General features: G+C 41.3%; 10 protein-coding genes across 10 annotated transcripts in view; 8 read left to right on the top strand and 2 right to left on the bottom strand.

The window, feature by feature from the left end:
• The first annotated feature begins 5479 nt into the window (after positions 1–5479).
• LOC118078233 (vomeronasal type-2 receptor 26-like) lies at positions 5480–11397 on the top strand. The gene is made up of 6 exons (XM_060281300.2): positions 5480–5499; positions 6323–6614; positions 7346–8179; positions 8618–8845; positions 10057–10183; positions 10496–11397. Exons 1-6 carry the CDS (start codon positions 5480–5482, stop codon positions 11395–11397), a joined length of 2403 nt encoding a protein of 800 aa, XP_060137283.2.
• A 3474-nt stretch (positions 11398–14871) lies between these two features.
• On the top strand, positions 14872–25560 carry LOC132592980 (vomeronasal type-2 receptor 26-like). The gene is made up of 6 exons (XM_060281301.2): positions 14872–15059; positions 16457–16748; positions 18529–18924; positions 21110–21331; positions 22559–22685; positions 24659–25560. Exons 1-6 carry the CDS (start codon positions 14872–14874, stop codon positions 25558–25560), a joined length of 2127 nt encoding a protein of 708 aa, XP_060137284.2.
• A 2180-nt stretch (positions 25561–27740) lies between these two features.
• Positions 27741–36797, top strand: LOC118078220 (vomeronasal type-2 receptor 26-like). The gene is made up of 6 exons (XM_088654770.1): positions 27741–27808; positions 30880–31171; positions 31565–32404; positions 33105–33332; positions 34113–34239; positions 35896–36797. Exons 1-6 carry the CDS (start codon positions 27741–27743, stop codon positions 36795–36797), a joined length of 2457 nt encoding a protein of 818 aa, XP_088510896.1.
• Positions 36798–41328: 4531 nt separating this feature from the next.
• LOC118078221 (vomeronasal type-2 receptor 26-like) lies at positions 41329–51058 on the top strand. Its single transcript, XM_060281302.2, has 7 exons — positions 41329–41374; positions 42217–42259; positions 43313–43604; positions 44377–45216; positions 46444–46671; positions 47676–47802; positions 50157–51058. Exons 1-7 carry the CDS (start codon positions 41329–41331, stop codon positions 51056–51058), a joined length of 2478 nt encoding a protein of 825 aa, XP_060137285.2.
• Positions 51059–60236: 9178 nt separating this feature from the next.
• LOC118078222 (vomeronasal type-2 receptor 26-like) lies at positions 60237–66334 on the top strand. Its single transcript, XM_088655653.1, has 4 exons — positions 60237–61037; positions 62622–62849; positions 64053–64179; positions 65433–66334. Exons 1-4 carry the CDS (start codon positions 60237–60239, stop codon positions 66332–66334), a joined length of 2058 nt encoding a protein of 685 aa, XP_088511779.1.
• A 7974-nt stretch (positions 66335–74308) lies between these two features.
• On the top strand, positions 74309–76186 carry LOC148684041 (vomeronasal type-2 receptor 26-like). The gene is made up of 2 exons (XM_088654772.1): positions 74309–74520; positions 75856–76186. The coding sequence occupies exons 1-2, from the start codon at positions 74309–74311 to the stop codon at positions 76184–76186; spliced, it is 543 nt and encodes a 180-aa protein (XP_088510898.1).
• Positions 76187–77332: 1146 nt separating this feature from the next.
• Positions 77333–83328, top strand: LOC118078225 (vomeronasal type-2 receptor 26-like). Its single transcript, XM_035101997.3, has 4 exons — positions 77333–78136; positions 79001–79228; positions 80502–80628; positions 82427–83328. The coding sequence occupies exons 1-4, from the start codon at positions 77333–77335 to the stop codon at positions 83326–83328; spliced, it is 2061 nt and encodes a 686-aa protein (XP_034957888.2).
• A 5237-nt stretch (positions 83329–88565) lies between these two features.
• On the bottom strand, positions 88566–99297 carry LOC118078223 (vomeronasal type-2 receptor 26-like). Its single transcript, XM_088654773.1, has 6 exons — positions 99251–99297; positions 97842–98133; positions 94841–95722; positions 92439–92666; positions 90799–90925; positions 88566–89467 (listed from the first exon to the last, which is right to left on the bottom strand). The coding sequence occupies exons 1-6, from the start codon at positions 99295–99297 to the stop codon at positions 88566–88568; spliced, it is 2478 nt and encodes an 825-aa protein (XP_088510899.1).
• A 2622-nt stretch (positions 99298–101919) lies between these two features.
• LOC118078224 (vomeronasal type-2 receptor 26-like) lies at positions 101920–109107 on the bottom strand. Its single transcript, XM_035101996.3, has 5 exons — positions 108946–109107; positions 107124–108014; positions 105673–105900; positions 103576–103702; positions 101920–102821 (listed from the first exon to the last, which is right to left on the bottom strand). Exons 1-5 carry the CDS (start codon positions 109105–109107, stop codon positions 101920–101922), a joined length of 2310 nt encoding a protein of 769 aa, XP_034957887.3.
• A 16906-nt stretch (positions 109108–126013) lies between these two features.
• The window catches only part of LOC148684042 (vomeronasal type-2 receptor 26-like), a 20708-nt gene continuing 3588 nt past the window's right edge, over positions 126014–143133 (top strand). Inside the window, exons 1-3 of the mRNA XM_088654774.1 lie at positions 126014–126192; positions 138453–138744; positions 142112–142808. Coding sequence (XP_088510900.1) covers positions 126014–126192; positions 138453–138744; positions 142112–142808 — 1168 coding nt within the window. The remainder of the gene's footprint in view (positions 126193–138452; positions 138745–142111; positions 142809–143133) is intronic.

The raw sequence follows: 143133 nt of genomic DNA on the forward strand, positions 1-143133 counted from the left end.
CCTCTGGCAATAGCCACATAGCATTTTGGTGTCAACAAGCATATGCCAGAGTGAACTTCAGAATGTTTATAAAGACTACCCAGTTCCAATCAGAACTGATCTTCCACTTGTACCAACAGCCTGAGCTTCTCATAGCAACAGATTTCAGTGGAGGATGATAATGAGTTTAGACTGAAACAGGTGCCTTAATGTTAAGAAGAATAGACTTTCATCTCAGGATGGTAGAGGTACTCTTGTTGCTGCTACCTGTCATGTTCCCTCTATTTTCAGAACATCTTTTTTTTTTTTAATTTTTTTTTTTTTAGTTTTAAAAATAAACTTTATTAATAATAATTATTTACACATATAACATTAACATAGAGAAAAAGAAATTAAGAAAAAAGAAAAAGACAAAACTTAACAAAAACAATAACTTAAACAGAACAATATTATAATATATAATAATATTATAATATCTCTAAATCATAATTATAACATAACAAAAATAGAAAAACTGACATAAAAAAAAAAAAAAACCCTAATCGTCAAACAGAACATAAAAACTTATAATAGGACCAGATAAGGATAGACAAATCATTCTTTCCAAGGGTCATCCATACTTGGCCCCTTATTTTCCCAAATTTTAATCTAAATCATTTTGACCATTAGTGTTAAAAAGCTAACCGCTAACTGCCCTCCCCCTGCCCACTCCCCCTGATGACTTCCAGTCATTCCTATATGTTGATTATCTTTCTTTCTTCTGATGCATACTCAATTTGATTTTTTTTTTCCTTCTCTCTGATTTCCTTGCCTTTCCTACCTCTGCCACAAGATTCGCTTATTCGACCTTATTTTTCATATAATGTTCGAAGGATTCCCAATTCTTGCCCGCTTTTTCTCTACCCAATCCTTTTGAAATCCCATTTTTAATAGCCAAATTCTTATATCCCACTACTTTCAGTAACCAATCCTTTATGTTTGGAATTTTATCACTTTTCCAGTTTTGTGCGATTAGGACTCTGGCGGCTATGGTGCTATACATTACCACGCATCTGTTTTCAGCCTTGATTTCGTCACTTAACATACTCAAAAGAAATATTTCCGGATCTTTCTTGAATGATGTTTTGGTTATCTTTTTTAACTCCTTATATATTTCATCCCAAAAATTTCTTATTTTTTTACACCACCACCAGACATGTATAAATGTTCCAGTTTCTTCCTTGCACCTCCAGCAGGACTTATCATTTCCCTTGTATATCTTTGCCAAGCGCACCGGGGTTAGATACCACCTAAATTGCATTTTATAGATATTTTCTTTTAAATCATAACTAGTTATCATTTTGATATCCCTTGTCCATAATTTTTCCCAATTTTCATACATTATTGGTTTACTCACATCTTGTGCCCATTTAACCATTACATCTTTCGTTAATTCATCTTTGGTTTCCCATTCCAAAATCAATTCATACAAATTTTTTATAAATTTATTTCCCCCTTCCAATATTATTTTACCAAATTTAGACATCTCTTTTTCGAAGCCAATTATCTTATCTTTTTTAAATCTTTCATTAATTTCAAAATATTGTAACCACACATTACAATATTTTCTAATTTCATTATAATCTTTTAATTTTAAATTCCCATCTACCTTTTCTAATAATTCATTATATGTTGGCCAATTATTTTCCATATTTATTTTTTTAACTGATATTATTTCTTTAGGTGATATCCACCACGGTGTCTTCGGCTCCAATATCCCCCTGTATTTTATCCATGTTCTGTAGATTGATTTCCTAATAATGTTGTTCCACAAGGCATTGTGTACATTTAATTTTTCTCTTGACAAATGCCAGTGCCAACCAAACCCCAGCCCAGCACCTTCAAGGTCCAGAACTTCACTATCTTTTAACTCAATCCATTCTTTTAACCAAAATAGGGCAGCCGCATCATGATACAATTTGAAATCCGGTAAATTTAATCCACCTCTTTCCTTTTTGTCAATTAATACTTTATATCTGATCCTCGGCTTTTTCCCATCCCAAATAAATTTGCTAATATCTTTTCTCCAATTATCGAAGCATTTAGACCCTCCCAAGATTGGTAGGTTTTGAAATAAAAACATCATCGTTGGTAGCACATTCATTTTTATGACGGAAATTCTACCTAACAGTGAGATTTTTAACTTTGTCCACGTTTCCATTTTTCTTTTGATCTCTTTCCAGGTTTTTTCATAGTTGTCTTGGATTAAGTTTATATTATTTGCTGTTATGTAGATTCCTAAATATTTTATTTTTTTCTTAATTTCAATGCCAGTTATCTCTTGTAATTCTTTCTTTTCTGCTTCTTCCATATTTTTTGTTAGGATACCACTCTTATTATAATTTATTTTAAATCCGGCTAATTTCCCAAATTCATTAATCTTTTCCAAAGTTTTAGGGATGCTTTGTAGGGGGTTTTCAGTGGTGACGATTATGTCATCCGCATATGCTCTAATTTTATATCTTTTCAGTCCTAGCTTGATTCCTTCTATTTCTTTTTCTTCTCTAATCTTTTTCAACACGGTTTCCAGCACTATGATAAATAGCAGGGGGGACAATGGGCACCCTTGTCTCGTGCCTTTATAGATTCTAATCTCTTCAGAAATTACCCCATTTATCACAATTCTAGCTCTTTGGTCTTCATATATTGCCCCTATTGCTCTTCTCAACCTTTCTCCAAATCCCTGCTCCTCTAATACTTTCTTGAGAAAAGCCCACGACACTTTGTCGAAAGCTTTCTCAGCATCTATTGTTAATAATGCTGCTTGTTTTCCTCTATTACTCTCCAGGTGTTCAATGATATTAACAATATTTCTTATATTATCTTTAATCTGTCTGTTTTTGATAAATCCAGCCTGGTTTTCGTGTATAATTTCTTTTAATATTAAGTTTAATCTATTAGCTAAGACTCCCGCATAAATTTTATAATCATTATTTAGAAGTGATATGGGCCTATAATTTACTGGGGATTCCAGGTCACTGTTCTGCTTAGGTAATAAGGTAATAATTGCATCTCTCCAGGTGTCTGGTGTCTTACCCTCCTCTAAGATTTCATTAATTAATTTTTTCAATGGTGTTATTAATATATCCTCTAATTTTTTATAATACTCTATTGGTAGACCATCAGGCCCTGGAGATTTCCCGATTTTCATTTTTTGTATTACTTCTCTAATTTCCAATTCACTTATGCTTTCATTCATTTTTTCCATTTTCTCTTTCATAATTTTTGTTAGTTTTGCATTACTTATATATTCTTCTATTTCCCTTTCATTTTCGTTTCCTTTTTGATACAATTCTGTGTAAAAATCCTCAAATACTTTCCTTATTTCCTTGGGTTTTTCTATCATCTTCCCCCTTATTTTTAATCTATTGATTATCCTCTCACTTTTCCTTTTTTTTAATTGCCACGCGAGCAACTTGCCTGGTTTGTTGGCCCACTCGAAATACTTATACTTCCAAAATTGCATTTGTTTTTCCATTTCTTGCTCTATTAGGTTTTCATACTCTAATCTCAAAATTTTAATTTCTTGTTCAATTTCTTTATTTTTTAATTTATATAATAATTTCTCCTTCTTTCTTATCTTTTCCATTAATTCTATTTTCTTATTTTCCTTTAATTTCCTATCAATTTTATTTTGCTGGATGAAATAGCCCCTCACCACCGCTTTTCCTGCATCCCATATTGTTTTCAAATTTACCTCCCCGTTCCAATTGAGTTCAAAATATTCTTTCATTAATTCGCGCGCTCCCTGTACAATCTTTTCATCATTTAATAGGAAGATATTCATCCTCCACCTCCTGTTTCTTTCTTGTTCTGTATCCTCTAGACCAAGTGTTACTGGGCTATGATCGGTTAATGTCTTGGGGAGTATTTCTACTCTCCCAATTTTAGTTGTTAATTCTTTGGAAATCCAAATTCCATCGATTCTGCTCGCTGTCTGGTGCACGGAAGAATAATAAGTGAAGTCTTTTTTAATTGGGTATTTATGCCGCCACGCATCAACCAGATTTAAATTTTCCACCATATTATTGAAGCTTTGGGGAAGTTTAATTTCTTTCTTTTTTCCTCTATTCACTGATTTATCTAATTCTGGTTTCTGAACTCCATTAAAATCTCCCATGATTAATATATTTTTTTCTATATGTTCAAATAATTTCCTTTCCAAAACTTGAAAAAAATTACTTTTTCTCCCATTGGGTGCGTATATTCCCACGATTAACCATTTTACTCCTTCAACTTTTATCTCTACCATTATTATTCTCCCATCTTGATCTTTCCAAATTAAATTCGGTTCCCATTTTCCTTTGATATAAAGTACAACTCCTCTTTTTTTTTTATCCGCAGCCGCCACAAATGTCTTCCCTAATTTCTCATTTTCAAGAATTTTTTCATGTTTTTTGTTAATATGCGTCTCTTGGAGACAGATTATATCCCAATTAGGTTTTTTTAGCACATGTCCCAATTTATTTCTTTTTTTCTTATTATTTAAGCCATTCACATTCCATGAAATTGTTTTGAGTTTCATTTTATTTATTTTCAAATTTTCAATTTATTATCGATTTATTTATCAAAAAAGAAGAGGAGTTTCTCTCCTTTATATATGTATGAAAGATAAAAGATATATATACTTTCCCACTTTTTCTTTCTCTTATCATTCACTAGTCACACAAAAAACACAACAGTACCCAACAGAAGAAGCATTTTTTCAGGGGAGTTCCCAGTACCCATTATACCTTGAGGCGTGTTACATTATTTCCCTTACATCCCATTGTGACTCCCCTTGTCCGTTTCCTTTAGCATCTTAAGTCTCTAATATCTGCCCCTCTTCCTCTTCTATCTCTGCAACGTTTTCTTCTTCGACTTTGGCACTATCTTCATCTTCGTCCTCCAGGCTGCTGTCTAGTTGTTCTTCTCCTGGTCTTACCCTTTCGCCACCTAGCTCCTGCCAGTACTTTCTCCAGAAAATGTCCGCTTGTCCTACTGATTCAAACTTTCTCCGCCTTCCTTTATAATAAAAAGATAGTCCCTCAGGATATTCCCATCGAAATATTATTCTCTTCCTTTTTAATGGTTTGGCTAGAAATTGGTACTTCTGTCTCTTTTGAATTAGCCTTGGCGGAATTTCCTTCAGGATCACTATCTCCACTCCATGTATTCTCAACTTCTTTTTCCCTTTTTTCTGTAGGATTTTTTCCACTAACCATCCGGCAGTGAAAGTCACCAGACAGTCCCCCGGCCAGTTATTCTCTTTCGCCTTCTTTGAATTCACTCTAAATGCTTTCTCCACTCTTTCTTCAATCCCCTTCAATTTTCAGAACATCTTGCTTTGCATTGTGTGACTGACCCCATCCATGTCCAACACCAATATTATCAGCCTGGGCACTTCATCATTGGCTGTATCACTTCACAGCTATTCTCACCCTCCCTCACTCCCCTATACTTCAGGAAGAAGCCGAATGAAATGCTTGCTGATGAATATGCGTAAGAAGATTTTTCATCCTCTGGGTAAAAAATGTCCCAAGTAGGGGAAATACTAGATAACAGAAGCAACACTATGTTCAAGAAGCAATCTGCTCGTGGTGGCAGGTGCTCAATGAAACTTGTAAGATGGAAGGCAGGGAGACCAACAGTAGGTGGAGTTGGAGTCAAGAAGGAGAAGAGCCACCCCTGAACTGGTTGTAAATAGAGAAGGGGCGGCGGCTTTGATTTCATTCACAATTAAAAACAGCCTACCTCTTTCACAATTGCTGGAACGATAGGGGAACTGTAAAGAGCTATCCCTTCAAATTCACACTTTCCTGAATTCCGCAATGCAGTTTTCCATCAAAGTAGTGTGTACAAAAATGCAAATAATAGGATGAAATGTCACTTTGAATACATATATTGTTACAGACAGCATACAAAAATGTGTTGCAAAACTGTGTCTTTTACACAAAATTTCATAAAATCATGAGTATGTTAGGTGGAATTTACAATGAAACTGATATATTTTCATGTATAAGCTTCTTGAACAGAAAAGGATGACAAGTGGGGAAATCCATGAACTAATCCCCATGGGTGCATTAGCATTTTTTTGGTAGGTTTACTCTTTATATACAGTACTGAACATCATCTTCTTGCATTCTTTATATATTTGCCTCAATGATTCTGTGCAGTGCAAAGCAAATATTTAATGGAATTGAAACTCCCTTCTCTTCCATGCAAAATAAATATATAGGTTTGATGAGTGATAGTCTGCAGATTATACACCAGCGGAAGCAGGAAAGCCCATTATACACATTATCTTTTTTTTCTCTTGCTTCAGCGCCGTTCCAAAGAACTACCAGCATGCCCTGTCCTTAGTCTTTGCTGTGAAGGAAGTCAATAAGAACTCCAAGATTTTACTAAACATCACTCTGGGATTCCAGATCTATGACAGCTACTTCAATGCAAGGATGACTTATCAGAATACTTTGAATCTTGTCTCTAGCCATGAGAAGACTGTTCCCAACTACAAGTGTGGCGCTGAGAAGAACCTGATAGCTGTCATTGGGGGTCTTGACTCTGAAACGTCAATCTACATGGATTCCATCTTAAGCTGCTACAAGATTCCACAGGTGACATGATTCTAAATGGGTTGAAGCATTCGCAACTGGGGCATGTTTTATTATTGTATATTCCCAGGCTTTGGGTTGTGAGTGAAGGAAGAAATGTGTGTGAAGGGAGAAAAGGATTTGTTACAAAAACAAAGCTGGTGCACTCACTTTAGAGTGGGGAAGAGTCACCAGTTGCAGCAAGTAGGACAATATTTTGGCTTCGCAGAAAAGCTTCTGATAAAAGCAGGAGGCGCTTGATGTCAAACTTTTTTTTGGTTGTTTCAATTAATCTCATGGTGGAATTGGTTTATATGGTTTATTTTCCAGTATAAGGTCCAAGTGGAAAACAGGAGAATGAGTGTAATATAAAACTCTCGGAGTGTCCCTGGACCTAGTATCAGATGTATGTGCAACTTCTCATCACACTTGGAAGGTTCAACAGACGTTCTTAAGAATACAATTATCAATTAGGATTGGGCTAAGCGATCCTGAGCCCCATTGCTTTGTAGGATAGGGTTTCTCAAATCGTACTTGCCCTTAGCTTACAGTCCATATGCCAGAGTCCAAAAGCTAAAAAATAGGATGAAGGAGAAGGATAATAAGCAGCCTCTGGCACTTGGCCTTGATGTTAAAAGTTCTTAAAATGACCAACTTGAACAGAAACAGAGACGTAAATTACAAGGAGCTAAACAGAACTTCTGTCTCTGTATGACCTTGGTCCCCTTCTCTCTCTCTCCTCTGTTCATGTCTAGGTCACCTATTCTGCAGCAGTGAGTGCAAAACAACATATTTCTTCCTTATACCAAATGGCCCCCAGTGAAGCAGATCAATACAATGGGATTGTTCGGCTTCTTCTGTATTTCCAATGGATGTGGGTTGGGGTCTTTGTTACAGCTGACAATAAAGGAGAAATGTTTGTGAAGACACTGACACACCAGTTTTCCTTGAATGAAATCTGTGCAGCCAGCATTGAAAGATTGCCAAGTGCCAGTCATTTTTTCAACATTTTTGAGGTGATGGAGAAATGTCAGGGAGTGGCCATTTCCCTGAGCAAAATCAATGTCAATGTGTTTGTTGTAAATGCAGACACTTACACCATGAAGTTTTTGCAGTGGATTCTAATAGCGGGTGTAATGTCTGGTGTAGCAATAAACAAGGTCTGGGTTATGACGGCCGACTGGGATTTCTCATCAGAAACATTTCACAGAGATCTAGATATACAAAACTTCCACGGTGCCTTATCCTTTGCCATTCATTCCAGTGAGGTTAAGGGGTTCCACAGTTTCCTCCTGAACTTAAATCCCCACTCTGAGGCCGATGGCTTTATCAGGTTCTTCTGGGAACAGGCATTTGGTTGCCAATTTCTAGATGTGGAGACAGAGGAGGAATCCTGCAGTGGTGAGGAGAAGCTGGAGAGCCTTCCTGGGGCTTTTTTTGAAATGCAGATGACCAGCCAAAGCTATAGCATCTACAATGCCGTCTATGCTGTGGCGCATGCTTTACATGCCATGTTTGCATCCAGAACCAAACAGAGAGAGGTGGTACTTGGTGACTATCTGAGACCTCAAAAGCCACAACATTTCCAGGTAATGTTTAATAGGGAAAGCAATTCTTTCTTTCTTTTAATGAAAAGCCTATGCGCAAGACGAAGGCATTGAGAGTGCACACACACACTTCCACATCCATAGGGGTTGTTGCTTTCTCATTAGCTCTTTATATCTGAAATGACTTACATCTTATATGCATTTATTATTATTGGGTCTCAACACAAAGTTCCGTTATAATAAGCTGCAAAAATATATTGCTCATAAAGATTTCATCTCTTCACATATAAATAATATTTGACAAATACAATCATCCAGACACTGTCAATAAATGTGTCAGATTGTAAAGAGCACAACCATATACAATGTCCCAAATCTTAATGCATTTTTTCCAGCATGCTTGAGTGTCCCTGCAGGTAAGGCTTTGTGCTCTATCATCCCATTTCGATCCAATCTACCTTTCATCCTCTTCCTCTGCAGCTTCAGTCTTTCCTGAGGAGTATTTCGTTTAACAACAGTGCTGGGGACATTGTGTCTTTTAATGAGAACGGTGAACTAGAAAATGGATTTGATATTATCAACTGGTTGACTTTCCCAAATAAGTCCTTCTTACGAGTCAAAGTTGGGAAAATGGATTCTCAAGCTCCACTCGGAAGATATTTCTCCATTAATGAAAAGATCATTAGATGGCACCAGAGTTTTAACCAGGTCTGTTTTAACTTCTAATGTCTATAGTTAGATATTTTGATCATTTTAAAAACCTGGTACTGTACATAAATTGTAGTTTGCTTCATTGAGGCTTCTCATGGTTAGGGATGGGTTGTGAACATGCCACTGTACTGCTTCTGGAACCCAAGGTTACCTAATATTGGCCAATGGAGGGCAGTTAGTGTGGTGGGTGTAGGGACAATATTAGTTCAGTGGAAAGATCTTTAAACTGCAATCTACTTATGAGAAGGGACCCAGGTGGCGCTGTGGGTTAAATCATAGAGCCTAGGGCTTGCTGATCAGAAGGTCGGCGGTTCGAATCCCTGCGACGGGATGAGCACCCGTTGCTCATTCCCAGCTCCTGCCAACCTAGCAGTTCAAAAGCACGTCAAAGTGCAAGTAGATAAATAGGTACTGCTCCAAGCGGGAAGGTAAACGGCATTTCCGTGCGCTGCTCTGGTTCGCCAGAAGCAGCTTTGTCATGCTGGCCACATGACTGGGAAGCTGTATGCCGGCTCCCTCGGCCAATAAAGTGAGATGAGCGCCGCAACCCCAGAGTCGGTCACGACTGGACCTAATGGTCAGGGGTCCCTTTACCTTTACTTATCAGTAGACAGTGGTCTGCCACTCTGACTTCATTCCATATATTTCTGTAGGCCCCCTTTTGAGATGATTTTATAAATGTGAATAAATGTTTTTGAACTAGAAGACACCAATGATTTTATGCAGGTGGCTGCCAGAAGACCATTGCAGCTTTTTTAATTTTTATTGAACAGGCCTGCAACATACTAACAGCACAAGACTTTGAACTTTAACAATTGCACTCCGATCTCAACAGTGGTCACAGAAATAATTTCAACTCTTACTCTGCACAGATTTTGTTTTCCATAACTTGTTCATACATATACACGATTCCTATCTGAAATCTATTTTACTAGTCTTAATATGCCTCAGGGGTTAACCAGAAAGAGCATCTGATACATCAATGACATTTATGTTCCACTGCAATGGAATTCAGGCAAATCAGCTCATTCCTACTCATTTGGATACACAGACAAGTTACCTCAACCAAAACTGCATTAAGAATTTATTAGATTCATAACAGTCTCATGGACAAAAAGCCACCTCATTTCAGTGGAACACCTAGTTGAGTCAAAGAAAAAAATGAGGAGAAAATGGAATACATATTCTATTGTCCGCTTTTTAAATAGGTTGTGCCCCTCGCCCTGTGTAATAACCACTGCCACCCAGGTTACAGCAGACAAAGGAAAGAGGGGGAGCCATTTTGTTGCTATGATTGTGTTCCATGTCCAGAAGGGAAGATTTCAAACCAGACAGGTAGGGGGCATCATTCTATTGCATAATTCTTATTGAAAACATCTGTTTGTTTGTTTTTTTTAAACTATACTATACTGAGAGCATTGGAAGAGGAATCCTTTAAAAGAAAGAAAGAAATGGGTATTTTAGTATTAAAAATATAATTTAAAACCTACCAAAATCTATTCTGTTTCTTTCCCACCAATCAGTTTCTGGACACAAGTCCAATATGGTGTGGAGGTATATAGCAGTGGAACAGACCCACTGACAGACCCACTTTGTCAGACCCAATTTTTCCCATATTGGAAATAACAACCGACTCTTTTTATATAGATATGAATGACTGCTTCCAGTGCCAAGAAGATCAGTATCCTAACCAAGAGAGAAACCAGTGCATCCCCAAGAAAGAAAACTTCTTATCTTATGAAGCACCTTTAGGCATCAGTTTGGCTCTTCTGGCTCTGGCTTTTTCTGCAACTACAGCTTTGGTGTTTGGAATCTTCATCAAACATCAAAAGACTCCCATTGTCAAAACCAACAACCGGAATCTCACCTACACCCTGCTTATCTCCCTCCTGCTCTGCTTCCTCTGCTCCTTGCTATTCATTGGCCAGCCTCAGATCCCAACCTGCTATTTACGACAAACTGCTTTTGGTATCATCTTCTCAGTGGCTGTTTCTTCTGTTTTGGCTAAAACCCTCACTGTGGTTCTGGCTTTCATGGCTACCAAGCCAGGATCCAAGATGAGGAAATGGGTGGGGAAAAGATTTTCAACCTCTATTGTTCTTGGTTGTGCTTCTGTCCAGGCAAGTATTTGTATAGTATGGCTCTGTACTGACCCTCCTTTTCCGGATGTGGACATGCACTCTCTGCCTGAAGAAGTCATAGTGGAATGCAATGAAGGTTCAGCCAACATGTTCTACTATCTTCTTGGTTACATGGGATTGCTGGCTCTTGTCAGCTTTGTTGTGGCTTTCTTTGCTCGGAAGCTGCCAGACACTTTTAACGAAGCCAAATTTATCACTTTCAGCATGTTGGTGTTTTGCAGTGTGTGGCTTTCTTTTGTCCCAACCTACTTAAGCACCAAAGGGAAGTACATGGTGGCTGTGGAGATCTTCTCCATCTTGGCCTCCAGTGCTGGGACCTTGGGTTGTATCTTCTTCCCCAAATGCTATATTATTGTCTTCAAGCCTGAACTCAACTCAAAAGAGCAGCTAAGAAAGAGAAATAAGTAACAGTCTAACTGTTGAAATCATATAGTGGATACTTCTTAAAATGTTTTAAGGTTTGTGTGTTTATGAAGGGTTCAGCTTTCAGGTTCTCTTGATATAAATGTTGCTTACTACCAGAAATTCATTTGTCAAAATATGGAAAACCTTGCTGTACTTGCAATAAAAATATGTTTAGCAGGAGCTGAAAAATTCGCTCATAAATAATGTGTTGCCAATTCTCTGGCAAAGCCCCCTTGAAAGACTGAGAGCCTGACTTTTTGAAATAGCATGTGGGATTGAAATAATAATTTATTATTGTTATGACTATGGTGTAACTATGGAGCTGACTGTGTGAAATTGGTCTACGGTTTTGGCAATCACTTTCAATGGAATGATAAAAGTATTTATGGGGGGAGTAAAGATGCTCTTGCTGAAATATCAGTTAATTAGTAGTTGGAATGAGATCAGAAGGGAAGTTTGGATATGTGCCCGGATCAAAATGGTGAAGGGTCAAGATCTCCCCTTTGTTTGCTTCAGTCGTGATACATCGTGAATCGACTCTGTGAAAACTAAAGTGAATGCCGCAGATGAAAATGATGGATTACAAAAGGAAAAAATAAAATAAAGAAGAAGAAACTCACTTCACACAGAACATTAAAGGACTAAGCCGCTTGATAAATGAACTAAGAGGCTGTTAAAAATAAACGAAGGATTAATACCAGAAATGCTTTATTGAAACTTTTTGAACCACCAAGGAATGCAGTAGAATGGGAGATCATCACTCCTCAAATTTCAGAGCATGGGAGTCATCCAAAAAGATATATAATTGGGCAGAAAATTGGGATTTTTTTTATTGTATTATACTTCGGAATATATTTACTGTGTTTTTTATTGGATTATTAAGCTGGAAAAGTTAATAAATATTATTTCTAATAAATAATTAAACAAACAAACAAACAAATGTTTTAAGGTTTGTATGTTTGGGAAGGGTTCAGCTTTCAGGTTCCCTTGATATAGATGTTGCTTACTGCCAGAACTTCAGTTGTCAAATTATGGAAAACCTTGCAGTACTTGCAACTTGCTCCAGTATAAAAATATGTGGAGTTTAGCACTAGCTGAAAAATTGGCTCATAAATAATGTGTTGCCAATTCCTTGAATATTGTGAAAAATTCTGTGCAGTATGGTGGGGTTTTTATCATGTACAGAACACAACAAATATAGACACAAAGGATTCCCTCTCCATGAAATTTGGCCTTCCTAATGGTTTTAAGTACTCTACTTATCTAATTTAAATCTCTTTCAGATAAATTTCTTATATGTATTTGCACTTGCACACCTATTATTTTTATTGTATTGCTCTGCTTGATTTACTGCAATTCATTAATATAGAACATGTGACAGTAGAGGTGTAAGAGACCTTAAGGTCATTCAGTCCCAACTCCTGAATGCAGGAATCTCAGCTAAAGCACCCATGACAGATGGGCATCTAAGCTCTGCTTTACAACCTCCAATGAAGATGAGTCCACTACTAACTGATGGAGTCCCTTCCACTGTCTGTCAACCTTTACTGACAGAAAGTTCTTCCTGATGTTTAGTCGTGGAATCTCCTTTCTTGTAACTTGAATCCATTGGTTTGGGTCCTACCCTCCAGAGCAAGAGAAAACAAGCTTTCTTGAGACAGCCCTTGAGATATTTGAAAATGGCAATTATATAAACATTCTATAAAGATATTAAACATATGGTGGCTAAACATATACAGCCCGTTCAACTGTTTCTCCTAAGGCTTGGTTTCCAGACCCTTGATCATCTTGATTGCCCTACTCTGTACACACTCCACCTTGTTAACATCCTTCTTCAATTGTGGTGTTCAGAATTGGACCAGTAGTCCAGGTGTGATCTGATCAAGGCAGAATAGAGTGGGACTATTACTTTCCTTGATTTTGGACCCTGATGCAGCCTAGAATAGAATTAGGTCTTTCTTTGCTATTGCATCATACTGTTGACTCATGTTGAACTTGTGGTCCACCAAGACCCCTAGATCCTTTCCCCATTTACTGCTAGAAAGCCAGGTTTCCTCCATCTTATATTTGTGCATCTGGTTTTTCTGCCTTACGTTTATCCTTATTGAAATTATTTTTTTAACTTAGTCCCAGTTCTACAATGTGTTATGGATATTTTGACTTCTGATTCTGATCCTGTGAGAGCAACTGTCAAGTTTTACAATGAGCAGGAGGATTATTCTGGTGCTTGTGTTGGTAGTGCTGTTCTCTCATATGGTGTGCAAATTCCACAATTTTAAGTGCATTGCAAATGATCCTGTTTATGTCCTGCATACATGGCACCAGCCAGGTGAAATCTTTCTTGGTTGGATTGTGTCTTTTATTATTGTTGACCTCAAGAGACACCACAACCCAGGAGCATGTTAATGTTCCATTGTAAACCACTATTTCTCCCTCCTCCCTGAAATGTGCTCGGATTATATTTCATAAGTGATTCCAATTTTATCCCTGTCAAATGGTGTGTTTACTTCGAGGGAGCCCTGCCCCAGATCGAAAAGAACTTTCATCACCATCTCCAGTATCTTGCCCCCAAAGGGGCTATTTGTCACTGGGCACCCACGCTGCCTTGCCCGTGTGATCGGGGGCGCCTGGGCAGTGTGGCGTCAGCAGGCCATGCGCACATGCCGTGGGGTGTTCTGACATCACTTGCACACATTGTGGGGTGTGTTGACGTGTCGTGCAGATGCCCCATGGCTTGCGCATGGGTCACGGCATGCTGACATCATGTGGCATGGCCTCCTCAATCACGGTGGCAAAGTGGGGTGACATAATGCTTGCAAAAAAACCCCCACAAACCACATGTTAACACTGGCCAAGTTCTCAGTGAGCTATTTCTTCCTTCCTTTGTTAGTCATGATGCTGGACCTGAAAACCTTTTCATGCAAGGCATTTTCTATACTTTGGAACATTTCCTTCTCTGGAGCATAATGGAACACAAGCCTTTCCATTTTCTCCTGGCTAATCCACTATTATTTGGATTATTATGGCCTGGCTAATCCACTATTATTTTCACACCCATTCAGATCTTCCTGAAACCAGGTGCTCTGCCCGATCTGCAAAGCAACAGATAATATCTTCTCAAGGGGGGAAAACATATTTTCTTCGATGATTCTGCTGCACATGGTGTCACAGACCTTGCAATCCCTCCCCCGGGACTGTGTACCATGTTATTATCTTAACACACAGCAATTCATTCTTTCTCTAGCAATATCCATATGGTATTTTGAAGCCCATATGCCACAGAGAAACAGCAGAATGCTTATAAAAAACCAACCCAGTGCCAATGACATGGATTCTACCATTTACACACAGAGGCTAGAGCTGCCAAGGAAACAGAAGGTATGCTGACATTGGGCATTTCAGACTGAAACAGGTGCTTTATTGTTAAGAGGAGAAGGTCATCTCAAGATGTTATGCTTACCCTTCTGGACCTTACTCATGGTGTTCCCTCTATTTTTGACACGTTCCGCTTTGCATTGTGTGATTGACCTCTTCCACGCCCAACACCAGTATTACCAGCCGGGGCACTTTGTTATTGGTGGCATCACTTCACAGTTCTTCTCACCTGCCTTCACTTCAATAGACTTCAAGGAGAAGCCAAAGGAAACAACTGATGATGAATATGCGTAAGAACCCACAACATTTCCCATTTCTGCTGCAGCCATATTTTATCCTAATGCACTTTTTTTCCTACTCTGCCCTTCAGCTGTTGTGTCATAAATTTCATGCGGTTCTCCACAGAAAGGTCATAAGAACTAGCAAATGTAAGAAAGGCCCTGCTGGCTCTGGCCAAAGGACCATATGATCTACACCAGGGTTCCCCAAACTAAGGCCCAGGGGCCGGATGTGGCCCAATCGCCTTCTAAATCCGGCCCACGGACGGTCCGGGAATCAGCATGTTCTTACATGAGTAGAATGTGTGCTTTTATTTAACATGCATCTCTGGGTTATTTGTGGGGCCTGCCTGGTGTTTTTACATGAGTAGAATGTGTGCTTTTATTAAAAATGCATCTCTGGGTTATTTGTGGGGCATAGGAATTTGTTCATATATTTTTTTCCAAAATATAGTCTGGCCCCCCACAAGATCTGAGGGACAGGGGACTGGCCCCCTGCTGAAAAAGTTTGCTGAACCCTAATCTACACTGTGATCTGACAGTGGCCAACCAGATGGCCATGAGAACCCCATAAACAAGTCCTGACCATTACAGGAGACTTCTCAGCTCCCATTCCCAGAAACTGGGAATGAAAGGCATAGTGCCTCCATTGGTGGGGAAAGAACATAGCCACTCTGGTTAGTAGCTATCTCCCTCATTAAAAATGTAACATCTTCATTTAAACTCATATAAGTTGGTAGCCATCGCTAACTCTTGTGGGAATATATTTCATAGTTTACCTAAGTGCTTACTTTCTTTTTTCTTCCCTGGATCTTTCAAAATTCAGTTACCGTACATTGCATGTCCTCCAATTCTTGTGGGATATAAGCATTTCCTCAAATTCTCATGTGTGTTTGTGTGTGATTTATCCACTTTCAAATCGTGAGGTCTGTCCAGCAGAAGCAGCAAAACCCACCACCATAGCTGCCAAGTTATCCCTTTTTTTAAGGGATTTTCCCTTATGCTGAATAGGCTTCCTCGCGAGAAAAGGGAAAACTTGGCAGCTATGCCCACCACATGCACAATCCCTCTATTGTTGTGTGCATTTGTGGCTTTATCCTGCAAAATAAAATCAGGAGGAAAACCAGGCATTTCCAGAAGCACATAATGGATTTTCACAGTGCTGCTTTTCATATCCCCTTCATTGCTTCAATAACCTCTCTTGAATTTGACAGCATGGAAGAGAAGCAGGCGTTCTTTTTTATAAATAATACAGGAATAGATTTAATAATCTGAAGGCAGCCCTGTTTAGGGAAGCTTTTAATATTTAATAGATTATTTTTATATTCTGTTGGAAGCCACCCAGAGTAGCTGGGGAAACGCAGCCAGATGGGTGGGGTGTAAATAATAAATTGTTGTTGTTGTTTCAGCGCAGTGACAAAGAACTACCAGCATGTCCTTTCCTTAGTCTTTGCTGTGAATGAGGTCAACGCGAACCCCAACATTTTATCCAACATCACTTTGGGTTTCCAGATCTATGACAGCTACTGTGATGCCAAGATGACTTATCAGAATATTTTGAACCTCATCTCTCATCATAGGAAAACCATCCCCAACTACAAGTGTGGTGTTGAGAAGAACCTGATAGCTGCCATTGGGGGCCTTGACTCTGAAACTTCAAGCCACATGGCCTCTATCTTGGGCCTTTATAAGATTCTACAGGTAGGAAGAGTGTGGCTGGAATGAAGATTCCACAACTATGGCATATGATTTAGCCTTAGTGTATATTCCCAGGGCATTGGGAGGGGGAGAAGGAGAAGGAGGGGGAGAAGGAAAGGAGAATTTTTTTGACTGGTTAAAACAAACAAGTCTTGCTTATTCTTGTTTAGTCGTTTAGTCATGTCCGACTCTTCGTGACCCCATGGACCCTAGCACGCCAGGCACTCCTGTCTTCCACTGCCTCCCGCAGTTTGGTTAAACTCATGTTCGTAGCTTCTAGAACACTGTCCAACCATCTCATCCTCTGTCGTCCCCTTCTCCTTGTGCCCTCCATCTTTCCCAACATCAGGGTATTTTCCAGGGAGTCTTCTCTTCTCTTGAGGTGGCCAAAGTATTGGAGCCTCAGCTTAACGATCTGTCCTTCCAGTGAGCACTCAGGGCTGATTTCCTTCAGAATGTATAATCATATGTAAAAAATCATGTCAGTAATTACCAGCTAATTATGCCAAACTCTGTCTCTGCGTCAAGGAAAATGCTGTTTGATGAATTAGTTATCTGTAGAAAAGCATGTCAGTAATTTCTGGCTGATTATGGCAAACATTACCTCTTCCGCACTATCATATGTCTGGTGGGCTTCAGTAATTTTCAGCCAAGTAAGCGGGCCCTTTGGCTATTAAAAAATGAGAAGGTTTGAGGATCGTGCTTTAGAAGATTCTACAAATTTTGCTCTGAAGTATCATGTGGAAATCAGAGCTTTTTCCAGCAAGGCTGACTACTCAGTACTATTTTTAGTGTGGTGGACCCAGGTGGGACCCAGGTGGCGCTGTGGGTTAAACCACTGAGCCTAGGGCTTGCTGATCAGAAGGTCAGCGGTTCGAATCCCTGTTATGGGGTGAGCTCCCGTTGCTCAGTCCCAGCTCCTGCCCACCTAGCAGTTCGAAAGCACATCAAAGTGCAAGTAGATAAATAGGAACCGCTACAGCGGGAAGGTAAACGGCATTTCCATGTGCTGCTCTGGTTCGCCAGAACTGGCTTTGTCATGCTGGCCACATGACCTGGAAGCTATACGCCGGCTCCCTCGGCCAATAATGTGAGATGAGTGCGCAACCCCAGAGTTGGTCACGACTGGACCTAATGGTCAGGGGTCCCTTTACCTTTACCTAAACAGAAGGAAAGGTGAAGGGGTGAAGAGCTGGATTGGTGTGATTAAAATGCACCAATGGATCCAATCCAACACTAACCATAAGGCATTTGCACTGCTCCAACCTCTCTCCCATCCTCTATACCTTCCGAATACATCTCAGAGACTTTTGTCCCAAGAGGCCAAATAAGTTCCCCTGACCCACTTCACAGCCACTACTGCCCATAAGGCATGGCAAACGTAGAAAAATGAGCAGCAGGAATGAGGAAGAACGAATTCAAAAACTAATTCTTAAACTCAGAAAGTTATTGAAATTGTCAGCTTGAATAGAAAACCTAAAATAGATGAGGAGTGCCTAAATCAGGCATCCCCTCCAGATGTTTTGGACTACAATTCCCATGTTCCCTGACCACTGGTCCTCTTAGCTAGGGATCATGGGAGTTGTAGGCCAAAACATCTGGAGGGCCGCAGTTTGGGGATGCCTGACCTAAATAATACTGGCCTCTCATCTGAGTTAATTGAAGAGTTCTGGTCCCAATCTCTCCCTCTGCCGAAACATGATGTACTAAAAATGTGTTTGATTATGTAAAGACAAATAAATATCCTACATGGTGATTTTAAAATCCCTCTGTTCTTTGCTAGATCACCTATTCTTCATTTACTCCATCGGTGAGTGAGAAAGACCATATTTCTTCCTTGTACCAAATGGCTCCCAGTGAAGCACATCAATACACGGGCATTGTTCAGCTTCTTCTCTATTTCCATTGGAAGTGGGTTGGGATATTTGTCACAGCTGACGATAAAGGAGAAACGTTTGTGGAAATGTTGAATCACCAGCTTTCCCGGAATGGCATCTGTATAGCTGTCACTGAGAGAGTGGTAAACTACAGTGGTTTTGGTGATACTGGGTTGATAGAGAAATGTCAGAAAATGGCCGAGTCCCTAAGCAAAACAAACGTCAATGTATTTGTTGTCAATGCAGACAAAAACACCAAGACAGGTTTGCAATGGCTGCTACTAGTAGGCATAATGTTGAGTGTGAGTCCCATAAACAAAGTGTGGGTTATGACCGCTGACTGGGATTTCTCATCGGAACCATATCACAAAGATCTGGATATACAAAACTTCCATGGTGCCTTATCCTTTGCCATTCATTCCAGTGAGGTTAAGGGGTTCCACCATTTCCTCCTGAACCTAAATCCCCACTCTGAGGCCGATGGATTTATTAGGTTGTTCTGGCAACAGGCATTCGGTTGCCAATTTCTAAATGTGGAACCGGAGGAGGAATCCTGCAGTGGTGAGGAGAAGCTGGAGAGCCTTCCTGGGGCTTTTTTTGAAATGCAAATGACCAGCCAAAGCTACAGCATCTACAATGCCGTCTATGCTGTGGCACATGCTTTGCATGCCATGTTGGCATCCAGAACCAAACATGGAGAGATGGTGCTTGGCCACTATCTGAGACCTCAAAAGCCACAACATTTCCAGGTAATGTCTAGCATGGAAAGCAGATCATTTTTTTTTTTTAATGAATAGCCCAAGCATATGACTAAATAGAGAATGTTGTTGTTTTTTCATTTGGTTCTTTGGAAAGTTGTATGTATTTATTATTATAAGGCATGGGTGGGCAAACTTTTTCTGCGGGGGTCCGTTCACTGTCCCTCAGAACTTGTGGCGGGCCGGACCGTGAATGCACACACACAAGCCTTCCCTCCCACCCACCCTCCTTCCCTCAAAAAAGAAGCTGCACGGCGGCGGAGGCGCGAGTTGCATCTGGGGAGGCATCGCGGACAGGGGGTCAGAAGAGTGGTGCGGTGGGGGGGGGAGGAAGGTCGGTCACCGCTGGCACTGCTCCCTCTGGCAGTCGCAGGAAGAGGAGGAGATGCACGGCTTTGGGTGCAAGGGGCCCTCAGCGGCATAACTTTTCCTGATAAGGGGAGGCGAGAGCCGAGGTGAGGCGGCGGGAGATGTGAGACTGTGAGAGATTACGTCCCAGAGCACTGCTAGGATGAGTGTGAGGAAAGTTGAGGGTAGAACGGTTGCTTTGTGCTAGAGGGGAGCGCGTGCGAGTGCTGGCGAGCGCTCTGCGTTCCAAGTCCCAACAGCTGTCCATGGGGCACATGCGCAGTAGCGCAAACCCAGGGACACAGGGACTGGACGCAGAGACACTTGCACTTTATTATATCGGATTTCTGATGCTATCAAAAGATAGTTCAAATCTCAATGAAATCTGATATAAAATGCCACAATTAAAAGTGCTAACAAACACAATTGCAACCTTGTTTTTTCCAGCCAAACATGACATATATTTCTATCCAATTGTGATAAAAAACTACTGAAGTACTTTCTTCTGGGTTTGTCAAGCAACACACAGTTTCATTGGTTTGGTGAAATTGGTTAAGCAGTACAAGAGTTTTTGTTGTATTAAAGTCTACAGAAGCATGCTGGCAAATTAAAGTCAAAAGTCTTGCTAATACTGCAATGCTTGCATGGTTTTAGATGGTGCTGAAAAGAGTTGAATGGAAATGTTGAACTTATATTTAAACCTCCTGTCCAACATGTGTGGGGGAAATCTGAGGCCAAACAGGCTGTGAAGCCCGTTTTTTAGCAGAGTAAAACCGCTTATGCAATTTGCACCATCCTGGAAGCTAGGAAATAGGAAATTCCACGATTTATCCCTGTTTATTTGTGTTCTGCTGATCTTTCCTCTGTTTCTACCTGTTGCTAAGAATAAACCACACAAATTTGAAAAACTAAAAAGGTTGACTTACATTCAATGAAGGCAGCTACTTCTTCTAGGCAAAAAATGCTTCTTAGTTTCAAAAATGGAATCTGGGCAGGTATGTGGCTAGAATAGAATAGAATAGAATAGAATAGAATAGAATAGAATAGAATCATAGAGTTGGAAGAGACCACAAGGGCCATCCAGTCCAACCCCCTGCCAAGCAGGAAACACCATCAAAGCATTCCTGACATATGCCTGTCAAGCCTCCGCTTAAAGACCTCCAAAGAAGGAGACTCCACCACACTCCTTGGCAGCAAATTCCACTGCTGAACAGCTCTTACTGTCAGGAAGTTCTTCCTAATGTTTAGGTGGAATCTTCTTTCTTGTAGTCTCCCCCTAAAACTCAAGGGGAGTTTCAACAAATATTGTGAATCTATCCCAGCATGAGAAAACATGTTCACTATTTCTACCCAGTTTACCATTCTCTTTCTTCCACTGAAGCTTCAACCTTTCCTGGGGAATTTGTTGTTTAACAACGGAGACACTGTGCTTTTTAATGAGAAACATGAGCTAGAAGGTGGATTTGTTATTATCAACTGGGTTACTTTCCCAAATAAGTCCTTCTTAAGAGTGAAAGTTGGGGAAATGGATCCTCAAGCTCCACTGGGCAGTGATTTCTCCATTGATGAAAAGATCATTACATGGCACCAGAGTTTTAACCAGGTAGGACCCAATTGCAGCTTCTGAGGTCTATAGGTAGACATTCACCAGATTTGTTTTATAACCATGTACACCCTGATAGAAGGAGTTCCTTTTAGCTGCATTGATTTCTGTTGTCCCCATGTTTCATAAGTTATTTTTCTTAATGTGTAATGTGAATTAAAAATCCAGTAATTAAATATATGTTTCAGAATGAGAACATCCATATGCAACAAGCACAGAAAGCATGCAATGCTAAATTCTGCTTCGTAGGAATCTTAAGTTTCATTTCTGTGATTCATTTCTTTAAAGGTACCAAGTTGCCACTTCTCATCTTTAAAAACATATTATAAAAGGGAAATGCATATCAGTAGATACATTGTCATGCACATTTTCTTTCCCTGAGCCATTTTCTGGCTGAGTGGCTCAGTTGGTTATAGCATGGTGCTGATAATGCAAAGGTCATAGGTTTCATTCTTTTTGACCACTGTATATTCCTGCATTGCGGGGGGTTGGAATACATGATCCTCAGAGTCCCCTCCAACTCTATGATTCTATTATCTTTATTGGCTTGAATATGCACAAATATTGGTGATTGTCACAACCATTGTAAAGTTGTTGTTGTTGTTTAGCTGTTTAGTCGTGCCCGGCTCTTCGTGACCCCATGGACCATAGCACGCCAGGCACTCCTGTCTTCCACTGCCTCCCGCAGTTTGGTCAAACTCATGTTCGTAGCTTCGAGAACACTGTCCAACCATCTCATCCTCTGTCGTCCCCTTCTCCCAGTGCCCTCAATCTTTCCCAACATCAGGGTGTTTTCCAGGGAGTCTTCTCTTCTCATGAGGTGGCCAAAGTATTGGAGCCTCAGCTTCAGGATCTGTCCTTCCAGTGAGCACTCGGCGCTGATTTCCTTAAGAATGGATAGGTTTGATCTTCTTGCAGTCCATGGGACTCTCAAGAGTCTCCTCCAGCACCATAATTCAAAAGCATCAATTCTTCGGCGATCAGCCTTCTTTTTGGACCAGCTCTCACTTCCATACATCACTACTGGGAAAACCATAGCTTTAACTATACGGACCTTTGTCGGCAAGGTGATGTCTCTGCTTTTTAAGTTGTAAAGTTAGTGGTGGTAATTAATTTTTTTAAAACCCTCTGGGTGCCTTATTTCAATGCAGCAGCCAGTTGATGAAAAGGGAAAGAACAAACAAGAATTCAATAGAATACATGCAATACCTTCTCTTTTATGGGCAGGTGGTGCCCCTTGCCTTGTGTAATGATCACTGCCATCCAGGTTACAGCAGACAAAGGAAAGAGGGGGAACCATTTTGCTGCTATGATTGTACTCCATGTCCAGAAGGGAAGATTTCAAACCAGACAGGTAGGGGACTGTATTCTATAGTATATCAACTATATTGAGAACATGTTTGTTGCTAGCTATTTGTGATAAATAGACGCCTTACACAAGACTTGAAGATAAATCACCACAAAAGCTAAATATTTGGGGATCTGGATTACAAATAAAAATACCAATTTATATAAGTATAATTATGTGAAGAAGTGGAAAGATATTTAAATAAATGGAATAAATTGAACTTGTCTTTATGGGGTAGGATATCCTTGTTAAAAATATTAATTATCCCAAAAATGCTCTTTCTTTGCCAGAGGATCCTATTGGGACAAAATGTTTTAAAGGCTGGCAAAGGGATCTTTCTAATTTTATTTGGCAGTGTAAGAAGCCAAGAGTAAGGTTCAAGGTATTGATGGAGCCCATAGAAAGGGGCGGGTTCACGGTCCCAGACCTCACACTCTATTTTGAGGCCGCATGTATGACATGGCTGAAAGATTGGATGTTACTGACAGATTCGGAAATCCTCGACCTGGAGGGCTGGGACAAAGTTTTTGGGTGGCATGGCTACCTGGGTTATGACTAAAAGGACATAGAGGCTTTACTAATTATTTGGTGAAAAAGGCCCTATTCAAAGTTTGGGAAAGAAATAAAATAGTAACAACCAAAACTCCCTGGTGGCTTTCGCCTATAGAGTCATCAGCCATGCATAGAAATAATATGAAGGACAGTTGGCTAACATATAGGGAACTTGTAGAAGAGATAAAGGATTGCCCGACAGTGAAGAAGTTTGAAGAATTAAAAAAAAAGGGGGGGTAGATTGGTTTGAATATTTCCAATTAAAAACAATATTTGAGAAGGATAATAAACTTAAGGGGTTTGATAAAAAAAAAAGATCTCGGTACAGGAAAAGGAAATTTTATACAACAACCAACAGACTCTCTCAAAAATGTATAAATTGTTACAAAATGGAAAAATAGAAAAAGGAGGAGAAAGGTGACGCTATTAAAAAATAGTTCACAAATGGGGACACTACTTCCGGTTTTGCGGAGTTCGTAAACTGCATAGTTCGTAATCAGGGCTGTTCTTAAACCGAGATTCCACTGTACAAGTGTTCTATCATGAGCGATATTATAAATAGCTAACCAGCATATCTTCTGCTTACCTCCACACCTGAAAACTTCATGGATTGCATGGACAGCAACTTTCTTTATCACCAAAATTCTAGAATTGTCAATTCACGGGTATTTTTTTGACTATATTCCTAGGTGTGTTAACTAGGTTATATTAACACCTCCTGTTGATATTAAGCTTCTTTTCGGGGATAGGAAATGCTTTCAATATTGGTAAATGAAATTTCCTACCCTGTTTCTCATATTTTAAGACATACCCATAAAATAAGCCATAGCAGGATTTTTAAGCATTCAAGGAATATAAGCCATACCCCGAAAATAAGACATAGTGATAGGCGCAGCAGCAATGCCGGCCGCGGCAGGAGGAGGAGGAAAAAAATAAGACATCCCTTGAAAATAAGCCTTAGTGCGTTTTTTTGAGGAAAAAATAAATATAAGACATGTCTTATAATATGAGAAACACGGTATTTTACAACCATTTCTACCGGCAGGCTGTTAAACATTAATGTTTAATGAATATTTCTGCATCCAGATATCTTGAAAGATCTTATTGCTAGAATAGGGACTTTCCCCCTCTAAACACAACAAATTTCAATTCTATGGATATGTAAACACAAAGAAACATTTATGGAGCTTATCATTTAGATTTAATTCTGATTTAACTATCCACTGGAAAGAATCCTTGAAAGATAGCTTACTTTATAGACAAAGCATGTTAACATTCTAACAATTTCCTAAAAAAGGAGTTTTGTATTGTGCACACTGTAAATTACATGTAAAATTCAAACATTCCTGATCCTATACCATAAATAGTAGTATCTCAGTGAGACTCAAAATGCTATAACTGTAATCCTGATTTCATTATACTGCAAGATATGGATGATTGTTTCCAGTGCCAAGAAGATCAGTATCCCCAGCAAGAGAGAAACCAATGCATTACCAAGAAAGAAAACTTCTTATCTTATGAAGCACCTTTAGGCATCAGTTTGGCTCTTCTGGCTCTGGCTTTTTCTGCAACTACAGCTTTGGTGTTTGGAATCTTCATCAAACATCAAAAGACTCCCATTGTCAAAGCCAACAACCGGAATCTCACCTACACCCTGCTCATCTCCCTCCTGCTCTGCTTCCTCTGCTCCTTGCTATTCATTGGCCGCCCCCAGTTACTGACCTGCAATCTACGACAAACTGCCTTTGGTATCATCTTCTCAGTGGCTGTTTCCTCTGTTTTGGCTAAAACCCTCACTGTGGTTCTGGCTTTCATGGCTACCAAGCCAGGATCCAAGATGAGGAAATGGGTGGGGAAAAGATTTTCAACCTCTATTGTTCTTGGTTGTGCTTCTGTCCAGGGAAGTATTTGTATAGTATGGCTCTGTACTGACCCTCCTTTTCCAGATTTGGACATGCACTCTCTGCCAAAGGAAATCATAGTGGAATGCAATGAAGGTTCAGCCAACATGTTCTACTATGTTCTCGGTTACATGGGGTTGCTGGCTCTTGTCAGCTCTGTTGTGGCTTTCTTTGCTCGGAAGCTGCCAGACACTTTTAATGAAGCCAAATTTATCACTTTCAGCATGTTGGTGTTTTGCAGTGTGTGGCTTTCTTTTATTCCAACCTACTTAAGCACCAAAGGGAAATACATGGTGGCTGTGGAGATCTTCTCCATCTTGGCCTCCAGTGCTGGGACCTTGGGTTGTATCTTCTCCCCAAAATGTTATATCATTGTCTTCAAGCCTGAACTCAACTCAAAAGAGCAGCTAAAAAAGAGAAATAAGTAACAATCTAACTATTGAAATCATACAGTGGATACCTTTTAAAACGTTTCAAGGTTTGTTTGTTTGTTTCTTTGTTTGGGAAGAGTTCACCTTTCTCTTGATATAAATGTTGTCAAAATATGGAAAACCTTGCTGTACTTGCAATTTGCTCCGGTATAAAAATATGTTTAGCAGTAGCTGAAAAATTCGCTCATAAATAATGTGTTGCCGATTCCATGAATATCATGAAAAATTCTGTGCAGTTTGGTGGGATTTTATCATGTACAGTACACAACAAATAAAGACCTACAGGATTCCCTTTCCATGATACAACATGAAATTTGGCCTTCCTAATGGTCTTACGTTCTTGACTTCTCTAATTTAAATATATTTCGGATATATCGCTTTTATGTATTTGGACTTGCACACCTATTATTTTTTATATATTGCTCTGCTTGATTTACTGCATTTAATTAATATAGAACATGTTATAGTAGAGGTGGAAGAGATCCTGAAGGTCATCCATTCCCAACCCCTGAATGCAGGAATCTCAGCTAAAGCACCCATGACAGATGGCCATCCAACCTCTGCTTTAAAACCTCCAATGAAGATGAGTCCACTACTTTCTGATGGAATCCCTTCTGCTGTCTAATAGCTCTTACTGACAGAAAGTTCTTCCTGATGTTTAATTGGAATCTCATTTCTTCCCAACCTACTTATGCACCAAAGGGAAATAAATGGTGGCTGTGGAGATCTTTTCCATCTTGGTCGCCAGTGCGCGGAATTTGGGTTGTATCTTCTCCCCAAAATGTTATACCACTTTCCTCAGGCCTGAACTCACCAGAAAAGAGCAACTAAAAAGAGAAATAAGTAACAATCTATCTGCTAAAAGCCAAATATTCCAAAATAAACACAGCTGACTGGAACAGGCATTGCCTCTATATATGTAGGAACACCAAATGTTTCCAATGTGTCCCATTATAGCCTGAATGTATGATGTTTAGCTTCAGTCAGAGACTGCAGATTTATAACTGCCCATGTGTTCTGCAGCATATTCTACACTTTTGTCGAATGAATGAGTCCTTAGGCTTCATACACACCATATATTCTTCCAGAATCAATGGACATGGAATCCCACCCCCCAATATAGTCTACACACAACTTTGATCTCTTGTATAGAGTTTGCCCCTTAAAAATGATTTAAAAACCACTAGAAAAATATATGGAAGCATGAGAATTGCTTCAGCAATGGGAGATGTACTCCCACTTTTCTTCTTTATACACCTGGGGCATGTATAAAGAGGTCAACCTGATCAGGGTTATGGTTCTCAAATGCGTGTTCCTCTCTTGTGGATGATGGGACCCTGGACTAATCTAGGTTGAAAGCAGTCCCACAAATAGGGTGGGAAAGGAAATATCTCAGATGTCAAAGGTAAAGCTGTGTAGCTATGGTGCCACACTGTCCTCTCTGTGGGGAGGGAATTCCAAGGGCCACAAGAGAGAATGCTTTTTCCTAGACCAATCTACCCTGAAATGTCTGAGGGCAGTGGAACTGCTAAGAAGGTGATTCTTAGGAGATGATAAAATCCAAGAGAGTCTGTAGGGAAGGAGATGCACTCTCAATTGCTTAGAGTTTTAAAGACTATCCAGAACAGACAGCCCAGAACAGTGAGGTGGGTTGCGCTCCTTCTTTCTCTCTCCTGAAAATGTCATCAACCAGGGCAACCAAGTCAGTATATTTGCCTTGACAAGGCCTGAAACTAAACTGAAATTGATCCAGACATTCAGTCTCCTCCAAGTGTACCTGGAGCTGGACTGCCACCACTCTCTCAAGTATCTTGCCCCCAAAGGGGTTATTTGTCACTGGGCATGCATGCTGCCTTGCCCCTGTGATCGGGGGTGCCTGGGCAGTGTGATGTCAGCAGGCCATGTGCACATGCCATGGGGTGTCCTGACGTCACTTGCACATGCTGTGGGGTGTGTTGACGTGTCATGCAGATGCCCCATGGTTTGCACATGTGAAAAGACATTCTGATGTTGTGTGGCCCGAGCCCCCTCAATTGCAATGGCAAAGTGCATCACAGATTACTTAGATCTGCATACGTAACTCCTCAGGTAGGCACGGAAGAGGCCTTCTCCTGATCCCTGGCATCCTCTGAGGTAAGTCCGGATACTGCACACAGCAAGTGTCAGGGTCTGGCAGGATGAGGAAGAGTGGTGACAGTCAGGAGGTACCTGAAGGTGAAGGGGACATTGAAATAGGTTCAGACTGGTGGGACAGATAGTCAGCCCAGAGTGAGGGTGAAGGGGAGAGGCTTCAGGTAGCCACAGACGCCGAGAGAGAAGGAGCGAGGGCTGTGTCTCCTCCTCTGCAATAGAGTCCTGATTCAGCTCCTTCCCCTCCTCCACTCTCAGTAAAGAAAATAAGGGTTGAGAAAAGGCTAGAATGATTCAGAAAAGCTGAGTCACAGTGGAAAAATGCAAGGATGGAAGTATAAATGAGAGAGGACAGAAGTTTAGCTCCTGCTTATCTGATGGATGTGCTGACTCCTTGATTACTGAGCAATAAAGATGATTACCGCAAGCACGAAGCCTGGTTCTGCGCATCAGACAACACAGAAAGAGGGGCTTTTCTGGCAACCTGATAATGAGCAACAAAGTGCTTAATGCTATAATGTGGAACATTCCCTTCTCTGGAGCAAGGATGGGGGTATAAATAAGGGGGAGAGAGGACATAACTTTAGCTCCTGCTTATCTGATGGATGTGCCATGCCCTGACTCCTTGATTACTGAGCAATAAAGTTGATTACTGCAAGCACTGGGCCTGGTTCTGTTCATCAGACAAAAGACAGTGGGGCTTTTCTGGCAACCTGACAATGAGCAACGAAGTGCTTAATGCTATGCTGTGGAACATTGCCTTCTCTGGAGCATAATGGAACACAAGACTTTCCATTTTCTCCCATGGCCTGGCTAATCCACTATTATTTTCATTCAGATCTTCCTGAAACCCGGTGCTCTGCCCGATCTGCGGTGCAAAAGATAATATCTTCTCAAGGGGAAAAAAACATATTTTCATCAATGTTTCTGCTGCACATGGTGTCACAGACCTTGCAATCCCTCCCCCGGGACTGTGTACCATGTTATTATCTTAACACACAGCAATTCATTCTTTCTCTAGCAATATCCATATGATATTTTGAAGCCCATATGCCACAGAGAAACAGCAGAATGCTTATAAAAAACCACCCCAGGGCCAATGACATGGATTCTACCATTTATACACAGAGACTGGAGCTGATGAGGGCAACAGGACAGAATGTATGCTGACATTGGGTGATGATAAGCATTTTAGACTGAAACAGGTGCTTTATGGTTAAAAGGAGAAGCTCCTTATCTCAATAATGCTAAGTTTGCTCTTCTGGGCCCTACTCATGGTGTTCCCTCTATTTGTGGCACATTCTACTTTGCATTGTGTGATTGACCCCCTCCACGCCCAACACCAGTATTATCAGCCGGGGCACTTTCTTATTGGTGGCATCACTTCACAATTCCTCATACCCGTTTTCACTTCAATAGACTTCAAGGAGAAGCCAAAGGAAACAACTGATGATGAATATGAGTAAGGACATTATTTTTATTCTTTTTGTTGAAAGCTCCTGGTTATGTACGTAAATAAAAAAATTAGATAATAAACATGATAGTATGATCAGAAAGCAGTCTCCTCAGTGTTGGCAGGTGTCTAGTAGGATTTGTAGTAGAGAAGACAGGCAGTAGATTGATCTAGAGTCAATGAAATGGGGCCGTTGCCTGAACTGTCCATAAATAGGAATAGGGGAAGAACATTAGCTCAATTTATATTGAAAGCCAAACCTATCTAAGTCAGATTTCCTGAAACGTTTTGAAAACCGAAACATCCTTTGAAATTCATATTTAATCAGCAGCCATATTTTTCCCTTCTGCACTTTCTTCCTACTCTGCCGTTCAGCAGTTGTGCCATACATTTTATTCTGTTCTACACAAAGAGATCATAAGAATTAGCAAATGTAAGAAAGTCCCTGCTGGCTCCAACAAAATGCCTATATAGCCCTATACTGTGATCTCTCAGTGGCCAACCAGATGGTCATGAGAAACCCACAAGCAAGTCCTGAGCATTACAGGAGTCTTCTCAGCTCCCATTCTCAGAAACTGGGATCCAAAAATAGTGCCTCAACTGGTGGGGAGAGAACATACTAGCTATCGCCCTCATTACAAAGGTCAAATCTTCTTTTGAAGTCATATAAGTTGGTGGCCATCGCTAACTCTTGTGGGAATAAATTTCATAGTTTATGGTACCTAAGTGTTTACTTTCTTTTGTATCCCCTGGATCTTTCAAAATTCACTTTCATTGCATGTCCTCAATTTCTGATCTTAGGATAGAATAGAATAAAATAGAATAGAATAGAATAGATCTTTATTGTCATTGTCCCCTTGTGGGAACAACGAAATTTCTCGGTTGCTATATCAACTCAACTCAAATAAGACACTCCACATAAATTAAAATACTAATAAGTGCAATACAATACAGAACAATATAACAAATAAGGAAGATGACTTCAGAGTCTAGCATTTCCATTTAAGGCCAAGATTGCTCTAGGAAAGAAACTGTTCTTGAGACGGCTCGTTCTCGCCTTCATTGTTCTATATTTCCGTCCCAATGGCAGGAGCTCAAAGAAGCGATGACCCGGATGTGATGGGTCTCTTGATATATCTACTGCCTTGCTGTGGCACCTGATGGTATGGATATGTTCCAAGGCAGAGAGTGAACAGCCAATGGATACTCTCTGCTGTTTTAACAATTCTACACAACACTATCCTTACCCAAGAAGTGCAGCTTCCATACCACACACATAAGCCATAAGTGAGCACGCTCTCAATAGCAAAGTGATAGAAGGCAAGCAGCAATTTTTGTGGAAGATGATTTTTCCTTAAAATTCTCAAAAAATACAGTCTGTGCTGTGCTTCCTTCACAATCCTTCTCATGTTGACACTCCAGGACAGATCCTCCTGTAACTCAATACCCAGAAATCTAAATGTAGTCACCCTCTCCACACAAGTTCCATCAATCAATAGCGGCTGGACATCAATTTTCTGCTTCCTAAAGTCCACCACGAGCTCCTTTGTTTTCTTTGTATTTATAAGCAAATTGTTGGTTCTGCACCACTTTATCAACCGCTCCACCTCATCCCTGTAGTATCTAATGGGATCATGTGTGTGTTTGTGTGTGTTTATCAACTTTCAAAACATGAGGTCTGTCCAGCAGAAGCAGGAAAACCCACCAAATGCGTAATCCCTCTATTGTTTCAGCGCACTGCCAAAGAACTACCAGCATGTCCTTTCTGTAGACTTTGCTGTGAATGAGGTTAACAAGAACCCCAACATTTTATCCAACATCACTTTGGGCTTCCAGATCTATGACAGCTACTGTGATGCAAAGATGACTTATCAGAATACTTTGAACCTCATCTCTCACGATAGGAAAACCATCCCCAACTACAAGTGTGGTGTTGAGAAGAACCTGATAGCTGCCATTGGGGGCCTTGACTCTGAAACTTCAAGCCACATGGCCTCCATCTTGGACCTTTATAAGATTCTACAGGTAGGATGAGTATGGCTGGAATGAAGATTCCACATCCATGGCATATAATTTATCCTTACTGTATATTCCCAGGGCATTGGGAGGGGGAGAAGGGAAGGAGAATACTTTTGACTGCTTAAAACAAATAAGTCTTGCTTATTCTTAATATTTTAAATATTGGCAGGCTAAAACAAACAAACCCCTCTTAGCTAGGGATCATGGGAGTTGTAGGCCAAAACATCTGGAGGGCCGCAGTTTGGGGGTGCCTGACCTAAATAATACTGACCTCTCATCTGAGTTCTGGTCCCAATCTCTCCCTCTATTGAAACATGATGTACTAAAAATGTGTTTGATTATGTAAAGACAAATAAATATCCTACATGGTGATTTAAAAATCCCTCTGTTCTTTGCTAGATCACCTATTCTTCATTTACTCCATCGGTGAGTGAGAAAGACCATATTTCTTCCTTGTACCAAATGGCCCCCAGCGAAGCACATCAATACACAGGCATTGTTCAGCTTCTTCTCTATTTCCATTGGAAGTGGGTTGGGATATTTGTCACAGCTGACGATAAAGGAGAAATGTTTGTGAAAAGGTTGACACGTCAGCTTTCCCGGAATGGCATCTGTATAGCTGTCACTGAGAGAGTGGTAACCCACAAGGGTTTTGGTGGTTCTGGGCTGATAGAGAAATATCAGAATATGGCCGAGACCCTAAGCAAAACAAACGTCAATGTATTTGTTGTCAATGCAGACAAAAACACCAATACTGATTTGCAATGGCTGCTACTAGTAGGCATAATGTTGAGTGTGAGTCCCATAAACAAAGTGTGGGTTATGACCGCTGATTGGGATTTCGCATCAGAAACATTTCACAGAGATCTGGACATACAAAACTTCCATGGTGCCTTATCCTTTGCCATTCATTCCAATGAGGTTAAGGGGTTCCACCATTTCCTCCTGAAGCTAAATCCCCACTCTGAGGCCGATGGATTTATTAGGTTGTTCTGGCAACAGGCATTCGGTTGCAAATTTCTAGATGTGGAAACAGAGGAGGAATCCTGCAGTGGTGAGGAGAAGCTGGAGACCCTTCCTGGGGCTTTTTTTGAAATGCAAATGACCAGCCAAAGCTACAGCATCTACAATGCCGTCTATGCTGTGGCGCATGCTTTGCATGCCATGTTGGCATCCAGAACCAAACATGGAGAGATGGTGCTTGGTCACTATCTGAGACCTCAAAAGCCACATTTCCAGGTAATGTCTAACATGGTTTGTCAAGGAACACACACTTCCATTGGTTTGGTGAAATTCAATAAGTAGTACAAGAGTTTCTGTTGTATTAAATTCTAAGGAAGCATGCTGGCAAATTTAAGCCAACTGTCCTGCCAATACTTCAATGCCTAAATGTTTTTAGCAGATGCTGAAAAGAGTTGGATGGAAATGTTGAATCTCGGTTTGATGGAAGTGGATTGAGGATTAAATCTGTAAATTAAAATTTAAACCTCCTGTCCAACATGTGTGGGTAAAATATGAGGCCAAACAGGCTGTGAAGCCTTTGTTTTTAGCATAGTTAAAGCACTTATGCAATTTGCACCGTCCTGGAAGCTAGGAATTAGGAAATTTCACAATTTATCCCTGTTTATTTGTGTTCTGCTGATCTTTCCCCAGTTTCTACTTGTTGCTAAGAATAAACCACACAAATTTGAAAAACTTTAAAGGTTTTCTTAGGTTCAATGAAGGCAACTGCTACTCCTAGGTAAAAAATGCTTCTTAGTTACAAAATACAAAATTTGTTCCCAAAATGGAATCTTTGTAAGTATGTATCCCCTCAAAACTTGCGGTGGGGGGTGGAGTTCAACAGATACTGTGAATTGATGCCAGCATTAGAAAACAGGAGCTTTGTGGTGCATTCTCTATTTTTAACCAATTTACAATTCTCTTTCTTCCTCTGTAGCTTCAACCTTTCCTGAGAAATATGTTGTTTAACAACAGTGCGGGGGACACTGTCTTTTTTAATGAGAAACGTGAGCTAGAAGGTGGATTTGATATTATCAACTGGGTGACTTTCCCAAATAAGTCCTTCTTAAGAGTGAAAGTTGGGGAAATGGATCCCCAAGCTCCACTGGGCAGTGATTTCTCCATTGATGAAAAGATCATTACATGGCACCAGAGTTTTAACCAGGTAGGACCCAATTGCAGCTTATGAGGTCTATAGGTATTCACCAGACTTGTTTCATAATCATGTACACCCTGCTGAAGGAGTTCTTTTTAGCTGCATTGATTCTTTGTATGGTTAAGGATGGGTTGTTTACATGTCACTGTACCGATCTTGGTTTCCAGGGTTTAAGGGCCCCTGTTGAAGGGCCGAAATGGAATTTTCCTGCGTTTGCAGGTTTTGCCTTCCCCGTAGCAAAATGTCACAACTTTAGGCCTTGGGCGGAATCCTTGTTTTAGGCCTTGGGCGGAATCCTTTAGCCTATCTTCCTTATTTGGGTGGGGGGTTGACGCGGTGACCCACACCCCCTTCTGGCAGCGATCCCAGGGTCCCTTGTTAAAGGGGTCTTGAGGGGGGGCATTGGCCATACGCTGAGAGGTTGTCTTTGCTCTCCCCTGTGACGGCAGTGAAACGGGGGGCAGGCTCTCTGCTTGAACATATGTTCTCCAGAGCAAGCCCAATCCCCACACATTCTGGATAACTCTGATGTCCCCCAGATCCCCGGCTGGGAAGGATAAACGCACAATACCTAACCCAAAGTCTCCCTACATCTGAAACTTAATAAAGTTGTGGCCAATTTTAAGCCCATAGCACGTTGTCTTGAGACATTATTCTGCTCGGGAGCCGCCTGGGGTTGGGGGTTGGGGGCTCCGCCTGTCCACGCAATGCAGCACCCTGTTGATGAAAAGGCAAAGAGCAAACAAAAGTATGATAGAATACACGCAATACCTTCTGTTTTATGGTCAGGTGGTGCCCCTTGCCTTGTGTAATGACCACTGCCATCCAGGTTACAGCAGACAAAGGAAAGAAGGGGAACCATTTTGCTGCTATGATTGTACTCCATGTCCAGAAGGGAAGATTTCCAACCAGACAGGTAGGGGACTGTATGCTATAGTATATAAACTATATTGAGAACATGTTTGTTGTTAGCTATTTGAGAAAAAAATGGACGCCTAACTCCAGACTTGAAAATAAATCTTTAATTGTCAGGTTGTCAACAGTTGAATAACAAATATTATTCATTCATATATCTATATCTATATCTATATCATCTGAATGGAGTGTGTTTCTGTCCCATAAACCCAAGAGAGGGTTTATAGTCCTTTTTGTTTTCAAAGCTCCTTCATAGCACAGGATAAGCTAATAATCCATAGCTTGCCTGTCCTCTGAAACCCCTCCTTGTACTGGACTATGTATTTTAAATGTCTGAAAATGATGCCAAGAAATGTTTTGATTGATTGATTGAAACCCCTCCAGATAATGTCTATTTGAAGTCACCACACTCCCACGTTCTCAGTCAAAGATGCAACTCACAGAATAATCAACCTACCGCCAGCTACCAACTGCCTCCTTCTTTCCCCAATACCATTTATTCTTTTGAAATGTATTTACAATGCAGATACAGTGGTACCTCATCGAGCATCCGGGATCCATTCCAGAGCCCCAGATGCTCAACGAAAGAGATGCTCGTCTGGGTTTGCCGTGGACGTCCGCCTAAATTGACAATCAAGGGGGCGGACGTTTGCAGAGGTGTGGCTGTACATCACAAATACTAACATCTGTAGCATCTGTGATGGAGATTGCTACGGTATATCAAGAGGAAAAGATGGACAACACGGAAAGAATAATGTTCTGTTGTTGTTGCTGTGCAGGAAGAAGCTGACAAACTCTGGATTAACAAGAACAACAACAACCGCTCATTTGGTTTGGTGTATCTTAATTGGCTCTGTTATCATTGGCACCAACTAGTGGCATTAGCTATCCTACAACTACCTAATTTCATATATTTCAGAATGTCTTCCATATAAATAGTGTGTTAGTGATACAAGTGTTTTATCATAAACAATACCATAAACAGTCAAGAAACAGATTTTCTGCTTACCTCCACACCTGTAAACTTCATGGATTGCATGGACTGCAACTTACTTAACCACCAAAACTCTAGAATTGTCAATTCAAGAGTATGTTTGGCCATATTCCTACATGTGTTGACTAGGTTATATTAGTAGCGTTAGTCTTCCATTGATGTTAAGCTTCCTTTATGGGTTATGAAATGCTATGAATATTGATAAATGAAACTTCCTATTTTACAACCATTTCTACTGGTAAGCTGTGAAAAATTAAAGTTTAATTAATATTTCTCCATCCAGATAGCTTGAAAGTTCTTAGTGCAATCGTGGGGACTTTATCCCTCTAAGCACACAAAATTTTCAATCTTATACGTCCCGTAAACACAAACTCTTTGAGAATTGTTACCGTATTTTTTACCCGATACGATATTTAGTTTTAATTGTGATTTAATTATCCACAGGATAGAATCCACCAAAAAATGACTTCTCTTGAAGACAAAACATGTTAACACTCTAACAATTTTATGAAAAAAATAATGTTTTGTATTGTATACACTGCAAATTACATTGAGTTATAGTGCAGTAAAATTCAAAGTTTCCTGATCCTATACCATTAATATGTGTATCTCAGTGAGACTGAAAATGCTATAACTGTAATCTTGATTTCTTTATACTTCAAGATTTGGATGATTGCTTCCAGTGCCAAGATGATCGGTATCCTAATCAAGAGAGAAACCAATGCATTACCAAGAAAGAAAACTTCTTATCTTATGAAGCACCTTTAGGCATCAGTTTGGCTCTTTTGGCTCTGGCTTTTTCTGCAACTACAGCTTTGGTGTTTGGAATCTTTATCAAACATCAAAAGACTCCTATTGTCAAAGCCAACAACCGGAATCTCACCTACACCCTGCTCATCTCCCTCCTGCTCTGCTTCCTCTGCTCCTTGCTATTCATTGGCCGCCCCCAGTTACTGACCTGCAATCTACGACAAATTGCTTTTGGTATCATCTTCTCAGTGGCTGTTTCTTCTGTTTTGGCTAAAACCCTCACTGTGGTTCTGGCTTTCATGGCCACCAAACCAGGATCCAAGATGAGGAAATGGGTGGGGAAAAGATTTTCAACCGCTATTGTTCTTGGTTGTGCTTTTGTCCAGGCAAGTATTTGTATAGTATGGCTCTGTACTGATCCTCCTTTTCCAGATGTGGACATGCACTCTCTGCCAAAAGAAATCATAGTGGAATGCAATGAAGGTTCAGCCAACATCTTCTATTATGTTCTTGGTTACATGGGTTTACTGGCTCTTATCAGCTTCATTGTGGCTTTCTTTGCTCGGAAGCTGCCAGACACTTTTAATGAAGCCAAATTTATCACTTTCAGCATGTTGGTGTTTTGCAGTGTGTGGCTTTCTTTTGTTCCAACCTACTTAAGCACCAAAGGGAAGTACATGGTGGCTGTGGAGATCTTCTCCATCTTGGCCTCCAGTGCTGGGACCTTGGGTTGTATCTTCTCCCCCAAATGCTTTATTATTATCTTCAAGCCTGAACTCAATTCGAAAGAGCAGCTAAAAAAGAGAAATAAGTAGCCATCTAACTAATGAAATCGTTATCCTATAACTAATGAAATCGTTATCCTATATAATCTCTGCGTCCAGTATTTCCTGTGTCCCTGGGTTTGCGCTACTGCGCATGTGCCCCACAGACAGAGGGACCGGAGGCACAGAGCCCAATCCCCACACACTCCCCATCCCCGCGCACTCACTCGCGCCCTCGCGGTTCTCTCTCCCTCAACGGCTTCCCGTCCAAACCGCCGTTTTGCGCCTCGCTTCCCAACTAACAGCGCGAGGGGAAGAGGGGAAGGGACCACGAGGGATTGTGACGTGAGCGTGCGATGGGGCCGCCGTTCCCCACCCCCACCCCATCGCCGCATCCCAACCCCTCCCCCCACCCGGCGGTTCAGATAGCCGTAAAAAGAATTAGGCAAGGCGGGCTCGGCTCTGGGTGGGTTGGGAAAGGCGGGAGGGCATGCGTGCGCACGGCGGGAGACGCGATAATGTCGGGGGAAGCACACAACGGACGCAGGGACACAAACAGCCTAGAGCACCATGGGAGGGGCTGGAGAGTCCCGAGCCTCTGGGATGCAGCAGTGCTCTGTAGGACTTTGAATCCTCCTCCTGCTGCCGTGGCTCGGTGCCTGGAACTGATTGCTGCTGCTGCTGCTGAAGCACCAACAAAGCACCCAGCAGCGCCGCGTGGAGCGCCCCGAGCCACGGCAGGAGGAGGAGGATTCAAAGTGCTACAGAGCACTGCTGCATCCCAGAGGCTCAGGACTCGCTGACCCGGCAAGCCGCCACCTCCTCCTCCTCCTGCCGTGGCTCAGCACCCTCCCCGCTAACGCGCAACTCTGAGGAGGCTATACGCACCTCTCCTAAGAAAACCGACACCCGCTGCCTCATGCTGTGTGGGAAATGCTTTTTGCCCCTGGGTAAAGATGCTATTGCTGAAATATCAGTTAATTAGTAGTTGGAATGAGATCAGAAGGGAAGTTTGGATATGTGCCCGGATCAAAATGGTGGAGGGTCAAGATCTCCCCTTTGTTTGCTTCAGTTGTGATGCATCGAGAATCGACTCTCTGAAAACGAAAGTGAACGCTGCAGCTGAAAATGATGGATTACGAAAGGAAAAAATAAAATAAAGAAGAAGAAACTCACTTCATACAGAGCATTAAAGGACTAAGCCGCTTGATAAATGAACTAAGAGGCTGTTAAAAATAAACGAAGGATGAATTACCAGAAATATGTTATTGAAACTTTTCGTATCACCAAGGAATATAGTACAATGTGAGATCATCACTCCTCAAACTTCAGAGCATGGAGAGTCATTGTATTATACTTTGGAAGGCATTTAATGTGGTTTTTATTGGATTATTAAACTAGAAAACTTAATAAATATTATTTCTAATGAACAAACAAACAAACAAATGTTTTAAGGTTTGTATGTTTGTGAAGGGTTCAGCTTTCAGGTTCCCTTGATATAGAGATGTTGCTTACTGCCAGAACTTCAGTTGTCAAAATAAGGATAACCTTGCAGTACTTGCAACTTCCTCCGGTATAAAAATATGTTTAGCACTAGCTGAAAAATTTGCTCATAAATAATGTGTTGCCAATTCCATGAATATCATGAAAAATTCTGTGTGGTTTGGTGGGATTTTATCATGTATCAGTACACAACAAATATAGACCTGCAGGATTCCCTTTCCATGGTACAACATGAAATTTGGCCTTCCTAATGGTCTTAAGTTCTTGACTTATCTAATTTAAATCTCTTTCAGATACATTGCTTTTATGTATTTGTACTTGCACACCTATGATTTTTATTGTATTGCTCTGCTTGATTTACTGCAATTAATTAATATAGAACATGTGATAGTAGAGGTGGAAGAGACCCTGACAGATGGGCATCCAACCTCTGCTTTAAAACCTCCAATGAAACATAGTCTACTATTTTCTGAGGGAGTCCCTTCCACTGTCTACAGCCTTTACTGACAGAAAGTTCTTCCTGATGTTTAGTTGGAATCTCCTTTCTTCCCAACCTACTTAAGCACCAAAGGGAAATACATGGTGGCTGTGGAGATCTTCTCTATCTTGGTCTCCAGTGCTGGGACCTTGGGTTGTATCTTCTCCCTAAAATATTATATCACTGTCCTCAGGCCTGAACTCAACAGAAAAGTGTAGCTAAAAAGAGAAATAAGTAATAATCTATCAGCTGAAAGCCAAATATTCCAAAGTAAACACAGCCGACTGGAACAGGCATTGCCTCTATATATGTAGGAGCATGAAATATTTCCAATGTGTCCCATTATAGCCAGGAGGTATGATGTTTAGCTTCAGTCAGAGACTACAGATTTATAACTGCTCATGTGTTCCCCAGCATATTTTACAATTTTGTCTAAATAATGATGCATTAGTCTGCATGCACACCATATTTTATTCCAGAATCAATGGAGATGGATTTTTTGCCCCCTGCCTATATAGTCTACACGTAACTGTTATCCCTTGTACAGTGGTACCTCCAGTTACGAACACGATCCGTTCCGAGACGCAGTTCGTAACCCGAAATGGTCGTAACCCGAAGAGCCATTTTGCGCATGCGCAAACTGTGCACACCACTTTTGCACATGCACAGAACACACACACGGCGAAAATACTTCCGGGTTTGCGGAGTTTGTAACCTAAGTTGTTCGTGACCCAAGGTGGTCATAACCTGAGGTATGACTGTATAGAATTTCCCCCTTAAAGGTAAAGAATTCCCCCCCTTAAAAAAATAAAATAAATTGGTTTCATTTTTATTGGCAGATGTTTATTCTTTGGAACATGCAGAACTGCCCAAGGAAGCTGAAGTGCATGGCAATACAGGTGAAACTCGGAAAATTAGAATATCGTCGAAAAGTGCATTTATTTCAGTAATGGAACTTAAAAGGTGAAATCAATATATAGATGCATGACATGCAAAGCAAGATATGTCAAGCCTTTATTTGTTGTAATTATTTGTCGTTAGGTGGGTCAATTATAAATGGAATGTAATCAATGAAATGTAATAGCAATGTTTATTTTTGTATTATTGCAACTATTTGTTTTATTACTGTGGAATTTCCAAAAGAAAGCATTTGTAAAAATTAAAAGAAAAAGAACAAATAATATGTTGCATTACTGAAATAAATGCACTTTTCGATGATATTCTAATTTTCCGAGTTTCACCTGTACATTCTCAACTCTTAAGCAGATATTAATAATAAAACAGCTGGTCTGGTTCTGAAAATAAACATTTACTACCCATTGTTTCTACATTACTCTGCAGTGTGTCCACTTGAAAATATATGGAAGCAGGAGAATGCAATTCCAGAAGTGGGAGATGTACTCACCCCTTCCTTCTTTATTCTCCTGGGGCATGTATTAGCAGCTCAACCTGATCAGGGGTATGGTTCTCAAATCAGTGTTCTTCTCTTGTGGATGATGGGACCCTGAACTAATCTAGGTTGAAAGCAGTCCCACGAATAAGGTGGGAAAGGAAATATCTCAGATGTCACAGGTAAAGCTGTACAGCTATGATGCCACACTGCCCCCTCTGTGGGGAGGGGATTCCAAGGGCCGCAACACAAAATGCTTTTCCCCAGACCAACCTACCCTGAAATGTCTGAGGGCAGTGGAACGACCAAGGAGGTGATTCTTAGGAGATGATAAAATCCAAGAGAGTCTGTAGGGAAGGAGATGCACTCTCAATTGTTTAGAGTTTTAAAGACTATCCTGAGCACATTTGCAGAACAGACAGCCCAGAACAGTGAGGTGGGTTGCGCTCCTTCTTTCTCTTGCCTGAAAATGTCATCAGCCAGGGCAACCAAGTCAGTATATTTGCCTTGGCAAGGCCTGAAACCAAACTGAAATTGATCCAGACATTCAGTCTCCTCTAAGTGTACCTGGAGTTGGATGGCACCACTATCTCAAGTATCTTGCCCCCCAAGGGGTTACTTGTCACTGGGCATGCATGCAGCCTTGCCCCTGTGATCGGGGGTGCCTGGGCAGTATGACATCAGCAGGCCATGTGCACATGCCATGGGGTGTCCTGACGTCACTTGCACATGCTGTGGGGTGTGTTGACGTGTCATGCAGATGCCCCATGGTTTGCACATGTGAAAAGGCATTCTGATGCTGTGTGGCCCGAGCCCCCTCAATTGCAATGGCAAAGTGCATCACAGATTAATTCGATCTGAAAAATTAACCCCTCAGCTAGACAAGAAAGAGGCCTTGTCCTGATCCCAGGCATCCTCTGAGGTAAGTCCTGATAGTCCACACAGCAGATAGCATAGCTTCCAAGTTATCCCTTTTTTACAGGGATTTTCCCTTATGCTGAATAGGCTTCCTCGCGAGAAAAGGGAAAACTTGGCAGCTATGGCAGATAGTCAGCCCAGAGTGAGGGTGAAGGGGAGAGGCTTCAGGTAGCCACAGACGCTGAGAGAGAAGGAGCGAGGGCTGTGTCTCCTCCTCTGCAATAGAGTCCTGTTTCAGTTCCTTCCCCTCCCCCACTCTCAGTGCAGGAAATAAGGGTTGGGAAAAGGCTAGAATGATTAGGAAAAGCTGTGTCACAGTGGAAAAATGCAAAGATGGAGGTATAAATGAGAGAGGACAGAACTTTATCTCCTGCTTATCTGATGGATGTGCTGGCTCCTTGATTACTGAGCAATAAAGATGATTATTGAAAGCACTGGGCCTGGATCTGCTTACAGCATCAGACAACAGAGAGAGGGGCTTTTCTGGCAGCCTTCCAATGAGCCATGAAGTGCTTAATGCTTTAATGTGGAACATTCCCTTCTCTGGAGCATAATGGAACACAAGCCTTTCCATTTTCTCCCATGGCCTGGCTAATCCACTATTATTTTCATTCAGATCTTTCCTGCTCTGTCCAATCTGCAAAGCAACAGATAATATCTTCTCAAGGGGGCAAAACATATTTTGTTTAATGTTTCTGCTGCACATGGTGCCAGACCTTGCAACCCACCCACCCCCCGCGACTGTGTACCATGTTATTATCTTAACACACAGTAGTTCATTATTTCTCTAGCAATATCTGTAAGTTATTTTGAAGCCCATATGCCACAGAGAAACATCAGATTGCTTCTAAAAAAAACACCCCATTTCCAATGACAGCTATTCTACCATTAATAAACAGAGACTAGAGCTGATGAGGGCAAATAGTATGCTGGCATTGGGTGAGGATAAGCATTTTAGACTCAAACAGGTGCTTTATGGTTAAGAGGAGAACCTCCACATCTCAAGATGTTATGTTTACCTTTCTGGACCCTACTCATAGTGTTCCCTCTATTTTTGACACGTTCTGCTTTGCATTGTGTGATTGACCTCTTCAACGCCCAACACCAGTATTATCAGCCGGGACACTTTATTATTGGTGGCATCACTTCACAATTCCTTGCACCTATCTTCACTTCAATAGACTTTGAGGAAAAGCCAAAGGAAACACCTGCTGATGAATATGTGTAAGGACATATTTTTTATTCTTTTGGGGGGGAAGCTTGTGGTTATGTACGTAAAAAATAAACATTGGAACAGGGGGTACGCTAATAAGTAATTGTAATTCTTATATTTAAATCCTTGTCATATTCACACTGTCCCTTGTATTTTTGATATGTTTTATGATTTGTGATATTATGCGTGTTGATGCTGGTCTGCGACTGTATTAATAAATTCATTCATTCATAAACATTAGATAATAAATGTGATAGTATGATCAGAAAGCAGTCTCCTCAGTGTTGGCAGGTGTCTAGTAGGATTTGTAGTAGAGAAGACAGGCAGTAGATTGATCTAGAGTCAATGACATGGGGCCATTGTCTGGACTGTCCATAAATAGGAATAGGGGAGAACATTAGCTCAATTTCCATTGAAAGGAAAACCTAATAGATTTCCTGAAAAGTTTTGAAACATAAACCGCTGACATCCTTTGAAATTCACATTTGATCTGCAGCCATATTTTACCCTTCTTCCTACTCTGCCCTTCAGCAGTTGTGTCATACATTTCAGTCTGTTCTCCACAGGGAGGTGATAAGAACTAGCAAATGTAAGAAAGTCCCTGCTGGCTCCAGCCAAAGGACCATAGAGCCCTACACTGTGATCTCACAGTGGCCTACCAGATGGCCATGAGAAACCCACAAGCAAGTCCTGAACGTTACAGGAGTCTTCTCAGCTCCTATTCCCAGAAATTGGGATTCAAAGGCATAGTGCCTCCAATGGTGGGGAGAGAACATAGCCACTACGATCAGTAGCTATCTCCCTTGATACAAATGTCAAATCTTCATTTAAAGTTGTATAAGTTGGTAGACATCGCCAACACTTGTGGGAACAACTTTCATAGTTTACCTAAGTGTTTACTTTCTTTGGTCTACCTTGGATCTTACAAAATTCAGTTTTATTGCATAGCCTCAATTTTTAATCTTGTGGGTTAATGTGTTTGTGTGTTTATTCACTTTCTAAACATGAGCTCTGTGCAGCAGGAGGGGAAACCCACCAAATGCATAATCCTTCTATTGTTTCAGTGCAGTGCCAAAGAACTACCAGCATGTCCTTTCCTTAGTCTTTGCTGTGAATGAGGTGAACAAGAACCCCAACATTTTATCCAACATCACTTTGGGGTTCCAGATCTATGACAGCTACTGTGATGCCAAGATGACTTATCAGAATACTTTGAACCTCATCTCTCATCATAGGAAAACCATCCCCAACTACAAGTGTGGTGTTGAGAAGAACCTGATAGCTGCCATTGGGGGCCTTGACTCTGAAACTTCAAGCCACATGGCCTCTATCTTGGAACTTTATAAGATTCTACAGGTAGGAAGAGTGTGGCTGGAATGAAGATTCCACAACTATGGCATATGATTTAGCCTTAGTGTATATTCCCAGGGCATTGAGAGGGGGAGAAGAAAAGGAGACTGCTTTTTGGAAGGCTAAAACAAATAAGTCTTGCGTATTTTTATTTTTTTTAAATAACATAGTTATCTGTAGAAAATAGTCATGAATTGTCAGCTGATTATGCCAAACTTTGCTTCTGCCTCACTATCATACGTCTGGTTGGCCTCAATAATTTTCAGCCATGTAAGTGGTCCTTGTGAGTAGAAAATATGGGAAGGTTTGAGAACCAATGCTTTAGAACAGGCATCCCCAAACTTCGGCCCTCCAGATGTTTTGGACTACAGTTCCCATCTTCCCCGACCACTTGTCCTGTAAGCTAGGGATCATGGGAGTTGTAGGCCAAAACATCTGGAGGGCCGAATTTTGGGGATGCCTGCTTTAGAATATTCTCCAAATTTTGCTCTGAAGTATCACATGGAAACCAGCTCTATTTCCTCCCAGCATCATTTTGGTGTGCTGTAATCAGAAGGAAAGGTGTAGGCGTGAAGAGTTTGGTTGGTGTGATGAAACCAAACCAGCACTCACCATAATGCATTTGCACTGTTTCAGCCTAATGGAATGGAGTTAATGGAATCGTTGTGGTCCCAATCTCTCCCTCTGCTGAAGCATGATGTACTGAAAAGTGTGTTTGATTATTTAAAGACATAAATATCCTACCTGGTTATTTAAAAATCCCTCTGTTCTTCGCTAGATCACCTATTCTTCATTTACTCCAGCGGTGAGTGAAAAAGACCATACTTCTTCCTTGTACCAAATGGCTCCCAGTGAAGCACATCAATACACGGGCATTGTTCAGCTTCTTCTCTATTTCCATTGGAAGTGGGTTGGCATACTTGTCACAGCTGACGATAAAGGAGAAACCTTTGTGAAAATGTTGACACGCCAGCTTTCCCATAATAGCATCTGTATAGCTGTCACTGAGAGAGTGGTAAACTACGGCGGTTCTGGTGGTTTGGGGATGATAGAGAAATGTCAGAATATGGCCGAGTCCCTAAGCAAAACGAACGTCAATGTATTTGTTGTCAATGCAGATAAAAACACCAAGACAGGTTTGCAATGGCTGCTACTAGTAGGCATAATGATGAGTGTGAGTCCCATAAACAAAGTGTGGGTTATGACCGCTGACTGGGATTTCTCATCGGAACCATATCACAAAGATCTGGATATACAAAACTTCCATGGTGCCTTATCCTTTGCCATTCATTCCAGTGAGGTTAAGGGGTTCCACAGTTTCCTCCTGAACCTAAATCCCCACTCTGAGTCCGATGGATTTATCAGGTTGTTCTGGGAACAGGCATTCAGTTGCGAGTTTCTAGATATGGAGACGGAGGAGGAATCCTGCACTGGTGAGGAAAAGCTGGAGAGCCTTCCTGGGGCTTTTTTTGAAATGCAGATGACCAGCCAAAGTTACAGCATCTACAATGCCGTCTATGCTGTGGCACATGCTTTGCATGCAATGTTGGCATCCAGAACCAAACATAGAGATATGGTGCTTGGTGACTTTCTAAGACCTCAAAAGTCACATTTCCAGGTAAATATTAACATGGAAGCAGGTCATGTTTTTAATGAATATCTAAGCATAAGACTAAAGCATGGAGAGAACACATAGATGCTTCCACTTCCACAGAAAATGTTGCTTTTTCATTTGGTCCTTTTTATCTGATAACCCTGGAATGTTTTATGTATTTATTACCCTAGGGGCACAGAAGTGGCCCTAGTTAATGTGAGAATCAAACACATGGTTCCTTGAGTTTAAGCTGCATAACTCTGTTGCTAATAAAAACTTGTTTCTTCAGATACAATGGATTCTTGTTATATCATTCTGATGCTATCAATAGATGGTTCAAATTTCAATTAGATCTGATATAAAATACCACAATTAAGTTTAAAAGTGCTAAAAAAAACCCACTTGAAACCTTGTTTTTTTCTACCCAAACATGCCATATACAGTCATACGCTTCAGGTTGAGTACTTTCCATTTAAGTACTCCGTGGACCTGTCTGGAAGGGATTAATCCACTTTCCATTACTTTCAGTGGGAAAGTTCGCTTCAGGTTAAGTATGCTTCAGGTTAAGTAGGGACTTCCAGAACCAATTAAGTACTTAACCCAAGGTACCACTGTATTTATATCCAATTGTGATAAAAACTACTGTACTTACTTCTGGTTTGTCAAGCAACACACACTTTCATTGGTTTGGTGAAATTGGATAAGCAGTACAAGAGGGGTTTTTTTTTTGTATTGAAGTCTACGGAAGCATGCTGGCAAATTTAAGTCAAATGTCTTGCTAATACTGCAATGCTTGAATGGTTTTAGCTGGTGCTGAAAAGAGTTGAATTTAAAGTTTAAGCCTCCTGTCCAACCTGTGTGGAGACACATGAGGCCAAACACTTTTGCTGTTTACTGGAAGCTAGGAATTAGGAATTAGGAAATTTCATAATTTATCCCTGTTTATTTGGGTTCTGCTGATCCTCAGTTTCTCACTGTTGCTAACAATAAACCACAGAAAATTGGAAAACTAATAAGGTTTACTTACATTCAATGAAGGCAGCTACTACTTCTAGGTAAAAAATGCTTCTTAGCTGCAAAATACAAAATAAGTTTCTAAAATGGAAACGGGGCAGGTATGTCTCCCCTTAAAACTCAAGGGGAGTTTCAACAAATAGTATGAATTGATCCCAGCATGAAGGAAAAAAAACAGAACCTTTGTGGTGCGTTCTCTATTTTACCAAATCTACAATTCTCTTTCTTCCTCTGTAGCTTCAACCTTTCCTGAGAAATATCTTGTTTAACAACAGTGCGGGGGACACTGTCTTTTTTAATGAGAAACGTGAGCTAGAAGGTGGATTTGATATTATCAACTGGGTGACTTTCCCAAATAAGTCTTTTTTAAGAGTGAAAGTTGGGGAAATGGATCCTCAAGCTCCACTGGGCAGTCATTTCTCCATTGATGAAAAGATCATTACATGGCACCAGAGTTTTAACCAGGTGAGACAGAATTGCAGCTTCTGAGGTCTATAGGTAGACAATCACCAGATTTGTTTTATAACCATGAAGGAGTTCCTTTTAGCTTCATTGATTCTTTATATGGTTAGGGGTGGGTTTCTTACATGTCACTGTAGCGGTCTTGGTTGCCAGGGTTTAAAACCCTGCAGCTCTGCCCTGAATCACTGGTTGAAGCGCCTACACTATCTAGTGGAACCAAGATCTGTTGACAAGTGGAAGGTAGTTAGTGTGGTGTGCCTAGCAACAAAGGGTTAGAGCCTTTGTAATCATTCAGTGGAATAACATTTTAGGTGTCAGGGAATTATAAATTTATATCATTTTTGGCGTGTTCTTTTGCTCCCATACACCTCTGCCTACCCACTGTATTTCTGATGTAGCGATGTTTGAAATGTTATTTTCCTAATGTGGAATTAAAATCGAGTAATGAAATAAATGTTTTATAATGAGAACATCCACATGCAACAAGCACAGAAAGCATGCAATGCAAAATTGTGCTCCGTAGGAATCTTTCGTTTCATTTCTGTGATTCATTTCTTTAAAGGTACCAAGTTGCCACTTGCATCTTTAAAAACATATTATGAAAGGGAAACGCATATCAGTAGATCCTTTGTCTTGGACATTTTCTTTCCCTAAGCCATTTACTGGCTGAGTGGCTCAGTTGGTTAGAGCATGGTGCTGATAATGCCAAGGTCACAGGTTTGATCCCTTTATAGGACAGCTGTATATTCCTGCATTGCGGGGGGTTGGAGTACTTGATCCTCAAAGTCCCCTCCAACTCTATGATTCTATTATCTTCATTGGGTTGAATATGCACAAATATTGGTGATTGTCACAACCATTGTATAGTTAGGGGTACTAATTAATTTATTTTTTTTAAAAACCCTCTGGGTGCCTTATTTCAATGCAGCACCCTGTTGATGAAAAGGCAAAGAACAATATATATATATATAATAGAATACATGCAATACCTTCTGTTTTATGGGCAGGTGGTGCCCCTTGCCTTGTGTAATGATCACTGCCATCCAGGTTACAGCAGACAAAGGAAAGAGGAGGAACCATTTTGCTGCTATAATTGTACTCCATGTCCAGAAGGGAAGATTTCAAACCAGACAGGTAGGGGACTGTATGCTATAGTATATCAAATATATCGAGAACATGTTTGTTTTTTAGCTGTTTGTGATAGAATAGATGCCTTACACAAGACTTGAAGATAAATCTTTACTTGTCAGGTTGTCTATATATATATATATATGGGACCCAGGTGGCGCTGTGGGTTAAACCACAGTCTAGGACTTGCTGATCAGAAGGTCGGCGGTTCGAATCCCTGCAAAGGGGTGAGCTCCCGTTGTTCAGTCCCAGCTCCTGCCCACCTAGCAGTTCGAAAGCACATCCAAGTGCAAGTAGATAAATAGAAACCGCTCCGGCGGGAAGGTAAATGGCATTTCCGTGCGCTGCTCTGGTTCGCCAGAAGCAGCTTTGTCATGCTGGCCACATGACCTGGAAGCTGTCTGCGGACAAATGCTGGCTCCCTCGGCCTATAGAGCGAGATGAGCGCCGCAACCCCAGAGTCGGACATGACTGGACCTGATGGTCAGGGGCCCCGTTACCATTATATATGAATGAATGCAATGTGTTTCTGTCCCTTGAGCCCAAGAGCGGGTTTAGTCAATTTTGTTTTCAAAGCTGCTTCATAGCAGAGCATAAGCCAGGCATCCCCAAACTACATCACTCCACTCCAGATGCTTTGGCCTACAACTCCCATGATCCCTAGCTAACAGGACCAGTGGTCGGGGAAGATGGGAATTGTAGTCCAAAACATCTGGAGGGCCGAAGTTTGGGGATGCCTGGCATAAGCTAATAATCCATAGCTTGCCTGTCCTCTGAAACTCCTCCAGATAGTGTCTGCTTGAAGTCAACATGGAAAGGATAATGTTCTTTTGTTGTTGTGCAGGAAGAAGCTGACAAACACCCTCATTAACAAGAACAACAACAACCTCTCATTTGGTTTGGTGTATGTTAATTGGCTCTGTTATCATTGGCACCAAATAGTGGCATTACAACTACCTAATTCCATATATTTCGGGATGTCTTCCATATAAATAGTGTGTTAGTGATAGAAGTGTTTTATCATAAACAATACCATAAACAGTCAAGAAACAGATTTTCTGCTCCACACCTCCACACCTGTAAACTTCATGGATTGCATGGACTGCAACTTACTTAACCACCAAAACTCTCGAATTGTCAATTTAAGAGGTTTTTTTGACCATATTCCTAGGTGTGTTAACTAGGTTATATTAGTACCGTTAGTCTTCCGTTGATATTAAGCTTCCTTTCTGGGATAGGAAATGCTGTGAATATTGGTAAATGAAATTTCCTATTTTACAACCATTTCTACTGGCAAGCTGTGAAACATTAAAGTTTAATTAATATTTCTCCATCCAGATAGCTTGAAAGTTCTTAGTGCTAGCATAGGGACTTTATCCCTCTAAAATTTGAATTGTATAAATCTATAAACACAAACTCTTTGAGAATTAATATTTAGGAAAGCTTCCCTATGGTGGTTATATCAACGGTTGGAGCTTGTTAAAATTCTTTGTGGGTGGTTTTAAGAAGATTTACGACTTGTGACACACTTTTAATTGAGCTCGCTAAAAATGGAGGCCGGGGAGTGGAAAGCAGTCAAAGGGCGGGGGAGCCATGGGTTTGTTATAAGATGTTAGTTAATATCTGGATTTGGCTGACCCTGCCTGGAAAGACTGCAAATCTGCGACTGGAGGAATTAATGAGCAGAAGCCTGGACATAACTTATTGGATCTTTAAGAGGGCATCTGTCCGTTACAAACGGCACATCTTGGAATATATTCCAGTCTGGAAGGAGAATGCAAGGATTTATGTGAAAGCTGGACAGAAAACATAGGCTTTGTGGTAAATCTCGCCTGAAAACATTTCAGAGGCTGTTGGAAAAGATCTGGACTATGTTGGATTAAAATGATTGGAAAGAACTTGGAACTTTGATTAGAAGGGCAGCAATTATCGATATTCAGAACCCTCAGAATTTGAAGCATGGGGAAGAATTTTTTTATAATTTGGCATACTATTTGGTTTAATAGATATATATTTGTATAATTTGGAATAATTGGTTTGATATGATTGATTTGTAAGTGAAAATCTAATAAAAATTGATTATTATTATTTTTTAAAAAGAGAGTTATTATTTAGATTTAATTCTGATTGAATTATCCACTGGGAAGCATTCTCCAAAAATAGCTTACCTTAAAGACAAAACATGTTAACACTCTAACAATTTCCTGAAAAAGGTAATGTTTTGTATTGTGTATACTGTAAATCACAGTGAATTCTAGAACAGTACAATTCAAAGTTTCCTGATCCTAGACCATAAATATTTGTATCTCAGTGGGAGTCAAAATGCTATAACTGTAATCATGATTTCTTTATACTTCAAGATATGGATGATTGCTTCCAGTGCCAAGATGATCGGTATCCTAATCAAGAGAGAAACCAATGCATTACCAAGAAAGAAAACTTCCTATCTTATGAAGCACCTTTAGGCATCAGTTTGGCTCTTCTAGCTCTGGCTTTTTCTGCAACTACAGCTTTGGTGTTTGGAATCTTCATCAAACATCAAAAGACTCCTATTGTCAAAGCCAACAACCGGAATCTCACTTACACGCTGCTCATCTCCCTCCTGCTCTGCTTCCTCTGCTCCTTGCTATTCATTGGCCGCCCCCAGTTACTGACCTGCAATCTACGACAAACTGCTTTTGGTATCATCTTCTCAGTGGCTGTTTCTTCTGTTTTGGCTAAAACCCTCACTGTGGTTCTGGCTTTCATGGCCACCAAACCAGGATCCAAGATGAGGAAATGGGTGGGGAAAAGATTTTCAACTTCTATTGTTCTTGGTTGTGCTTCTGTCCAGGCAAGTATTTGTATAGTATGGCTCTGTACTGATCCTCCTTTTCCAGATGTGGACATGCACTCTCTGCCAAAAGAAATCATAGTGGAATGCAATGAAGGTTCAGCCAACATGTTCTACTATCTTCTTGGTTACATGGGTTTACTGGCTCTTGTTAGCTTCGTTGTGGCTTTCTTTGCTCGGAAGCTGCCAGACACTTTTAATGAAGCCAAATTTATCACTTTCAGCATGTTGGTGTTTTGCAGTGTGTGGCTTTCTTTTGTTCCAACCTACTTAAGCACCAAAGGTAAGTACATAGTGGCTGTGGAGATCTTCTCCATCTTGGCCTCCAGTGCTGGGATCTTGGGTTGTATCTTCTCCCCAAAATGTTATATCATTGTCTTCAAGCCTGAACTCAACTCAAAAGAGCAGCTAAAAAAGAGAAATAAGTAACAATCTAATTGTTGAAATCATATAGTGGATACCTTTTAAAACATTTTAAGGTTTGTTTGTTTGTGAAGAGTTCAGCTTTCCGGTACTCTTGATATAGATGCTGCTGACTGCAGTACACAACAAATATAGACCTACAGGATTCCCTTTCCATGGTACAACGTGAAATCTGGCCTTCTGAATGCTCCTTAGTCCTTGACTTATCTAATTTAAATCTCTTTCAGATATATTTCTTATATGTATTTCTACTTGCACACCTATTTTTTTTATTGTATTGCTCTGCTTGATTTACTACAATTCTTTAATATACAACATGTGACAGTAGAGGTGGAAGAGACCTTAAGGTCATTCAGTCCCAACTCCTGAATGCAGGAATCTCAGCTAAAGCACCCATGACAGATGGCCATCCAAGCTCTGCTGTAAAACCTCCAATGAAGACGAGTCCACTACTAACTGATGGAGTCCCTTCCACTCTTTCGTCAGCCTTTACTGACAAAAAGTTCTTCCTGATGTTTAGTTGTGTAATCTCCTTTCTTGCAACTTGAATCCATTGGTTTGGGTCCTACCCTCCAGAGCAACAGAAAACAAGCTTGCTTGAGACAGCCCTTGATATATTTAAAGATGGCAATTATATACCCTAAGGATATTAAACATATTATGGCTAAATATACACATTCCATTGTACTGTTTCTTCTAAGGTTTGGTTTCCAGACCCTTGAACATCCTGATTACCCTACTCTGTACACGCTCCACCTTGTCAACATCCTTCTTCAATTGTGTTGTCCAGAATTGGATACATTATTCCTGGTATGATCTGACCAAGGCTAGAGTGGTACTATTACTTCCCTTGATCTGGACTTTATATGTTTGTTGATGCAGCCTAGAATAGAATTAGGTCTTTCTTTGCTGCTGCATCATACTGTTGTGTCAGGAATGAGCCAGCTCCTAGTGAAAGTTTGCAGCTAACTGCAGAAAACAGCCAGGAACAGAGAGGCTGCTTTGATGTTAGACAGAGGAAAGCCAGCAGCTGCATATTCCAGCTCCTCCTGACCTTGACGTGCAAGGAATGGAGAGCAGGCTAGAATGCAGTCAAAGCTTACTGGAAGCACAAACATGTGGGAACGAGTTAAGAGATAGCTTCTCAGATAACGGGAAGAGGTGGGAGCTGACCCTCTCAGTCCAAGTTCTTGGTGAATGTGAGGGTTGCAAGATAGGAAGCAGAACAAAAGATATAAGAAGTGAAAGTTCAGTTGCTTCTGGTCATGCCAGAAGCAGTCTTCAGAAGGGTGCCGGAGGCTTTGTTAGAGCCGTCCCGAGCTATCTGTTTGTTTGTTTGTTTGTTTTTGCAATAAATCCTCCTTTTTAATTAGCTACGCTTAGTGTGTTATCAAGCTGAGAACCTGGACTCCTGACATGTTGACTCATGTTAAGCTTATCCACCAAGACCCCTAGATCCTTCCCCCATGTTCTGCCAGTAAGCCTGGTTTCCTCCATCATATATTTCTGCATCTGGTTCTTCCTGTCTAAGTGCAGAACCTCCCTATCAAAATTCATTTTCTTATTTTGGGTCCAGTTCTCCAATCTATTAAGGCTATTTTGAATTATGATTCTGCCCTATGAAAGGACAGAAGCTGTAAAGCTTTGCAATGAGGTGGAGGAGTATTATTCTGGTGCTTGTGCTGCTGGTGCCGTTCCCTCATATGGTGTGCAAATTCCATAGTTTTAAATGTATTGCTAATGATCCTGTCCCACATACATGGCACCAGCCAGGTGAAATCCTCCTTGGTTGGATTGTGTCTTTTATTATCCTTTCCTGATGTTGACCTCAGGAGACCCCCCACTGCAAGCCACTATTTCTCCCTCCTCCCTGAAATGTGCTTGGATTATATTTCATAAGTGATTCCAACTTTATCCCTTCCAAATGGTGTGTTTGCTATATCCCCCACTCTTTACCTGTCAGGTGCACAGAGTGGCTTACATAATCAAACAATAAAACAATATTTAAATCAACTATTAAATCATGCCTATTTCCAAAAAGGGAAAACCTTAACCTTGACCCAACTAATCAGAAATTAAATGCCTGAGTAAAACAAACAACAACCTATGCTTGAATAAGTGAATGAGACAGCAACAACTGCTGAAGCAAAAAAATAAAACTGAAAAGTTGAAAAGCAGCCTGCATCTAAAAGGACAAGCTGACCGTGTGTAAATGTGCTTTACCTCACTGGTAGGTTAGAGGAAAGATTATTTATAGTTGGTTGCAAACACTTGGTTCACATATTGTGTCCTCCATCATGGAGAGCCACATGTTGCGGTGAGATCACCTAAACTGTCTCCTTGTTGCTGGGGCGGGCCCGATTGGATGGCCACCGCACCCCATTGGGTGCACCTCTGTTGCCGCGGTAGAAAATTTGGCTGTTTGGGCTTTGATTGGAGTATTAGGGGCTGTTTAAAGTGCTGCATCGTGCACCGGATCCCCCCCTCCCTCCCTATAATTAGGGCAGTGTTTTTGACCTTGCTATGTCTGTCTAGGGATCATCTGCTTTTGGAGCGGGGGGCAGGTAGGAATTTTGCCACTTGGCTGTTTGGCTGGTGCCATTTGGTTTTTGCCTACCGTGTAGCAAATTGTCACAACTTTGTAAGGTTGGCGGTTAGGCATTGGTTCATTGTTTGGTGGAGGGGATGTGGTTGGCTATGCCTGCTGCTCATTTGCTGCTGCTGCTAGGGAATTCTGTTAAAGGAACCCAGGGGCTTGATTTGCTCTGTCTGATCCCATATCAAATAGGGTCATGCCAGAGTCCCTGGGAGCAATTGGGGTGAACTAAGAGATGGAAATCTGCCTCTGTGCTCCCCCGGTATGTTTTCCCTTACTGACGTCTGGAGGTGTCCAGTTGTCAGTCCTGTTCCTGCCGGAGTGCAGCTTCAGGTAGTCCAAACCAAGGCCTAAGCAACCATTCACATGCTGTAATCGATAAAGCTGTGGCCAAATTAATGCCAAAAACCTAACAAATATTCTGTGTCTATTGTGATTTATTTTGGGGAGTGGTTTGGGGGTCTTCACACGCAAATTCAGGGGTTGCTTTATACAACCTGGAGCTCGTAGCCACCCAGTTGGGGGCGGCAAGAGTAGCTATGCAGCACTGTCGCCTTGCAATGCAGGATATTGAAATACTTCTCTGACAAGTTAATTTACACAAAAGCAGTCTTCCAATTTATAATTTTGTTACATAATCTAGGTGAAGAGCACAGGCCACTGAGTGGCACTGAGCCAAAATTTCTCAGAAGCCCCCTTTTTCTCCCACAGAAAATAATTTAACTTTGCGGAATTTCCTTCTAATATTTCCCTCCTCCCCTCCTCTCTCTCCTTTTAGCCAGCAAAACCATTGCTCACAATTTCACAAATAATTCTAGTTCCAGGTCATTGTGGAGAATGTGACATAATCTCAGCAGGGGAAAAAAAGCGAACAAGGACATTGTGGGGATTTAATGTGCTCTAGCTAAATGTTCAGGGGATTGGGGTGCTAATGCTTATATTAGTTTATTTTGACCAACCAGCTTTCCCCATTAACTTTAAAAGTAATACCCAGTCTGAAAGAACATCCTATTTTGTACATTGGTTGTGGTAACCAGTCAACTGAACAAGGACTTGGACTAACAAATGCACTTCCTTTCACATCAGCATGCAGCAATCCAAGCAGTAAAGTAGAGAGGGATTTTGGACTGGAAATGGAATATGAGAATGCCCATCATAATATTGCCATTTCTGTTCTAAGCAAGGCTGCTTTCTAAGTTCATCATTCAGAGCTCACCACCACTGTGGTGACCAGAGCGGGTAGTCTTACTGTGGAGCAGCAGAAAGTTATGTTGACATTTCACAGACATGGTTATGTCAGCCCTTGATAAATGGGATCCTCCTTAACAAGGGTCCTGGTTGCGCTCGGGCTCCTAAGGCACCCCCACTGGGTAAGTTCTTGTTGGGCATGGCCCAAGCCTTAACAGTCAGGCCCTGGGATCACGCCTGGCTGTTTGGGCCAATCTGGATGCATGGCGTGATTCCAGGGGTGTATAAAAGCGGCAGCATGACGTAATTGGGGGCACTTGCTTCGCGATGCCGAACACCCTCCCTCCCTAATTTTAGGTTGTGCTCTTTGGCCTTGCTTTGGATTGGGTCGCTTGTTTTGGAAGAGGGGCTGGGTAGACATTTTCCCATTTGGCAGATTGGCTGTAGCAACTTGGTTTTCGCCTACCCCCTTAGCAATTGTCACAACTTTGTAAGGTTTCGTGGTTAGGCATTGGTTTATTGAAATGTGGGGGAGGTGAGGTGCAGCCATCACCTGCCCCTCTGGGAATAGGGTATTCCGGTAAAGGAATCTGGGGGTCCTGGATCTCATCCGAAGTCCACTTGAGTGGCTAGGGCCGTGGCAGGACCACAGGAACCCCGGGACGAGCTTCGGTTGATCTTCATCGATGTTGCTCCCTCGTTTGGTGTTTACCCTTTCAGGCTACCAGCCAGAGAGGCAGGAGTCGGTTATAATTTGTTGCCAGTGCCGAAGCCAATACCGCTCACTTTTGCTGTAATCAGTGAAGTTGTGGCCTAAATTATTGCCCAATAACTTAAACTAAAATTATGTGTCTGTGTGAAGTTATTTACAGGGGAAGGGCTTGGGGGCCTCTAAGTGCAACCCTGTTACTACTGATGCAATGCCAAGCCCCAAAACACTGCAGCAGTTATTATCTCTTCCATAATTATCAAACTTACAGTCATTATTTCAATGGCAAATCCAAAGCTCGGAGCTTCCTCCCAGAGGTATGGGGGCGGGAGAAATAAGCAAGTGAGTGAAATAATATAAAGCCCCACTGAGGTAGATACACTTAAGTGTAGGGACTAAGGGCCGGCAGGGCTATGTCATTTCAAACTCTGGCAGTTTTCCCCTTTCACTGTATAGATCACTCAAGCATTCAGATAATGTTCTTAAAATACAGAAATGCCTTAGAAAGCCTTTAGATTGCAAATCTAAAAGTGAACACAAGTCTCTTTAACTAGTGCATTGGCTGGCCATCAGCTAAAATTTAAAGTGCATTCTTTAAAGTAGGATGAATTAAAATTATTGATTAGGCTACAGAGAACCATTTGGAAATCAACTGTGCAGCTTTGACATCAGAAGGATGGTGACTGTGGTGTTCATGGTTCTTGTGGTGGTGTTTCCTCATGTGGTGTGCAATGCACACAATGTTATGTGTGCTGCGAATGATCTTGTTCATGTTCCACATGAGTGGCACCAGCCAGGTGAAATTCTAATTGGTGGGATTGTGTCTTATATCTATTATCTTGTACCCGGCGTTGACTTCAAGAAACCCCCATCTCAGGAGCAGATTGATGTTCCACTGTAAGATATGATTCCACCCCCTAGATTTGAACTTTCACTATACTTTGACAATTCCTTCTGTTTTCATGACTGCTGACCCATGAGTGAGTGTGTGAATAAATGTGTGCATATTGGCAAGAAACCATTGTTCATGCAGACAATGAAATGTTCTAAAGCTTAATTTATAATGAATTAAAATAGATGTTCAAAATCTCATTTCCCAAAAAGCCCAAAGCATTCCTTTTGGGGATTATTGGGAGTGAGATTCCAAGAGACCCAAAGTGATGCCCAATTGAATGTAAAGGAGTAATTAGGCATTGCAAAATGAATTATCTTTGCTCAGTTATGTCCCTATCCCAGGCAACTGAATCTATTTCAAAGCAGAGCAGACCTGTAGATCTGGGGGGGGGGGGGGAGAGCACAATTTCATGCACTGTTCAGGCATTTCAGAATTCTACAATGAAACATCGAATTCTTCTTGCAGCGTGGTGACAAAATTCTATCAGCACATCCTGGCTTTGGTGTTTGCCGTCCATGAAATCAATAAAAACCCCAAGCTTTTGCCAAATATCACTATTGGATTCCATATTTATGACAGCTACTATGATGCCGGGATAACATATCGTACTACGTTGGGCCTGCTCTTCCAGTCACATAGGTTTGTCCCTAACTACAAATGTGGCACAGAGGGGAATTTAATGGGAGTCGTTGGTGGTCTGGATTCTGATACCTCTTCACACATGTCAGACATCTTAGGCCTGTACAAGATTCCACAGGTAGGATTCATCGGTTGGGTCTTCTCTAATCCCATCCATCTACTCTTCTTTCCTCTTTCAGATAGCAATTTCAAGATTGAAATAGAGAGAGGTTTTTCATTGGGGAAAGGTAGGGTGAAATACACGGATATGATGGGGATATGAAATGTCTATTCTGTAGATTTGTGGATACATCCAAAATTCCCTCACTTTAAATTATATGAGGGTTGATAACATGTAGGCCTTCAAGTCTTTGGAATTTCCATCACAGCGAAGTACAGCTAGCCCATCGTCAGTCAGCTTAGCTCTCCTCTGTTCTTTTTTAAATAATACAGTTTTAAAACTATCCAATTCAGAAGCACTTTTGAGATGAGGAAGAAGAAAAAGGGTGTACTGAATTATTATATAGTCTTGTTGAACTTTCACATTTGTAAATTTCAGTTAAAATGTGTTTAATCATGGTTCTTTTAATAATGTTTTATGGATATGTTAATGTCATTTATGCAGCTGAATAATTTTTTATTGAGTTTCTGATAATTTTATATCATATAACAACAAGACCGTTTCAAACATTAAAATACAAGGTTATTTTGAACCTTCAGACCTCTTTCCCTCCCTCCAAGGGTTCCATATTGAGATTTAAGTTCACTGCATCTTTTACTCTTATCCATCTATTATATAACCATAATTACCATAAATAATTCCACATTACAAGTTCTAAATTATAAGATTTTAACTGTGTACAGCGATCTTTTAAATAAATTACAAATTTACTCCAGTCTTTAGAAAATACTTGATCTTCCTGGTTTCGGATCTTCCCCGTCAGTTTTGCCATTTACGCAAACTCAATCATTTTCATCTGCCATTCTTCTTTTGTCGATACTTCTCCTTCCTTCCATCTCTGGGCTAGTAGCATTCTCGCTGCCATCGTTGCATACATAAAAAGTCTTTTATTTTCTCTTGGAAAATCTTCATCTATCATACCTAGTAAAAAGGCTTCTGGTTTTTTGATAAATGTATTTTATTTTACTTTACACTTTACTTAACTCATTATATATCCCAGAAAGCCTTTACTGATGTACATGTCCACCACAGATGTTTAAAAGTCCCCTCTTTCTCTTTACATTTCCAACATAATTTTGAACTTGTTTTGTACATTTTACAATTTTACTTGGTGTTAGATACCAATGATACATCATTTTCATATGATTTTCTTTCAATGAAAAGCATGCAGTAAAATTTATTTCCTCTTTCCAAAACTTTTCCCAGGATGAAAGTTGGATATTATACCCAAAATCTCTAGCCCAATGTATCATCACTGCCTTTTGTTCTTCATCTTTTCTATGCCATTCTAAATGTAGTTTGTACATTTTTGATAACACTTTCACATTATTTTCCATCAGCAGCTGAATATCCATCTTGATGCTATAGCAATTCTACCAATTATTAGGTTAGAAACTTATATGATTATTTTGGAAATCTGACTTTTTTTAAAAAAAATGCTACTCAGTTTTACATGTAAGATACAGTAACATTTTGGTTTTATCTCATTGTTACCTAGGGGTTATTTTTTACAGGTAGGTAGCCGTGTTGGTCTGACGTAGTCAAAACAAAAAATAAAAAAAATTCCTTCCAGTAGCACCTTAGAGACCAACTAAGTTTGTCATTGGTATGAGCTTTTGTGTGCATGCACACTTCTTCAGATATTTTGTGTGGCAATTTATTAAACATTGTTGAAATTTAATTGATCTTATGTAAACTGCTTAGGAAAGCTTGGTTATGTAAAGTGGTATAAAATTCTAATTAATAATAATAACAAATATTGTTCAATATTCTACAATTTTATTATTCTAAAGTAAGAAGAAAAGCATACATTATTTTGCATAACCTAGGGGTTACATTTGTAAGAATTACTTATGGATGTAATATTTCACATACGTATTCAGATGGAAATCCATATTATTACTTCAGATTAATGTGATGAATAGTATAATAATAGTATAATAATACTATGAATAGTATTATTCATAGTATAATACTATTATTGATGAATAGTATAATAATAATAATAATAATAATAATAATAATAATAATAATAATTTATTAGCGGCTCCCAATCGAGTGTTAAAAACAATACAGCATTAAATATTAAATATTAAAAACTTCCCTAAACAGGGCTGCCTTCAGATGTATTTTAAAAATAGGATAGCTGCTTATTTCCTTGTCATCTGATGGGAGGGCGCTCCACACTACCAAGAAGGCCCTTCGTCTGGTTCCCTGTAACCTCACTTCTCGCAATGAGGGAGCCGCCAGAAGGCCCTCGGCACTGGATCTCAGTGTCCGGGCTGAACGATGGGGTGGAGTATTACACTTTGAGCAATTTTAAGATGTCGTAGGGAACAGGATTGCCAAAAAATGGCAAAATCTCTTCATTCCACAATGAGAACAAATGAAAAAGGGTGTTTAATTGCACTTGATAATTCCTTGCAGGCTACCTTTGTGATACTTTTTGATCAAAAGGCAGGATAGAAATAAACATTGCAACCCTATTTACTTGGAAATAAATCTCACCGTTCAACAGAGGCTATGCTAGTACATGTTTGCAGAGGATTGCAGCTTAAATAAGTAATAACTCAATAACTCAATAAAATAAATAAATAAATATGTATTGCTATCCAAGGCTGGATCTAGACATGTCAAAGAAGTGATTCAGTTAAACGTGTTGCAAGTTCATACCGGGAAATCTGGTAAGATGAGACTCCACAGCACAATCTGGTGTCAAAGTGTTATATTGCATATACAATACATAAAAAATATTGGGTATATATATATATATATATATATATATATATATATAACAATCTAGCTGAGTCCCAGGTCTGCTCAGCAATAAACCTTAATTATATCAATTGGTCTTAATTGGAGATAAAAAAAAAATATAGGATTATAGTCTAAGTATGATCCTTTCTTGAAATGTCTCCTTTTTAAATTTTTTAGTTTTCATATGGCTCATTCCAACGAGTCATTAATGAGCAAACTGATCTTCCTTCTTTTTACCGCATGGTCCCTAATGAAGAGCTTCAGTACCAGGGAATTATTCATTTACTTCTGCATTTTGGATGGAAATGGGTTGGAATCATGATTTTGGATGATGACAATGGAGAGCATTTCTTGAAGACTTTGGAGCCCATGTTTTCGCAGAGCGGGATCTGCTCAGCTTTCACCAACAGAGCTCCAGATGAGATGCGTTTCCAGAACCTCGCTGAAATGAACGATTACATTTTGAATAGCATTCAAGGTTTCAGAAAAACCAAAGCCAATGCAGTGCTTATATATGGTAAAACAGCAATCATTAGATGGCTGGCAGCCATTCTGTGGTGGAAAAAGTTATTGCCTTTAAGCGATCTTCAATATGAAGAATATATGACTCCTGGAAAGGTGTGGATTACGACAGCTCAAATTGATTTTGCATTCTTTGTCCTGCAAAGGACGTGGGATGTTCAAATGTTTCATGGAACAATTTCATTTACAGTTCACTCAAATGAACATCTTGGCTTCCAAAATTTTATTCAGTTTATAAACCCTTCCAGTTCAACAGAAGATGGCTTCATCAAAGATTTCTGGGAACAAGCATTTGATTGTTTCCTGCAAGATTTTGATGAATCCTGTACTGGAGAGGAGAGATTGGAGAGCCTTCCTGGACCTTTTTTTGAAATGAGCATGACAGGCCACAGCTACAGTATCTATAATTCTGTCTACGCTGTGGCACATGCCTTACACAGAATTTCTACATCTGAATCCAAAGACAAAACAATGAAGAATAAGGGTGGAATAGATCACCTGAATGTGGAACCTTGGCAGGTAAGTTGGCTACTCCTAACAGAGGATCCATGTTGTGCACGGCCCTGGAACTCCTCCCCCAACCGGCTTGGAGGCGGGGCTTTGTCCCACTCCAGCTGGTGGTGCCACAATCATGCCACTGGCCTTTAGCCAATTGGCAACGTGGCAAGGCTGAGGGTTTGGGGTATTTATTTGGTGGCGCGACATGGGAAACCCCTCTTTCTTCACACTGCCAAACACCCGCCCACCCACCCATTTGTTAGCTTGCATCTGGCCTTGCTTTGGACTTCTGTTGGTCACCCCTTTTGGAACGGGGGCCAGGTAGGAATTTTTTTCCAGTATGGCAGATTGGCAGTGGCCACTTGTTTTTTGCCTACCTCTTAGCAATCATCACAACTTTGTAAGGTTTGGCGGTTAGGCATTGGTTTAGGGGAATGTGGGGAGGGGAGGTGCGGCCATCACCTGCCCCTCCAGTTGATAGGGTAGTCTGTTAAAGGAATCCGGGGGTCTGGATCTTGTCCGAAGCCTGGGGAGGTTCTAGGGCCATGCCACGACCCCCGGGAACCCCAGGGGTGAGCACCAGTCAATATACATCGATGGAGCTCCCCCTGCTGGTTGTTTACCCTTCCAGGCTTCCTGCAGGGTGGGCAGGAGCCAGTTATAATCTTGATACCAATGGCTAAGCCAATACCGGTAACACTTGTGTATTCCATAAAGTTGTGGACAAAATTTGCCCATTACCATTTAAACTAAATTCTGCCTCCACTGTGTCTTTATTTCCATGGGGGACGGGTTTCAGGGCTCGAAGCACAATAGCTCCTCGCTGTCAAAGATCTAATGTATATTACAGATGTGGGATGTTCAATTTTCATTATGCTTGGCAGAAAATGGGGACTCCTCCCTCCTCTTGTGAATCTTTTAAATTCTTTTCACTGCAAGGCAAGCTGGCCCAAGGATCCACTGCATGCTAAGCGCCTCCTTCCAGTGTATTTTGACATAGGAATTATCCTTAAGTGGCACTATCTTCTATAATTCTATAAAAAATGATAGTGAACTCTTACTAATATTGTAAATATTTATCCAAAAGTGTCATATAATTGTTGGCAATGTACAGGTGGAAATTAGATACCAATGTTGGATATCCTTTATGCTACAAATGAAGCTATGAAATCTAATTACGTATCTCCACTAATAAGGTTGGGGCATGTAGAAAGTACCATCTACAAATATCTGTGAAAGGGAAAGCAACCCATTTGTGATTATTCAGATTATTCATTCATTGACTATTTGAATCAAAATAGTCTTGAACAATTGATATTCTGCAAATGTATTAAAATGAATTGAATTGAATTGTCCTTGTATGGTGCCTGATAGACATATCCAAGTTCTATGCTTTATCTGTCAGCTTGGTTCTACCATATTCAATCTACTCAATATAAGCCGTGCTATTTTGTGAAGATGGAATCTTTTTTGTTTTGTTTTGTTCACATAACATTTATAGTGTCTGGAAATTGCTTTCTTAATGTAAAATCTATAGAAAAAGTATATTCTCAGTGAGAATATTTCAATATTTTAAATGCTATTCTATTCTCTTTCTTCCTGTAGCTCCATTCATGGCTTCAGAGGATCTCATTCAACAACTGTGCTGCAGATGAAATCATGTTTAACAAACATGGAGAACTATCATCTGGGTTCGATATTACAAGCTTGGCCACTTTCCCAAATAACTCGTATGCCAGAGTCAAAGTGGGAAGACTAGATCCTCAAGATTTAAAAAGAGATGTATTATCCATTAATGAAGAGAGAATTGAATGGCACAGAGATTTGACTCAGGTGAATGGGATTTATGATTATCCACTGAGTGGTTAGTCAGTACAGTGGTACCTCGGTTTAAGAACAGCCCTGTTTATGCATAGCTGCCAAGTTTTCCCTTTTCTTGCGAGGAAGCCTATTCAGCATAAGGGAAAAAAGGGAGAACTTGGCAGCTATGTGTTTATGAACTATTCGGTTTACGAACTCCGCAAAACCAGAAGTAGTGTCCCGATTTGCGAACTTTACCTCGGTGTAAGAATGTTAGCCAAACGGTGGAAGGGCACCAGCGGCAGGAGGCCTCATTAAGGAAAGTGCACCTCAGTTTAAGAACGGTTTCGGTTTAAGAACGGACTTCCAGAATAGATTAAGTTCGTAAAACGAGGTACCACTGTACATTGAAGGCAACCAATGGAGAGACTCTTCATGCAATGTGTCATTGATTCTTGCTGTAAGCTGAAAAGGCAGAGGTGATATGTATCCCAGGTTGAGTTCTTGAAATGGAAAAATAGCCTCTTTTTTGATAGGCTTGCTCTCCCCTGGAAGGAGCAAGTTTGTAGATTGGGGGTAGCCCCAGATACAACATTGTCACTTGTGGCCCCAGTGGGATCAGTGCATAGGACTGCCTATTTCTAGCTTCAACTGGTTCACCAGCTAAGGCCCCTTTGGGATAGAGATGACTTGGCCATGGTATTTCATGATCTGCTGATTTCCATATGGAATCATTACAGTGCATTCTATGTGCAGCTGCCCTTGAAGATGACTTGGAAACTTTATCTGGTGCAAAAGGCAGTAGCCAGATTATTGGCTGGCATTGCCTTTCGAATTCACGTAATCCCTGGCATTGGGTGCCAGTTCATTTTGAGGCCCAATAGAAGGTCCTCAAATATCTAATAGACTTTGTCCTTCCACACTGACTATACCAGGTATTAAGATCAGCTTAAATAGTGTAAGCCACGCCCCCGGTTGACCAGATTGGTTGGCCCAAGGACTGATGCAGCCAGGGACTCCCTATGATGCAGGGGCCAGCCCCGCCCCCCTGCACACGGGATGGGCTCATGACCAGCCCACAACTTCCCTTCCCTGGGGAAGGGAAATGGCTTAATTGCACATTGTGGATTGGATATCATTGTTGGATATCATCAGACGTGTAAATGTTGATAATATCTAAATCAACATTTCTGAAACATTTTCTCAATGCTAAATTCCTCCTTTGTTTAAGACCAGGTGCCTCCCTTCTCCTTATGTAATGAGAACTGCCTGCCTGGTTACAGCAGGAAAGTAATAGAGGGGGAGAAATTTTGCTGCTACATTTGCGCCCCATGTCCAGAAGGGATGTTCTCAAGCAAGAAAGGTAGGTTATACATTGTAAAGACACATGGATATAATGAAATGACAGCTGAATCTGTGATTACTGACAACAGAATGTCTAGCCTGTGTTGTTATTACTGTAATGCCTACAATTGTTCCTCCACATACCCACACCACCCACTTCTGAAGAAGTGTGCATGCACACGAAAGCTCATACCAATGACAAACTTAGTTGGTCTCTAAGGTGCTGCTGGAAGGAATTTGTTTGTTTGTTTGTTTCACCAGAGTAGTTAAGGGCAATGCTACAATAACAGAGTTCCACCTAAATGCAGGTGGCTCAAGTGAAGAGAAATTTAGGGCTTAACCACGTCAGTGATTGCCTGCTTGGTCCAAATGTATTGGTTAAAGTTTTGTGATGAAAGGCTCATTCTAGGCCAATTGAATGTAGGTTTCGCAAAGAAGAGAGTTTCCTTTTATAGAGATTCAATGATACACTGTAGTGGCAACAAACATGAAGCTTTATTAAAAATACAGAAACAAAACTATAGCAAAGATATGCCACACTTGCTCTCTGATTACATTTAGAAATGAGAACCATCCTCTTGGGTAAATCTGGGTAGAGGAACTCCATACTATGTGTGATATGTGTCTTTATTCTGATTCCCTTCCAAAGCTGCAACCCAAGCCTTATATAGCTATTATCTTTAATAGCTCTATATGGCTATTAAATAGCTACTGCCATATAGCATGGCTTCTGTTCATCTATATTCACAAAACAATGGTATGGAAAGCCAACGAGAGATCAAGTTAGAGAAGCAGGGTCACCTTTCCCTGTCTCTCTCTCTCTCCTGATAAAGGTCATTCATCATAAATATAACATTTCTAGCAATATTGCCATGCAAAGAAGCCTGATAAGTGTGAGAAGATGTGAAATAATTAATAATATATTTTTGAAGAACAGAATGACATAGAGCAAGAAGTATGACCAAGATTTTAGATAATGTCCCTGGATGTCCTGCCAACCACTACTGTATTTCCCATTTCATTTCAACCCATCCTTTCAATAATTAATTGTTCTTGGTAGATCATGTGATTTTTTCAAATAGAAGCCAATATTTATAATATCTCAAAACCCTTACAGAAGCATATTAGGCTAGGAGGGTAGAATGGACGGTAGCCTCATGTTCAGAGTTTTAGTAATAATTACTAATAACTACTTCTTAAGATGAATTCCAGGAAAGATACTCATTGTTCATGAAAATAGAAGTGTTTAAGAAGCATATGTTCTTTTTTTAGACATGGATTATTGTATCAATTGCCCAGGAGATCACATTCCAAACAAGGGACAAGATAAATGCATCCCCAAGACGCACAACTTCCTCACTTTTGATGAACCTTTGGGCATTACTCTAGGTTCTTTGGCTGTTCTTTTTTCTCTGATGACAGCTATGGTACTTGGAATCTTCATTAAGCACCGGGACACTCCCATCGTCAAAGCCAACAACCGGAGCCTCACCTACTTTCTTCTCAGTTCTCTCTTTCTTTGTTTCCTCTCTGCTTTGCTCTTCATTGGAAAGCCTCAGAAGGGGACCTGTCTCCTGCGACAAACAGCTTTTGGTGTCATCTTATCCATTGCTATTTCTTCTGTTTTGGCCAAAACCATTACAGTGATTGTGGCTTTTATGGCCTCCCAGCCAGGAAACATTTTCCGGAAATGGGTGGGGAAAAGATTGGCATATTCTCTTGTCTTGGTTTGCTCTCTCCCTCAGTTTGTCATTTGTGTTATTTGGTTGTGTACCTCCCCCCCATTCCCAGATTTGGACATGAACTCACTAAATGGAGAAATAATTGTGGAATGTAATGAAGGGTCACTTTTCATGTTCTACTGTGTCCTGGGGTACATGGGAATTATGGCGACCATCAGCTTCAGCATGGCTTTCCTAGCGAGGAGGTTGCCAGACAGTTTTAATGAAGCCAAGTTCATCACCTTCAGCATGTTGGTTTTTTGCAGTGTTTGGTTGTCCTTTGTGCCAACCTACTTGAGCACAAAAGGAAAATACATGGTGGCTGTGGAGATCTTCTCCATCTTGGCTTCCAGTGCTGGGTTACTAGGTTGCATATTTTCCCCCAAATGTTATATTATTATATTGAGGCCTGAATTGAACAAAAGGGAACAGCTAATAAGAAGGAAGCAATAAAAATCAAATAGGTTCTATCCATAGCTAGTCCTAATCAGAGTAGACCCCTTGAAATTAGTGAACATCATTAACTTGGTATGTTAATGTCAATGGATCTACTAAGACTAAAACTTAGTTTGATACAACCTGCTATATATTTTGTTCCTACTCAGGAGCAAATGCCTCTTCTCATTGATGTTTGTTGAACAGACTAAAAGGTTACGGGCCTCCTTTGAAAAAGCAGATTTCCACATTATTGTCTTTATTGCTGTCTCTTGTTTTGTGCAATGCCTTTATTATGTTTTTTGCTTTCACAATCTATAAACCAATAAAGACTGGCTCCATTTCTTTTATTGCCATACTACCTTTTCCCAACCAATATTTGTGCTGTTAAGTTAAACACATTGACCTCATTGCTCAATTTGGATTTGCAGTCATTATCTAGGACAAACATGGGGAACTCGGCCGCTCTCTAGATATTGTTGGACTCCAAATCTCATCAGGCTTAGCCAACATGACCAACATTCAGAGATGATGGAAGTGGGAATTTAATAACATCTGAAGGACCACTGGTTCTCAGTTTCTGCATGTTGGTCTTTTTCTGTGTTTGGCACAGAAAAAAATTGTTTGTGACAATTGTGCTCCAGAGAAAATCCGTATATAGTGGCCATGGAGATCTTCTCCATCCTTGCCTCCAGTGCTTGTTTTCTGGGTTACAACTTTTCATCCAAATGGTTTCTTGTTGTGCTGAGGTATGAGCTGAATAATATGCACCAACTAATAAGGGGTGGGGGAATAAAATATCAAATGTTCAGTCCCATTTGTTTTGCCACATTTTTTTTTGTTTCCTCTGAAGTAATTGTTGGTAGATTTAGCACTGTGAAATGTGTGGCCTTTGGTAATCCACTTTAAAGATCTCACCTAGCTCCTCTCAGATCCCAATCAGATAAAATTCTTTGGAATGTTTGCCTGCTTACTTAATAACTAATTTGGGCTCAGTCTCTATTCATGTTTACATGGTCTAGAGATGATGATTGTTATTTTTAAAAGACCAATTATGTAGAGGTTGTAGCATATTTTCAAGAAATGTATGTAATGGCATCTATGAGCAATCTAGACACAGATAAAAACAGATACTAGAGGATGTCCCTAGAAGACCTCATAAAATTTGCAGAGGTATATGCCAGCTGCTTAACCTAAATAGAAAAAAAAATCAACCCTAAACTTCTCCCATCCCCCTCTTGGGGTCATCTTCTTGCCTTGCTAATAGAAACAACAAAACTAACCAATGAACTTTCACCACAAGATTCAGCAAAGCTCTAAATTCACTTTTATGCTATTAAGGAATAAAGATTGTAGCCCCTCAATTCCCTATGTGTGGACAGTGACTCTTGTAGAACACATACAGGGCAGCTGAGTCTCTATTGACGCTTTCGCTCTCAAAATATATTGTGCATGTCACAGTGGCCGGAGTGGGCTACTTCAGAGTAACGACGCTACGCAGCTCTGCATTTTATTCTTTTATTGGTGCTGCGTATTTACAGTGCTGAAGTATTGCTATTTACACGGAGTGATGTGGTCAGTCGGTTCCAGAACCTCCGAATGGCTTTTGGCGCGTCTTTCTCCAACACAAAAGCTTTGGCAGACCCATCCTCTTTCCCCTCCTCTTTCTGCGTAATTCCGGAGTTGGGGGGATGGGTCTCCCCCCCTTATTCGCCCCTTCCTGTCCCACCTGGGACCCTGGCTCCTCTACCTTGCCTGAGCCTCGGACACGACTTCCTGCTTCCCCATTGGAATCGGAACTCTCTCTGCTTTCCCCTGTGCTCGGGGATGGGCTTGAACTCAGGAGGGGAGGGACTTCGCGATATCCCCTGTCCCTCACATCCACCCCCCTCCCAAGCTCTCCTTCACCCCTCCCCAGGTCCCCCCCAGGTGTCGGTGACGACTGGAAGCCTAAGAACTCAGTGCTTTCCGAGCCCGTTGGTGTGAACACCTCCCCCCAGTCCTGCGAGCCCCCCCCTTCCGCCTGGGAGGACGGGAATCCCAAAAAGTCCGTGGCGTCAGAGCTGGTAGGGGTAAAAATGTTCTGCCAATCTGCTCCTTCCTCTGACTGGGTGGATCTCGGTGACACCCATACCTCATCCTCTGGTTCCTCAAACTCCGCTTCCCAGCGCCATGGTGAACTGCTCTCCCGTGCTTCCTCCCCCTCCCCCTCCCTTTCCATGTGCCAGGGCTTGGGTCTATGGGGAAAGAGGGCGTGAAATTCTTCTACCAGGAATTCCTCCTGTATCTGAGTGGCTGGGACCCATTCATTCTGGGACGGTGGAGCATCCTCCCATGCCATGAGGTACTCCAGGCCCCCCACCCCCCTCCTTGAGTCCAGGATGGCCGTGGCCTCATTGAGTTGCTCCCTGCCTTCTCTCTCCCCCCCTCCCTCAGGGGTTTGTTCGCTGCCTCGGAGCCTGCTGCTTTCCCTGTACGGCGACAGCAGCGATCTATGAAACACTGGGTGCACCCTCATGTCCTCTGGCAGTGCCAGCCTGTATGCCACCGGGTTGACCTGTTGCGTGACCGTGAAGGGGCCCAACCTTCTGGGCGCCAGCTTTTTGCACCTCCCTCTGCTGGGAAGGCCTTCCGAGGACAACCAAACTTTGTCCCCCACCCTAATGACCTCCCCCGGTCGCCTGTGGCGATCTGCCCCCTTCTTGTACGCTTCCTTGGCTCTCTCCAAGTGTTCTCTGAGCTGCTGGGGCACCGTCTCCAGTTCCTCTGCCCAATCCTCAGCCTGTGGGCCCTCCTCCTCCTCCTCCCCCTCCCTCTCTGGGAAAGATCTGAGGTCGCGCCCGTAATTGGCCTTAAAGGGCGACACCCCTGTGGAGACGTGCACCGCATTGTTGTAGGCAAATTCTCCCAGTGGCAGGCGATCCACCCAGTCCGTTTGCCGCTGGCTGACGTAGCATCTCAGGTACTGCTGCAGAATGGCGTTGACCCTCTCCGCCTGTCCATTGGTCTGCGGGTGTCTAGCCGTCGACAAGCTGACCTCCACCTGCAGGAGGTTCATGAGCCGCCGCCAGAACCTGGAAACAAATTGGCGGCCACGATCCAAAATAACCCTTAAAGGTAATCCATGCAGTCTGAATACGTGATCCACAAACAGTTTGGCTGTCTCTTCTGCAGAGACCGCCCTGGCACACGGTATAAAGTGGCACATTTTGGACATGAGGTCCACCACCACCAACACTGCGGTCTTGCCCCTGGAAGAAGGCAGATCTGTGATGAAGTCCATGGACACCACTTCCCACGGCCTGTGTGGCGTGGCTAAGGGCTCCAGCAATCCCGGTGGCGCTGCTCTGACCACCTTTGCCCGCTGGCAGGTGTCACAGCCCCGTACATAGTCTCGAACATCTTCCCGCACCCCTGGCCACCAGAAGTGTCTCATGACTAGGTGAGCGGTTTTGTCCCTCCCAAAATGACCCGCCGTTGGGTTGTCGTGCATCTGCTTGAGGACCGTACGTCTAAGCTGGGTGGCGGGCAGGTACAGTGCACCCTTGTAGAAAAGCAGCCCCCTGCGTTCTGCAAAGTCTTTTGCCTGCTCCCCCCCCCTCTCAGTTCTCTTAAGATGCGGTTGGCAAATTCATCCGCTGCCGTCAGTGCTGTGAGTTCTGCCTCGCTCACCACTGCTGCTCCGCAGGACCATGCTGACGGGGGGGAAATGTGCCTGGGTGCCGGTGGCGCCTCCTCCTCCATGTACTCTGGCTTGTGGGAGAGGGCATCCGCCCTGACATTCTGCTCTCCCGGGATGTAGTGTATGGAGAAGTTGAAGTTCGAGAAGAACTCTGCCCACCGTATCTGCCGCTGGTTGAGCACCCTGGCAGTTCTCCAGAACTCCAGGTTCTTGTGGTCTGTGCACACCTGGATGGGGTGCTTGGCGCCCACCAGGAAGTGTCTCCAGTACTGGAACGCAGCGTGGATCGCAAGAAGTTCCCGATCAAACACCGTGTAGTTTCGCTCTGGCTGGGTCAACTTCCTGGAGAAGAAGGCACAGGGTCTCCACTCTCTGTTGGCGTCCAGTTGCAACAAAATGGCGCCCACAGCTTTATCAGAAGCATCTGTCTCCACGCGTAGGGGCGCGTCCTGAACCACGTGGAACAGGTTCTGGTCTGAGGCGAACACCCTCTTGAGGCTTTCGAACGCTGCTTGCGCCTCTGGTGTCCACCTGAACTTCTGCTTGCCTCTCAGGCAGTCAGTGATGGGAGCCGTAACGCGAGAGAAGTTCTTGATGAACTTCCTGTAGAAGTTGGCGAAGCCTAGTAGGCGTTGGGCATCTTTGCGCGTCCTGGGGCTGTGCCAGTCCAGGATGGCCTGCACCTTGTCCTTGTCCATCGCCAGCCCCTTGTCTGACAGCTTGTAGCCCAGGAAGTCCACCTCCTTGGTGTGAAACTTGCACTTCTCCAGCTTCACATACAGGTGGTTCTCCTTCAGGCGCTGCAACACCTCCCTGACATCTTTCACATGCTGCACTGGGTCATCGGAATAGATAAGGATGTCATCCAGGAAGACCAAGCATTTCCGGAAGAGGAGGGACCCCAGGACGTGGTGCATGAAGGCCTGGAAGCATGCTGAGCCCCCTTGCAACCCGAAGGGCATCACCAGATATTCAAAAGAGCCCAGAGGCGTGAACATCGTGGTTTTCCATTCATCGCCTTCCCGGATCCTGATCAAGTTGTACGCCCCCCTCAGGTCTAGCTTGGTGAAAATCTTGCCCCTGCGTGCCGCTGTCAGGAGATCATCCACTCCGGGCATGGGGAAAGCCACTGGCTCTGTCACTGAATTCAGCCGTCTAAAATCCACCACAAGACGGCGCTGTTGCGTGTCTTTCTTGTCCACCCAGAAGACCGGGCTGCCCCCTGCTGCCTTGCTTTCTCTGATGAACCCCCGCTTGAGGTTCTTGTCGATGAAAGCGCGCAGATCCTCCAGTTCCTGGTCTGACATGGCGTACAGCTTGGCTGGGGGTATAGTTGCCCCTGGCACCAGGTTGATCTGGCAGTCAAAAGGCCTGTGTGGGGGTAGGTGGTCGGACTCCGCTTCGCTGAAGACCTCCTGCAGGTCCCAGTACGGCTTGGGTATCGCCTCACCCCCTTTGACGTGCATGGTGGCCACCGTGGCTATCGGAGGCCCCTCCCCTGGTTGGTGCTGCATGCAATGTTCCAGGCAAAAGTCCGATCCAAAAGTGATGCATCTCTGGTGCCAACTGATGGAGGGGTCGTGGCGCGCCAGCCAGCTCATGCCCAAAACGATGGGGGGGGGTCTGAGATGGTGGTGACGTTGAATGCCAGTGTCTCTGAGTGCCTTCCCACCGTCATTTTCATGGGGGGGGGTTGATGAGTGATGGCCCCTCCCAGCAGCTCTCTGCCGTCAATGGTCGCCACGTGCAGAGGAAAATCCAGCTGCAGAAGCTGGATCTGGTGCTCTTCTGCAAAGTTTCTCGAGAAGAAGTTCGCTGACGCCCCACTGTCAATTAGGGCGAGGACCGTCAGGGGATAGCCATTTGGGAGCGTGAGCGTCACTTCTAGAACCACTCCTGCTCTGGGAGGGGTGGGCTGGCTCTGCTCCTCTCTGTGCGGGTGGGTGGGCTGGGGCTGTTGTCTGCTGACTGTGCCTGGCTGCTGCCCCTTGTCTCCTGCAGCCAGGCTTTCCCGTTTCCCTGCTGTGGTGCTGCGTCAGTGGGGGAGGGCACAACCGTTCCCGCCTTTCCTTGCCACTCCCTGCGATGTGGGCAGTCTCTGACGAGATGCTGGGGGGAGTTGCAGAGAAAGCAATTCCCACCCCTTCCCTCCTTGCGTCTTGGCGCCGCTGGGGTTTGAAAAGCCCGCGCGCGCGCGCTATCAATTTGCATGGGTTCCTGGTCCTGGCTGGCCCCAGGCGTGGCTTGAAAGGGTTGTTGGGGGAGTGGCTTCTCCTGCGACCGTGGGAACCAAGCCCGCTTTGCGCGCGTTGCTTGCTTGTCGCTCCCCCGGGATTCCTGTCTCACCCCCACCGCCAGAGCCGCTTTGCTCAGCTGATCCATATTACTGGGCTTTGGACCTCTCGAGAGCTCATCCTTCACCTCCTCATGCAACCCCAAGTAGAACGCCGCTTGCATTGGGGGTGACTCTAGTTCCCACCCCAATCTGTGCACCAGCATGGTGAATTTCGCCCAATACGCGCGAACTGTCATATTTCCTTGGCGTAAATTATGAAGTTCCTCCTTAGTCTGGTCCATATGACTATCGGACGAATACATCGTTTTCAAACCTTCTAGAAATAGTTTGACATTCTTCATGCAAGGATTCTTTGTTGCGATTAACGGTCTTAGCCACTCCCTGGCTGCCCCGGTAAGGTGCTCCACAATAAACGCTACCCTGTGCTCATCATCAGGGAACTCATCGTGGTGCAGCTCAAGAGCATACACAATCTCAGTCTCAAAGCCCTGATATTCCCTCGGGTCTCCATTGAACTTGCTTACTAGGGTCCCGGCTCTCCTTCCTGGCAGCACTTGGACTTGGGGTGCCCCTCCCGCCTTGTGTTTCTCTGCATCCAGCTTGTTTTGGAGGTCTACCGCCACCGCCCTTAATTCCTGCTCTCTTTCCTGTAGCGCTCTCACCTGTTCCGCAAGTTGTAGCCGGTCATCCTGGACCTTCTTAGTCTCTTCTTTAGCTGCCTTCAATTCCCCCTGCGCCTGCAGCGACAGCTGCTGCAGTTCTTGCTGGGCTTGCTCCGCGATCTGCCGCCATCTCTCCGCCTCTGACACGCTCATCCCGGCAACTCCAAAGTAGCCCAAAAAAGGATTCGGAGGTTGCTGTCACAGTGGCCGGAGTGGGCTACTTCAGAGTAACGACGCTACGCAGCTCTGCATTTTATTCTTTTATTGGTGCTGCGTATTTACAGTGCTGAAGTCATTGCTATTTACACGGAGTGATGTGGTCAGTCGGTTCCAGAACCTCCGAATGGCTTTTGGCGCGTCTTTCTCCAACACAAAAGCTTTGGCAGACCCATCCTCTTTCCCCTCCTCTTTCTGCGTAATTCCGGAGTTGGGGGGATGGGTCTCCCCCCCTTATTCGCCCCTTCCTGTCCCACCTGGGACCCTGGCTCCTCTACCTTGCCTGAGCCTCGGACACGACTTCCTGCTTCCCCATTGGAATCGGAACTCTCTCTGCTTTCCCCTGTGCTCGGGGATGGGCTTGAACTCAGGAGGGGAGGGACTTCGCGATATCCCCTGTCCCTCACAGTGCACATTTGGGAAATAGTCAAATAACAATGTGTCATTGTGCAACAGTCTAATGAGGGATAAACAAAGGTTTCAACAGACATTACAACATTCTTATCCCTTTAGAGAGTAGCAGATTATCTTGAGAGGCAGCAAATAAAGATTTTAAAAAAGTAGTTTTCTTGGCTTTCATATCTATGACAGCTACTATGATGCAATGAGCTTCGAAATAAGGTGACACATGTTTCAAATTGGTTTCATCAGCAGTTTTGTTTCTTATGAAACCTCAGAGAGCCCAGTATCATTGCAGAAATGGTTATCCTTCCCCTACAATTATCCATACTATTATGATTGAATCACCTGGACAAACCCCCAATGGCTTCCCTGATTGCAATAGGAAAAAAACAAGTATTACATGTTCATAAATACCACAGTGTTCTATTGGCAGCTAAGATTATCTAAAGGCAAGGAGGGCTCCGTCATTCTCAGTATTTCTCCATTTTTCTAAGTCAGGCTTCAAAGTAGTACATCTCCTTTCATCTAGCATTCAAGGCAAAATTTTATAACACAGCTGAGGCTAAGAGAAAGGTTTGCTCATGTCTGTTTAAGAACTGTTTTGGTGGAGTCACATTAAATCTGCACCAATTTGCTTAAACAAATTTGCTCTTGCAGATAGCGACACCATAGAGGGACCAGGAGAGATGCCTATTTAGAGGGGGAATTTGCCATCAGGAAATTGAGGTGCTGCAATGCTGTTGATACTGCTGCTCTTCTTGCTTCCTCACCTGGTGTGCACAGTACACACTCTGAATTGTGCCCTGACAGACCCCCTTCCAATTCCCCATGAGTGGTACCAGCCAAACGAGTTCGTAATTGGTATGATCGTATCTCAGATGCATTACATTTTCCCCAATATATTATTTGAAAGAGACCCTTCATTGGAGCTGGTTAAATTTCCAATGTAAGAATCCATTTTAATTTTAAATGCATTTTCATGAAAGGTGCTTGCTTTACTTTGTTTGCCTGTTTGCCTTTAGACAGAGAGGTCCTATCTGCATCTAAGCTGGTAAACTGCTTTGAGTTTTGTGGGAGGGGGAATCCCATATATTGATGGGTGGATGTGAATATTGTTTGAAATGAAAGGCAAAATGCACATATTGAATCAACCATGTTTTGTGGTCTGATTGCACTCTAGTTCCATTGCTGGTCTATACATATTTTCATCATTGCCATATAGAAATGGGTTAAGGAAGGTGTCGGCTGCAGTTATCCATTTTATTTCTCAGATTTAACGTGTTGGTCCATGTGGAATTCAGGTAACATAGGATTCTACTAAGTCATGCCTTTTGTTTTCTTTGTTTGCATTTCATACAATTTTTTTCTGCATAAGCTAGCTATTACCTATAAATTTCCTGTTGAATATTTATTTATTTATTTGATTTAGTTCTGGTGAAAAGAGTTAAACAGATTTGCAGTCATTCAGGAAGTAATGTGCTATTGATTGGACTTCTTAGTTCAAGCTATTTGAACATATAGCATTGCATTTACTCGTAACTTAGAAATTAACGTATCCTCCCCCCCCCCCGGGCAACATTAGCTTTTGCCTCTGTCAGTCATTTTGTCTCACTTTGAGTTTCTTCCCCCTCTTTGTGTTTTTTATAGTTACAGGTAGGTAGCTGTGTTGGTCTGACGTAGTCGAAACAAAATAAAAAAAAATCCTTCCAGCAGCGCCTTAAAGACCAACTAAGTTTTTTTTATTTTGGTATGAGCTTTCGTGTGCATACACTGAAATAGAAGTCCCCAGATGCTTATATGTAGAGAAAGGGTGGGGAGGGGTATCACTCAGAAGGGTGGTGGAAATGGGTGATTGACTGACTGATAGCTGTTGACGACAGTAAATGACTGCAAATGGTCTTGCATGAAAAAGCAATGGGTGAGATGGCTGAAGATCCCTTTATCATGTATAATGAGTTAAGAATCCAACGTCTCTGTTCAAACCAGGTCTCTCCATGGTTTTAAGCTTGGTGATAAGTTGCAATCCAGCAACTTCTCTTTCCTACTTCTCTTTCCTACTACTTTTGTAGTAAGACAGCTAATTTGATCTTTGTGTTTTTTATATTTTTAATCAGTTTAATCCCCTGACAAGTGCATAGGTTTATCTGTCTCGGTGACAAAATCCCTTAGCATTAATCTCCCAACATTGTTGCTTACTCTGTGGGTGCAATGCCCAACGTAATATTTTTCTCCATTTTGCGGCAACGCCAGCAACCTCTTGAACTAGTTGCTTTATTTGCAGTGTATGTATAAAGTTCTACCAGCATATCATGGCCTCAGTGTTTGCCATTAATGAGATCATGGAAAATCCCAAAATCTTGCCCAATGTCACCCTTGGGTTTCACATCTACGACAGCTGCTCCAATTCAAGGATAACCTACCGTACTACTCTGGACATGGTCTGCAAATCACATAGTTTTTTCCCTAACTATCAATGTGGCATCCCAAAAAATCTAATAGGAGTCATTGGAGGACTTGAATCTGACACCTCCACACGAATGGCAGACATCTTAGGTCTTTACAAGATCCCACAGGTAGGATATGCTGGTGTTAGTTATGGAAAATGTCCATAACCAACCTACGATTTACTGCCGCTTGCTCATTCTGCTTTCCTTCTGCAATTTAATAATTTTTAAAGAGGGTGAAGCTGCACCAGGGTAATATTGGGGTTTCCAAAGCCATAAAGCTCCACCTGGAACTCCCTCCTTGGAGAAGCTAGAATGTGTCCCTCCTTATTGTCCTTCTGCCAGCAGCTGAAGACCACCTTGTCCCAACAGGTTTGGGGAACTGACTGCTTTTAATGGAAGAGCTTGTGTTGTGCTGTTTTTGTTGTAATTATTTACATGTTTTACACTGATTATATCTTAGGGTTTTTATTCTATTAATGTTGTATTGTTTTTAATGACCCTCCCCTGGGTTTGTAGTCATTCTTGTTTTTATCTGTAAGCCGCCTTGAGTCCCATCAGGGGAAAATTGTGGGGTATACTACTACTACTACTACTACTACTACTAACACCAAAGTTAATTCAGAAACTCTTTCACAAAGAATGGCAGCTTCAGGCGATGAAGCTGTCAAATGTTCCATTTATTTACCCAGAACATAAACAGCTGCCTTCTTCCAGCTGAGACAAGTTGTTCATCTAGCTCAGGCACGTCCAATAGGTAGATTGTGATCACTGGATGTCTATGGTAGATCACTGCTAGATCACTGGCACCCCTAAAAAAAGCTCACCCAAAATTTTCCTCCTCCCTAAAAAAAGCTGAAAAACTATGACCTGAAGCCCTAAACAAAAATGGGCCTCCCTCCCTCCTAAAAGACGCTCAGCAGGTTTGACCTTAACCGCCCCAAAACAGGGCTTCCCTTCCTTAAAAAACTCAACAGCTTTGACCTGACTCCCAGTTTTTAACTCTGTGAGTAGATCACAGTCTTTTGGGAGTTGGCCATCCCTGATCTAGCTCAATATAGTTTACTGCACCCAAAAGTGGCTCTACATAGGAAAAGAGTTAGAGATCTTGCACATCATCCGTAACAAAGAAGCCAGTGGCTGTATGTAGCATATTTTTGTGTGTGCAGTGTATCTGATTTATCACTGAGCTGCAGTTTCCCACCCCTTTCTATGAAATGTCTGTAAATTTATATGCATTTGTTCATTTAGTTTTCTTATGGCTCCTTTGAACCAGCTGCGAATGATCAAAGCAATTCCCCAGCTTTTTACCGCATGGTCCCCAATGAAATCCTGCAGTATGAGGGATTTGTCCAGTTAATTGTGCATTTTGGATGGACCTGGGTAGGGCTCCTGAGAATGGATACTGAAGCTGGAGAGCATTTCTCAAAGGTCTTTGAGACCATGCTTTCTCAGAGGGGAATCTGTTTAGCATTCCAGGAAACCTTCCCGAAAAATGTGCATTTCATCGGCATGGACGAAATAATGACTCTCTTTCTCAACATTGTCCCAGATTTCATGAGGAGCACAGCCAACGCATATGTTTTATATGGAGAAACTGCATCCATTGCATGGTTGACAGGTATTCTGTTTGTAAAAAGGTTGTTTCCTATAACAGCTGCTGATTATGAGTTAAGTTCTATAGCGAGAGTGTGGATTATGACAGCTCAAATGGATGTCACATTGCATATAGTTCAAAGGGATTTTAAAATGCAAACGCTCCATGGTGCCATCTCCTTCACAATTCACTCAAAGAAGGTTCCAGGCTTCCAAGAATTTCTTCAGACTATCAACCCTTTGAAGGCAAAGGGAGATGGTTTTATTAAGGATACCTGGGAGAATGCATTTAGCTGTTCTGTTTCGACAGACTATGTTGATGATGCCTGTACTGGGGAGGAGAGATTAGACAGCCTTCCTGCAACTTATTTTGACATGAGCATGACCGGCCACAGCTACAGTATCTATAATGCTGTCTATGCTCTGGCACACGCCTTACATATTACATACTCATCAAGGTTCAGTAGAAGAGCAGAGGAGGATGGGAGACGATTGTCCCCTCATAGTGTGGAACCTTGGCAGGTAATGTCTTCTGATTGACTCTCACTGTTAAAAAGGGAACATGATGTCTGATCCATCTTCACTGAGATACAATATAATATCTGGGGTATGTCTCTGCTTGCTGTTTTTTTAAAACAAACATTAAGTGTGGTGTGTGTTCAGGACATACTTCTTAGAAATCTCATAGGACGGCAATCTCATAAGTACAGGTGAAACTCGGAAAATTAGAATATTGTCGAAAAGTGCATTTATTTCAGTAATGCAACTTAAAAGGTGAAACCAATATATGAGATAGATGCATGACATGCAAAGCAAGATATGCCAAGCCATTATTTGCTGTAATTGTCATTCTTTGTCATTAGGCGGGTCAATTATAAATGGAAATGAATTAATTAAATGTTTATTTAATTAATTGTTTATTTTTGTTTATTTTTGTATTATTGTAACTATTTGTTTCATTACTGTGGAATTTCCAAAAGAAAGCATTTGTGAAAATTAAAAGAAAAAGAAAATAATAATAAGTTGCATTACTGAAATAAATGCACTTTTCGACGATATTCCAATTTTCCGAGTTCCACCTGTATAATGTCTTCCTATGAGGCTTTCCTGGCTGTGGGAGTGGTAGCAGTGGTAGCAGTGGCAAGAAGATGGTGCAATGATTTGTTGTTTGTTTTTTAAAAAGTGCTTTAAAAATAAAAGAACTGTTGTCTCTCAAAGTCACTTGCTGGGCATCACGAATGGGGAGACGGCTGCTGTGCCGAAGTCCTGCTTCAGCTTGGTTTACTACTGTGAGAACAAGATCCTGGAGCAGATGAAACATTGGTCTGATGAATCAGGGTCTTTCTATGTTCTCAGTTCCTCGATTCTCTTTTTCTTTCCATCTAGCTTTTCTCTTTAATTCAGAGGATCTCTTTCAACAACAGTGTTGGTGATGAATTTAAGTTCAATGAACGTGGAGAGTTAGCAGCCGGATTTGATATTACAAACTTGATCACATTCCCAAATAATTCCTATGTCAGTGTCAAAGTGGGAAGGTTGGAGCCACAGGCGTCATATGCCATAAACCTCACCATTGATGACAGGAGAACTGAATGGCATCAAAACTTCAGTCAGGTAGAAAGTGACTTAATCCTCTTCCTTCTCCTCCTTCTCCTCCTCCTCCTGATTCTCCTCCTTCTCCCATGCTAGCAACAGTATGATAATATCTCACTCATATTTCCTGTACCAGCTTACATTTACTTGCCCTACCTCCACTCTGAATAGCCAACAGAGGGACTGAAATTTTATTTCCATTGCCAATGCTCATGATCATTTAAGGAGCCTGGGAGACATTATATTGAACATAAAACTAAAAAAGTCATTCTTCATGCATTACATTATTAATCTTTGCAGTTAATGAGCCTACAGGTGAAACTCGGGAAATTAGAATGTCGCCGAAAAGTGCATTTATTTCAGTAATGCAACATAAAAGGTGAAACCAATATATGAGATAGATGCATGACATGCAAAGCAAGATATGTCAAGCCATTATTTGTTGTAATTGTCATTATTTGTTGTTAGGTGGGTCAATTATAAATTCAGTGTAATTAATGAAATGTAATAGCGATGTTTTTTTGGTTTTTTTTGTAACTATTTGTTTTATTACTGTGGAATTTCCAAAAGAAAGCATTTGTAAAAATTAAAAGAAAAAGAAAAAATAATAAGTTGCATTACTGAAATAAATGCACTTTTCGACGATATTCTAATTTTCCGAGTTTCACCTGTACATACTGTGGTGTCAGGTAAACATTTCTTTCTAAAATGAAAGCTTATAGCTTTGTTGTTGTTGTTGTTGTTGTTGTTTGTTGTTTGTTGTTGTTGTTGTTTTATTATTTTAGAAACCATACTCAGGGTGAATATGCCCATATGGTTTGAAGGAAGCTGAAACTCTTGCTCACATCCTACAATATTGCCATTTTTATAGGGACATCCGTTCTATATTTATCACCCCAATCATGCAGTGAATCCCAAGCAGATCTGATGGCCACTAGTTAAAATATGTAATAGAGGGCAGGGAACCAGAGATTACTTTAAAGGGGACTAAATTCTGTGTTTCTAATACAAAACTAAGGAGACAAGTTCTGGATGAATCTGGTGGCCAATGTCTTAACGTGCACATTTCAAATACAGGCTTTGACCTGTATATTTTAATTGTTTTATATCTGCATTACTTATCGTGTTTTAGCTTATAGATTTTAATTTTAACCTATTTATATGTTGTTGTTTTTTATTGTTGTTAAAGTCTGTATTTCTGGTCTGTGACCATAATAAATCTATTCTTCTCAGCCTTCTATATTCACTGGAATAGATCCAACTGAAGGCAACATTTTCCTTTCTTCAATGGCAGGTACCTCCCTTCTCCCTGTGTAATGAAAAATGTCCTCCTGGTACCAGCAAGAAAAAGAAAGAGGGGGAGAAATTTTGTTGCTATGATTGCACTTCATGTCCGGAAGGGAAGATTTCAGACCAGCAGGGTAGGAGATTTATTATGGATCTGATCAAACACTCAGTCAATCGTGAGTGACTTGTGACAAGTTGTATAATCTGAAAGATATACCAATGCCTGCCTTTAATGAGCTTTTTGCTTCCTTGGTAGCTGTCTGAAGTAGAAATGAAATAATGTGTTGATCACGCTTTCTCCAATTATCTTAAATGGTTTGCTCGGTCATTTGGATAAAAAAGAAAGGCAATCTGTATAGAATACCCCCAGTGTGCTCCTGATCATGGCTCAACCACCAAGTCTTGTAATTGTTTTATTGGGTTTCTATTATGAGAAATGGGGAAACACTGCTTTCCCTCCTGGAAACCTTCCTGTGCTTTTATGTGAAGCACAAGTGATGCAGGTTCTGGAGATCGAGAAAGGCAAAATTCACATTTTCTCCTTTCTTTCCTTATGAAGTCTCTTGATACTGAATAGGGAGTAGAGCAGGCATGTCAAACCTGCGGCCCTCCGGATGTTTTGGCCTACAACTCCCATGATCCCTAGCTAGCAGGACCAGTGGTTGGGGAAGATGGGAATTGTAGTCCAAAACTTCTGGAGGGCCACAGGTTTGACATGCCTGGAGTAGAGGTTTTTAACCTCACACCATATGAATATTGGTGCATCACTGCTTCCAAGATACTATTCAGTGTGAGAGGCTCAAGTAGAGCTTTTTCTCCCTCCCTCCCTTCCTTCTTCTTCAGATGTTTCACCATCTTTCTTTCTTATAAATGCTATCATGAGGTCCACATAGCCTCCTCGTGTTATTTTTTTTTATTTTTTGTTTACAAATTTGCTTTCTTTTAATTTACAAATAAATAAATTTATGCATATCTGTGCGGATTAGCAGATTGTGAAATACAGTGGTACCTCTGTTTACGACCACAACTGGTTTCGGGGAGCTGGTTGCTCCCCGAGCAGGTCGTAAATGGAGTGCCCTTTCTGCACGTGCACGAAGCGCTGATAGAGCGCTTCTGCACATGCGCGAGCTGCGCAGATCACTTCTGCGCATTCGCCGCCACAGAACCCGGATGTAAGCACTTCCGGGTCTGTGGCGGTCGTAAACCGAGGTATGATTGTACTACTGCTTTAGGGTTGTATCCAACCAAACCCTACTCAGAGTAGATCCACTTAAAGACGATGAACATAATGTAGTCATATGCATTAATTTCAATACCTCTACTCTGCATAGGACCAGCACTGGATACAACCCTCAGTTTCAGGTTTTGTTGTTTCACTTCCAGATTGATAAACATGAACGTTCAGTATTGGAGGGAAGAGGTGAGCCTTTCCCAGGTAACCAATACATTCTCTGTCAATTTTAAAAGCCCCTCTTATTAAAAAAAAGCAATTTGTTTAGCAAAATAACATCCTAAACTCATAAAATAAGCATAAAATAACATGAACAGCAGTTTGGACAATTTAAAACCAGCAAAAAAACTAATATCACATAGACATAGAATGAATTTAGGGCAAAAAATATATATAAGGCACTCAACATGTTAAAATTAAAAAGCCTAGGGGAAAATATACTTGGAATACCTGTTATTCACTGTTCTAAATTCCCATCATACAGCTTAATAAAGAATGTACAGGTGAAACTCAGAAAATTAGAATATCGCCAAAAAGTGCATATTCTAATTTTCCGAGTTTCACCTGTATAGTTAGGGTCTGCTATGGTAAGGGTCTTTTGTAGCTGCAGGTATTGAGAGATATGGAACTGTTTGAAAGGGAGATCTTATTCCAGAAAACAAACAGATCAGTTTTAAATTTGGCATTTCTTCCACTTTTAGACATGGATTATTGCATCAGCTGCTCAGAAGATAAGTACCCAAATAAGGGAAAAGATCGCTGCCTCCCCAAAGTCCAGACCTTCCTCTCTTTTGAAGAACATTTGGGTATTTCTTTAGCAACACTGGCTCTATACTTTTGCCTGGTCACAGCTCTGGTACTTGCAGTCTTCATTAAGCACAGGGACACTCCCATTGTCAAAGCCAATAACCGAAGCCTTACCTATATTCTGCTGATCGCTCTCCTTCTTTGCTTCCTCTGCTCTTTGCTCTTCATTGGACAACCCAATAAGGTGACCTGCCTGCTCCGACAAACAGCATTTGGCATCATCTTCTCCATTGCTATTTCTTCAGTTTTGGCCAAAACCATTACAGTGGTTGTGGTTTTCATGGCCTCCAAACCAGGAAGCATTTTTCGAAAATGGGTGGGGAAAAGGTTGGCACTTTCCATTGTCTTTTCCTGTTCTCTTACTCAACTAGGCATTTGTGCTCTTTGGTTGGCCACATCTCCCCCATTTCCAGGTCAGGACATGCACTCCGTGTCCAGAGAAATCATTGTGGAATGTAATGAAGGGTCAGTCTCCATGTTCTACTGTGTCTTGGGCTACATGGGCTTTTTGGCAACTGTCAGTTTCAGTGTAGCTTTCCTAGCCAGGAAATTGCCAGACAGTTTCAACGAAGCCAAGTTCATCACTTTCAGCATGCTGGTCTTTTGCAGTGTGTGGCTAACTTTTGTTCCGACCTACCTGAGCACCAAGGGAAAATACATGGTAGCTGTGGAAATCTTCTCCATCTTGGCCTCCAGTGCTGGGTTGCTAGGCTGCATCTTTTCTCCAAAATGCTACATTATTGTTTTGAGGCCTGAGTTGAACAACAGGGAACAGCTAAAACGAAGAAGTAATTGAATAATGGCACAGTTTCTGGTGTCATTTTAAGATCCTTAAAGGAGCACATTAATATGTACTTGGGTCATCCACCAGGAACTGCGCTACACTTATAGCTTTTTGCTGAAATTATATATCTAAGGATTTTAAATATATTCAGAAATAAAATAATATTTTGCATGCAGTATTTATGTGTGTTCACTTTTTGCCACAAATCCGAAGAAGTGTACAATCTGACTGTGATATGATTTCTGTCTGACCAAATAAATTTCTGCTGTGGAGGGTTTTTTTTGTGTGTGTGTGTGTGTGTGTGTGTGTAGGAGAGAGGAGAGAGGAGAGAGAGAGAGAGAGAGAAGGGAAATGCAAGCTGAGCAATAATTGTGAGTAATAAATGGTTTTTAGACATCTTCATCAGGTATCATGGAGATTAAATATACAATAAACACCCCCAGAATGTCCCAAGAAGAGGGGTGTGTAACATCAGGTCTGGGTGAGAAATGCTGCCCATCCAATTGTTGCTTGATAACAATTGAAAGAGCAGAAATTCCAAACCAAATCAGTCACAAATTGAAAAAAAAAAAGTGAGTCTGTATTAGAATACATAAGCATGATTAAGATTACCATAATGCTGCATATGTTCTGCATATGGTACAGAATCTGTTGCAGTAGATACTACAAATAAGACCTAAATGGAAAGGCAAAAAATAATTGCCCGATTTGTTCAGGAAGGAAAAGAGGCAGTTGTAGAGTTTATGAGTTGATCCGAGAAACAGGTAGGTATTATTATTCAGCCATTCTGTTCTGGGTCATAAGGTCATCCCAAAAAGGAAAAAGCCCTGGCTGAGGACGTCAGGACCAGAAGCAAGATGGTGGTGTAGAAGCAGGAACAGGTGCAGGGCTGAGGGTCCAGCAGCAGGCAGTCGCAGGGTCAAGGAGCAAGGCAGAGGCGAAGGTCTGGGAGTCAAGGAGCAAGGCGTCGGCAGGCAAAGGTCCAAGGGTCGAGGAGCAAGGCGTCGGCAAGACAAGGGTCCAAGGAGCAAGAGGCCAGAAGCAAGCAGGCAGGGATAGCGTTGCTGTGGCAAAGAGTTGAAGGGAAATGCTGAGCTTTTATCCCTCCCAGCTCCTGCCACCAGGTGCAGTGAGGTCTCAAGTGGCCTCACCTGAGTGGCCACTCCTTGCTTCTACAGCACAAGCTGAGGCCTCACCTGAGTGGCCACTCCTTGCTTCTACAGCACAAGCTGAGGCAGGCCCCAGTCCTGCAAAGCACTACAGGCCCCAGAGCCTGACTCCTGCCCATACTCCTGACAATATGCCAATGGAAGAACTAATGGCACAGATTGGCATACCTGACATCAGGCAAATATGCCCCCCCAGAAAGAAAGGTTTCCTCTCAGCTCCCATCAGCACTGACACCTCTGGGATGTCCCACTGGAATCTGTTGCATGTGAAAGTTCCTCATTAAGAACTTTTTAGGCTGAGCCCCACAACCTCAAGTAAGTGACACAAGTTAGCCTCAAAAGTTTTTTTTAAGTGGGTAGGAAGAGGGTGATCTGAAAGTTGGGGACATTGACACCAGTCCCTTGTCATGGTCAGCTTTCAGTACCTTTCCCCTTCTGCAGAGGTGGAGGACATATGAGGATGGTCCGCCCACAGAGGATCCAGTGGGATTCCAGATGGCTCTGGGGGATTTTCTGGCTGATATGACCAGCGCTCTGGTCAAACCACTGTCCAACCTCTGGAATAGCCAAATGGGCCATTGGCACGGTTGATATTGAGCTCCAACTCAGTGGGAGCCCACTTGGGTAAAAAAGAAAGCAAAGTGGTATGGAAATGTGAAAAAAGAAACTGAGAAAAACCAAAAATGCTCCTTTCTAGATGCTTGATGTCAATGTCCTGGTAAAATTAAGAAATGTGTCCCAGCATTTAAATTAGTTATAGAGTGGAAAAAAGAATAGTATTGCATGGCATCCCCAATCTCTGAGTGGTGCAAGAGTCCAGAGAATTCCAGGCATGCTTTCCCATGTTTATTGTTTTCTTTTAGAAATTGAGACACAGATGAGACTATCGTGTCTTTGTTATATATGGTTTATTTACACATATGTACAACCTTAGCCTATGGGACCCAGGTGGCGCTGTGGTTAAACCACTGAGCCTAGGGCTTGCTGATCAGAAGGTCGGTGGTTCGAATCCCTGTGACGGGGTGAGCTCCCGTTGCTTGGTCCCAGCTCCTGCCAACCTAGCAGTTCGAAAGCACGTCAAAATGCAAGTAGATAAATAGGAACCGCTACAGCGGGAAGGTAAATGGCGTTTCCGTGTGCTGCTCCGGTTTGCCAGAAGCGGCTTTGTCATGCTGGCCACATGACCTGGAAGCTATACGCCGGCTCCCTCGGCCAATAATGCGAGATGAGCGTGCAACCCCAGAGTCGGTCACGACTGGACCTAATGGTCAGGGGTCCCTTTACCCTTTACCTTTACAACCTTAGCCTATGAGTGGAGAGGGGGGAGTTCACAGCATAATCACCCTAGTAGGGCCTTGTTTCTCCCATATCTGCAACCTTGGATTCAAACTGACCTCAGCCATAACTCTGACCCTCTCTCTAACTTTCTGTGTTTTATGGACTGCTGCCTTTACCAGACTGCAACTTTTTTTACTTAGCTCAAATCATATCCAAACTCCTATTCTAAACTCAACTCTGCTTTAAGAAAGGGGGGGGGGTTAAGGGGAAAATCCTTAAGGAGGAGTATACACAAGTAGCCAACAGGGGGAATGTTGGGCTGGCTAAAGCTCAGGCTTGCAAGAGAAGTTAAAAATAATATAAAAGGTTTCTTTGGCTATGTCTGAAAAGGTTTCTTTGGCTATGTCTTGAGAATTATTGGAGAACAGGTGAGGTCCCTACAGATTGGAAGCAGGCAAATATTGTCCCCATCTTCAAAGGGGGGGGGGAGACCAGCTAACTACTGACCGGTAAACTTGACATCGATACTAGGGAAGGTCCTAGAACATATAATTCAACAGTCAGTCTGTGAGCATTTAGAAAAGGATGCTGTGATTACTAAGAGCCAGCATGGGTTTCTCATGGTAGACCAATTTCTTTTTTATATATAATTACAAACTTGGTCAATCAGGGAAATGCTGTGGACAAAGTGTATCTTGATTTCAGTAAGGCCTTTGACAAAGTCCCCAGTGATATTGTCATGAAGAAGCTGGTAAAATGTGTATTGAACAGGGTAACTCTTAGGTGGATTTGTAGCTGGTTGACTGACTGAACCCAAAGGGTACTCATTAATGGTTCCTTGTCATCCATGAAAAAAGTGGCAAGTGGGGTGCCGCATGGTTCTGTCCTGGGCCCCTTGTTGTTCAACATCTTTATGAATGACTTGGGTGAAGGAATTGAGGGGATGCTAATCAAATTTGCAGATGACACCAAAATGGGAGGGGTAGTTGATGTCACAGAAGACAGAATCAGAATTCAAAATGACCTTAACAGATTGGAGAACTGGGCGCAAGCTAACAAAATGAATTTCAGTAGGGACAAATGTAAGGTTCTGTTGGCAGGAAGAACCAGATGCACAGATATAGAATAGGGGACACACCTGGCTTACTAGCAGTACATGTGAAAAGGATCTAGGGGCCTTGGTAGACCACAGACTTAACATGAGTCAACAGTGTGATGCAGCAGCAAAAAAAACCTAATGCTATTCTAGGCTGCATCAACAGAAATATCTTAAGGGCTGTCACATGGAAGAGGGAGCATGCTTGTTTTCTCCTGCTCTGGAGGACTCAAACCAATGGCTTCAAGTTACAAGAAAGGAGATTCTGACTAAACATTCGGAAAAACTTTCTGATAGTAAGAGCTGTTTGGCAGTGGATCAAACTCCCACAAGAGGTGGTGGACTCACCTTCCTTGGAGGTTTTAAAACAGAGGTTAGATGGCCATCTGTCATGGATACTTTAGCTGAAATTACTGCATTGCAGGGGGTTAGGCTATATGACCCTTGGTCCCTTCCAACTCTAATATTTTATGATTCTATGAAAATTCTTTGTCTTCTGAACTAACTCTGAGTTGTGGCAAATGGTTCCACCCTTTGGATTTCTTGTTGGTCTGCTACATTCCCTTTGTCATTTGTACTGGCTCATCACCTAGGAGATTACCAAACTGGCTTGGCTATTCAAGCAACTGAATCCATGCCGCATCCAGGAATTAGAAGGGAGTCTGGGCATTCAGCCTACAAACTCCCCACAAAAGTCTCATAACACCATGAAGAAAGTGAAACAAAGGGCTCAGGTGGGATCTACCCATTCTGCATAAATATCAACAGAAGGTGTATTTTCTGATACATTATTTTTCAAAAAAAGATTTGCACTGAAAACTGACTTAATTTCATGTTTGATATACAGCCATACCTCTTTTTCCGTAACCCTCTGGTTACATAAACTTTGGGATGTGTGCGTGACAAACCCAGAAGTATTGTACCAGGTTTCGCCATGTGCACATGCACAGAAGCAGTCCTCAGGTTGCGGAAACCTCGGGATCCGACCGGACCTCTGGAACGGATGCCGTCTGCAACAGGAGGTACCACTGTATACGTAAACTAATACAATCCAGCAAAAGTCATGACACAAAATGTTTCATTGAGCCATCTCATTATACCCAGGCAATAAAGTATTGAATCAAAGATTTCCTTTACAAATAATAAATATTGTTGTTGTTGTTTAGTCGTTTAGTCATGTCCGACTCTTCGTGACCCCATGGACCATAGCACGCCAGGCACTCCTGTCTTCCACTGCCTCCCGCAGTTTGGTCAAACTCATGATATATCTCTCATTTACTTTTAAAAAGTCCGTTTCACACCACAAAATTCTGAAGAATTTTAGACCCTTCACATAGTCCCAACTTATTAACACATTTTACATTTCAGTATAGATTACCCAAAACACAAATAAAAGCATGGACATATGGTGCAGAAATAGACTTTGGAGGTTCAGACTGGGTCCCACAAAGCAGACTGTTTTGATAGTATTATAACTTCAATTAAAATAAAAAGTAATGATTTCACAACAACCCTATGATAATAGCTTCAGTTCGGCTCCCACAAAGAAATATAACTTCAATTAAAATAAAATAAAAATATTCATCACAAAACCACCCCACAATAATCATAAATGCTGAAATACTGTCATTATTTCACATAGTGCCAGTTTTTCTGTAACTATGTTATGTTTTCCTGTGCAGGGGGAAGACAACCAGGTTCAATATTCATTTATTTCTCTGCATTAGCTGTTCTTTGTTGTTAAGCTCAGGCCTCATGACAATAATGTAGCATTTAGGAGAAAATATACATCCCAGTAACCCTGCACTGGAAGCCAAGATGGAGAAAATCTCCACAGCCACCATGTATTTTCCTCTTGTGCTCAGGTAAGTTGGAACAAAAGAGAGCCAAACACTGCAAAAGACCAACAAACTGAAAGTGATGAACTTGGCTTCATTAAAACTGTCAGGTAACTTCCTGGCTAGGAAAGCTACAGTGAAGCTGAGAATGGCTAGGAAGCCCATGTAGCCCAAGACACAATAAAACATGATGCTTGAGCCTTCATTACATAGCAAAACAATTTCTTCAGTCATTGAGTCTGCGTCCACATCTGGGAATGGTGCAAAGGTTCCCAACCACAGAATACAAATCCCTACTTGAGTACTGGAGGAGGAGATAACTATGGAATAAGCCAAGCGTTTACCAATCCATTTCCTCATCCTGGATCCTGGTTTAGTAGCCATGAATGCCAAAACCACAGAGATGGTTTTGGCCAAGATGCTAGAAAGGGCTACAGAGAAGACAATACCAAAAGCAGTTTGTCGCAGAAGACAGGTCACCTCATTAGGCCTTCCAAGAAACAACAAAGAACAGAGGAAACACAAGAGGAGGGAGATGAGAAGAATGTAGGTGAGGCTTCTATTGTTGGCCTTGACTATGGCAGTGTTCCGGCATTTAATGAAGATGACAAGCACTAGAACTGTGGTCAGAGACAACAAAACAGCAAAGGAAATTAGAACAATGCCCAAAGTGTCATCAAAAGCCAGGACGTTTGGAATCTTAGGAATGCATCGATCCTGATCTTTGTTTGGATATTGATCATTTGGACAAGTGACACAAGTTTCCATGTCTGGGGGAAAAATGAAATTTAATTCAATGAAAATAGTTCTCAAGCTTTTTCAAGAGACCACCTAACATAGATTCACCATAGGTTACAAAACCTTCTGAACAATTGGCTTCCAAAAAGGGAACACCAGCCATCAAATAAGTGTGTGTGTGTGTGTGTGTGTGTGTGTATTTGTGTACTCGCTCTTGACCCCCTTCTCCCCTTCTTAGAATAATAACTGCTGCGCAGTGAAAAGAGAGATTCACTGCAAATGATATCCATTATCGGGGAAGCTAGATAATTTTGCAACATGAGCAAAAATAATAAATATTACTAATGAAAGGTCCTATATTTCTAAAAAGGTAAAGATAAAGGACCCCTGGCAGTTAAGTCCAGTAATGGACGACTCTGGGGTTCCGGCGCTCATCTCACTTTACTGGCCAAGGGAGCTGGTGTTTGTCTGCAGACAGTTTTTCTGGGTCATGTGGCCAGCATGACAAAAATGCTTCTGGCGAAACCAGAGTAGTGCACAGAAATGCCGTTTACCTTCCCACCGGAGAGGTACCTATTTATCTACTTGCACTTTTTGGCAGGCTTTCGAACTGCTATGTTGGCAGTAACTGGGACCGAGCAACGGGAGCTCACCCCACCGCGGGGATTCGAACCGCCAACCTTCTGATCGGCAAGCCCAAGAGGCTCAGTGGTTTACACCACAGCACCACCCACATCCCTTTCTATATTTCTAAGGAGACACAAATCCACCAGATAAATGTGAGGAGGGGGGTATGCTTGGGGGTTCTCAATGCTTCATTGAAGAAGCCCATAACAGGTCTTCTGCTTTAAAAGTTTTTTTTTTCACACTAGCAAAAAAATAACAAACAATATTAATGGAATGTTCTACATTTTCCAGACAATAGATAATGCCATTATTACTCCAGTGTTACTCAGAAATGTTTTTACCTGTGTTTCTATTATATTAAAAGTTCCAATAATATTAACAAGAGCGTTCCATATAAAGCTTATCTATATAAACAATAAGAACCATACAATGGTATCTCTACTTACGAATGTTTCTACTTACGAATGGAGCTCCGTCCGCCATCTTGGATGCGGTTTTAGATAGGATTTTTTTTCTACTTACGAATTTTTAGATAGGGTTGCTTCGACTTACGAATTTATTCTCCCAATGCATTCCTATGGGATTCAACTTAATTTTTTTTTCGACTTACAAATGTGCATTCGGAACGCATTAAATTCGTAAGTAGAGGTACCACTGTATATTATCCCATGATTTGAATTTTTTTGGGGGGCACCCAAAGTTAATATCAGCTAACTTGCAAAACAGTAAATCCTACCAATCTCATTTGAAAACATCCCATCTTGACATGGAGCACAATCATAACAGCAAAATTTCTCCCCCTCCTTTTTTAACTTCCGGTAACCAGGATGGCAGTTGTCATTACATACTGAAAGGGGTGGCACCTATCCAAAGGGAAAGGTTATTATTAAGAAAATGCCTGGGAAATTGATCTTAAATCAGTAAGAATCACCAGTAAATAGGAGTGTAAATGATATGGAATAACATATCCATATGAGCACAGGTTCAATATTCACTGGATGAAATACTGATTATGTCAGACATCTTAAACACTAAAGTTAGAATTTCTGTACTGAGCCCAGCAAGCACTAGAAAATGTTATACATCTGATGTAATGTCATTAACTCATTTAGAGACCCTATGATTCTCCATATTTTGTTGAATTAGCATTCCTATCGGCCAAAGTTTTCCATCTGAAGGGCCAAATGTTTCCATGAATTACATCTAACCTGCACTTAGCTGTCTTAGCATAGTTAGGATGGCTCTCTTATACAGGGCACAAAATCACTGTCATGCCAAGGAGGCCTCTAACAAGACTCAGACAAGCTCGGTCGTGGGGGAGTTCTGGGCACCACAGTTCAAGAAGGATACTGACAAGCTGGAACGTGTCCAGAGGAGGGCAACCAAAATGGTCAAAGGCCTGGAAACGATGCCTTATGAGGAATGGCTTAGGGAGCTGGGTATGTTTAGCCTGGAGAAGAGAGGGTTAAGGGGTGATATGATAGCCATGTTCAAATATATAAAAGGATGTCATATAGAGGAGGGAGAAAGGTTGTTTTCTGCTGCTCCAGAGAAGCGGACATGGAGCAATGGATTCAAACTACAAGAAAGAAGATTCCACCTAAACATTAGGAAGAACTTCCTGACAGTAAGAGCTGTTCAGCAGTGGAATTTGCTACCATGGAGTGTGGTGGAGTCTCCTTCTTTGGAGGTCTTTAAGCGGAGGCTTGACAGCCATCTGTCAGGAATGCTTTGATGGTGTTTCCTGCTTGGCAGGGGGTTGGTCTGGATGGCCCTTGTGGTCTCTTCCAACTCTATGATTCTATAAGTTATGTGATGTCTAACTGATTTCAATGACAAGTCTAGCAGCAGGGCCTCTGGTTTCAGCTATTACAGGGCAGAACATTTCTTCAGGGAAGGGACTGGTCTGCCTTCTATAATGACTTTTAAACATGATTGTATCCAGGTGGCTTACTACTTGAAGGGTTCCAGTCATCTTATGTATTTTTTCCCGGATTAACTCAAAGATGATAAATGCAGATGGATTGTACCAGGAAAGAGAATGAAGATGAAGATGCCTGGGTTAAAATATGGCTGGAGCTTCCTATAAATACCATTGTGGCCATAATCCAGGAGGTGTTGCTGAAGGTAGTGTTTTTCTGGTACTGGACTCTGGTTGAGCTTTTCCGCATCACCTCTTCAACGTCATCCCTTTGATGGCGGAGCTACAACCTTCTACATTTATGGGGAAACCTTATACATTTATAGTGGGCATATCACAAGCTTACTGGGGATTGACACAGTATATTTGATGTTATTCCTAGTATTACTGGTTAGCCATGTTATTGTTTGATCATGAATGTTGCTACTTGGGAGGCAGTATGGCTCTTACCCTACCTGAGTCAAGTTCCAGTGCCATTTGATTCTGTCCTCATTAATGGAAAATTCTTTGCCCAGAGGAGCATGAGGATCCAGCTTCCCCACTTTGACCCTGATGTAGGATCCATTTGGGAAGGTCACCAAGTTTCTAATATCAAATCCACCTACTAATTCCCCATGTTTGTTAAATGAAATTTCATCTCCGGCACTGTTGTTGAATGACATCATCTGAAGGGATGAGTGGAGCTAGAGAGAGAGAGAGAGAGAGTTTTAAAGTGCAAAAAGCATTGTAATATTATCATTAAAATATGAAATCACAACAGCTTTTGGTAGCAGATATCGGAAGAGAGTGGCAAATGATCAAACCAGTGGAAATTCAGGATTTGAATGTGCTGCCCAATATATTTAGGGAGGAAAACTAAGACTATTACCACTACTGGAGGCAAGAAGTCTTCCTCTAGAAAATTTATTTTTTGTTGAATTGAGGAGGGGGAAAGGAGCACAAGCTTGGGTAAGATAAATGCAAGATGGCAATAAGATAAGCTAAAAAACATTTCATGGTTCACATTGCTAAAATCACAAAGAGCAACAATAAAACCTTATTTAAATAGTTGAGTTGCAAGAATTTGGCTAAGGAGGTGCTCAGATTCTTTGCTCTGAAGGAAATAGTGGAGCTAGAGAAAGAAAGAGAGAGATCAAAAGTCTGTAAAGAATTGTAATATTATCAATAAGGTTATTCAAGCAACTTTCCTAGATAGATTTGCATGCTTTTTCTCTGTTGTGAGGAATTCACAACAAAGTGTTATCTGCTTTTGGTAGCAGATACGGGAAGAGAGTGGTAAATCATCAAATAAGTGGAAATGCAGGATTTAAATGTGTTAGAGGAGAAAACTCAGACTATTGGCATTGCTTGAAGCAAGAAGGCTTTCTGTAGAAAAGTGAATTCCTTTTGAAATGAGCAGGCGAAAGGGAACAAAAATATGGTAAAATAAATGCAAGCAGGCGATAAGTGCACTGTGCACATTGCTAAAAACATAAAGAGCAGCAGCAAAACCCTCAGCACGAAGTACGTTTGAGGAACTGAGGGGAATAGTACTGACCTGAAATGAAGTCCAAGGCCTTATTGACAAAATAAAAATATACAAATTACCTGTCCTGGATGGCATCTACCTGAGTTATTTAAGAGCTCATATATGAATATGCTGAACTGCTAATTAAAATATGTAACTTCTCCCTAAGATCAGGCTCCATGCTTGAGGATAGCCCAATATAACACCATCTTTTTGAAAAAGGGATCCAGGGAAATTCTGGAGATTACAGGCTGATTAGCTTAATCAGAACCTGCATGGAAACTACAACTAATCCAGAATGCGGCTGCCGAGACCATATAACACCGGTCTTGAAAGACCTACATTGGTTCCCAGTATGTTTCTGAGCACAATTCAAAGTGTTGGTGCTGACCTTTAAAGCCCTAAACGGCCTTGACCCAGTATACTTGAAGGAGCATCTCCACCCCCATCGTTATGCCTGGACACAGAGGTCCAGCGCTGAGGGCCTTCTGGCGGTTCCCTCACTGTGAGAAGCAAAGCTACAGGGAACCAGGCAGAGGGCCTTCTTGGTAGTGGTGCCCGCCCTATAGAATGCCCTCCCATCAGAGGTCAAAGAGATAAACAACTACCTGACATTTACAAAACTTCTGAAGGCAGGCCTGTTTAGGGAAGTTTTTAATCTGTGACATTTTATTGTATTTTGTTCTTTGTTGGAGTGGCTGGGGGGACCCAGCCGGATGTGTGGGGTACAAATAATAAATTAATAATAATAATTAATAATGGTTTCTGAAAGAGTAAGCCCTGCTTTACTCATCTGCTACAATTCTTTGTAAGTTTTACCAAGCATATAGATATGATCCAGTTATTATTTATTGAATTGTAGGTCACTTGGGTTTTTACAAAACATTGACTCAAAGCATTTTACAATATAGTACAAAAATTAAAATCAGTGCAAAGCTGAAATGGAGGACATCCAAAACTCTCCAAGTTATAGGTCCAAAACCTGACTGGGAAGAAACATTTTTCCTGGTGCCCAAAGGGAGCCAGTAATGCCTCCATGGGAACAGCATTCCATAGTCTGGGAGTCACCATTGAAAAGTTCTATTCTCTGTACCTGAAATAGCGCTTCATCTCAGCCACCCACAAACAATGGCAGAGACTCCTAGGTCTCTCCCGGGAACTTTCCTTTCTTCTGCCATTCTCCCAACCTGGGGTTGCTTCACTTCTCGGACTCTCATTGAGGGGTCCTTCCATTATCAATCTGCTGCTTTCATGTGGGTGCAGTCCTTGGCTCCCAATGGCATCCCAGAAGGGGAGACATCAGAGCAATAACTGCAAGTAAACTGGATGCTTTACAAAAGGGAGTATTACCTTCCATGTTTCCACATTCCAAGGATATGGCCGGCCCCCGGTCTCAATTATTCTGTAGTTGGCTCTGGATGAGTATGTGATATGTAAGGCATGTGCCAGAGAACAGACAGCATTATAGATAGCATAGCTTTGGCCAGTCATACTCATGGCAAAATAAGGGGCAGGAAGGCTCTCCAGCATCTCCTCTCCTGTACATATGGTGTCTATTGGCTCCATATCGTTTGGAAATTTACAGCTGAATGCTTGTTTCCAAAATTCCTTGATAAAACCATCTTTCTTTTTCCAAGAGGGGTGTACATTCTGAAGAAACTCTTTAAAGCCGCCCGGTTGACTTGAATGAATTGCAAAGGATAAAGCACCATGAAGCCCTTCCATATCCATATCCAATATCTTTAGAAGGGTACATGATGTGAATTCAATTTGGGCTGTTGTAATCCACACTTTTGCTGCAGATACCGTCTCCGGATATTCAGGATGCAGTTCTTGAAAAAATCTAGTTCCTGCTATAGCATATGGCAACCATGAAATAGAAGAGGTTTCTCCATATATAATAATCACATCAGCTTTGCTTACCGCAAAAGCTGGCAAATATTTCTGTGTTTCTGCGACTTTTTGTAGATCAATGACTTTATGCAAATCTTTACGAATTTGACGTATGAATGCCGAACAGATTTTATTCCGCAGAAGCATTGGCTCTATGGTCTGCAAAAAATGATCTCCACCTTCATCATCTATAGCCATCAGACCTACCCACTTCCACCTGAAATACACAAGTAACTCAAGAATTCCTTGATACTGAAGGGCTTCATTGGGGGCCATGCGATAAAATGAAGGGAACTCCAACTGATCATTCAATTCTGGTTGAAATGAGCCATATGAAATCTAAAACAAACAAACAAAAGCACACCATTTCAATGTTGGAGAAGGAGTTCAGTATTTTATTTAAAACCTTGGCACATATCCATCTTTCTTAAGCTGAAATTCCCCCTTCAAAAAAAAGCATGTAGGAACAAGAGCATGAAACAGAAAGACAGAATGACTACCATTTCCCGCATTCAATGCAAAACTCAACACTCTTACCCATTGATACAGATTGTAACAGCTGATAGTCCCTCCTGACCATAAAACTCATTGCATTTTGATATATAGCATACACAAGTGCTGGATGCAAGTAACACAGCCTTCTTACCGTAGACTCAGGTCTTCAGGTCCCACACTGCTGGTGGAATCACATTTGCCTGGGTTCTGGCCTGTGAGATCAGCAGGCAAAACGTTTCTGTCAGGTTCCATGAAAGAGCATCAGCAATGCTACCAATAGCACCATAGAGACCAACTAAGTTTGTCATAGGTATGAGCTTTCGTGTGCATGCACACTTCTCACACGAAAGCTCATACCTATGACAAACTTAGTTGGTCTCTAAGGTGCTACTGGAAGGATTTTTTTTTTGACTGCGTCAGACCAACATGGCTACCTACCTGCATCAGCAATGCTATCTTTCATAAATGAGTTACAGGTAGGTAGCCATGTTGGTCTCACGTAGTCAAAAAAAAAGAATCCTTCCAGTAGCACCTTAGAGACCAACTAAGTTTGCCATTGGTGTGAGCTTTCATGCACATGAAAGTTCATACCAATGGCAAACTTAGTTGGTCTCTAAGGTGCCACTGGAAGGATTTTTTTAATTTTATTTTTCATAAATGAAATATGCTATAATAAAGGAAGAGAATGATCAACAAAGGAATGCCCCAGCTGCATGAACCAGGGGTTTCTGTGAGGGAGAGAATTAATAACAGTAGGCTGACAGTAAACACAAAATGTGCATTAAAATTCATAAGTGTGTCAGTCAAGCATCAAATTGAATCAATGGGGGGGGGGACCCTCAAGGAAGCTTACATCCCCGGTTGGTCTCTCCAGAACTGAAGCAGGAATCTACTCCCCAACAACAAATTATTACCAAATATAACACCAAAGAAATGCAGTATGGCTTTCATCTGACTTAGCCTAAAGTTTCATTTTTAAAATGCATTCTCTCCAAAAAGAAACCCAACCAAAATTCTGCAGGAAAGAGAACCAGGCTGTGAAATCATCTTGCATGTAAATGGAAAGCCACGACAGCCAACGCTTACATGTATACCTCACAAAGTCAAAGCCAGGAGCTGTCATTCTCCAAGTACAATTAGATAGATGATGATAGATAGATAGATAGATAGATAGATAGATAGATAGATAGATAGATGATAGATGGATGGGACCCAGGTGGCGCTGTGGGTTAAACCACAGAGTCTAGGGCTTGCTGATCAGAAGGTCGGCGGTTCGAATCCCTGCAACGGGGTGAGCGCCCGTTGCTCGGTCCCAGCTCCTGCCCACCTAGCAGTTCGAAAGCACATCAAAGTGCAAGTAGATAAATAGGGACCGCTCCAGCAGGAAGGTAAACGGCATTTCCATGCGCAGCTCTGGTTCGCCAGAAGCAGTTTTGTCATGCTGGCCACATGGCCCGGAAGCTGTCTGCAGACAAACGCTGGCTCCCTCGGCCTATAGAGCAAGATGAGCGCCGCAACCCCAGAGTCGGACACGACTGGACCTGATGGTCAGGGGCCCCTTTACCTTTTTAGATAGATAGATAGATAGATGATAGATAGATAGATAGATAGATGATAGATAGATAGATAGATAGATAGATAGATAGATAGATAGATAGATAGATGATAGATAGATAGATAGATAGAGATAGATGATAGACAGACAGACAGACAGACAGATGATAGATCAATAGATAGATAGATGATAGATGATAGATAGATAGATAGATAGATAGATAGATAGATAGATAGATAGATTAGATAGATAGATAGACAGAATATTACTATGTTCTGTATAGGCCACCTACTTCATTGTGCCAGAGGACAGGATAATAACAAGAAAAAATACAGACTTCACTTTTTGTGTCACCAAATTCGTACATAAAAATTGAAAATTGCCATTGTTTGGATAATCAAATTCTACCTGTGGAATCTTGTAAAGACCTAAGATATCTGCCATTGTTGAGGAGGTCTCAGCGGTCAGTCCCCCGATGACTCCTATTACATTTTCCTGGATGCCACATTTGTAGTTGGGCACAAAATTATGTGAGTTAAACAGCAGATCCTGAGTGTTGTGGTAGGTCATCTTTGGGTCATCGTAGCTGTCATAGATGTGGAACCCCAGAGTGACATTGGACAAGATATTGGGATTCTTATTGATCTCTTCAACAGCGAACACCAAGGCTAGGATATGCTGGTAGAACTTTGTCACCACTCTGCAAATGAAGGGACTTGCAATTTCATTGGAAAATTAAAGTAAATTATTTTAACACTGTTTGCATCTAGATCCAAGAGCTGAAAGTGTCAAGCTATAAAGAGGGGTCACAGCCAGGAAAGTTAGTCATTAGCTAAATCCCGTTGGCAAGAAAACAGCTATGTTATGGTTATTAGACTTGTGTATGATATAATTCTGTTTGTAGTACTGATTTGTTTATTAAGTTGTTTTATAGCATAAATCATTTTTAAAAACCCTGTTTCTTTGAAGGATGCTTTAATTAATTAATATCTATGATCCAGTATTTCCATTTGTGATTATTATTATTATTAAAATTTACATTCTTCATGTAGTGTTGGAGAAGTTTCCAACACAGTGAGATTGGAGTTCTACTCATGGACTGTCACTTCAAAAAAATTTTCTCCAATGGTTCTCCAACCTTCTGGAAAAGATATTGAGGGTAATGCAAATGAGAGGAGGAGAAAGTTCCATTGTACAAGTGGGAATGTGCATTGATTTTCACCCTGTGTTATCTTTACACAGCTTGGCATTCCTAGCTAGAAAGCCATTTAGGAATGAAAGCATGAAATTTATTCCTATGGGAACACTGATGATCTTGGATTTCATGGTTTCTTCCTGAAAAGACTGCAGTCAACCACCAAAAGAGAGACAAAGAAAGAAGGGATTTGTCTGATTTCTCCAGATCTATGAATTGTTTGATCTCTCCTCCTCTGTCATTCATCAGATCTTGTTCCCTCCTTCCCTGCATGGCTTTCTGCCTGAAAATGGCTGTCATCAACCAGCAAAGAGGAAGGAAGGAAGGAAGGAAGGAAGGAAGGAAGGAAGGAAGGAAGGAAGGAAGGAAGGGGGCAAATGCTGGCTGTTCAGATATCTGTATCTGCAGAATGTATAGAGAAGTTTGGACATAATTCTTTACATTCGAATCAGAGAATTTACACAGAGTGCAGGCAGATAATTATAATGGGAACTGTGTGTAGTCTTTTTCGAATAAATCAAGGAAACATGAATTCAAAGAAACATGCAGTCAACTATACAAACATAAAGAACCACTAACACATGCACACACCACAGTTTTGTAGAAGGAAACAATTCCTTACAAAGGGAATTCATTCAGTTCTGGGGAAGGTTGCTCTTTGCACACCATGTTTGGAAGCAGAAGGAAGAAAATCACCATCCTGATGGCAAGCTTCCATCCACACATGAAATCTCCCCTGTCTCTCAGTTTACCATATTATTACTGCTATTGATCTGATCTGAGCAAGATAGTTTGAGTGGCAGCTGGCTCTGCCAACACTCAACTCAAAGGGACATCTTATCCTTAACCACAACAATTTCACAAAAGCGTACATTGAATGACAATTAAGATACACAATTTGAAACTTCAGCACTACAATGAAATGCTGGCTGTTCAGATATCTGACTCTGCAGAGTATATAGAGAAGTTTGGACATAATTCTTTACAGTCAGATCTGTAAATTTACACAGAGCGCATGCAGATAACGGGACCTGTGTGTAGTTTGTTTGTTTTTCCAGTGGAAAAACAAAACATGAAACAGGCAGTCAACTATAGAAACATAAAGAGAGAGGGGGGGGAAGAGGGAGAGAAGCAAGTTTTGTAGAAGGAAACAATTCCTTACAGAGGTTCCTCAATCAGTTCTGGGGAAGGTTGCTTCGTGAATAAAACTTTCTGGATACTGTAATGCATAAGAGATGTCATCCCACCAATGAGGAGATCGCCTGGCTCATACCACTCATGTGGAACATGTACAGGTTTCTTTCTGGTGCAGCTAATACTATGCACTTTGCACACCATGTTTGGAAGCAGAAGGAGAAAAATCACCATCCTAATTGTAGCTTTCCGTCCACACATGAAATCTCCTGTGCCTCTCAGTTTACCATATCATTCCTGCTATTGACCTCATTTGAGCAAGATGGTTTTATTAGCAGCTGACTCTCCCAACACACTACTCAAAGGGACTCCTATCCACCTCAACCTTAACCTCAACAATATCACATAAGCATACCTTGAATGCCAATTAAACTACATCAATCTGAAATGTGAGCTTTACAATGTAAGAGGTGAAACTGGTCAAAAATGCACAGCCCTAACTCTCTCTGTTCCCTACCCGGAGCAGTCTATGGAACACTGGGGAACTTATAATCATTTCAGACTTTCCAACTGAATGTTTTCCTCTTCTGGGAAGCCACTGGAGCTTTGGTTAATTGAATTGATTATACTGATTTAGATAATTGCAGGGGAAATAATAACTTCTGCAATGTTCTTGCCTGCTGAAAATATGGTTTCTTTGAATGAAACATATTTGTTACATCACAGAGTTGGAAGGGAACTTTAAGGTTCCCTCTGGGAATGGGGGTTATTGTTTTGTCACAACTTGCCTATTGCAGTTTGGGGCAGGTCGACAAATGTTTTCAATGCAATAAATGAACAATGAAATGAAGCTTGGGAAGCTTAACACAGGTCCCACCAAATGTGACATGGGTTTCAAACAGAAATTCTCTTCTTGTAGAACAGACAATTTCAAATAGCATTACAGTGGTACCTCACAAGATTAATGCCCTGCAAGATGAATTTTTCGCAAGACGAATGCGTCTTGCGATCTGATGGTGACTCGCAAGACGAATTCGTTTTGCGAAAAATTCATCTTGCAAATCGCAGCTTCCCATAGGAATGCATTGAAATTTAATTAATGCATTCCTATGGGCAAAAAAAAGGAATTTCAATGCATTCCTATGGGAAACCGTGATTTGCAAGACAAATTTTTCGCAAAACGAATTGACTCACGGAATGAATTAAATTCGCCTTGCGAGGCACCACTGTATTAGTGTTATTACTACTATTTTAATTTATTACTAAAAGTGTATTATGGGATTTGAAGAACGCTTCAGAATCTATTATAGACAGTAAACTGTCATCTATGACCACTGCATCTGCACCTTGTAATGGAGCTCCAATCTCATGTCTTTATTGTCTGGCTCTCCCTCTGCTAATACCCTCTGCAACTTACTTAGTAGCCCAGGCAATTCGCTGCTGGGATGTGAATAGGGATGTGAGGTTTTTGGAAGGGGTAAATAACAAAGCAATTGAAAGAAACAAAAAGAAACACATTCAGTTGAACGCAGTCGATATGTGTTCCCAATTTATTTACTAATTTGTTGACTTTCATCACAAAACAATCAAAGGACAGGTAACAACAGGGCACCACTATCCATAAAACCAATCAATACAATTAAGCAGATTTTTTTATAAAAAAAAATCATAGCATATTGAGGAAATATCAAGCACGTATCTTATCCACATTGTGTGAATAGGAACACACTGTATTGTAACTTAATGTTGGTGTTGGCCAGATCTTGAGCCACTGGTTAGTTATAAAGATACGTCAACTCGTCTCATGGTTACAACATTGCAGCTTCTAGTCTAGTTTCTTCTATTTATTCCAGAGCTCTGACATCAACTGTAATTCTCTGAAAAACTCTGCCACAGTAATATACATGTTTTCTATTCCTGCTTCCAACTTCTTGGCCAATCAAGGAACAAAGAGTATACAGTATCCTGTTAACATTTTAGCCTCATGGTGAGAATTGCATCCGTTTTCATGTTTTTTTTTCCTTTTTAAAATCACTATGCAAAACCACAGAACAAAAAGTGTTTTAACTGTTTACATAGACCCTATTTATTTACACATCTCTGATTATTATGTGTAGAATACAAAGAAAAAAATGGAAGCATAAACTCTCCTATTATTTATAGCTTTCTTCGGATCAGTTGCTCTTTGTTGTTCAGCTCAGGCTTCAGTAAAATGATGTAGCATTTAGGGGAAAATATGCAACACAGTAGCCCAGCACTGGAAGCCAAGATGGAGAAGATCTCCACAGCCACCATGTATTTTCCTCTTGTGCTCAGGTAAGTTGGAACAAAAGTCAGCCAAACACTGCAAAAGACCAACATACTGAAAGTGATGAACTTGGCTTCATTAAAACTATCAGGCAACTTCCTGGCTAGGAAAGCTACAGTGAAGCTGAGAAAGGCCAGGAAGCCCAGGTAGCCCAGGACACAATAAAACATGATGCTTGAGCCTTCGTTACATAGCAATATAATTTCTTCAGTCATTGAGTATGTGTCCACATCTGGGAACGGCGCAGAAGTTGCCAGCCACAGAGTACAGATCCCTATTTGAATTTTGGAGCAGGAAAAGACAATGGAATAAGTCAGCCTTTGTCCCAACCACGTCCTCATCCTGGATCCTGGTTTGGTGGCCATGAATGCCAAAACCACAGAGATGGTTTTGGCCAAGATGCTAGAGAGGGCTACAGAGAAAATTATACCAAAAGCAGTTTGTCGGAGGAGGCAGGTTGCCTCATTAGGCCTTCCGAGGAACATCAAGGAGCACAGGAAACACAAGAGAAGGGAGATGAGGAGAATATAGGTGAGGCTTCTGTTGTTGGCCTTGACTATGGCAGTGTCCTGGTATTTGATGAAGATGCCAAGCACCAGCACTGTAATCAGTGATAACAAAACTGCAGAGAAATTTAGAACGACAGCCAAAGTGTCATCAGTAGCCAGGAAGTTTGGACTCTTAGGAATGCACTGATCCTTCCCTTTGTTTGGATATTGGTCATCTGGACAAGGGGCACAACTTTCCATGTCTGGAGAGAAAAGGAACAGAAATTGTTCTCATCATAGCTGTCTTAGCAGAAGTCTACCTAGCGTTGATGCAAAGAATTGAGACTATGCTTTCGAAAGGGAGCTTGTTTGGGATCTCTATGTGAAAGACCTCTAGGTCTCTACATTTCTAAGGAGATAGAGATCCACCAGGTGAATCCAAATTGGGTGTGTGGAACTTTGGGGGCTTTAAGGACTTCCTTAGAGAAGCTCATAACAGATGCCTAAAAAGGGTCCTTTGTATTTAAAAGGGTTTTTCCACAACTGTTTCATAATAACAACAACAACAAAAACCCCAAAAATTAGTACTAATGAAACGTTCTTTTACATTTTGCAGACAACAGATCTTGCAATCATCATATCAGAGTTACCTGGGAATTTGCTGGTGCTAAAATGTTTTACCTGGGATTCTACGTATCATTTCCTCAAGATGTTTAACAAGAACTATTCATAAAACTTCTGTATTTAAATAACGAAAACTATATTTTATTCCCAGTGCTTTTTTTCCCTTGGGAGATGCAGGGGGATGCATACCCCTAAACATTTTGTGAATCGACGTTCGGCCTCCTTGAGGGGCAGTATTTCACTATGAGTAGGAAAATGAGAGTACCCCTAAACATATTTATTTTATTTTTTTAGAAAAAAGGACTGATTATACCATTATTTGAGGATAACCCCCAGCTTACTTGAGGGGGGGGGAATGTATTCTTTGATATATATTTATATGACAAGTCCTACCAATCTCATTTGAAAACATCCCGTCTGGACATGGAGCACAATCATAACAGCAAGATTTCTCCCCCTCTTTTTTTTTCTTATGGTAGCCAGGATGGCAGTTGTCATTACATACTGAAAGAGGTGGTACCTATCCAAAGGGAAATTTATTATTAAGATAATGTTCAGGAAATTGAACTTATACCTGTAAAAAGCACCAGTAAATGATGTGGAATAGCACAAGAGAAGAGGTGCCAGAATCATTGGATGAAATACCTACTAGATCAGGCATCTTGAACACTAAAGATTTATTATTATTAAATTATATTATTAAATTTATTGGATACTTATCTTCCTATGCACACATTTTAAAAGGCCATGAATCATTAATAGCCAAAAGCTTGGTTGAAGAGGAATGTGTGTGTGTGTGTGTGTGTATGTATGTATGTGTATATATATGGTGTCAGGCGAGCCTCCCTGGGGACTGAATTCTACAAATTGGGAGCCACCACAGTAAACACCTGCTCTCATGTTGTCACCCTCCAGACCTCTATGTAGTGAGCACACAAATAAAGGCCTCAGATGATGATCGGAATATTGTAGTAGCTAGGTAAGGTAAAGTTAAAGGACCCCGGGATGGTTAAGTCCAGTCAAAGGTGACTATGGGGTTGTGGCGCTCATCTCACTTTCAGGCCAAGGGAGCCAGCATTTGTCCACAGACAGCTTTCTGGGCCATGTGGCCAGCATGACTAAACCACTTCTGGCGCAACAGAACACCGTGACGGAAGCCAGAGTGCACAGAAACACTGTTTGCCTTCCTGCCACAGTGGTACACACCATATTTTTCAGTCTATAAGACGTCCCCATGTATAAGATGCCCCCTACTTTTGGGGACGCTGATTTAAGAACATGGGGGTAGATACTATCCATGTATAAGATGAGCCAAGATTTTGAACATTATTTTAGAGTAAAAAAACATAGTCTTATACATGAATGTAATAACAGAAATGTTAATTTCTGCATTAAAAGGCAATTGTCTCTGCTCCATATATTATTTCGAAGATGTTATAAATTGTTGATATTGTTATGAGCTTGGGGTGTTGAGGTGGGTGCCAGACCTCTCTAATCCCTGGATCCAACAAATGTTAGAATTTAATAAAGGTTTCTAATTCTTGGAATTGCCAGGCTAGCCTCCTGGTGTGGTGATAGCCTGGATGATGAACTATTAAGAGGGAGGAAAGAGCTTGGGTGGGGTTTTCTCTCTCAACAGATAAAGCCACACACCTGGAACAGATAAAGCAGCAAAGCTAGCAGCAGATGGAGCAGCAGTTTGCTGAAGTGAAGTCATCTCAATGGGTTTGCTAGATCAACAGCTGCAAGTGATGAAGACTGACCTAGAAGCCTGGTTGTAAGACTTCAATAAGGGGGATCAAGAGGATAGAAGCCTAGCTAGCCTGGACTCTAAGGTATCTGAGTCACTAGTTGAAACCCTAATGGCTTTGACTAATTTGCAGTTGGCCAACAGGCTTGCAACAGCACAGGGTGGGGTGCTCTGGACTCAGTGTGGGGTACACAGCACCCAACCTTCAAGCACAGGGTGCTTGGTGCAGCCTGCTCCCAACCGTGCAATATCACAAGCACTCGTTGCATGCCACGTGTGTGACGTCACACACATGCCTTGCATGCGTGCAACGTCAGGCCCCCTCTATCTTCAATGCAAGATGTCACCGCTGCATTCCTCAGTTTCTTTAACACACTTTTATCTATTTGTCAACTCAATGCAGTTTCCCAGTGAATTTCAAATGTATGCAATATATTAATCAATTCTCCCTTTTTCTTTGTTACATATACAGAGGCGGAGCTAGGTGCTCCGGAACCCAGAGCGGCTGTGTGCATGGGGGTGGGGCTAGCCATGCATGGGGGCATACCCAGGGGGGCGTCACCGATTGCAAGTGTCCCGGGCGGCAGGGTGGCGATGTCACACACCCCTCAGGGATGACACCCAGGTGGGTCACACCCACTGCACCCCCCTTTATACACTAGTGTACATCTATAGACTTCTCATTTTATTGTATGATCATGAATATCGATACTTGAGAGACATTGTGGGTCTTTCCCTACCTGAGTCAAGTTCCAGTGCCATTTGATTCTGTCCTCATAAATGGAAAACTCTTTGCCCGGAGGAGCCTGAGGATCCACCTTCCCCACTTTGACCCTGATGTAGGATCTATTTGGGAAAGTCACCAAGTTTCTAATGTCAAATCCACCTACTAATTCCCCATGTTCGTTAAACGTAATTTCCTCTCCAGCACTGTTGTTGAATGACACCCTCTGAAGGAATGAGTGGAACTAGAGAGAGAAAGGGAGAGTTGTAAAAAAAAAACAAATCTATAAAGTGTTGTGATATTATCATTAAGGTGGTTCAGATAACTTTCCTAGATAGATTTGAATTTACTTTCTTGGTTGGGGCTGGGGGAATTCACAAGGAAGTGTATTCAACTTTCAGTAGCAGTTGCGCGGCAATGTCCCGACCCTCCCCGTGGTATAATGAAGACACATGACACGATAATTAAGGTTAACGGGCATAAAAAGGCCACAACTTTATTGGTTACAGATGATGAGCAGTATTGGCTTAGGCATTGGATCTAACCGACTATATTTGACTCCAGCCCATTTTGCTGGAAGTCCAGGAAGGATTAACCACCAGTAGGGGGAGTCCTGCTGATGAACATCAAGTAGGAACTCAACCTGGGGCCTCCGATAGGGGGCATGCCTTAGCCCCTAACCTCCCTAGGCTTCGGACAGGGCCATCCCCCCCCCCCCCAGATTCCTTTACTGGAATACCCTTCAATATTCAGGGGAGGTGATGGCACTACCTCCTCCCCCCCTGCAGCCTAGCAGAAATATTCCAATGCCTAACTTCCCCAACCAAAGTTGTGACGACTTGCTACAAGGTATGCGAAAACCAAATAGCCAGAGCCAATTTGCCAAGTGGAAAAATTCCTACCAGGCCCCTCAACGGCGACCAACCACAGTCCATAGCAAGGTCCAGGAACAGGAAAACCTAAAGGGTGGGTGGATGGGTGGGAAAAACCGGAGCAGCAATTGTGGGGAAGCAATTGAGAGATCCCTGGCTGCACGCCTGTTTAAATGTAGCAGGCCACATCCCCAGGCCGACCGGACGCAGCCTGGCTAGTGACGCAGCCGGGATTCCTCCAGCCACAGGGGCTGGGCACCCACCCCCTGTGCATGTGGAAGGGTTGTGACTGTCTGCAACACCACCTCCTTGCCAAGGCGGAAGTGGCTATATGGGAAGAGAGTGGCAAATCACAGAATTAGTGGAAATTCAGGTTTTGAATGTGCTGCCCCAGAGAGTCTATTTTCTTCCTAGACATTCTTTGAACAAATAAATCTACATTATATGCATACTCGTTTTCATTAAGTGCATTAACTCTTGAGGTGACAAATTCCAAAATTTGCTCATTTTAATGCCATGTACATAGGTATCAACAGTAATAGGTGAGAATTCAGTGTTGCATGCAAACCGAACAGTCTGCCACAGGAAACCTTACCTTCCAGGGTTCAACAGTCTGAGGAGATGGTCGGCCACTGGTCTCAATTGATCTGTAGTTGGCTCTGGATGAGTGCCTGATATGTAAGGCATGTGCCAGAGAATGGATGGCATTATAGATAGCATAGCTGTGACCAGTCATACTCATTGCAAAATAAGGTGCAGGAAGGCTCTCCAGCATCTCCTCTCCTGTACATGTGTTTGTGGTGTCTGTTGGCTCCATATTGTTTGGAAATCTACAGCTGAATGCTTGTTCCCAGAAAGTATGGATAAAACCATCTTCATTTGCCCAGGAAGGACGTACATTCTCAAGAAATTCTTGGAAGCCGGGCAGATCATTTGCGTGAATTGCAAAGGACAGAGCACCATGAAGCTCTTGCATATTGATATAAAACATATTTTGAAGGTTAGAGAATGTGAATTCAATTTGGGCTGTTGTAATCCATACTTTTGCTGTAGATACCTTCTCCTGATATTCAGGATGTATTTCTTGAATTATTCTAGTTCCTTCTATAGCATATGGTAACCATGAAATAGAAGAAGTTTCTCCATATATAATAACTGTATCAGCTTTGCTTACTGCAAAAGCTGGGAAAAGCCCCTGTGTTTCTGTGGCTACTTTCTGTACATTAAAATAGCTATGCAAATTGGTAGCAATTCGTTTTATGAATGCTAAACAGATTTTATTCTGCAAAAGCATTGGCTCTATGGTCTGCAAAAAATATTCTCCACCTTCATCGGCTATAGCCATCAAGCCTACCCATTTCCATCTGAAATACAGAAGTAACTCAAGAATTCCTTGATACTGAAGGGCTTCATTGGGGACCATGTGATAAAATGAAGGGAACTTAACTTGATCATTCAATTCTAGTTGAAATGAGCCATATGAAATCTAAAAGGGAAGAAGAGGGCATTTCAGCACGGAAAGAGGCATTCATCATATTGTTTAAAACCTTGTCACATACTCTCTAATATATCAAGGTTAGTGATATGAACCACAGACCTGTGTTCTAATTTGGTCGGGCTGACCTCCTAATTTGTCTACAAAGTAGCTTTCGCTAAGCCACTCATGGAAATAATTAATATCCTATTGATGCTGATGACTTTAGACAACCAACAATCGAGGCACTCTTGCCCCTTTGAAAATCTAAGGTCACTCATTAAAAAGATATGGGTGTGAGGAAGTTAATAACTCATACAGTAGCCTGACAGTAACACCAAAAGTATGCAGTGGAATTCATAAGTATATTACTATCACCTAATGTAACACCAATGGGACTCGGGTGGTGCTGTGGGTTAAACTACAGAGCCTAGGGCTTGCTGATCAGAAGGTTGGCGGTTCGAATCCCCACGATGGGGTCAGCTCCCGTTGCTCGGTCCCTGCTCCTGCCCACCTAGCAGTTCAAAAGCACATCAAAGTGCAAGTAGATAATAAATAGGTACGGCTTTGCCAGGAAGGTAAACGGCATTTCTGTGTGCTGCTCTGGTTCGCCAGAAGCGGCTTAGTCATGCTGGCCACATGACCCAGAATCTGTACACCAGCTCCCTTGGCCAGTAAAGCGAGATGAGCATCGAAACCCCAGAGTCATCTGCGACTGGACCTAACGGTCAGGGGTCCCTTTACCTTTCATGTAACACCAAAGAAATACAATATGGATTGCATCTGACGTAACCTGAGGTTTCGGTTTGAAAAGGCATTCTTTTCTCAAGAAGGAGGCCCCACCAAAATTCTGAAGGAAAAAGGACCAAACAGTCGAATTATTGCATATGAATCATCTAATTTCGACATGAAAGGGAGAAATTTCCATTGTTTGGATACCTACCTGTGGAATCTTGTAAAGACCTAAGATGTCTGCCATGTTTGAGGAGGTCTCAGCGGTCAGTCCCCCAATGACTCCTATTACATTTTCCTGGATGCCACATTTGTAGTTGGGTACAAAGTTATGAGAGTTAAAGAGCAGATCCTGAGTGTTGCAGTAGGTCATCTTCGAGTCACAATAGCTGTCATAGATGTGGAACCCGAGTGTGACATTGGGCAAGATATTGGGATTCTCATTGATCTCTTCAACAGCAAACACCAAGGCTAGGATATGCTGGTAGAGCTTTGTCACCATGCTGCAAATAAATTAACTGGATAATTAAACAGTGCACATAATTATTTTAATACTGTTTTTTTCTAGATTTGAGATATGCAGCTGTCGAACTATAAACCAGCAAAGTCATTCAGTAAGTCTGGTTGTCAAGAACTATGCCATGTGTGGGAATGATCAGGAATCTGGATGAGGAGATATTGTTTAATATATCCTATCCCAGCTTGTGTTAACAAGCTCCAAACTTAGCAGAGTTTTCATTCCCTTTTAATGCACAGCAAAAATGGTTGCTCAGGCTTGCTGAAGCCTATAGAATAATATAGATCTTTCCTGGTATTTTCCCTTTTATCCCTCTAAAAAAAAATACACGACACAATGCTCTTTAAAAGATAGAAAGAGTTTACTTACAGTACATCCTGAGTTAACAGCATAATGTCAGAAAGGCAGGCTTGCTTAGAAAAAGTAATATATACATGTGAAGTCTACTTATATGAAGTCAGACTCCATTTGCTCTCTCTCTCTTGGCTGGAGGCCAAGAGGGACTTTAACACTGTTGCTTCTCTGAAGACAAAATCCAAAGAGAGACTGAAATGGCCGCTGGCCAGTGACTTTTACCTGGCCAGGTAACGCCCATCTCAATTACATACAGAGGGATCAGTGACAGGAAGTCCCAGATCAGTGACAGGAAGTGTCCCTCCATGTGGTCACCCTAGGAACTGTTGTTACTTGACTGCTCCTGCTTTACATCCCACACCATGAACATCAACAGCACCACAGAAGTGTGATTCTGTGTTTGGAATCATTGACACTTTCCAAAACATCCTAAAACTGCATCATCTTCATACATATCTGTTCGGCTTTGGCACCTTCCTTTTTAACATTTCAAAGCCAATTTTGAGCTCAGCCCATCTAGCTCAGCATTTTCTACACTGGCAACTGGTAATGTTTCAGAGTGGGGTCTTTGTCAGCACCACCTACAAGTGCCAAGCCTGTTACCTATAGACAGACAGTGCTGATTCCTTCATTAAGCAGGAATTATCTGTAACACAGATGGTCCCCCAAACAAACAAACAAACAACAACAATAATTTATTATTTATACCCTGCCCATCTGGCTGGGTTTCCCCAGCCACTCTGGGCGGCTTCCAACAGAAAAATAAAACACAGTAATCTATTAAATATTAAAAGCCTCCCTGAACAAAAAAACAAACAAAGTATAGAAACAAACAAGCAAACAAACAAACCCCGCTTTAATGAATTTGTTTCTATACTCGAGTCTAGTACATCCCATTTTCAGCAATCTCTTATAGTACAAAATAAAATCAATATAGATTTATCCAACAATATGTGTGTGGAGGTCCACTTATGCAATGAAACTTCCTCTTCCTTTCCTCTTTCTGTGTGCCCTTGAAATCTTCTCTGGGGTCAGGGGGAGTCCTCTAGCCTTCTGGGAGCATGTTTTGAGGGGAGGTTGCAAATGAGAGAAGTGGAAACTTCCATTGTGCAAGTGGGAATCTGCTACTGAGCAAAAGTTTGGGAAGACACTGCATTTTTCTTCACATATCTTGATGGCTTCTTACCAGAAGACCATTTAGTAAAGAAAGCATGAAAAAGAAGAACAAATTTTCTTCATTTTGTTTTGTTGCTTTGGTTCTCCGATTCTCTTTAGTTAACTCTTTAAAGAAAGGAATACTATACAGTGGTGCCTCGACTTACGAATTTAATCCATTCCAAAGGCACCTTCGTAGGTTAAAAAATTCGTAAGTCGAAAAGCGCCATTGGAAACGCGATTTCCCATAGGAATGCATTGAAAAATCCGTAAGTCGAAGCAACCCCATCTAAACATTTGTAAGTCAAAAAAACCCTTCTAAAACCGCTGCGGTTTCCATTCGGATGTTGAGAAATTCGTAAGCGAGCGGCCATTTGCCCCATTCGTAAGTCAAAAAAATTCGGTTGTCAAGTCATTTGTAAGTCGAGGTACCACTGTAAATGAAAACCCATTCCCTTCTAGAATGCTTTTATGATATTTTCTTTTGGCTCCATAGCAGATTCTTTTGCCAGTAGCTGTCGGCATTTGGTAAAAAGTCGGCATATTTAAAAGTGAATATAATTATGAAATAAATCAAGGGAATTAAGGGCTGTCATTTTCAATGCAAAGTATATTCCTGCAGATAAAGATCCTATGCATATTCCTACCGGTAAAAAATACTATGATAGAATGCTTCTATCTGCTAATTCTGCTCAAATTGAATTGCAATAGGTTGATGTTTCCAAAGGTTCAAATGGCAATATGAGCATAGTCTTTAAAATCAAAGACACATGTCGCCAATAATACAAACATAAGGAATTATTGAAACACACTCACCCCAACACACACACACACACACACACACACACACACACACGACACCACACTTTCTTAGAGGGAAACCGTTCCTTACAAAGGTAAGATACTCAGTTCTGGGGAAGGTTGCTTTATGAATAAAACTTCAGGGAAAATGTAACAGATAAAATATGTCATCCCACCAATGAGATCACCTGGCTCATACCACTCATGTGTAACACATATAGCCTTCTTTCTGGTGCAGCTAATGGTATGCGCTCTCCTGCTCTGTCATTCATCTGATCTTGCTCCCTCCCTTCCTGTATGTTTTTCTACCTGAAAAAGGCTGCCTTGGACCAGCAAAGAGGAAAGAAGGAAGGAAGGAAGGAAGGAAGGAAGGAAGGAAGTGTTATAAGAATTTTGAGGTCATATATATAATAATTGTTCATAAAACATGTACATGAATGTACAGAAACATGTCTGAAGCAGCACAGGAAAACAGGCCTGACTGACACCATTTTGACTCTCTCTGACCAGGTGTTCCTCTGCAAGGAAGAAGTGGGGTGGGGGGGAACCTTCTCATTGTCTCAGGAATTAAAGTGATAATCCCTGGCATCCTGATACCTGACTGCCAGACAAAAGGGTGTGATTAACTTGGCTGGGAAACAGGGAAATGTAAATATCTCTCAATTTTGTTGATTAGGTTTTGGGGGCAGGGGGCAGGGTCCAGGATGCTCAGATTACTGCCACCAGACCTCCCCTTTCATGATGTACCTATGATGAATCTAGGGAGAGGGGTCTTGGGCTACACCCCTTCTGTGACATATGGATGATGCTTCTGGGGGGTGGGCTGAAACCAATTTCAAATCTCTTTTTAAGGACAAGACATCTTTGTTTGGGGTTCCTTCCTTGTTCTCCTGTGTGAGAGGAAGGACCCTGTTGCAACAGCAAAAATAAAAGTGCCTTGCTTCGCACGTCCTGGTTTGGTCTCTGTTATTTGGTGGGCAGGAGACGCTTAAACTTTGTCTGCTTGCCAGGATACCTGGACTCTTCCTGGGTCGAGGATCCACTTAATTCTAGGGCCGTGTAGCTCTGCAAAATTTTTACAACAGTTTGGCGACCACTTCGGGGACCCAGTTTTGCCTTGAGCTCCGGGTTCACTGAGGAAGGGGAGCCCAGCGCGCCCTTGCCTCTTTTGCAGGGGGGTAAACCAACCTCAGGACCCGAGGCACTTGGTAGTAATTGAGAGTCCAAGCGGGACCCCCAGGACGAAGCAACGTTTAAAGGGACAAGGCTGTTTTTTTTAGGAACCAGTTGGAAGCTGGAGACAACGGGATTCGACTGAAAGGATCGGTCGTGAGTATTAAAAGGGGACACCTTGGGTGAGCTAAGAACCACAGCAACTAAAAATCTATTTCTCCACTTGGACTATCCTTTTCTACTCTCCTCTTTGGACCTTAGTTGCAGCAAGGCTGCCAGGCACAGTTACAGAGTAGAACTGAGGTCCCGGGCAACAGTCTTTACGTTAAACGCAGAGCTTAGAAAGACTGTCCCAGCTCCCTTCTGCCAAACTGAGCAGAAGTCTGAGCAAACTGTCGCTTTTCTACCAATCTGGGAATCTGGCTATCCCAGCTCTGTTTCCTATTCCTCTGCTCTTAATCTTCGGGTGAAGACGCCCCCCTGCCATGGCGACCTTTGTTAGGTATGACCCATGACCAGAGATTGCAAGTGCGCCCGTTCCTCTCCTACTACTCTGTATTCCTCAGTTCCGACCTGACATTGCGTAGGCAAGCGTTCAGTAGGATCTGAGTCTAGTGTGTAAGAGGCAGGGAAGTTGCTGTGGAACCCTCAGGCAATTGATGACCAGTGGGAGGGTTCCAATAGGGTTTTAGCTGCACCAGGCCGCCTAGTAGTTAGTGCACGCGAACGGCAGGCAGGAACACCACTAGGACGTGGGGGTGAGTCATAGACTCGGGAAGTTAAGAGTGTCCAGGAACAGGGTCGGGGACCCAGAACTGCAGTATAAAAAGACAGAAGTAAAATGGGTGCAACCCACTCTAAGGAATTCCTTTCCCAGACTCCCAACCGAGGCAAAGCACAACTGAGGCTTTGCTCCGGTAAGGACTTTGAGGATGAAAGTCCACTCCAATTCGTTCTCTTAAATTGGCATGAAATCCCCGGGGCGGACAAGCTTGAAGGGAACCAATTGCAAAAACTTTGTAAGAAAAAAACATTGGGTCCGATTTACTATGGACCACCCAGATGAGGGGAAATGGCTACCAGGAGGTTCCTTTAACATACAGAGAATCTCCACTTTAAAATTGACCCTGGAAGACCAGTACCCCCTTCAGAATGTTTACACGTTACATGTTGTCTGTTACTGGGTATGTGTGATGTCTGTTAAGTGTATGTGCGTCTGATCCTTGTGTCTGCTATAGTTCATTGTTCCCCTTAAAGTAAATGAGAGATATAATCCAGGTTTAGGAAATTAGGGGTTTGTGTTTAAAATTTGGCCATGACACCCACAGACTGCCTTTTTTAAAGCATGCATAGTTTAAAATAATATAAAAATTAAGGCAAGCTTGCTTAAATAATCTTATGTAAGGGCTTGATCAACCCAAAAACATGGCAAATATTTAAAAGAGTGGAGGTAGTGTGTAAAGGTTTGTTTTAAAGAGGCTGTAGAAGGCCATTGTTTCCTCTCCAAAAGTAAAAAGAGGGGGCAGGATGAAGGAAAATAACGAGCTGTAAGTTTAAAAATGCTTGCTCAATGCTTTGAAAATATTTTAAACTTGAAAATGTTCATAAACTCCAGCTATAAGTGGATAAGAGATGTACTCAAGGTTTAGAATGTTATGGGGTGTGTTTAAATTGGCTACAACATCCATAGACTGCCTTCTTAAGTGTGCATAGTTAAAACTGCCAACTTGTTTAAATTTCTAGTATAGAAACAATGTTGAACCGATCAATCTTAAACATTATAAATATGAGAATGAGGTGTGCAAATGTTTGTTATTGAGAGAGGCTCCAAAGGGGAGTCTTTCTCCAAGTGACTAGATGAATATTGACTAAAGGAAAATTGAACAGCTATTCCAATAAAGGTGATTTGTTTGTCAAAGGTAGAGCTTCCATAGCCAGGAATTGTCTATCTGAGTCTAGTTTTAACTTCAATTGTGTTGGACAGAAGGGTTATTGTTGGGCTCCCCATATCAGTCTCTTAAGAAAAAAACAACTCATCTGCTCAAGGGTTCTGTATAAAGTTGGTATTTTCATTCAAATCTTGTGAATCCTGTATCTTAGAGGGTTAGACTAAATGACCTCAGGGTCCCTTCTAACCCCCATTTTAGAGCTATGTGAAAGGCAATGTGTCTGATGTGGTGATGGGTTGAAATTCAGCCCAGCTCTGCTTTCTGGCAAGGAAAGATTATTGGTTTTCAGAGTTGGAACAAGAGTGTAATTGTTGTTTTTATGGAGTGATTATATAAGTTTTTATCACTTTCTCTATTAAGGTTTAAAGTTTAAGCACATATGAAAGTCTTGAACATTTCCCAATCTTTCTCTAGAGAGTAAAAGAGGGGTGTATGTGCATACCTACCCCTTTCACTACAGAAAGGGGGAGCTGGAAGGGAAAAGGGAAATTGTAACCTTGAAAATGTTTGTTTGTGAACTCACAATATTTAAGGTCTGTGTCACAAGGGAGCCATGTGCTCTGTATGTAATGTTTCACCATGTGACTATGGAATATGGTGTTCCTTCTAGGGAAATGTTATTAAAAGTAGAGGCTCCATAGCCAGCAAATGTCTATCTGAGTCACTTTAACCTTGATTCAAATGGACAGAATGGTTTTAGTAAGGAAGTAAATTCCCTCTTAAACTGTTTATCCAATCTTAAGGTTTGCTAAAGACTTCTATATAACGTTGGTACTTTTAATCTTCCCCTTCCTTATTTTTCCCTTAGTACACACGTGTGCTTCCGTGATAGGGCATAGCCTGTGTTTCCTTCCCAGTCAGGCGTCTGTACTCAAATGTATGTGTATCCTAAGGGCAGTGATAGTGTTGAGATCCCCATATTTCAGAAGGGGTGGACTAGATTACTCAAGCACTGAAAAGTGAGTTTAAACTCTGGTGGCTTAGTGAAATGACCTGAATTCAGTCAAGCATTACTCTTTGGTGGAGAAGGATGGAAAGATAGATTTTTAAAGTTTGGCATGAAGAGTTTGAGGTGCCATTCAGAAAGAGGTAGAGATGGTATATCATGCATTGAAAATGAATGTCTGGTGTTATTTTTACCACCATATTGTCAGCTATTTTTTTTAACTGCAAAACTCCAGCCAACAGTTCAAGCACATACAAATTCATAATCAAGCAGAATGAGCCTTGACCATCCCTGTAAATAAAGGGCCAGAAAATTTTGTCTGGAATTGGTAAGGCTGAAAATCAATGAGAATGCAAAGGATTTTATGAATTCTGGCTCTATGGCCATATTACCCATAGATAAGGGGGCAGAGAATTTAGTCTGCCATGGCTGTAATAAATTAATTAAAAACAAACAAACGAAAACATTTGCAATTACGAATTCACCCCGAACCCTGTAGATAAAGGGGGCAAATCAAGATTTATTTTGCCTGGGGTATGAGATGTTTATATAGTACAGTAAACATGGCTAATTAGTGCCATGACTTCATTAAGGAGTTTAATTTGACCAAACTTTTCTTGCAGCTTTCTGGTGAAAATATTGGGTTGCCTGGATATTGAAGTTTTAAATATTTAAGGTTTAAGATTTATAAGCCTGCTTCCTAAGCAGCAAGGAACAGGAAATAAGAGGTGTCAGAAATATCTCAGGACACAAAAGCTAAAGAAATGGATTTAAACTGACCAAAGAATTTAATTTCACCACTTTTGTTGCTGGTTTGGTGGAAGTGTAAATTGCTGGGTTTCTGTGTAAAATCTAACCCTATTTTAAAATCTACTCTTTCCCCTTCCCTTCCTTTATTCAGATGGTAATGTTGTCAAGAGGTACAGCACTTAAAAAAAAAAAAAGGGTACAATAGACTGCCGAATCATGAACTCTGTACATGCACAGAGGCTATGTCAGCTTGAAGAGGAAAATAGAGGAGAAAAAGGAGGTTTTAACTAAGGGGCGAAAAGGTTATAATCTGCTCATGAAATATTATTCAAATTTCTTAATGTAAAGCTTTGAACCACTGAGGGAAAACAACCTCATGTATGTTACTGGTCCATCAAAGTTAAATGGTTGCCAAGTTTCAAAATCTTAACATGCCAGATTCTTTCCACAGGTATAAATAGCAGAATACTACTATAAGTCTGTCTCTTGAGTAGTTTATAAATTAATTAAGAGGTTCAAGGTTATGCTTTGCACATGAAACTTAAATTCAAATTTCCTCATGTAAAAATAAATAGATAAAGAACCATTGAGAACCATCAACTGTTTAGAAGCTGCCAATTCCAGTTCAACATGCAAAACTCTGTACATTTTAGGAACATTTCCTGACTGATTTTCACATGAAATAATTTTCCCTTTCCAGCAGGATGCTGAGATTCAGGGTGCAGAAATTCTTTCAGGACCTTAATGCAAAATTATCTCCCAATGGGGGGGGGGGAACACGCCACCTAAACAAGCCCCCTCCACACTTGGAAATTCATAGAAAATTGCTGTCTACCAGTTGACAGACTATGCAAACAAAAGGCTCCATTTCTTTCCTAGCAGGTACTCAGGATGGATACTTATCTCTCATTTGCATTTCACCCCGAAGCATTACCCTATGTTAATATAACCCTCCCTTTTCTAATGTAGCAATGATTGAGTGTTTTGCCAATTCTTTTCTTCCACAGCAAAAAAAAAAAAAAAAGTGAGGAGTGAGGAGATACAAACAGTAATTTCATTTCTCTTTGGTTTTGCCTCTTCTCTTTAGCTTATAATCTGCTTCCATTTATTAAATCAGTTTTTCCATTATGTCTATGAAATTATTCTAACAATAACCAGGTATTGTTTTGTGATGCTCATTATTAGAAATTGTGTGTTTTAGCAGTTATTTATTTATTGGTAAGTGTTTTGTTTTGTTATATCTTGGGGCATGTCCACCAGTCCATCACGTGGAATGAGGTCTTTCACTTATTGCATATCCAAAAACTTATTACTGATGTTTGTTCAGGTACCATCTGTGTTTTTCCCCAAAGAGTTCTCTTTTATCAGATAGCACATGATGAATTTCAAAGCTTTTTCCGTTATTTTACCATTTTTCCATCTTAATTGGATATTTCACCTTCAGATCTTTAAGGTTCCTCTCCAATTTATAATGTCTTTGTATTATTTAATGATAATTCTTTTTTTTAAAAAAAAAAATCTGATAAGTCCAATTTCATTTGAAAAATTGTTGTGTGAGTGGTAATCTAAATTTTATTTTGTTTTATTTTTGTATCTTTTTTGTATTTCTACTTTTTCTTTCTGTACATACAAATGTAGCATCTAACTCATTCTTTCCTGTAAATAATAATAATAATAATATTAATCCCTTTCAAACAAGATACGTGAACCTCAAAGAGAATTCAGAACCACATAAGGAAAATGTTAATAACTTATCGATTGTGTCCTAATTAACAAAATTTTTCTCCTTTGTTTCCTCCACAGCCAAACTAGGTGAAGTAAATTAAACAGACTGAGCAGACAATAACAGCAGTAATTAAATATGAATGATAATAATAATATTTAAATGAATAAAATGCTTAACTATGATCTTATATTATTTGCAGCTTCCCAAGAAGAAATTTCTAGAATATTCTCCCCTTTCTTGATTATTTTTAACTAATTATATCTTCAGGCCCCAACCCCCTGCAGGCCTATTTTCAAAAGGATGTGTATCATTTACAGCTTCCCGACAATTTTTTTAGAAATACTGTAGGATATTCTCCCCTTTTGTTTTCCCACTCCTTCCTTCCTACGTAACTGTCTTTTAGTTCCAAGCACTCCTGTCCCTCTGCAGACTGTATTTCTGAAGACTGAATAATGAACCTACAGCAGCTGAACAGCATGAGAAAGCCCACAGCCATTGTTTCCATAAATGACTTTTTTGGGACTTTTTGGGACTTAAGGGAGGGGGGAGAAAGGGGGGAACTATTGTTGAAAAGTTTTAAGGATTTTGACTATAAGACTGTTTATTATCTGCAACAACAACAGACATCAGATTTCCAAAGTAGCCACAGCATCTTCAAAATCTCCTTCCAAAAGAAACAGACTGAAGAGGGGCAAGGGAAAGTGAATTGCAAGGACATACGCTCTCTTTTGACTTCAAGACTCTGTGCCCTATTAAGAATTGGCCTCAAGACATACAACTGATATAAATTATTATGTTTTATGTTGTGTGATATTCGACAGAAACATTGAACTATGTCTGACAGTATGTTATTTCCACAAGGAGGGGGGGGTGAACCAATTTTGTGTTTAATTGTTTTTTAATGTTTAATGTATAGTGTCCCAATGTTTTTTTTTGTATTATTGCCATGCATTGTATGCCTTTTAAAGGATCAGGATATTGCATAGTCCAGTATTTAGATTAGATCAACTTATGACCATGTTTTCTTGTCCCACCTGGCACTCTGCAGTGTGCCAACCTTCTCTACACATTTTTTAAAATTGTTTTTACTCATTTTACCAAGAATAAGCTCCAAGATCCATGAAACACCAGATAATTGAAGGTATTTATGTCTTGATTTAACAGGAATGATCCCTTTTAGAGTTAAATTTGACTAATTTGGACATGTTTTATTGGGCTGTATAAATTTTAATTTGGCTTCAGTTCTAATTGGGCAAGTGTATCCAAGGTGCAAGTAGCTTTCTTCCTTTAAGAGCAACTGGGCAACTCCCTACAGTGCAAGGCCAGAGCCTCTAATAAAGGCCCATAGAAAGCCCAAGGCAAAGGCATCTCTCTCATGACATGTCCAAACCTGTGGCAGCTATGGTGAGTGCCAGGCGACATGGTCAATATGAAAGCCCTAAGGGGATTCACCAGGGATTGTTGCTGTTGTGCCACGATGGAGGTGTGCAACCAGAGGAGAGCTAGCTTTTGACACCTGAAGAACACACAAAAGGGTAAACAAACAAACTGCACTTTCCAGTCAATATTGGTGGACCATCCTGTTAAATGAAATACGTAGACCATTTTTGAGAAATGCTTCTCCCAAAGTACTAAAACAACACATCTGGTTATTCTTTTGTGGGGCAACAATTTTTAAGAAAAATTATAGCCCCAAATGGGGGATATTGTTATAAGAATTTTGAGGTCATATATATATATATAATAATTGTTCATAAAACATGTACATGAATGTACAGAAACATGTCTGAAGCAGCACAGGAAAACAGGCCTGACTGACACCATTTTGACTCTCTCTGACCAGGTGTTCCTCTGCAAGGAAGAAGTGGGGTGGGGGGGAACCTTCTCATTGTCTCAGGAATTAAAGTGATAATCCCTGGCATCCTGATACCTGACTGCCAGACAAAAGGGTGTGATTAACTTGGCTGGGAAACAGGGAAATGTAAATATCTCTCAATTTTGTTGATTAGGTTTTGGGGGCAGGGGGCAGGGTCCAGGATGCTCAGATTACTGCCACCAGACCTCCCCTTTCATGATGTACCTATGATGAATCTAGGGAGAGGGGTCTTGGGCTACACCCCTTCTGTGACATATGGATGATGCTTCTGGGGGGTGGGCTGAAACCAATTTCAAATCTCTTTTTAAGGACAAGACATCTTTGTTTGGGGTTCCTTCCTTGTTCTCCTGTGTGAGAGGAAGGACCCTGTTGCAACAGCAAAAATAAAAGTGCCTTGCTTCGCACGTCCTGGTTTGGTCTCTGTTATTTGGTGGGCAGGAGACGCTTAAACTTTGTCTGCTTGCCAGGATACCTGGACTCTTCCTGGGTCGAGGATCCACTTAATTCTAGGGCCGTGTAGCTCTGCAAAATTTTTACAACAGTTGGAAGGAAGGAAGGAAGGAAGGGGGAAATGCTGGCTGTTCTGATATCTGAATCTGCAGAGGGTATAGAGAAGTTTGGACATAATTCTTTACATTCGAAACAGAGAATTTACACAGAGCGCAGGCAGATAATTATAATGGGAACTGTGTGTAGTCTTTTTCGAATAAATCAAGGAGACATGAATTCAAAGAAACATGCAGTCAACTATACAAACATAAAGAACCACTAACACATGCACACACCACAGTTTTATAGAAGGAAACAATTCCTTACAAAGGGAATTCATTCAGTTCTGGGGAAGGTTGCTCTTTGAATGTGATCTCAGGGAAAATGTAATGGATAAAAGATGTCATCCCACCAATGAGGAGATCACCTGGCGTATACCACTCATTTGGAACATGTACAGGTTTCCTTCTGGTGCAGCTAATGCTATGCACTTTGCACACCATGTTTGGAAGCAGAAGGAGGAAAATCACCATCCTGATGGCAAGCTTCCATCCACACATGAAATCTCCCACGTCGCTCAGTTTACCATATTATTACTGCTATTGATCTGATCAACAAGATGGTTTGAGTGGCAGCTGGCTCTGCCAACACTCTACTCAAAGGGACATCTATTCCCCCCTTATCCTTAACCACAACAATTTCACAAAAGCGTACATTGAATGACAATGAAGATACACAATTTGAAACTTCAGCACTACAATGAAAGAGGGAAACAAATCAAATCACAGAGTCCTGCCTCTCCCTAGTTCTTAATCTTAGCTGTCTATGGAACACTGGGGTGCTTATAATCAATTCAGACATTTCAAGTTATTTTTTCCCCTCCTACTACCTTCTGTGACGCCACTGGGGCTTTGGTCACTCGAACTAATTATAATGATTTTGATAATACAAGGAAGGTAATAAATTGTGGAGTGTTTTAGCCTGCTGAAAATATGTTTGCTTCAAAACTGCTGAAGCAAACATTTTTGTTACATCTTAGAGTTGGAAGGGAACTCAGAGTTCATCTGGTCCAAAAGACCTGCCACTGTGGAAAACCAATAGCCACAAAATCCTGGAGAATGTTCTCAACAAATTCTTAGTAATGAGCAGAATCCAACCTTATTCTGAGCTAGAAACTCATTTGTTTTTAAAAGTTGAATCCTGGACTTATAAGAGAATTGCATTTTTTAAAAAAGTCCTCTTTATGACTAGAATTCTAAGCCATGGGTCACCAATGGGGTGCTGGTGGGCACACATGTGCCCCAAGAAGCCTTCCCTGATTCTGTGTTGTTTTTGTCACAAAAGGCGACCCATCTAGCAATGCATGAACTCTGAAAGGAAGCATACAGGGAAGATAACATATTTGTAAATATCTGTTGATGGTTGAGTTACATGTGTCTATTGTGTGCTAAGTTAAAATGTATATGTAACAAAACAGAAGCCAAAACAAACCAATTGCAGTGTAACAGAGTAACAGAAGAAAATTTGAATGGATGTTGGAACACATTGAGTCATGTTCATACATCACAAGCTAAACATGTGAGAGACACTGAGGTGTCCCACAGCATTTTCTAATCTCTGAATGTAAGAAATGTGTAGAAAACTGATTATTTATGCCTCAGGAAACAGAAATAATAATAATATTAATAATAATAATAATAATAATAATAATAATAATAATAATAATAATTTATTTATACCCTGCCCATCTGGCTGGGTTTCCCCAGCCACTCTGGGTGGCTTCCAACAGAAAAATAAAATACAATAATTTATTAAACATTAAAAGCCTCCCTAAACAGGGCTGCCTTCAGATGTCTTCTAAAAATCTAGTTGCTGTTTTTCTCTTTGACATCTGATGAGAGGGCATTCCACAGGGCGGGCACCACTACCGAGAAGGCCCTCTGCTTGGTTCCCTGCAAATTGGCTTCTCACAATGAGGGAACCGCTAGAAGGCCCTCGATGCTGGACCTCAGTGTCCGGACAGAACGGTGGGGGTGGAGACCCTGTTTCAGGTATACTGGACCGAGGCCATTTAGGGCTTTGAAGGTCAGCACCAACTCTTTGAATTCTGCTCGGAAACATACTGGGAGCCAATGTAGATCTTTCAAGACCGGTGGAGTGGAATGCCAGTAGAATATATCTCTTCCTCATCTGGAGGGGGGGCATATTTATTGTGAGCTATATGTGATCTGACCATTGAGGATGGATGCCTTTGTGGCCTGGCAAGATGATAGATGCTGTGTTGAACTCTTCTGGCAGGGTGTGTCTTGGAAGAAGGATATTGGAGAAGGTGGTTGTTGGACCTATATTAGTAACTGAGGAGAGAGGTAGGCATAGCAGACAGATAAGTACTTGCACCTGATATCCTCTATTAAGCTCATGCTTATACTTTGTATTAATGGACTCTCTACCACTATCCCCAACCATCCATTGGTTCTGCTGTTGGTCCATGATAAAACCATGCTGACCCATGATTTGATTATGTATGAATGGACCAACCTGTTATGTATCATTGAAATTTCACTGGAGAAGCTGATCAGATCAAATATGACTCGGCTCTGTTCTCCTGAGTATTCTGTGCAACTTCAACCCAGTATTGAAGGCTTTTTGCTGTGATCCATGGAAGTTCACTTCCCATCCCTGGGAATCCCCTTTCTTTGAACAGAACTTTAGGGCCTACATCTGGTTTGGGGCCAAACAGACAGGATGGGGATGTGGTATGTTCTGCTGTTCAGGAGCCTCCCCGACCAAGCTGCCTAAAGTTGTTTTGGTTGTTCTAATTGGAGAAACCTAGAACAGTGACTAGTTTAAAAGATAGAACAATGTTTAAAAGATAGAACTAGTTTAAAAGATAGAACAGGGAACAATGACTAGTCTGCCATCTTTCCTCCCCAGAAGTCTGAGACCAACTAAGTTTATATTTTGGTATGAGCTTTCGTGTGCATGCACACTTCTAGGTATCTGAAGAAGTGTGCATGCACACGAAAGCTCATACCAAAATATAAACTTAGTTGGTCTTTAAGGTGCTACTGAAGGAATTTTTTTATTTTGCTTCGACTCAGACCAACACGGCTACCTACCTGTAACTAGAAGTCTGAGACTTAGGCTGGATCCTAAGCCAGTTCAGCTTGCACATGTGGCCAAGCAACACAATACACAGAAACATTTAAAATGGTGCGTTTAGGCAAAATGTGCACTAAAATGTGACCAAGTTTTTGCACCAACAAAAAAAACCACCCACAGATGGAGAAATGGAAAGATGAACATAAGTTTGGGAAAGTAAGACCCAGAAACACCTCTTCCCCCAGCATTGATGTATTGGCCCATCCCTAGCTAACTGCCCTCTTGATTCTTGCTCATCTAGTCTTATTAAATCTTGCTGCAGGGAGTGGCTGGGTGGGTCCTGATGACAATGGTTTTGTGTGTAACCTGCTCCCACTCCTTGACACCTCAAGGACTTTTGATGCAATTGGTCATGTTATTCCTCTCAGTCAGCAGTTGGGACTGAGAACAACATATTGCAAAGGCTCTGCTCCTATATATTGGGCCATTTTCAGAGAATAGCATCAAGAGGCTACTGCTCAGCATAAGGGCATTTCTCCCATGGTCTCCTACAGTGGTCTAAAGGTAAAGGTAAAGGGGCCCCTGACCATTAGGTCCAGTCGTGACCGACTCTGGGGTTGCGGTGCTCATCTCGCATTATTGGTCGAGGGAGCCGGCGTATAGCTTCCAGGTCATGTGGCCAGCATGACAAAGCCGCTTCTGGCAAACCAGAGCAGCACATGGAAACGCCGTTTACCTTCCCGCTGTAGCGGTTCCTATTTATCTACTTGCATTTTGATGTGCTTTCGAACTGTGGTCTACATGTTATTTAACATCTATATGAAGAAATCTCTCTCCCCCTGCCATGTGCCAGTCAATACATTACAATATCTTGTGGGGTTATCACCTTCCAAGCTGAGAAGGGTGATAGTTCATGAGTCTCGAAATTCTGGAACAATCACAAACCATTTCTTTACAGCATTCGTTTCTTGAGATGTGTACATTGCATTGTATGGCCCTTCAGGGGAGTTTGTTCTGAAATAGTCAGCTGGTAATCTTTTTTCATTTTTTGTGTGGCTTTTATTATACAGTGGTATCTTGGGTTACAAATGTTTTGGGTTACAAATGCTTCAGGTTACAGACTCCACTAACGCAGAAGTAGTACCTCGGGTTAAGAACTTTACCTCAGGATGAGAACAGAAATCGTGTGGCGGCAGCGGGAGGCCCCATTAGCTAAACTGGTACCTCAGGTTAAGAACAGTTTCAGGTTAAGAATGGACCTCCAGAATGAATTAAGTTCTTAACCCGAGGTACCACTGTATCATAATACTTGTAAACCACTTTGACATTTATTCTGAAATTGAGATATACACTTAATTTTATAAAGAAATAAATTTCTCATGCTCTATAGATCCTGGCATGGTGTTGAGATCCTTTCACTGTTCCCCAGATACAGTAAGAAATACAGAGCATGAGGTGTCTTATGGGCTGAAGTACATAGACGCCTCTAGCGCTGAAAATGGGATTATTATTATGTTATTATTTTTCTAAAGATGTGGTATATAAGAAAATTATTCATTTTAATGAGAAACAACAACTTATAGTATGGAAATATGTTTGAGTATGTTCGTCACTAAAATTTCATGTTGTTGACATTGATCATGCGGAGGGAAAATGAATTGTACTGTTGACATTTCTGTCCAAAGCATTCTCCCATTTCCTAATTTATTTTTAAATGGGAGTCACTGTAGGTCATCCTAAATTTCCCTGCTCTTACTTCTGCCATTGTGCAGCAGTAGAATGGATCAAATTAGAAAGTCCTGCTATTTCAGAAAGCAGTTCTTCCTGAAAATGTGAGTGGTCTGATAATGGACAGATGGCCTTTGGTGATAGGAGACACCTTTCGGGGAGATGGAGTTGATAACCTTTTAGGTAGCTACCAAATGGTTGATTTCATCATCTGGCAAATATGTTTGTTTCAGCAGTTTTACTACTGTTGCATAATGGCATCCAAAAAAACATAACAACAGTTATTATCCCCTCTGTAATTATCAAAATCACTGTAATCAATTCGGCTGCTCAAACCTCTTATTCCAAAATGGAATAAGAAAACAAAATACTAAAAGCAAATCTGAAATGGTTATAAGTAAAGCCCTTGTTCCATAAACAGCTAAGTTGGGGGGGGAGGGGGGAGAGGTAGGTCTCTGTCATTTTTAATATTCCACCCTTTCTCTATGTAGAGCAAATTTCAAGATTCTGTTTTCAATTAGAATTCAATATACACTTTGTTTAAATGATAAACGTGTCCATTTGAGAAGTACATTCCCAGAGTCTGCTGCCACCCAAGCCATCTTTGATCCAGGGTAATTTTATGTTTTACACAGAGAGGAACAGGAGTCTGCATGTGTGAAAAGAAGTTTGCCATCAGGATGTTGCTGTTTCTGATACTGCTACTTCCAAACATGGTGTGCTCTGTGCATACCGTTAAGTGCACCAGAAATAATCCTGAAGATGTTCCACATGAGTGGCACCAGTCGGCTGATCTCCTCATTGGTGGGATCCTGTCTCACATTATAAACTCAGTGCGCTCCAACATTTTCTTCAACCAACACCCTTCTCATACCCCTATTCAGAACCAACTGTAAGCAAACACTTTTTTTCCTTTTAGTTTTTAAAAAAATGTTTGCATGAATGACTAAGTATTACTTTAATTTGGGGAAAATAAATAATAAATATGAAAGCATGAGAAAATGATATGCTCAGTCAACTGCAATTGGGCTATGGCTCGACTGGCAATTGGATATTTGGAAATATTAATGTCCTACGATTGAATAGCTCTCTACCTGGCTATAGTGTAGGTGCTGAGTCTGTCCATATTTTCACACATCCAAACATTGTTGTTGTTGTTGTTGTTTAGTCATTTAGTCGTGTCCAACTCTTTGTGACCCCATGGACCATAGCACGCCAGGCACTACTGTCTTCCACTGCCTCCCGCAGTTTGGTCAAACTCATGTTTGTAGCTTCAATAACACTGTCCAGCCATCTCGTCCTCTGTCGTCCCCTTCTCCTTGTGCCCTCCATCTTTCCCAACATCAGGGTCTTTTCCAGGGAGTCTTCTCTTCTCATGAGGTAGCCAAAGTATTGTAGCCTCAGCTTCAGGATCTGTCCTTCCAGTGAGCACTCGGGGCTGATTTCCTTCAGAATGGATAAGTTTGATCTTCTTGCAGTCCATGGGACTCTCAAGAGTCTCCTCCAGCACCATACAAACATATTTGTCCTATAGTTCTGTAATTCAGGGGTGGACCCATTTAGCACTCAGCCAAATTTCATCCACATGACAAGGAAGAGGAACATATGAAGTTGCCTCATACTGAGACAGACCAATGGTCCATCTATCACAGTATTTTCTGCACGGCATACAATGAGTGCACTGCAGACAAAGGACACTCCCATCCCATCCTGGAACTGCCAAGGGTTGAATCTGGGACCTTCTCTGTGCAAAGTGGATGCTGTACCACTGGTCCTCATCCCATAAGGCAAGGTGAGGTGTCCACCTCAGGTGGCAGGATCCACAGGGTCGGAAGATCTGCCCTCCAAGAGATGCACTGCCTGGTTCTGCTGCTGCTGCCACAGTTGTAGAGACAGATGTAATAAGTTCCTTAGAGGCTGCATTTGCCACCTCTTTCACAATCCTCCATTGAAGCTTCCACTAAAACAGCCTCTTGGTGAATAGGAAGTGTTGCTGGTCTCTTCCCACCCTTGTTCCCAATGTAGAGCTTCACTCCCACCTTCTTTCCTGGCTTGCCTCAGGTGACAAAATGTATTGGGCTGGCTCTACCCTTGACCATAAAAATAGGAGAAAGGGAAGTGGGCAAAAGCAACAGCGTGTGAGAGAAAACTGGCAGGGAGGGATGGAGGGAAGCGAGTAGTAGAAAGAGGAAACGGGATGGCAGAAGGAAATGGTGCTTCCTGCATTATTTTCATAGAATCATAGAGTTGAAAGAGACCACAAGGGCCATCCAGTCGAACCCCCTGCCATTTTGATTCTGGCTCTCCATATCCCAGGCCACCCAAAGATTACCCTCAAGAGAACACATTCCCTACTCCTGCAGTCTACTTGAATTTTTTTTACAGATACTATTTGTTGTGATCTCCATTTTATTTTTTTAAAATACTTTTTATTCATTTTTCAAAAAATACACAATACACAAAAAATAAACAACACACAAATAACAAAAATACAAATAAAAGTACAATAAAAAACAAACAAACAATAAAATAAAAAACAGGGAAAAAAGAATTTCCTTAACCTTTACTAACTTTTTTATTTTCCATCATGAGGGGACTTCCCTCGGTCCCACCTTCTGAGCTTCCTTTTCTTTCAACCTCTTTAGCAGGTTCATTTTAGGAATACATATCTCTGACCTAATTTTAGATTTAATTTCTATCCTAAAATATTATTCTGATACAAACTGGAAACTTATAATACTTCCCTAAGGTAACTTAAACACTGTAAAAAAAAATTCAAATATAATTTAAATCTCTGCCAATCTTCTTCCATCTTCTCCGCATCTTGGTCACAGAGTCTCCCAGTCACCTCAGCGAGTTCCATATATTCCATCATCTTCATCTGCCAATCGTTGATCATTGGTATCTCTTGTGGTGTCTTCCATAATTTAGCTATTAACAACCTTGCTGCTGTTGTGGCATACAAAAAGAATGTTCTATCTTTAACGTTAATTTCTTCTCCAACAATTCCAAACAAAAAAGCCTGGGTTTTTTTTAATAAAATGTGTATTTCAACACCTTTTTCAGCTCATTATAAATCTTTTCCCAGAAGTCTTTTAGCTTGGGGCAAGTCCACCACATGTGGTAAAAGGTACCTTCTTTCTCCTTGCATTTCCAACATTTATTATCTGACATGTAATGCATTTTTGCAAGTTTAAAGGTAAATGTAAAGGGATCCCTGACCATTAGGTCCAGTTGTGACCGACTCTGGGGTTGCGGCACTCATCTCACATTATTGGCCGAGGGAGCCGGCGTACAGCTTCCGGGTCATGTGGCCAGCATGCAAAGCCGCTTCTGGCGAACCAGAACAGCGCATGGAAACGCCATTTACCTCCTGCTTGGAGCGGTACCTATTTATCTATTTGCACTTGGACGTGCTTTCGAACTGCTAGGTTGGCAGGAGCAGGGACCAATCCGCCTGTCGTGGGGATTCGAACCACCCACCTTCTTATCGGCAAGCCCTAGGCTCTGTGGTTTAACCCACAGCGCCACCCGCATCCCCAAGTTTAGCAGGTGTTAAATACCACCTATACATCATTTTCATCATATTTTCTTTCAATACATTGCATGCAGTAAATTTCATACCTTTTTCCACAATCTTTCCCAGTCATTAAACATAATATTGTGCCCCACATCTCTTGCCCAATCAGTCATCACCGATTTCACTTGTTCATCTTTAGTATGCCATTAAAACAGTAAATTATACATCTTTGATAAGTTTTTTGCCTTTGTATTAAACAATTCCATTTCCAATCTCGATTTTTCCATTGTAAAACCAGTATTTTTACTATCTGCCTTAAACACTTCATTTATCTGATGATACTGTAACCAATCATTTAAACTATCTTTAAGCTGTTCATATGACTTTAACTTGAATTTACTACCTTCTTCAATCAATAAATCACTGTATTTCAACCATTAAATTCCATAATTAACTTTTTCTGAGCTTTGGCCTCCAATGGTGATATCCACCAGGGTGTTTTTCTTTCTAACAAATCTTTATATTTATTCCACACATTAAACAAAGATTTTCTAATTATATGATTTTTAAATCCTCTATGAGACTTTATCTTGTCATACCATAAATATGCATGCCATCCAAATACATTGTCAAAACCTTCTAAATCCAATAGATCCGTATCTTCCAATATAAACCATTCTTTAAGCCAGCAAAAAGTTGCAGCATCATAATAAATTTTTAAATCTGGCAGGGAGAATCCACCTCTTTCCTTTGTATCAGTCAACAGTTTATACTTAATTCTTGGTTTCTTCCCCTGCCAGATAAATTTTGATAAAACTTTCCTCCATTCACTGAAACATTTCACATTATCTATCACCGGAATCATCTGGAATAGAAATAACATTCTTGGCAATACGTTCATCTTTACCGCAGATATTCGGCCCATCAGAGACAATTGCAAATCAGACCACATATCTAAATCTCTTTTAACTTCCTTCCACAACTTTTCATAATTATCTTTATACAAATTCTTTTTTTTTTTTTTTGCTGTCACCCAAATATTTCACAAAACTCAGGCCAGTGGTTTCTTCCAGTTATTTGTTGTGATCTCCATTTTAAGGGTTGTACTATGGAACAGAAATGTTTAGGTTAAAGCATTCTAGGGCAGATCAAATTATGGACAGTTTGTGTCATTAATGCCAATTTATTCCGAGTTGTTTGTTTGTTTTTAAAAAACAAACAAGCCTACGCTCCATCAATTGATGAGAAAATAAATTGCAAGTTTCAGTGTTTCAGCATAACTGAAACTGTTTTAAGTAATGAAACTGGACAATAACACCAAAACTGAAATGCATTTCCAGAAAATATTTAATCCCTTCTGCATCCATGTCTCCATAATGTATGTGTTCTGACACATTTAATAATGCAGTGGTACCTCCGGTTATGAACTTAATCCATTCTGGAGGTCCGTTCTTAAGTCAAAACAGTTCTTAACCTGAGGCACGCTTTCGCTAATGGGGCTTCCCACTGTGCGTGCTAGGGTGATGACTTTTTCATTTTTTTCCTCAAAAATTATTTCCTGTAGCACAAATGGATGGACTTTTGGCAATTAATGACTAAAATGAGGTATATTCCATTTAGATATTTAAAAAGGTCATGCACAAACTGTTTTTTTTTAAAAAATTGTATGCCGTTATACCATTTCATAAAATTGTATTAACAATTCTATATATATTTCGTATCAAATTTGGACACAACACCACATTCCACAATGGGGAGTGATCTTAGCAACACAGGGTAAACAAATGTCACACCTGCGCAAGGTAAAAGCCCCTTTTTGGGACCTCAAAACTCAGCCAGCAGACCCTGCCGGACATGCTGGAAAAAGAACCTACAGGAGAGGTAGGAAAACATCACCCTCTAGCGGCGTCTATACTGTTACTGCAGCTAAAAAAAAGCTTCCTTGTGTGTTTGATGACCCTAAAAAATGTTGTATATATGTGACTCTAAAGCTTGGGTTCGATTTTATATCTGCTTCAAAAATGGTCAAAAAACAGCGTGTGAGAGAAAACTGGCAGGGAGGGATGGAGGGAAGCGAGTAGTAGAAAGAGGAAACGGGATGGCAGAAGGAAATGGTGCTTCCTGCATTATTTTCATAGAATCATAGAGTTGAAAGAGACCACAAGGGCCATCCAGTCGAACCCCCTGCCATTTTGATTCTGGCTCTCCATATCCCAGGCCACCCAAAGATTACCCTCAAGAGAACACATTCCCTACTCCTGCAGTCTACTTGAATTTTTTTTACAGATACTATTTGTTGTGATCTCCATTTTATTTTTTTAAAATACTTTTTATTCATTTTTCAAAAAATACACAATACACAAAAAATAAACAACACACAAATAACAAAAATACAAATAAAAGTACAATAAAAAACAAACAAACAATAAAATAAAAAACAGGGAAAAAAGAATTTCCTTAACCTTTACTAACTTTTTTATTTTCCATCATGAGGGGACTTCCCTCGGTCCCACCTTCTGAGCTTCCTTTTCTTTCAACCTCTTTAGCAGGTTCATTTTAGGAATACATATCTCTGACCTAATTTTAGATTTAATTTCTATCCTAAAATATTATTCTGATACAAACTGGAAACTTATAATACTTCCCTAAGGTAACTTAAACACTGTAAAAAAAAATTCAAATATAATTTAAATCTCTGCCAATCTTCTTCCATCTTCTCCGCATCTTGGTCACAGAGTCTCCCAGTCACCTCAGCGAGTTCCATATATTCCATCATCTTCATCTGCCAATCGTTGATCATTGGTATCTCTTGTGGTGTCTTCCATAATTTAGCTATTAACAACCTTGCTGCTGTTGTGGCATACAAAAAGAATGTTCTATCTTTAACGTTAATTTCTTCTCCAACAATTCCAAACAAAAAAGCCTGGGTTTTTTTTAATAAAATGTGTATTTCAACACCTTTTTCAGCTCATTATAAATCTTTTCCCAGAAGTCTTTTAGCTTGGGGCAAGTCCACCACATGTGGTAAAAGGTACCTTCTTTCTCCTTGCATTTCCAACATTTATTATCTGACATGTAATGCATTTTTGCAAGTTTAAAGGTAAATGTAAAGGGATCCCTGACCATTAGGTCCAGTTGTGACCGACTCTGGGGTTGCGGCACTCATCTCACATTATTGGCCGAGGGAGCCGGCGTACAGCTTCCGGGTCATGTGGCCAGCATGCAAAGCCGCTTCTGGCGAACCAGAACAGCGCATGGAAACGCCATTTACCTCCTGCTTGGAGCGGTACCTATTTATCTATTTGCACTTGGACGTGCTTTCGAACTGCTAGGTTGGCAGGAGCAGGGACCAATCCGCCTGTCGTGGGGATTCGAACCACCCACCTTCTTATCGGCAAGCCCTAGGCTCTGTGGTTTAACCCACAGCGCCACCCGCATCCCCAAGTTTAGCAGGTGTTAAATACCACCTATACATCATTTTCATCATATTTTCTTTCAATACATTGCATGCAGTAAATTTCATACCTTTTTCCACAATCTTTCCCAGTCATTAAACATAATATTGTGCCCCACATCTCTTGCCCAATCAGTCATCACCGATTTCACTTGTTCATCTTTAGTATGCCATTAAAACAGTAAATTATACATCTTTGATAAGTTTTTTGCCTTTGTATTAAACAATTCCATTTCCAATCTCGATTTTTCCATTGTAAAACCAGTATTTTTACTATCTGCCTTAAACACTTCATTTATCTGATGATACTGTAACCAATCATTTAAACTATCTTTAAGCTGTTCATATGACTTTAACTTGAATTTACTACCTTCTTCAATCAATAAATCACTGTATTTCAACCATTAAATTCCATAATTAACTTTTTCTGAGCTTTGGCCTCCAATGGTGATATCCACCAGGGTGTTTTTCTTTCTAACAAATCTTTATATTTATTCCACACATTAAACAAAGATTTTCTAATTATATGATTTTTAAATCCTCTATGAGACTTTATCTTGTCATACCATAAATATGCATGCCATCCAAATACATTGTCAAAACCTTCTAAATCCAATAGATCCGTATCTTCCAATATAAACCATTCTTTAAGCCAGCAAAAAGTTGCAGCATCATAATAAATTTTTAAATCTGGCAGGGAGAATCCACCTCTTTCCTTTGTATCAGTCAACAGTTTATACTTAATTCTTGGTTTCTTCCCCTGCCAGATAAATTTTGATAAAACTTTCCTCCATTCACTGAAACATTTCACATTATCTATCACCGGAATCATCTGGAATAGAAATAACATTCTTGGCAATACGTTCATCTTTACCGCAGATATTCGGCCCATCAGAGACAATTGCAAATCAGACCACATATCTAAATCTCTTTTAACTTCCTTCCACAACTTTTCATAATTATCTTTATACAAATTCTTTTTTTTTTTTGCTGTCACCCAAATATTTCACAAAACTCAGGCCAGTGGTTTCTTCCAGTTATTTGTTGTGATCTCCATTTTAAGGGTTGTACTATGGAACAGAAATGTTTAGGTTAAAGCATTCTAGGGCAGATCAAATTATGGACAGTTTGTGTCATTAATGCCAATTTATTCCGAGTTGTTTGTTTGTTTTTAAAAAACAAACAAGCCTACGCTCCATCAATTGATGAGAAAATAAATTGCAAGTTTCAGTGTTTCAGCATAACTGAAACTGTTTTAAGTAATGAAACTGGACAATAACACCAAAACTGAAATGCATTTCCAGAAAATATTTAATCCCTTCTGCATCCATGTCTCCATAATGTATGTGTTCTGACACATTTAATAATGCAGTGGTACCTCCGGTTATGAACTTAATCCATTCTGGAGGTCCGTTCTTAAGTCAAAACAGTTCTTAACCTGAGGCACGCTTTCGCTAATGGGGCTTCCCACTGTGCGTGCTAGGGTGATGACTTTTTCATTTTTTTCCTCAAAAATTATTTCCTGTAGCACAAATGGATGGACTTTTGGCAATTAATGACTAAAATGAGGTATATTCCATTTAGATATTTAAAAAGGTCATGCACAAACTGTTTTTTTTAAAAAAATTGTATGCCGTTATACCATTTCATAAAATTGTATTAACAATTCTATATATATTTCGTATCAAATTTGGACACAACACCACATTCCACAATGGGGAGTGATCTTAGCAACACAGGGTAAACAAATGTCACACCTGCGCAAGGTAAAAGCCCCTTTTTGGGACCTCAAAACTCAGCCAGCAGACCCTGCCGGACATGCTGGAAAAAGAACCTACAGGAGAGGTAGGAAAACATCACCCTCTAGCGGCGTCTATACTGTTACTGCAGCTAAAAAAAAGCTTCCTTGTGTGTTTGATGACCCTAAAAAATGTTGTATATATGTGACTCTAAAGCTTGGGTTCGATTTTATATCTGCTTCAAAAATGGTCAAAAAACAGCGTGTGAGAGAAAACTGGCAGGGAGGGATGGAGGGAAGCGAGTAGTAGAAAGAGGAAACGGGATGGCAGAAGGAAATGGTGCTTCCTGCATTATTTTCATAGAATCATAGAGTTGAAAGAGACCACAAGGGCCATCCAGTCGAACCCCCTGCCATTTTGATTCTGGCTCTCCATATCCCAGGCCACCCAAAGATTACCCTCAAGAGAACACATTCCCTACTCCTGCAGTCTACTTGAATTTTTTTTACAGATACTATTTGTTGTGATCTCCATTTTATTTTTTTAAAATACTTTTTATTCATTTTTCAAAAAATACACAATACACAAAAAATAAACAACACACAAATAACAAAAATACAAATAAAAGTACAATAAAAAACAAACAAACAATAAAATAAAAAACAGGGAAAAAAGAATTTCCTTAACCTTTACTAACTTTTTTATTTTCCATCATGAGGGGACTTCCCTCGGTCCCACCTTCTGAGCTTCCTTTTCTTTCAACCTCTTTAGCAGGTTCATTTTAGGAATACATATCTCTGACCTAATTTTAGATTTAATTTCTATCCTAAAATATTATTCTGATACAAACTGGAAACTTATAATACTTCCCTAAGGTAACTTAAACACTGTAAAAAAAAATTCAAATATAATTTAAATCTCTGCCAATCTTCTTCCATCTTCTCCGCATCTTGGTCACAGAGTCTCCCAGTCACCTCAGCGAGTTCCATATATTCCATCATCTTCATCTGCCAATCGTTGATCATTGGTATCTCTTGTGGTGTCTTCCATAATTTAGCTATTAACAACCTTGCTGCTGTTGTGGCATACAAAAAGAATGTTCTATCTTTAACGTTAATTTCTTCTCCAACAATTCCAAACAAAAAAGCCTGGGTTTTTTTTAATAAAATGTGTATTTCAACACCTTTTTCAGCTCATTATAAATCTTTTCCCAGAAGTCTTTTAGCTTGGGGCAAGTCCACCACATGTGGTAAAAGGTACCTTCTTTCTCCTTGCATTTCCAACATTTATTATCTGACATGTAATGCATTTTTGCAAGTTTAAAGGTAAATGTAAAGGGATCCCTGACCATTAGGTCCAGTTGTGACCGACTCTGGGGTTGCGGCACTCATCTCACATTATTGGCCGAGGGAGCCGGCGTACAGCTTCCGGGTCATGTGGCCAGCATGCAAAGCCGCTTCTGGCGAACCAGAACAGCGCATGGAAACGCCATTTACCTCCTGCTTGGAGCGGTACCTATTTATCTATTTGCACTTGGACGTGCTTTCGAACTGCTAGGTTGGCAGGAGCAGGGACCAATCCGCCTGTCGTGGGGATTCGAACCACCCACCTTCTTATCGGCAAGCCCTAGGCTCTGTGGTTTAACCCACAGCGCCACCCGCATCCCCAAGTTTAGCAGGTGTTAAATACCACCTATACATCATTTTCATCATATTTTCTTTCAATACATTGCATGCAGTAAATTTCATACCTTTTTCCACAATCTTTCCCAGTCATTAAACATAATATTGTGCCCCACATCTCTTGCCCAATCAGTCATCACCGATTTCACTTGTTCATCTTTAGTATGCCATTAAAACAGTAAATTATACATCTTTGATAAGTTTTTTGCCTTTGTATTAAACAATTCCATTTCCAATCTCGATTTTTCCATTGTAAAACCAGTATTTTTACTATCTGCCTTAAACACTTCATTTATCTGATGATACTGTAACCAATCATTTAAACTATCTTTAAGCTGTTCATATGACTTTAACTTGAATTTACTACCTTCTTCAATCAATAAATCACTGTATTTCAACCATTAAATTCCATAATTAACTTTTTCTGAGCTTTGGCCTCCAATGGTGATATCCACCAGGGTGTTTTTCTTTCTAACAAATCTTTATATTTATTCCACACATTAAACAAAGATTTTCTAATTATATGATTTTTAAATCCTCTATGAGACTTTATCTTGTCATACCATAAATATGCATGCCATCCAAATACATTGTCAAAACCTTCTAAATCCAATAGATCCGTATCTTCCAATATAAACCATTCTTTAAGCCAGCAAAAAGTTGCAGCATCATAATAAATTTTTAAATCTGGCAGGGAGAATCCACCTCTTTCCTTTGTATCAGTCAACAGTTTATACTTAATTCTTGGTTTCTTCCCCTGCCAGATAAATTTTGATAAAACTTTCCTCCATTCACTGAAACATTTCACATTATCTATCACCGGAATCATCTGGAATAGAAATAACATTCTTGGCAATACGTTCATCTTTACCGCAGATATTCGGCCCATCAGAGACAATTGCAAATCAGACCACATATCTAAATCTCTTTTAACTTCCTTCCACAACTTTTCATAATTATCTTTATACAAATTCTTTTTTTTTTTGCTGTCACCCAAATATTTCACAAAACTCAGGCCAGTGGTTTCTTCCAGTTATTTGTTGTGATCTCCATTTTAAGGGTTGTACTATGGAACAGAAATGTTTAGGTTAAAGCATTCTAGGGCAGATCAAATTATGGACAGTTTGTGTCATTAATGCCAATTTATTCCGAGTTGTTTGTTTGTTTTTAAAAAACAAACAAGCCTACGCTCCATCAATTGATGAGAAAATAAATTGCAAGTTTCAGTGTTTCAGCATAACTGAAACTGTTTTAAGTAATGAAACTGGACAATAACACCAAAACTGAAATGCATTTCCAGAAAATATTTAATCCCTTCTGCATCCATGTCTCCATAATGTATGTGTTCTGACACATTTAATAATGCAGTGGTACCTCCGGTTATGAACTTAATCCATTCTGGAGGTCCGTTCTTAAGTCAAAACAGTTCTTAACCTGAGGCACGCTTTCGCTAATGGGGCTTCCCACTGTGCGTGCTAGGGTGATGACTTTTTCATTTTTTTCCTCAAAAATTATTTCCTGTAGCACAAATGGATGGACTTTTGGCAATTAATGACTAAAATGAGGTATATTCCATTTAGATATTTAAAAAGGTCATGCACAAACTGTTTTTTTTTAAAAAAATTGTATGCCGTTATACCATTTCATAAAATTGTATTAACAATTCTATATATATTTCGTATCAAATTTGGACACAACACCACATTCCACAATGGGGAGTGATCTTAGCAACACAGGGTAAACAAATGTCACACCTGCGCAAGGTAAAAGCCCCTTTTTGGGACCTCAAAACTCAGCCAGCAGACCCTGCCGGACATGCTGGAAAAAGAACCTACAGGAGAGGTAGGAAAACATCACCCTCTAGCGGCGTCTATACTGTTACTGCAGCTAAAAAAAAGCTTCCTTGTGTGTTTGATGACCCTAAAAAATGTTGTATATATGTGACTCTAAAGCTTGGGTTCGATTTTATATCTGCTTCAAAAATGGTCAAAAAACTGATAAATAATTTTTTTAAATCATTTTGTGCGTGAGGTTTTTTTTAAATCAAATCTCTTTGAAAGTAAGATTTTATCTAATCTTTAATGAAAGCTCATCAAATTATGATACAGGGAAATGAGGTTGTAAAAAAGTCATCACCCTAGTGCGCACGCCTCTGGCCTGCGACTTCCACTCACACCCCAGGGCGAAAATTGCTACTGGGAGCAGCTACTTCCAGGTTAGCGGAGCTCATAACCTGCAGCATTCGCAAGGAGGAGGGTTCGCAACCAGAGATCGTACTGTATGCTGAGAGTCACACATTTGCCCTTCCTCCACTCTTTTTAGGCATCGTCCATACTTTAAAGCTCAATGTCTGAGTGCCATTATTATTATTATTATTATTATTATTATTATTATTATTATTATTATTATTTTCTCCAAATCGTTCCCTTAATTGACCTTTCCTCCAATTTAGCACTAAAAAGTGGGTGTTCATGGGGGAAGCTCTGGGGCAAAAGGGGAAAAGAATTATTGGACATGGAAAACATGTGGAAAGAGCCAGGCAAAAAGTAAGTATGCGTAAGCCCTTACCTGGTGTACAAGTCTAAAGGAACAATGCGGTGGAAGGTTCTCACAGCATGTTTTCTTTCTTTCCTAAAGGATTTAGCTAATGACTAACCTTGCTGGCTGTGCCTTATCCTTAATAGACTGCTGAATCCCTCTGGTCTAGAAAAGACCAGTTCGATTCTGCCATGAAATAGTAAGTCACTTTATTTGCAGCATTACGGCCAAGTTCTACCAGCACATCCTTGCTCTGGTTTTTGCCATTGATGAGATCAATGAGAATCCGTGGATATTGCCCAATGTCACCCTTGGCTTCCACATCTATGACAGCTATACTGATTCAAGGAAGACTTACCGCACCACTCTGGACCTCCTCTTTAAATCACGTCAGTTTTTCCCTAACTACAAATGTGGTGTTCAGGAAAATGTAATAGGAGTAATTGGGGGACTTAGTTCTGACACCTCGTCATGCATGGCAGACATCTTGAGTCTTTACAAGATTCCACAGGTAGGAACTGAGGATTGTTACTATCAGGCTTTCCTGTCATTGCCCCCACAATTCATTTTTCCATTCTTTCCAGCAGTGTTTCCATGAATTATAAGGATGGAAGGGCATAATGGCGAAAAGTAAAATTAACTGAAATATGCGGAATTGCCTTTGGGTCTGTCAAATACGTAATGTGCATGAAAGGGGTGGGGGTGTAAAAGAATTATGTTTAATTCATTTAGAGGCGAATTGCTTCAAACATGATTGAAGGAGGTGGTCTCTAACTTAGTTGGTCTCTAAGGTGCTACTGGAAGGAATTTTTCTATTTTATTTTTATTTTGAAGGAGCTTTGGCAATTACAACAGCATCTTCACAAAAATCCCAGAACCGCAAACCCTCAAGACCTCCACTGATTTTTCACTCAGTCACTCTATTAGAGAATTTTTCTCTTAGGTTAAAGAGACTGCCTTACCTGCCAGTGCACCGCTGCCCCCACTCTCTCTGCCCCCCTACACACACACACACACACACACACACACACACACACCCATGATTGCATGTAATGGGCAATCACTGAATATTGCAAGTCCCATCCTGTCTCAAAGACAAGGCCACACCCCATGAACCAATACAAAACAGCTGCAGTCACATACAGTGGTACCTCGGTTTACAAACACAATTGGTTCCGAAAATCTGTACTTAACCTGAAGCCAGGGCCGGTGCATCCATTTAGGCGAACTAGGCAGTCACCTAGAGCTCCAAAATGGAGGGGGCACAGGCCAGCCTGCCCAGGGCTGTCCTAGCCCTGGGCAGCGCCACTCCGCCGCTTTGGCTGAGCAGGCGGAGGCAGCACAGCCCGGCAGAGCGCGGGTTAGGCGTTCCGCCTGCCGCGCTGCGCCCTCCCTCCAGCTCCCCGTTGCGCCCTTCGGCAAGGCTAAGCGCTGCGGGCAGCCAGAGGGCGTGACGGGAAGCTGGGAGCCGCGGCGCGGCGGGATAGAACGGGCACAGCGGGCTGCCTTGGGGCGAACCATGAGAGAGGGCTCCGTTTCTCTCCCTCACGGCTTGTTTTGGAGCAGCGAGGCAGCTAAGTGTCTCCTGCGCAGCCCCGCTGCCCCAAAACAAGCTGCGAGGGAGAGAAACAGAGCCCTTCTTCAAGGCTTTGAAGCAGCGAAGCTGGGCAGGACGGTCCTGAGGAGACGGTCCTGCCCAGCTTCGCTGCTTCAAAGCCTTGAAGGAGGGCTCCGTTTCTCTCCCTCGCGGCTTGTTTTGGAGCAGTGGGGCTGCGCAGGAGACACTTGGCTCCTGCCTAGCCCCGCTGCTTTGGGGCGAGCGGCGAGGGAGGGCTCCGTCTGGGCCGCTTTCCCTCCCCCCACCCACAGTGAGCCAGGGAGAAGGGATATGCGGCCACCCCTCGAGAGGTGGCGACAGTATCAGCGCCCCGAAAGCGCTCCTTTCGGGGCACTCATCCCACCGCCGCCTCTCACAAGAGCCTGCTTCCTCCCCCCCTTTCTTTCTTTCTCTCTCTCTTACCCACCCCTTCCTTCCTTCCTTCCTTCCTTCCCTCTCTCTTCCCTCCCTCTCTCTCCCTCTCACCCCTCCTCCCTCCCTTCTCTGTCTCTTTTCTCCCTCTTTTCCTTTTCCTCCCTCTCTCTCTCTTTCATCCCTTCCTTCCTTCCTTCCTTCCTTCCTTCCTTCTATCTCTTCCCCCTCCCTCCCCACCCTGCACTATTATTCTGTGGTAGCAGGGCTGTCACTGATTTGTAACATGTAGCAGAGATCATGGTTACAAGGAACACGTTGGATGTGAAATACATCTGTGCTTGAAATATGATTGGGGGGGGCAGAAGGTGATCTCGCCTAGGGCGCAAAAAACCCTAGCACCGGCCCTGCCTGAAGCATACTTAACTTGAAGCGAAATTTCCCATTGAAAGTAATGGAAAGTGGATTAATCCATTCCAGACGGTCCGTGGAGTACTTAAACTGAAGCGTACTTAACCTGAAGCGAACTTTCGCATTGAAAGTAATGGAAAGTTGATTAATCTGTTCCAGACAGGTCTGCGGAGTACTCAACCTGAAGCGTACTTAACCTGAGGTATGAGTGTAATTGGTTCTGGAAGTTCGTACTTAACCTGAAGTGTACTTAACCTGAAGCAAACTTTCCCATTGAAAGTAATGGGAAGTGGATTAATCCATTCCAGGCGGTCCGTGGAGTACTTAAACTGAAGCGTACTTAACCTGAAGTGAACTTTCCCATTGAAAGTAATGGAAAGTTGATTAATCTGTTCCAGACAGGTCTGCGGAGTACTCAACCTGAAGCGTACTTAACCTGAGGTATGAGTGTAATTGGTTCTGGAAGTTCGTACTTAACCTGAAGCGTACTTAACCTGAAGCGAACTTTCCCATTGAAAGTAATGGAAAGTGGATTAATCTGTTCCAGACGGGTCTGCAGAGTACTCAACCTGAAGTGTACTTAACCTGAGGTATGAGTGTAATTGGTTCCGGAAGTCCGTACTTAACCTGAAGCGTACTTAACCTGAAGTGAACTTTCCCATTGAAAGTAATGGAAAGTGGATAAATCCATTCCAGACAGGTCCACGGAGTACTTAAACTGAAAATACTCAAACCGAGGCATACTTAAATCGAGGTATGACTGTACACATTTCCTTGAGAGTGAGTCATGTTGAACTTAAAGAGGCTAACTTCCAAAAACAGGCATTATAAATCATAACAGTTTTATAAATGTTGGGTGCTCATTAATATTATTCTTTTTATCAAAGAGTTTGCCAGGTGCTTAGTGCAATTGCTGATGGAAACAATCTTTTGAGCAGCCTGTTACAATCCCTGCTTCCAACTCTCTCTCAGATACATATAGCACTCTAAAAAAAGCATTGGTTCCTGTTTAGGGAAGCTTTTAATCTTTAAGAAATTAGTGTATTTTAATATTTCTGTTGGAAGCTGCCCAGAGTGGCTGGGGAAACCCAGCCAGATGGGCGGGGTATAAATAATAAATTTATTATTATTATTATTATTATTATTATTATTATTATTATTATTATTATTATTATTATTTCATGTATCTGATGCAGTAGACTGTAGTCCATGAAAACTTCAGCTAGCATACATTTGTTAGTCTTCAGTTGGAGTGTGTGAAAGTCACTTTGGGATCTATACTTTAGGGTTGTACCATGATGCTTACCAAAATGGACCCACAATTTATGCATATTTAACTTGTGTGCAATCAGCTTTACATGCTTGGCAAATTTATTTATTTTCAAGTGGGACAGGAAAGGGGCAGGTATCCAGAGGCTTGGTAACTTTGGCAATCCCATCCGCCATTTTACCCAATACTCTTCCGACCCTAATATATCTGTTGCTGTTGTTCTTAAAGATTTCATATGGCTCATTTGAACCAGCAACGAATGATCAAAACAAGTTCCATTCCTTTTACCGCATGGTTCCCAGTGAAGCCCTCCAGTACCGGGGAATTGTCCAGTTACTTCTGCACTTCAAATGGAAATGGGTTGGGCTGTATGCGATAGCTAATGAAGGTGGGGAACGATTCTTGCAGACCATGGAGCCTATGCTTTTCGAGAATGGGATCTGTTCAGCATTCACAGAAAGAGCTCAAACACATATGCACTTCTCTGATAACATAGAAGAAATGGTCACTTACATAAAGGGTATTTTTCCAACTTTCATGCTGAGCAACGCCAATGCCATTGTTGTATATGGAGAAAGTGGAACTATTACATGGTTAGGAGGGTTTATAGGGGGAATCAAGTTGCACCAAATGCTGTTTCCTCAAAATAAGAAGATGCTCTCTACAGCAAAAGTGTGGATTACAACAGCCCAAATTGATTTCACATTATATAGCTTTCAGACAATTACTAACATGGATAGACAAATGTTCCATGGGGCCATCTCCTTCACAATTCGTTCAAAGGAAATTCAGGACTTCCGAGAATTTCTTCAGATTGTAAATCCTTCTTGGGCTAATGAAGATGGCTTTATTAAATATTTCTGGGAAAAAGCATTTGGTTGTTCATGGTCAAACTCCATTATGTCTGCATTAATCCATGGCAGATGTACCGGAGAGGAGATGCTGGAGAGCCTTCCTGCAATTTATTTTGAAATGAGCATGACTGGCCACAGCTACAGCATCTATAACGCTGTATATGCTTTGGCACATGCCTTAAATATCATGAAATCAGCCAGATTAAAACACAGTAGAATGGAGGCCAGCGACATATTGTCTCTTCAAAATGTGGAGCCCTGGCAGGTAATATTTCCTCATTTAATTGCCATTTTCTTTTTTTTCTTTTTTAAAGCAATTTATTAAATTTTTCAAATAAACACATTAAACAAAACAAAACATTCAACAACAAACACAACACACACAATTTTTCTCTT

This window comes from Zootoca vivipara, chromosome 12 (genome assembly GCF_965207765.1).
Source record: "Zootoca vivipara chromosome 12, rZooViv2.hap1.1, whole genome shotgun sequence".
In the NCBI taxonomy this organism is placed as follows: Eukaryota; Metazoa; Chordata; class Lepidosauria; order Squamata; family Lacertidae; genus Zootoca; species Zootoca vivipara.

Coding starts and splice junctions, on each gene's coding strand:
- LOC118078233 (XM_060281300.2), top strand. CDS start 5,480: ATGCTTGCTGATGAATATGC. Junction 8,180..8,617: donor AAAAGCCACAACATTTCCAG/GTAATGTTTAAT, acceptor CTTCCTCTGCAG/CTTCAGTCTTTCCTGAGGAG. Junction 8,846..10,056: donor GGCACCAGAGTTTTAACCAG/GTCTGTTTTAAC, acceptor CTTTTTAAATAG/GTTGTGCCCCTCGCCCTGTG.
- LOC132592980 (XM_060281301.2), top strand. CDS start 14,872: ATGGTGTTCCCTCTATTTTTGACACGTTCCGCTTTGCATTGTGTGATT. Junction 15,060..16,456: donor ACAACTGATGATGAATATGC/GTAAGAACCCAC, acceptor TTGTTGTTTCAG/CGCAGTGACAAAGAACTACC. Junction 22,686..24,658: donor GAAGATTTCAAACCAGACAG/GTAGGGGACTGT, acceptor TTATACTGCAAG/ATATGGATGATTGTTTCCAG.
- LOC118078220 (XM_088654770.1), top strand. CDS start 27,741: ATGAGGAAGAGTGGTGACAGTCAGGAGGTACCTGAAGGTGAAGGGGAC. Junction 31,172..31,564: donor ACCTTTATAAGATTCTACAG/GTAGGATGAGTA, acceptor GTTCTTTGCTAG/ATCACCTATTCTTCATTTAC. Junction 34,240..35,895: donor GAAGATTTCCAACCAGACAG/GTAGGGGACTGT, acceptor TTATACTTCAAG/ATTTGGATGATTGCTTCCAG.
- LOC118078221 (XM_060281302.2), top strand. CDS start 41,329: ATGATTAGGAAAAGCTGTGTCACAGTGGAAAAATGCAAAGATGGAG. Junction 41,375..42,216: donor GGAAAAATGCAAAGATGGAG/GTATAAATGAGA, acceptor TCACTTCAATAG/ACTTTGAGGAAAAGCCAAAG. Junction 47,803..50,156: donor GAAGATTTCAAACCAGACAG/GTAGGGGACTGT, acceptor TTATACTTCAAG/ATATGGATGATTGCTTCCAG.
- LOC118078222 (XM_088655653.1), top strand. CDS start 60,237: ATGGTCCCTAATGAAGAGCTTCAGTACCAGGGAATTATTCATTTACTT. Junction 62,850..64,052: donor GGCACAGAGATTTGACTCAG/GTGAATGGGATT, acceptor GTTTAAGACCAG/GTGCCTCCCTTCTCCTTATG. Junction 64,180..65,432: donor GATGTTCTCAAGCAAGAAAG/GTAGGTTATACA, acceptor TTCTTTTTTTAG/ACATGGATTATTGTATCAAT.
- LOC148684041 (XM_088654772.1), top strand. CDS start 74,309: ATGCTGTTGATACTGCTGCTCTTCTTGCTTCCTCACCTGGTGTGCACA. Junction 74,521..75,855: donor GAGCTGGTTAAATTTCCAAT/GTAAGAATCCAT, acceptor CTTTATTTGCAG/TGTATGTATAAAGTTCTACC.
- LOC118078225 (XM_035101997.3), top strand. CDS start 77,333: ATGGTCCCCAATGAAATCCTGCAGTATGAGGGATTTGTCCAGTTAATT. Junction 79,229..80,501: donor GGCATCAAAACTTCAGTCAG/GTAGAAAGTGAC, acceptor CTTCAATGGCAG/GTACCTCCCTTCTCCCTGTG. Junction 80,629..82,426: donor GAAGATTTCAGACCAGCAGG/GTAGGAGATTTA, acceptor TTCCACTTTTAG/ACATGGATTATTGCATCAGC.
- LOC118078223 (XM_088654773.1), bottom strand. CDS start 99,297: ATGGTGTGCAAAGAGCAACCTTCCCCAGAACTGAATGAATTCCCTTT. Junction 98,134..99,250: donor GAACTGAATGAATTCCCTTT/GTAAGGAATTGT, acceptor CTTCATTTGCAG/AGTGGTGACAAAGTTCTACC. Junction 92,667..94,840: donor GGAATGTGGAAACATGGAAG/GTAATACTCCCT, acceptor CTCTCTCTCTAG/CTCCACTCATCCCTTCAGAT.
- LOC118078224 (XM_035101996.3), bottom strand. CDS start 109,107: ATGACCTACTGCAACACTCAGGATCTGCTCTTTAACTCTCATAACTTT. Junction 105,901..107,123: donor AGACTGTTGAACCCTGGAAG/GTAAGGTTTCCT, acceptor TTCTCTCTCTAG/TTCCACTCATTCCTTCAGAG. Junction 103,703..105,672: donor GGCACTGGAACTTGACTCAG/GTAGGGAAAGAC, acceptor CCCTTTGGATAG/GTACCACCTCTTTCAGTATG.